The 144,179-nt window shown below is 43.8% G+C and overlaps 2 protein-coding genes across 2 annotated transcripts in view; both read left to right on the plus strand.

Moving 5' to 3' along the window:
• Positions 1–6,538: 6,538 nt before the first annotated feature.
• LOC134576776 (fish-egg lectin-like) lies at positions 6,539–77,468 on the plus strand. The gene is made up of 3 exons (XM_063435481.1): positions 6,539–6,587; positions 49,153–49,380; positions 77,114–77,468. Exons 1-3 carry the CDS (start codon positions 6,539–6,541, stop codon positions 77,449–77,451), a joined length of 615 nt encoding a protein of 204 aa, XP_063291551.1. The 3' UTR covers positions 77,452–77,468.
• A 56,157-nt stretch (positions 77,469–133,625) lies between these two features.
• Positions 133,626–144,179, plus strand: part of LOC134577287 (fish-egg lectin-like) — an 11,245-nt gene continuing 691 nt past the window's right edge. The window contains exons 1-3 of the mRNA XM_063435980.1: positions 133,626–133,679; positions 135,741–135,968; positions 136,836–137,169. Of these exons, the coding sequence (XP_063292050.1) occupies positions 133,631–133,679; positions 135,741–135,968; positions 136,836–137,169 (611 nt within the window). The 5' untranslated portion in view covers positions 133,626–133,630. The remainder of the gene's footprint in view (positions 133,680–135,740; positions 135,969–136,835; positions 137,170–144,179) is intronic.

The following is a 144,179-nucleotide window of genomic DNA, read 5'->3' on the forward strand; positions in this document are numbered from 1 at the left end:
GTACCCGAAGGAGAGAGATTACACCTACTTCTCACAGGTACATAGAACGTACTCAAGGATTGATCTATGTCTAGTTGACAAAACGACCCTAAATAACATAGAAGAGATACAAATAGGGCAGCGGACATGGTCTGACCACGCTCCACTGTCAATCATCTTCAGATCCCTTCACTTAGCAAGGGGCAGGGGGAAATGGAGACTTAATGAGAGCCTCTTAGATAACACACGTATATTAGACACCATAGCCAAAGAAGCGACCGAATACTTCACTCTTAACACCTCAGACTCCACCTCGATTTCAACCGTATGGGTCACACACAATGCGGTTCTACGAGGCATACTCATAAGAGAAGGGTCCAAACTTAAAAAAAGCACTAACGAGAGACGCAAACTCTTACAGCAAAAACTGGAACCCCTCGAAACACGCAACAAATCTAAGCCATCAAAATCTTTCACATCACAAATCACCGAAATACAGAGGGAACTGCATGGTCTAGAACTCTAGACCACCGAAAGGTGGATGAGAAACCTCAAACTCAGGTTTTACACACAGGGAAACAAAGCAGGCAAGACATTAGCCAACAAATTGAAAGCCAAACAATTACAAACCAAACTTCCCTATATCGAATCTTCCACGAAAGGCAGACTATATAACCCCCTAGACATTGTTAATGAATTAGCACATTACTACGATAAACTATATAACCTGAACCAAGACCACACAACCCCTCAACCTACTAATGCTCGCATAGAGGCCTTTCTAAATGGCATTTCCCTACCGAGGCTCTCACCACAAGCCTGTAAACAATTAGACGACCCATTCACGGAAGAAGAAATCCGTAAAACCATTATGTCCCTGCCCAAACATAAGGCGCCAGGCCCAGACGGGCTCTCCAACTATTATTATCACAAACTGGCGACAGTCCTGACGCCACACCTTACAAAATTATTCAATGACATAAAACAAACAGGAACACTTCCAACGGAGATGCTAGAAGCACACGTAGTCTCCCTTCCTAAACCAGGCAAACCACCCACTCATTGCGAAAACCTTAGGCCAATATCCTTATTAAATGCTGACATAAAACTATATGCAAAATTGTGGGCGTCAAGGCTGAAGCACCACCTCCCCAGCTTGGTGTCTGGCGAACAGGCAGGATTTGTCCCCGGTAGACAGGCAGGAGACAATACTAGGCACTTCATCAACTTAATCAACTGGGCCAACACGAGTAAGCAATCAGGCGTAGTTCTTGCGCTGGACGCCGAAAATGCGTTTGATCGCCTGAACTGGCCGTATATGGAAGCTACACTACTCAAAATGGGGTTCACTCGCCAATCCTTGAGGGGAATTAAGGTGCTATACCAATCTCCCTCAGCCAAATTCTTCAACTCTGGCTTCCTGTCGGACACATTTCACATAAGCAATGGCACACGCCAGGGCTGTCCACTGTCCCCATTGTTGTTCATCCTCTGCCCTGAACCACTTATAAACCACATCAAACACGACCCAGAGATAGCGGGTCTAAACACCCCAGCTGGGACCCAAAAATTAGCGCTCTTCGCAGATGATGTACTCCTGTATGTCTCAAACCCATTAAAATCCATCCCAAAATTGATGGACCTACTTCTACTGTATGGACAAGTTTCATACTATAAGAACAACCTCAAAAAGACACAAGCACTGCCTATAAACATTTCTCAGCACGCAGCGCAGACACTCAAAAAATTACACCCCTTCGATTGGAGGAAAGTCTCCATAAAGTACTTAGGTATCAATTTAACCAAATCAACCCAGCATCTACCCAAAGAAAATCACACCCAGGTGGCCCACAAACTACAAGCACAATTAGACAAATGGCAAGATCTGGAAATCTCATGGTTGGGCAGGGTGAACACTATTAAAATGATGGCTTTACCCCATGTCTTATATTTATTCCGCACTATACCCATAGCGGTAAACAATAAACTACTAAATAAATTCCAAAGTATTTTCAATGCCTACATTTGGAAAAATAAACCACCGAGACTAGCCAGACGCCTAACATGGCTATCCCCGAACAAAGGCGGTCTAGGTATCCCAAACATTAGAGCATACTACAGGGCTGCAATCCTGGCTCAGGGGTTAGAGTTACTATCCCGTACCAACAAGCCAATATGGGCATCCCTAGAAAATGCTTGCATTCACCCACTTACGGTACAATCTACCCTGCAAGCACTCACGCTATGGGACGCGACCACAACCTGTCCATTACAGAGCACAAGATTCCTACTCAAGAGTTGGAAGAAATGGGCCGGCCCACTCGTAGGTACAAACAACATTTTATATTTTGCACCTATACAAACAATCTCACCTATACGACAATATACATATGACACCCTGGAAACAGAAAGGCATACTAAAGATAGCTCAACTGTATACGGAAGAAGGTCTAAAACCATTCACGTTGTTTCAGCAGGAGTTTACACTCCCCTCCAAAGACGTGTTCACTTACATTAGAGTAAAGCACATCCTACACACCCTACATATACAACACTGTGACGAAGCACAGCTGACGAACTTTGGCCAACTCTGTATAGGGAAACACTCAAAAGTGAAATCCCTATCATTGTGCTATTCGGCTCTCAACGACAAAGACCCACTCCTTAAACATTAATATATGCTAATGAAAGAATCGGAACTTAACATAAACATTCCCCTCCCACTATGGTTACAAGCTATGCAAACAGCTAAAAAGGTGTTCCACAGCATGTCACATTGGGAAGCATATTGCAAAATGATTATGCGGTGGTATCTGGTGCCGACCAGACTGGCTACTATGTACACGTCAGCCTCACATATCTGCTGGAGGTGCGACATCTCCAAGGGCGACATGACACACATATTCTGGGACTGCCCCATGTTGAGAGGGTTCTGGATAACAATAAGGAAAGCTATTAAGCTGCTAACGAACCGCAACATCCCAAAGAAGCCAGAATGCTTTCTGCTGCAATTGTCCCCAGAACTGTTGACAGATAAGTCTAAACACGTCCTCCTACACGTATTAACAGCAGCTAAAACCAGTATAGCCAGTCACTGGAAGAAGAAACATGCTCCAATACCGCTAGAGGTTTGGGACAGGATCGACAACGTAGCAATGTATGAACGTATGGCATACAAATTACAAGGCCAACTGGAAACCTATTCCATACACTGGGCAAGTTGGCATATGGCCCGCACAAAGATAATATGCCTCTATAGCACAGTCAAGTAGCAGTCACTAAACCGGGCATGATAATCCCTTAAATAAGCACTCCAGTCAGGAACACGCAACCCTACAACCTTAACTGGACACATTTACAGCTCGCACACATCAGGTTTTCTCATGTTTTCTCATGTTTTCTCCACTACTATAGCAGGTAACACGTGTTAATTAATTGCTTAGTTAATAAGTTAACCCACCCCTATGCTTCCCCAGACCCCATATCCCTACCACCTAACCTATGAATATGCACTGCAACAAGTTGTTCACATACAGTCCGCACACTGGATATTAGTCAAATGCACCTAGCCACAATCTCGCTGAGCCTCCTGAGCAATAATGCTTGGATCAATTACCGAAAAAACAACGTTGATACAATGTTAGCCTGTTATAGCATATTGTGTTGTATGATACCCACATACCTATGTACAGACCGACCATTGACGAATGTACACGCTATATTGATAAGTATATTGATATGTCTATGCATATTCATTCAACCATCCCCTTTCTTTTTTCTGTACCCCCCTGTTATCATTTTCGTTCTCGTGATATAAATCAATAAAAATGAGACATTGAAAAAAAAATACACTTAGAATTACATTACATATATATATATATATATATTATATATATATATAATAGATATATACACATATATTATATATATATATATATATATATATATACGTATAATTACAATAATACCTAAATAAAATAATATAAATAAGTAAAATATTGAAACAAAATTTAATATAAAGTATATATTCATATGTAATTTCATTCTAACTGTATTTTGTTATTAATATATATATTGGTAAAAAATACACTTAGAATGACATTATATATATATATATATATATATATATAAAATACAAATAACCGCAAATAAATATATATATATATATATATATAAATACATATAATTACATAAAAGATTACATTAGTATACACGTAGAATTGAAATACCTATAAATGCATATATATTAAAATTCTACGTGTATATTTAAATAATCTTTTAACATAATTATGTGATTTGATTAATTAAAATTTGATTGTCATGCCTGACAAAACAGGGAGAAAGTGCAGAGAATTTAATTCGCAAGCACTATATTTGAACCTGTAACTCTCCAAGACACCATAAAACCTGTACATAGGGGGTACTGTTTTACTCGGGAGACTTCGCTGAACTCACATATTAGTGTTTCAAACTGGTAAATTGTATTACAACAATTATATTTTAAGTAAAAGTGAAGTTTTTTGCATATTTGATGCACTATATTATTGTTGTAATATGTTTTACTGTTTTAAAACACTAATATTTGTGTTTAGTGAAGTCTCCCGAGAATAACAGTAGCCCCATGTACAGGTTTTATGGTGTTTTGGAAAGTTAGAGAGTCACATATAAGGCTTGCATTTCATTTTTTTGACATTGAAATTTGCCAGATTAGTTATGTTGCCTTTGAGAGCGTATGGTAGCCCAGGAATGAGAATTACCCCCATGATGGCATACCATTTGCAAAAGTAGACAACCCAAGGTATTGCAAGTGGGGTATGTCCAGTCTTTCTTAGTAGCCACTTAGTCACAAACACTGGCTAAATATTAGTTTTTTGCTTTTTTCACACAAAAACAAATATGAACACTAATTTTGGCCAGTGTTTGTGACTAAGTGGCTACTAAAAAAGACTAAACATACCCCACTTTCAATACCTTGGCTTGTCTACTTTTTCAAATGGTATGCCATTATGGGGGTAATTGTCATTCCTGGCTACCACACCGTCTCAAAGGTAACATTACTAATCTGGCAAATTTCAATTTGAAAATGGAACGTTCTATATATGACCCTGTAACTTTCCAAAACACCATAAAACCTGTTAATGGGGGGTACTGTTGTACTCATGAGACATCGCTGATTACAAATATGTGCATTTGTTAGCAGTAAACCCTAACAGTATTATGACATTCACAGCTAAAATGTCAGACAGAAATACAAATTTAAAAAAAAAATCTTATTTTCTCACATTTTTTTAAATTTTATTCATAATAAATTATGTTCCATATATGAATAGTTCATGATACATTAAAGCCCTGTTTCTCCTGAAAAAAATGATATATAATAAGTGTGGGTGCACTTAATGTGACAGCGGTGAATTACGGTTGAACGGACATATAGCGCAAATTCCAGTTTTTGTTTACGTTTTGTTTTGATCAGAACGTGCACTATTGACTCCGTCCTGAAGGGGTTAACATGCCATTAACGTGCAACCTCACCTCCTTTCTCAAGGCATACCTTTTAGGTGAGCCCCACACTGACAAATCAATTGCTGCTTTCAGCTAAAATATACATATTTGGGTTGATGACGCCATTGCTGTTGCCCAGGAATAGTGGAAATCTGAGTGCAGGGATTCATTTTGTGTGTTTTTATTTGGAATTGTAGATAGTGCCTCAATAAAAGCTGCTTGCATACTGTCTGGTGGCAGTGTTCCTGTGATCACTGGTAGTCTTGAGGTTTTCTATCATCTGTGTTATATCTGCCTTTATGTCATCTTGGGGCACAGATGTAGGTTGGCAACTATATATATATATATATATATATATATATATATATAGGTGCGAGTATGGGAGTCTCTTTCTCCTCATGACTCATGTATGATAGTTTGTGTAGTTCATTTCCAGTTTTGACAATAGTTCCCTTTTGACTATGATCAAACATTGTGTAACCAGCTGTTTTGGTGTTAGTGTAGATGACCATCTTTTATCCATCTATAGTCCCCATGTAGCCCCTCGTATTTGGTCTACTGTTATAGTAGAAACCAAAAAGGTCTAGGTTCTCACTTCTTCTCCATGAATGGTTTGTTCCAGGAGACCACAGATTTCCCTGCTTCCCTACGATCTGATGCATATCTTGACATGGACACCTGAGCCAGCAGAACTCTCTTGGTTACTCTCTTTTTAGGTAAGCATGAGAGAGGATAATAGCATATAGAAAAATGTCTATATTACATAATCAGTAATGTTATTTATCTACAACACGGTTTTCTTATCTTTAACTTCATTATTGGTAAATTTTAATTAAATAGTGTGCATTCTAGACTTTCCAGGACACTGACAATAATTGGAATCTGGAGATGTTTTTTTGCCAGCCACATGACAGTGAAGGGGTTAAGCTGTTGAAGTACCTGTCAATCAGACTTGGTGACATAGGCTTTGTTAAGGGAGGAGTGCCAGCCAGCAGCTATATAAATTGTGTACTTTTCGACTAGCTTTACTTATTAGCTAACTCATCCTACTGACAAGATGAAAGTCTACATCTGCCTGATCTTGATGTTCTTGGGTATCGCTGCAGGTAACAAAATTTTGCATTATTATTTCAAGCAATATTATAATATATAATATAAAGGAACACTCTAAATACTAATATGTCTTTTAACAGGTTAGTAAGGGTGCTCTCCATGTATGATTTCTTTTTTGCCTTTTTTTTCTTTGTGGGAATATGAAAATAAAGCTGGCAAAAGCCTGCATTCTTTGCAAGTCCTCATGTTGTCTCCAACATAGACTTTTAGTCTGTGCCAACAGGGCTGTCTTACGATACGGCCTGATTGAGTTCAGGTGCTGCTCCAGGTCTATATCCGAAAATTAGGCCCACTGCCGGCACAAAGAGGGAGCTGTGTCGCTCCCCAGCCAGTGGGCAGAGCAAAGATCTCCCTCAAAATCCTGGGTGTTCCACAATTATATCAAAGTGTTGCCATGGGCTACCATGACAACCCTCTGAAACATGAAACATTATGTGGTGTCAGTCAGAGAAAACAGCAAGTGTTGACTGCACCAGAGGAAATAGCAAATGACATCTACACCGACTGATCGGAGCACCAAGGATTCCCCTCTCCCTGGCCACGGTAAGGGATAGGGTGAAGGCAGAAGGGAATAGACTTTATGTAAAACATCTAATTTTTATGAAACGAACACGCACTACTTTGAGACAACTCTCATTCAATAGCTTTAGCTGTGAATGAGACAGTTGCCTCACTCTGCAGTCTGAAAAAAGCAGGTAAATATTATTTATACTTTCCACACCCACTCCACGGGCACACTGATTTGTCCTATCCTTAGGAATACTATATAAATGCATTGGGCATGAGTGACACATTTACACATGTGCAGTTGGAACATCTCTTTGCCTTGCAACATTCTGACAGGGGGAGAAGAAGAGTCTGATCAGTGTGATTCATGCAGTACAGGCTCCTGTGTCTCTTTTCTGCCGCTTCACAATGATGTCCTATTTCTGCTATTTGTGCACTAGTCTGAAACAGAGCACGGTGAGTGTGTTTGGAAGGGAGAGGGAGAGGGTGAGGGAGGGTAGGGGAGGCTGAAGAAACTCATCTAGTACAGAAGTGTGTCCCACAATGCAATCTGACCAAGTTTATAGTAAATTTACAAATGGTTTAACCCCTTAGGGACAGTTTAAAACAAAACCGGGAATTTGACTATATGTCTGTTCAACCATAATTTACCTTTCATCAGTGGCGTCTCTAGGATTCATTTTCAGGGGGGGGGAGGGGGGGGCACATGGTGGGCCAGGGACAAAAGTAGGAGGGCACATTTAACCCCGACCTCGCTACAGTTTGACCCCGTCCCTGCTGCATGTTAAGCCCCACCCCCAACACAATGTGTTGTTGTTTTTTAATAATCCCTGGTGGAGGATTCTTTATTTTCCACCAGGGATTATTAACCCCTTAAGGACGGAGCCAAATGTACACGTTGTGAACGAAACAAAATGTAAACAAAACCTGGCATTTGCGCTATATGTCTGTCCAACCGTAATTCACCTCTTTCATATTAAATGCACCCCCCCCCCCCCTTATTATATATCATTTTATTCAGGGGAAACAGTGCTTTCATTTAATATCAAATATTTAGCTATGAAACATAATTTAATATGAAAAAAATGGGAAAAAATATGATTTTTTTTTAGTTCTACATGACATTTTAACTGTCAATGTCATAATACTGTTTGCTTTTACTGCAATAAAATACACATATTTGTATTCCGCAAAGTCTCACGTGTAAAACACTACCCCCTATGTACAGGTTTTATGTTTTTTTGGGAAGTTACAGGGTCAAATATAGCATGTTACATTTGAAATTGAAATTCGCCAGATTGGTTACGTTGCCTTTGAGACTGTATAGTAGCCCAGGAAATACATTTACACCCATAATGGCATACCATTTGCAATAGTAGACAACCCAAGGTATTGCAAATGGGGTATGTCCAGCCTTTTTTAGTAGCCATTTGGTCACAAACACTGGCCTAAGTTAGCGTTAGTATTTGTTTGTGTGTGAAAAATGCAAAAAACGCCAATTTTGGCCAATTTTGGCCAGTGTTTGTGACTAAGTGGCTACTAAAAAAGACTGGACATACCCCATTTGCAATACCATGGGTTGTCTACTATTGCAAATAGTATGCCATCATAGGGGTAATTTTCATTCTTGGGCTACCATGGGGTCACAAAGGCAACGTAAGCAATCTGGCAAGTGAAAAAAATTAAACACAAGCCTTCTATTTGACGCTGTAATTTTTGAAAACACCTTAAAACCTGTACATGAGGGGTACTGTTGTATTCGGGAGACTTCGCTGAACACAAATATTTGTGTTTCTAAACAGTAAAAAGTATTGCAGCAATAATATCGTCCGTGTAAGTGCTGTTTGTGCGTGAAAAATGCAAAAAACGTCACTTTTACTGGCGATATCGTCGTTGTAATAAATTTTACTGTTTTGAAACACTAATATTTGTGTTCAGCGAAGTCTCCCGAGTAAAACAGTACCCCCCATGTACAGGTTTTATGGTGTCTTGGAAAGTTAAAGGGTTAAATATAAGGCTTGTGTTTAATTTTTTAAATTAAAATTAAATTCCCTATACTTTCGGCATGGGTTGTCAGGCAGGTCCCGCTAATTGTAATTAATTAGGATACCTAATTATGTAAAAATATTACATACCGTATATACTCGAGTATAAGCCGAGTTTTTCAGCACATTTTTTGTGCTGAAAAACCCCAACTCGGCTTATACTCGAGTCAATAGTCTGTATTATGGCAATTTACATTGCCATAATACAGACAAGGGGCTGTGGGGGCTGGCAGAGAGCTTACTTACCTGTCCTGCAGCTCCTGTCAGCTCCCTTCTCCTCCGCGCCGTCCGTTCAGCACCTCGGTCAGCTCCCAGTGTAAGTCTCGCGAGAGCCGCGGCTCTCGCAAGACTTAGAGTGTGAGCTGACAGAAGAGCTGAACTGACGGCGCGGAGGAGGAGGGAGCTGACAGGAGCTGCAGGACAGGTAAGTAAGCTCTCTGCCAGACCCCCTCTCCCCCCCACTGAACTGCCAATGCTGGACCACCAGGGAAGGAGAGCCCCCCTCCCTGCCATATATCAAGCAGGGAGGGGGGACGAAAAAAATATATAGTAATAATAATAATGAAATTAAATAAAAAATAATAATAAATAATAATAAAAAAAATGTAAATAATAAAAAAAATTGGCCACACCCCACCAAGGCTCTGCAACACACACACACACACACTGCACTCGTACACACACTGCACTCATACACACACACTGCACTCATACACACACACTGCATTCATACACACACTGCACTCATACACACACTGCACTCACACACACACACTGCATTCATACACACACTGCATTCATACACACACTGCACTCATACACACACTGCATTCATACACACACACTGCATTCATACACACACTGCACTCATACACACTGCACTCATACACACTGCATTCATACACACACACTGCATTCATACACACACACTGCACACATACACACACACTGCACACATACACACACACTGCACTCATACAAACACACTGCATTCATACACACACTGCATTCATACACACACTGCATTCATACACACACTGCACTCATACACACACTGCACTCATACACACACTGCACTCATACACACACTGCACTCATACACACACTGCATTCCTACACACACACTGCATTCATACACACACACTGCATTCATACACACACACTGCACTCATACACACACACTGCACTCATACACACACACTGCCTTCATACACTCACACTGCATTCATACACACACACTGCATTCATTATACACACACTGTAAATAAATATTCAATTAATATATTTTTTTTAGGATCTAATTTTATTTAGAAATTTACCAGTAGCTGCTGCATTTCCCACCCTAGTCTTATACTCGAGTCAATAAGTTTTCCCAGTTTTTGGGGTAAAATTAGGGGCCTCGGCTTATATTCGGGTCGGCTTATACTCGAGTATATGCGGTAAATATATGTGTAGAATTAATATATGTGTATATATATAATTTTTTTTAAATATTTGTATTTATATATAGGTATATATATATATATAGTGATTTATACGTATATATTTATGTATAGAGATATATATATATATATATTATTTCGTTCTACGTGTATTTTGATATAAATATATATATATATATATATATATATATATATTAATATCACAATACAGTTAGAACGAAATAAAACACATCTATATATTTTTTAATATTTTATTTTTAATTATTTATTTTATTTTATTTTTTTACGTATTTACATATTTACAATACAATTACAGTACAATTACGCCCGGCGGCGTTTAGAGCCGCTTTAAAAAGGACATAATTGCACGCCCTCCAATCTTAAGGGGTTAAAAAACAAACACATTTCCCTTGATACAGTGCCATAGTTGCCATCATTTGCAAAAAATTCCAAGGACATTTTGCAGCACAGCTATCAATTACTGTCTGTGTATAATATCCCTGGACAGTCAGTGCTCTCTGTATAATACATGGTTGTGTTTAGAATAAATTGGGACAGTCAGTGCTCCCTGTATAGTGCTTCTCTCTGTATAATACATGGCTGTGTGTATAATATCCCGGGACAGTCAGGGCTCCCTGTATAGTGCTGCTCTCTGTATAATACATGGCTGTGTGTATAATATCCTGGGACAGTCAGTGCTCCCTGTATAGTGCTGCTCTCTCACTGCTGAGTCCATACACACACATATACTGCTGAGTCCACACAGACTGCTGAGTCCACACACCCACAGACACAGACTGCTGAGTCCACACACCCACAGACACACAGACTGCTGAGTCCATACCCACACACACACTGCTGAGTCCACACACACAGATACTGCTGAGTCCATACACACACCCACAGAGTGCTGAGTCCATACACACACATAGACTGGTGAGTCCATACACATACACAGACTGCTGAGGCCATACACACACACACACACACAGACTGCTGAGTCCATACACACACACACACTGCTGAGTCCACACACACAGATACTGCTGAGTCCATACACACACCCACAGAGTGCTGAGTCCATACACACACATAGACTGCTGAGTCCATACACACACACAGACTGGTGAGTCCATACACATACACAGACTGCTGAGTCCATACACACACACACACACACACACACAGACTGCTGAGTCCATACACACACACATAGACTGCTGAGTCCATACACACACACACACACACACAGACTGCTGAGTCCATACACACACACAGACTGCTGAGTCCATACACACACAGACTGCTGAGTCCATACACATACAGACTGCTGAGTCCATACACACACACAAACACACAGACTGCTGAGTCCATACACACACACAGACACAGATTGCTGAGTCCATACACACATATACTGCATACACTGCTGAGTCCATACACACACATACAGACTGCTGAGTCCATACACACACACAAACACACAGACTGCTGAGTCCATACACACACACAGACACAGATTGCTGAGTCCATACACACATATACTGCATACACAGCTGAGTCCATACACACACACATACAGACTGCTGAGTCCATACACACACACACATACTGCTGAGTCCATACACATACACAGACTGCTGAGTCCATACACACACACAAACACACAGACTGCTGAGTCCATACACACACACAGACACAGATTGCTGAGTCCATACACACATATACTGCATACACTGCTGAGTCCATACACACACACATACAGACTGCTGAGTCCATACACACACACACACACACACAGACTGCTGAGTCCATACACATACACAGACTGCTGAGTCCATACACACACACAAACACACAGACTGCTGAGTCCATACACACACACAGACACAGATTGCTGAGTCCATACACACATATACTGCATACACTGCTGAGTCTATACACACACACACACAGACTGCTGAGCCCATACACACACACATATACTGCTGAGTCCACACACACATACACATACACAGACTGCTGAGTCCACACACCCACAGACACACAGACTGCTGAGTCCATACACACACAAACTGCTGAGTCCACACACACACAAACACAGACTGCTGAGTCCATACACACATATACTGCATACACTGCTGATTCTATACACACACACACACACACACAGACTGCTGAGCCCATACACACACACATATACTGCTGAGTCCACACACACATACACATACACAGACTGCTGAGTCCACACACCCACAAACACACAGACTGCTGAGTCCATACACACACACAGACACAGATTGCTGAGTCCATACACACATATACTGCATACACTGCTGAGTCCATACACACACATACAGACTGCTGAGTCCATACACACACACAAACACACAGACTGCTGAGTCCATACACACACACAGACACAGATTGCTGAGTCCATACACACATATACTGCATACACAGCTGAGTCCATACACACACACATACAGACTGCTGAGTCCATACACACACACACATACTGCTGAGTCCATACACATACACAGACTGCTGAGTCCATACACACACACAAACACACAGACTGCTGAGTCCATACACACACACAGACACAGATTGCTGAGTCCATACACACATATACTGCATACACTGCTGAGTCCATACACACACACATACAGACTGCTGAGTCCATACACACACACACACACACACACACAGACTGCTGAGTCCATACACATACACAGACTGCTGAGTCCATACACACACACAAACACACAGACTGCTGAGTCCATACACACACACAGACACAGATTGCTGAGTCCATACACACATATACTGCATACACTGCTGAGTCTATACACACACACACACAGACTGCTGAGCCCATACACACACACATATACTGCTGAGTCCACACACACATACACATACACAGACTGCTGAGTCCACACACCCACAGACACACAGACTGCTGAGTCCATACACACACAAACTGCTGAGTCCACACACACACAAACACAGACTGCTGAGTCCATACACACATATACTGCATACACTGCTGATTCTATACACACACACACACACACACACACAGACTGCTGAGCCCATACACACACACATATACTGCTGAGTCCACACACACATACACATACACAGACTGCTGAGTCCACACACCCACAGACACACAGACTGCTGAGTCCATACACACACACACTGCTGAGTCCACACACATATACTGCTGAGTCCACACACACATACACATACACAGACTGCTGAGTCCACACACCCACAGACACACAGACTGCTGAGTCCACACACACACACACACTGCTGAGTCCACACACACAGAGACTGCTGAGTCCATACACACACCCACAGAGTGCTGAGTCCACACACACACATATACTGCTGAGTCCATACACACACATAGACTGCTGAGTCCACACACACACACACACACACACACATACACACAGACTGCTGAGTCCACACACACACACAGACTGCTGAGTCCATACACACACACAGACTGCTGAGTCCATACACATACACAGACTGCTGAGTCCATACACACACACAAACACACAGACTGCTGAGTCCATACACACACAGACACACAGATTGCTGAGTCCATACACACATATACTGCATACACTGCTGAGTCTATACACACACACACACACACACACACACACACACAGACTGCTGAGCCCATACACACACATATACTGCTGAGTCCACACACACATACACATACACAGACTGCTGAGTCCACACACCCACAGACACACAGACTGCTGAGTCCATACACACACAAACTGCTGAGTCCACACACACACAAACACACAGACTGCTGAGTCCACACACCCACAGACACACAGACTGCTGAGTCCATACACACACACACACTGCTGAGTCCACACACATATACTGCTGAGTCCACACACACATACACATACACAGACTGCTGAGTCCACACACCCACAGACACACAGACTGCTGAGTCCACACACACACACACTGCTGAGTCCACACACACAGAGACTGCTGAGTCCATACACACACCCACAGAGTGCTGAGTCCACACACACACATAGACTGCTGAGTCCATACACACACATAGACTGCTGAGTCCATACACACACACACACACACACACACATACACACAGACTGCTGAGTCCACACACACACACACACACACACACACATACACACAGACTGCTGAGTCCACACACACACACACAGACTGCTGAGTCCATACACACACACACACAGACTGCTGAGTCCATACACATACACAGACTGCTGAGTCCACACACACACACACACACAGACTGCTGAGTCCATACACACACACATAGACTGCTGAGTCCATACACACACACACACACAGACTGCTGAGTCCATACACACACACACACAGACTGCTGAGTCCATACACACACACAGACTGCTGAGTCCATACACACACAGACTGCTGATTCCATACACATACACAGACTGCTGAGTCCATACACACACACAAACACACAGACTGCTGAGTCCATACACACACCCACAGAGTGCTGAGTCCACACACACACATATACTGCTGAGTCCATACACACACATAGACTGCTGAGTCCACACACACACACACACACACACACATACACACAGACTGCTGAGTCCACACACACACACAGACTGCTGAGTCCATACACACACACAGACTGCTGAGTCCATACACATACACAGACTGCTGAGTCCATACACACACACAAACACACAGACTGCTGAGTCCATACACACACAGACACACAGATTGCTGAGTCCATACACACATATACTGCATACACTGCTGAGTCTATACACACACACACACACACACACACAGACTGCTGAGCCCATACACACACATATACTGCTGAGTCCACACACACATACACATACACAGACTGCTGAGTCAACACACCCACAGACACACAGACACACAGACTGCTGAGTCCATACACACACAAACTGCTGAATCCACACACACACAAACACACAGACTGCTGAGTCCACACACCCACAGACACACAGACTGCTGAGTCCATACACACACACACACTGCTGAGTCCACACACATATACTGCTGAGTCCACACACACATACACATACACAGACTGCTGAGTCCACACACCCACAGACACACAGACTGCTGAGTCCACACACACACACACTGCTGAGTCCACACACACAGAGACTGCTGAGTCCATACACACACCCACAGAGTGCTGAGTCCACACACACACATAGACTGCTGAGTCCATACACACACATAGACTGCTGAGTCCATACACACACACACACACACACACACATACACACAGACTGCTGAGTCCACACACACACACACACACACACACATACACACAGACTGCTGAGTCCACACACACACACACACACAGACTGCTGAGTCCATACACACACACACACAGACTGCTGAGTCCATACACATACACAGACTGCTGAGTCCACACACACACACACACACAGACTGCTGAGTCCATACACACACACATAGACTGCTGAGTCCATACACACACACACACAGACTGCTGAGTCCATACACACACACACAGACTGCTGAGTCCATACACACACACAAACTGCTGAGTCCATACACACACAGACTGCTGATTCCATACACATACACAGACTGCTGAGTCCATACACACACACAAACACACAGACTGCTGAGTCCATACACACACAGAGACACAGATTGCTGAGTCCATACACACATATACTGCATACACTGCTGAGTCCATACACACACACATACAGACTGCTGAGTCCATACACACACACAAACACACAGACTGCTGAGTCCATACACACACACAGACACACAGATTGCTGAGTCCATACACACATATACTGCATACACTGCTGAGTCCATACACACACATACAGACTGCTGAGTCCATACACACACACACACACACACACAGACTGCTGAGTCCATACACACATATACTGCTGAGTTCAAACACACACAAACACACAGACTGCTGAGTCCATACACACACCCACAGACTGCTGAGTCCATACACACACCCACAGACTGCTGAGTCCATACACACCCACAGACTGCTGAGTCCATACACACCCACATACTGCTGAGTCCATACACACCCACAGACTACTGAGTCCATATACACCCACAGACTGCTGAGTCCATACACACACCCACAGACTGCTGAGTCCATACACACACCCACAGACTGCTGAGTCCATACACACACCCACAGACTGCTGAGTCCATACACACACCCACAGACTGCTGAGTCCATACACACAACCACAGACTGCTGAGTTCATACACACACACACACACACAGAGACTGCTAAGTCCATACACACACACACACTGCTGAGTCCACACACACAGCGACTGCTGAGTCCATACACACACCCACAGAGTGCTGAGTCCATACACACACGTAGACTGCTGATTCCATACAAACACATAGACTGCTGAGTCCATACACACACACACACACACACAGACTGCTGAGTGTATACACACACACACACAGACTGCTGAGTCCACACACACAGACTGCTGAGTCCACACACACACAGACTGCTGAGTCCATACACACACACAGACTGCTGAGTCCATACACATACACAGACTGCTGAGTCCACACACACACACTCACACACAGACTGCTGAGTCCATACACATACACATAGACTGCTGAGTCCATACACACACACACACAGACTGCTGAGTCCATACACACACACAGACTGCTGAGTCCATACACACACACAAACACACAGACTGCTGAGTCCATACACACACACAGACACAGATTGCTGAGTCCATACACACATATACTGCATACACTGCTGAGTCCATACACACACACATACAGACTGCTGAGTCCACACACACACACACACACACACACACACACAGACTGCTCAGTCCATACACATACACAGACTGCTGAGTCCACACACACACAAACACACAGACTGCTGAGTCCATACACACACACAGACACACAGATTGCTGAGTCCATGCACACATATACTGCATACACTGCTGAGTCCATACACACACATACAGACTGCTGAGTCCATACACACACACACACACACACACACAGACTGCTGAGTCCATACACACATATACTGCTGAGTCCACACACACATACACATACACAGACTGCTGAGTCCACACACCCACAGACACACAGACTGCTGAGTCCATACACACACAGACTGCTGAGTCCAAACACACACAAACACACAGACTGCTGAGTCCATACACACACCCACAGACTGCTGAGTCCATACACACACCCACAGACTGCTGAGTCCATACACACCCACAGACTGCTGAGTCCATACACACCCACAGACTACTGAGTCCATACACACCCACAGACTGCTGAGTCCATACACACACACACAGACTGCTGAGTCCATACACACACCCACAGACTGCTGAGTCCATACACACACCCACAGACTGCTGAGTTCATACACACACACACACAGAGACTGCTAAATCCATACACACACACACACACACACACACACACACACTGCTGAGTCCACACACAGCGACTGCTGAGTCCATACACACACCCACAGAGTGCTGAGTCCATACACACACGTAGACTGCTGATTCCATACACACACACATAGACTGCTGAGTCCATACACACACACACACACACAGACGGCTGAGTGTATATACACACACACACAGACTGCTGAGTCCACACACACAGACTGCTGAGTCCATACACACACACAGACTGCTGAGTCCATACACACACCCACAGACTGCTGAGTCCATACACACACCCACAGACTGCTGAGTTCATACACACACACACACAGAGACTGCTGAGTCCATACACACACATACACCCGCACACAGACTGCTGGGTCCATACACCCACCCACAGACTGCTGGGTCCATACACCCACCCACAGACTGCTGGGTCCATACACACACCAACAGACTGCTGAGTCCATACACACACATACACGTCCACAGACTGCTGGGTCCATACACACACCCACAGACTGCTAGGTCCATACACACACCCACAGACTGCTGGGTCCATACACACACCCACAGACTGCTGGGTCCATACACACACCCACAGACTGCTGAGTCCATACACACACACAGACTGCTGAGGCCATACACACCCACAGACACACACACTGCTGAGTCCATACACACACATACACAGACTGCTGAGTCCACACACCCACAGACACACAGACTGCTAAGTCCATACACACACACACACACACTGCTGAGTCCACACACACAGCGACTGCTGAGTCCATACACACACCCACAGAGTGCTGAGTCCATACACACACTTAGACTGCTGATTCCATACACAAACATAGACTGCTGAGTCCACACACACAGCGACTGCTGAGTCCATACACACACCCACAGAGTGCTGAGTCCATACACACACTTAGACTGCTGATTCCATACACACACATAGACTGCTGAGTCCATACACACACACACACACACACAGACTGATGAGTGTATACACACACACAGACTGCTGAGTGTATACACACACACACAGACTGCTGAGTCCATACACACACACAGACTGCTGAGTCCATACACACACACATATACTGCATACACTGCTGAGTCCATACACACCCATACAGACTGCTGAGTCCATACACACACACACACACAGACTGCTGAGTCCATACACACACATATACTGCTGAGTCCACACACACATACACATACACAGACTGCTGAGTCCACACACCCACAGACACACAGACTGCTGAGTCCACACACACACACTGCTGAGTCCACACACACAAACACAGACTGCTGAGTCCATACACACACCCACAGACTGCTGAGTCCATACACACCCACATACTGCTGAGACCATACACACACCCACAGACTGCTGAGTCCATACACACCCACAGACTGCTGAGTCCATACACTCACCCACAGACTGCTGAGTCCATACACACCCACAGACTGCTGAGTCCATACACACACCCACAGACTGCTGAGTCCATACACACACCCACATACTGCTGAGTCCATACACACAGAGACTGCTGAGTCCATACACACACACAGACTGCAGGGTCCATACACCCACCCACAGACTGCTGGGTCCATACACCCACCCACAGACTGCTGGGTCCATACAGACACCCACAGACTGCTGAGTCCATACACACACCCACAGACTGCTAGGTCCATACACACACCCACAGACTGCTGGGTCCATACACACACCCACAGACTGCTGGGTCCATACACACACCCACAGACTGCTGGGTCCATACACATACCCACAGACTGCTGAGTCCATACACACACACACAGACTGCTGAGTCCATACACACACACAGACACACAGACTGCTGAGTCCATACACACACACAGACTGCTGGGTCCATACACCCACCCACAGACTGCTGGGTCCATAAACACACCCACAGACTGCTGAGTCCATACACACACACACAGACTGCTGAGTCCATACACACACACAGACACACAGACTGCTGAGTCCATACACACACACAGACTGCTGAGTCCACACACACACACACACACACAGACTGCTGAGTCCACACACACACACACACACACACACACACAGACTGCCGAGTCCATACACATACACAGACTGCTGAGTCCCCACACACACACAGACTGCTGAGTCCATACACACACACACAGACTGCTGAGTCCATACACACACACAGACACAGATTGCTGAGTCCATACACACATATACTGCATACACTGCTGAGTCCATACACACACACATACAGACTGCTGAGTCCATACACACGCACACACACGGACTGCTGAGTCCATACACCCACAGACACACAGACTGCTGAGTCCATACACACACAAACTGCTGAGTCCACACACACACAAACACACAGAGAGACTGCTGAGTCCATACACACACACACACACACAGACTGCTGAGTCCATATACACACACACAGACTGCTGAGTCCATACACACCCACAGACACACAGACTGCTGAGTCCATACACACACAGACTGCTGAGTCCATACACACACACACACACACACACACAGACTGCTGAGTCCATACACACACACAGACTGCTGAGTCCATACACATACACAGACTGCTGAGTCCACACACACACAGACTGCTGAGTCCATACACACACACACACATAGACTGCTGAGTCCACACACACACACACACACAGATTGCTGAGTCCATACACACATATACTGCATACACTGCTGAGTCCATACACACACACACACACACATACACCCACAGAGACTGCTGAATCCATACACACACATACACGCACACAGACTGCTGGGTCCATACACCCACCCACAGACTGCTGGGTCCATACACACACCCACAGACTGCTGAGTCCATACACACACCCACAGACTGCTGAGTCCATACACACACAAACACACAGAGAGACTGCAGAGTCCATACACACACACACACACAGACTGCTGAGTCCATACACACCCACAGACACACAGACTGCTGAGACCATACACACACACACAGACTGCTTAGTCCATACACACACACACACACACACAGAGACTGCTGAGTCCACACACCCACAGACACACAGACTGCTGAGTCCATACACACACAAACTGCTGAGTCCACACACACACAAACACACAGACTGCTGAGTCCATACACACACCCACAGACTGCTGAGTCCATACACACCCACAGAATGCTGAGTCCATACACACCCACAGACTGCTGAGTCCATAAACACACCCACAGACTGCTGAGTCCATACACACACACACAGAGACTGCTGAATCCATACACACACACACAGAGACTGCTGAATCCATACACACACAAACACACAGAGAGACTGCTGAGTCCATACACACACACACAGACTGCTGAGTCCATATACACACACACAGACTGCTGAGTCCAGACACACCCACAGACTGCTGAGTGCATACACACTCACACACACACACACACACACACACAGACTGCTGAGTCCATACACACACACACAGACTGTTGAGTCCATACACATACACAGACTGCTGAGTCCATACACACACACAGACTGCTGAGTCCATACACACACACACATAGACTGCTGAGTCCATACACACACACACACACACACACACAGATTGCTGAGTCCATACACACACATACAGACTGCTGAGTCCATACACACACAGACTGCTGAGTCCATACACACACACAGACACACAGACTGCTGAGTCCATACACACACACAGACTGCTGGGTCCATACACCCACCCACAGACTGCTGGGTCCATAAACACACCCACAGACTGCTGAGTCCATACACACACACACAGACTGCTGAGTCCATACACACACACAGACACACAGACTGCTGAGTCCATACACACACACAGACTGCTGAGTCCACACACACACACACACACACAGACTGCTGAGTCCACACACACACACACACACACACACACACACAGACTGCCTAGTCCATACACATACACAGACTGCTGAGTCCCCACACACACACAGACTGCTGAGTCCATACACACACACACAGACTGCTGAGTCCATACACACACACAGACACAGATTGCTGAGTCCATACACACATATACTGCATACACTGCTGAGTCCATACACACACACATACAGACTGCTGAGTCCATACACACGCACACACAGACTGCTGAGTCCATACACCCACAGACACAAAGACTGCTGAGTCCATACACACACAAACTGCTGAGTCCACACACACACAAACACACAGAGAGACTGCTGAGTCCATACACACACACACACACACAGACTGCTGAGTCCATATACACACACACAGACTGCTGAGTCCATACACACCCACAGACACACAGACTGCTGAGTCCATACACACACAGACTGCTGAGTCCATACACACACACACACACACACACAGACTGCTGAGTCCATACACACACACACACACACACACAGACTGCTGAGTCCATACACATACACAGACTGCTGAGTCCACACACACACAGACTGCTGAGTCCATACACACACACACACATAGACTGCTGAGTCCACACACACACACACACACAGATTGCTGAGTCCATACACACATATACTGCATACACTGCTGAGTCCATACACACACACACACACACACATACACCCACAGAGACTGCTGAATCCATACACACACATACACGCACACAGACTGCTGGGTCCATACACCCACCCACAGACTGCTGGGTCCATACACACACCCACAGACTGCTGAGTCCATACACACACCCACAGACTGCTGAGTCCATACACACACAAACACACAGAGAGACTGCAGAGTCCATACACACACACACACACAGACTGCTGAGTCCATACACACCCACAGACACACAGACTGCTGAGACCATACACACACACACAGACTGCTTAGTCCATACACACACACACACACACACAGAGACTGCTGAGTCCACACACCCACAGACACACAGACTGCTGAGTCCATACACACACAAACTGCTGAGTCCACACACACACAAACACACAGACTGCTGAGTCCATACACACACCCACAGACTGCTGAGTCCATACACACCCACAGAATGCTGAGTCCATACACACCCACAGACTGCTGAGTCCATAAACACACCCACAGACTGCTGAGTCCATACACACACACACAGAGACTGCTGAATCCATACACACACACACACACAGAGACTGCTGAATCCATACACACACAAACACACAGAGAGACTGCTGAGTCCATACACACACACACAGACTGCTGAGTCCATATACACAAACACAGACTGCTGAGTCCAGACACACCCACAGACTGCTGAGTGCATACACACTCACACACACACACACACACACAGACTGCTGAGTCCATACACACACACACAGACTGTTGAGTCCATACACATACACAGACTGCTGAGTCCATACACACACACAGACTGCTGAGTCCATACACACACACACATAGACTGCTGAGTCCATACACACACACACACACACACACACAGATTGCTGAGTCCATACACACACATACAGACTGCTGAGTCCACACACACACACACACAGACTGCTGAGTCCATACACACACATATACTGCTGAGTCCACACACACACACATACACATACAAAGACTGCTGAGTCCACACACCCACAGACACACAGACTGCTGAGTCCATACACACACAAACTGCTGAGTCCACACAGACACAAACACACAGACTGCTGAGTCCATACACACACACACAGACTGCTGAGTCCATACACACACACAGACACAGATTGCTGAGTCCATACACACATATACTGCATACACTGCTGAGTCCATACACACACACATACAGACTGCTGAGTCCATACACACGCACACACACGGACTGCTGAGTCCATACACACACATATACTGCTGAGTCCACACACACACACATACACATACACAGACTGCTGAGTCCACACACACACAGACTGCAGAGTCCACACACACACAAACACACAGAGAGACTGCTGAGTCCATACACACACACACAGACTGCTGAGTCCATACACACACACACAGACTGCTGAGTCCATATACACACACACAGACTGCTGAGTCCATACACACCCACAGACACACAGACTGCTGAGTCCATACACACACAGACTGCTGAGTCCATACACACACAGACTGCTGAGTCCATACACACACACACACACACACACAGACTGCTGAGTCCATACACACACACACACAGACTGCTGAGTCCATACACATACACAGACTGCTGAGTCCACACACACACACAGACTGCTGAGTCCATACACACACACACACATAGACTGCTGAGTCCACACACACACACACACACAGATTGCTGAGTCCATACACACATATACTGCATACACTGCTGAGTCCATACACACACACACACACAAACACACACACACATACAGACTGCTGAGTCCACACACACACACACACACAGACTGCTGAGTCCATACACACACATATACTGCTGAGTCCACACACACACATACACATACACAGACTGCTGAGTCCACACACCCACAGACACACAGACTGCTGAGTCCATACACACACAAACTGCTGAGTCCACACACACACAAACACACAGACTGCTGAGTCCACACACCCACAGACACACAGACTGCTGAGTCCAAACACACAAACTGCTGAGTCCACACACACACAAACACACAGACTGCTGAGTCCATACACACACCCACAGACTGCTGAGTCCATACACACACCCACAGACTGCTGAGTCCATACACACCCACAGACTGCTGAGTCCATACACACACCCACAGAGACTGCTGAATCCATACACACACATACACGCACACAGACTGCTGGGTCCATACACCCACCCACAGACTGCTGGGTCCATACACACACCCACAGACTGCTGAGTCCATACACACACCCACAGACTGCTGAGTCCATACACACAAACACACAGAGAGACTGCTGAGTCCATACACCCACAGACACACAGACTGCTGAGTCCATACACACACAAACTGCTGAGTCCACACAGACACAAACACACAGACTGCTGAGTCTATACACACACACACAGACTGCTGAGTCCATACACACACACAGACACAGATTGCTGAGTCCATACACACATATACTGCATACACTGCTGAGTCCATACACACACACATACAGACTGCTGAGTCCATACACACGCACACACACGGACTGCTGAGTCCATACACACACATATACTGCTGAGTCCACACACACACACATACACATACACAGACTGCTGAGTCCACACACACACAGACTGCTGAGTCCATACACACACAAACTGCAGAGTCCACACACACACAAACACACAGAGAGACTGCTGAGTCCATACACACACACACAGACTGCTGAGTCCATACACACACAGACTGCTGAGTCCATATACACACACACAGACTGCTGAGTCCATACACACCCACAGACACACAGACTGCTGAGTCCATACACACACAGACTGCTGAGTCCATACACACACAGACTGCTGAGTCCATACACACACACACACACACACACAGACTGCTGAGTCCATACACACACACACACAGACTGCTGAGTCCATACACATACACAGACTGCTGAGTCCACACACACACACAGACTGCTGAGTCCATACACACACACACATAGACTGCTGAGTCCACACACACACACACACACAGATTGCTGAGTCCATACACACATATACTGCATACACTGCTGAGTCCATACACACACACACATACAGACTGCTGAGTCCACACACACACACACACACACACACATACTGCTGAGTCCATACACACACATATACTGCTGAGTCCACACACACACATACACATACACAGACTGCTGAGTCCACACACCCACAGACACACAGACTGCTGAGTCCATACACACACAAACTGCTGAGTCCACACACACACAAACACACAGACTGCTGAGTCCACACACCCACAGACACACAGACTGCTGAGTCCATACACACACAAACTGCTGAGTCCACACACACACAAACACACAGACTGCTGAGTCCATACACACACCCACAGACTGCTGAGTCCATACACACACCCACAGACTGCTGAGTCCATACACACCCACAGACTGCTGAGTCCATACACACACCCACAGAGACTGCTGAATCCATACACACACATACACGCACACAGACTGCTGGGTCCATACACCCACCCACAGACTGCTGGGTCCATACACACACCCACAGACTGCTGAGTCCATACACACACAAACACACAGAGAGACTGCTGAGTCCATACACACACACACACACAGACTGCTGAGTCCATATACACACACAGAGACTGCTGAGTCCATACACACACACACACCCACAGACTGCTGAGTCCATACACACACCCACAGACTGCTGAGTCCATACACACACAAACACACAGAGAGACTGCTGAGTCCATACCCACACACAGACTGCTGAGTCCATATACACACACACAGACTGCTGAGTCCATACACACCCACAGACACACAGACTGCTGAGTCCATACACACACACACAGACTGCTGAGTCCACACACACACACACACACACACACAGAGACTGCTGAGTCCACACACCCACAGACACACAGACTGCTGAGTCCATACACACACAAACTGCTGAGTCCACACACACACAAACACACAGACTGCTGAGTCCATACACACACCCACAGACTGCTGAGTCCATACACACCCACAGAATGCTGAGTCCATACACACCCACAGACTGCTGAGTCCATAAACACACCCACAGACTGCTGAGTCCATACACACACACAGAGACTGCTGAATCCATACACACACACACAGAGACTGCTGAATCCATACACACACAAACACACAGAGAGACTGCTGAGTCCATACACACACACACAGACTGCTGAGTCCATATACACACACACAGACTGCTGAGTCCAGACACACCCACAGACTGCTGAGTGCATACATACTCACACACACACACACACACACACACACACACACACACACAGACTGTTGAGTCCATACACACACACACAGACTGTTGAGTCCATACACATACACAGACTGCTGAGTCCATACACACACACAGACTGCTGAGTCCATACACACACACACATAGACTGCTGAGTCCATACACACACACACACACACAGATTGCTGAGTCCATACACACACATAAAGACTGCTGAGTCCTCACACACACACACACACACAGACTGCTGAGTCCATACACACACATATACTGCTGAGTCCACACACACACACATACACATACAAAGACTGCTGAGTCCACACACCCACAGACACACAGAATGCTGAGTCCATACATACACAAACTGCTGAGTCCACACAGACACAAACACACAGACTGCTGAGTCCATACACACACACACAGACTGCTGAGTCCATACACACACACAGACACAGATTGCTGAGTCCATACACACATATACTGCATACACTGCTGAGTCCATACACACACACATACAGACTGCTGAGTCCATACACACGCACACACACACGGACTGCTGAGTCCATACACACACATATACTGCTGAGTCCACACACACACATACACATACACAGACTGCTGAGTCCACACACACACAGACTGCTGAGTCCATACACACACAAACTGCTGAGTCCACACACACACAAACACACAGAGAGACTGCTGAGTCCATACACACACACACAGACTGCTGAGTCCATACACACACACACACACAGACTGCTGAGTCCATATACACACACACAGACTGCTGAGTCCATACACACCCACAGACACACAGACTGCTGAGTCCATACACACACAGACTGCTGAGTCCATACACACACAGACTGCTGAGTCCATACACACACACACACACACACACAGACTGCTGAGTCCATACACACACACACACAGACTGCCGAGTCCATACACATACACAGACTGCTGAGTCCACACACACACACAGACTGCTGAGTCCATACACACACACACACATAGACTGCTGAGTCCACACACACACACACACACACAGATTGCTGAGTCCATACACACATATACTGCATACACTGCTGAGTCCATACACACACACACACACACACACACACACATACAGACTGCTGAGTCCACACACACACACACACACACACACACAGACTGCTGAGTCCATACACACACATATACTGCTGAGTCCACACACACACATACACATACACAGACTGCTGAGTCCACACACCCACAGACACACAGACTGCTGAGTCCATACACACACAAACTGCTGAGTCCACACACACACAAACACACAGACTGCTGAGTCCACACACCCACAGACACACAGACTGCTGAGTCCATACACACACAAACTGCTGAGTCCACACACACACAAACACACAGACTGCTGAGTCCATACACACACCCACAGACTGCTGAGTCCATACACACACCCACAGACTGCTGAGTCCATACACACCCACAGACTGCTGAGTCCATACACACACCCACAGAGACTGCTGAATCCATACACACACATACACGCACACAGACTGCTGGGTCCATACACCCACCCACAGACTGCTGGGTCCATACACACACCCACAGACTGCTGAGTCCATACACACAACCACAGACTGCTGAGTCCATACACACACAAACACACAGAGAGACTGCTGAGTCCATACACACACACACACACACACAGACTGCTGAGTCCATATACACACATACAGACTGCTGAGTCCATACACACACACAAACACACAGACTGCTGAGTCCATACACACACACAGACACAGATTGCTGAGTCCATACACACATATACTGCATACACAGCTGAGTCCATACACACCCACAGACACACAGACTGCTGAGTCCATACACACACACACAGACTGCTGAGTCCATACACACACACACACACACACAGAGACTGCTGAGTCCACACACCCACAGACACACAGACTGCTGAGTCCATACACACACAAACTGCTGAGTCCACACACACACAAACACACAGACTGCTGAGTCCATACACACACACACAGACTGCTGAGTCCATACACACCCACAGACTGCTGAGTCCATACACACCCACAGACTGCTGAGTCCATAAACACACCCACAGACTGCTGAGTCCATACACACACACACAGAGACTGCTGAATCCATACACACACACACACAGAGACTGCTGAATCCATACACACACAAACACACAGAGAGACTGCTGAGTCCATACACACACACACACAGACTGCTGAGTCCATACACACCCACAGACACACAGACTGCTGAGTCCAGACACACACACAGACTGCTGAGTGCATACACACTCACACACACACACACACACACACAGACTGCTGAGTCCATACACACACACACAGACTGTTGAGTCCATACACATACACAGACTGCTGAGTCCATACACACACACAGACTGCTGAGTCCATACACACACACACACATAGACTGCTGAGTCCATACACACACACACAGATTGCTGAGTCCATACACACACATACAGACTGCTGAGTCCACACACACACACACACACACACACACAGACTGCTGAGTCCATACACACACATATACTGCTGAGTCCCCACACACACACACATACACATACAAAGACTGCTGAGTCCACACACCCACAGACACACAGACTGCTGAGTCCATACACACACAAACTGCTGAGTCCACACAGACACAAACACACAGACTGCTGAGTCCATACACACACCCACAGACTGCTGAGTCCATACACACACCCACAGACTGTTGAGTCCATACACACACCCACAGACTGCTGAGTCCATACACACATCCACAGACTGCTGAGTCCATACACACACCCACAGGCTGCTGAGTCCATACACACACACAGACTGCTGAGTCCATACACACCCACAGACTGCTGAGTCCATACACACACCCACAGACTGCTGAGTCCATACACACACCCACAGAGACTGCTGAATCCATACACACACATACACGCACACAGACTGCTGGGTCCATACACCCACCCACAGACTGCTGGGTCCATACACCCACCCACAGACTGCTGAGTCCATACACACACCCACAGACTGCTGAGTCCATACACACACCCACAGACTGCTGAGTCCATACACACACCCACAGAGACTGCTGAATCCATACACACACAGACACGCACACAGACTGCTGGGTCCATACACCCACCCACAGACTGCTGGGTCCATACACCCACCCACAGACTGCTGGGTCCATACACACACCCACAGACTGCTGAGTCCATACACACACATACACGCCCACAGACTGCTGGGTCCATACACACACCCACAGACTGCTGGGTCCATACACACACCCACAGACTGTTGAGTCCATACACACACCCACAGACTGCTGAGTCCATACACACATCCACAGACTGCTGAGTCCATACACACCCACAGACTGCTGAGTCCATACACACACCCACAGACTGCTGAGTCCATACACACACCCACAGAGACTGCTGAATCCATACACACACATACACGCACACAGACTGCTGGGTCCATACACCCACCCACAGACTGCTGGGTCCATACACCCACCCACAGACTGCTGAGTCCATGCACACACCCACAGACTGCTGAGTCCATACACACACCCACAGACTGCTGAGTCCATACACACACCCACAGAGACTGCTGAATCCATACACACACATACACGCACACAGACTGCTGGGTCCATACACCCACCCACAGACTGCTGGGTCCATACACCCACCCACAGACTGCTGGGTCCATACACACACCCACAGACTGCTGAGTCCATACACACACATACACGCCCACAGACTGCTGGGTCCATACACACACCCACAGACTGCTGGGTCCATACACACACCCACAGACTGCTGGGTCCATACACACACCAACAGACTGCTGGGTCCATACACACACCCACAGACTGATGGGTCCATACACACACCCACAGACTGCTGAGTCCATACATACCCACAGACACACATACTGCTGAGTCCATACACACACACAGACTGCTGAGTCCACACACACACACACACGCACACACAGACTGCTGAGTCCATACACACACACACAGAGACTGCTGAGTCCATACACACACACAGACTGCTGAGTCCATATACACACACACACACACACAGACTGCTGAGTCCATACACACACAGACACACACACAGACTGCTGAGTCCATACACACACAGACTGCTGAGTCCACAGACACACACACAGACTGCTGAGTCCACACACACACACACACACACACAAAGCATATTAAGCCTACCTGTCACTGAGGTCAGACAGTCATCTTATGGCCTTTCCAGCAGCAGCAAGGTCTGCGGCTTAACCGTGCGGGTGGGGCTTATGTGCGGGAGGCGGGACTTTGTTTGGGGGCGGGGACTTGCCAGGTAGCCTCTCAGTACTCCTTCCTGCCACTAACAGCACTCAGCCCCATTCCAGCTCCTCTGAACTGAATTCCCTCCGCCCGAGGGAATGTAATGTAAACACATGGCCAGCAAGTTGCCGGCATTTGTGGGGGCCCAAGGGGGGGGCACAGCATGATGTGAAGGGGCCGCCTCTGCCCCACCCCTAGTGACGCCACTGTCTTTCATAGTAAGTGCTTCCACACTTATTATATATCAGATATTTAGATATGAAACATAATTTAATATAAATAAAAACTCAAAATGTTTGAGAAATTAAGAAATGTTATTTTTCAAGTTTTGCACAGCATTTTAACTGTGAATGTCATAATACTGTTAGCTTTTACTGCAATAAAACACACATATTTGTATTCAGCAATGTTCCCCTTATGTACTCGGTTTAACCCCTTAAGACCGCAGGGCGTTCTATGCCGTCCCTATTTTGGTGGCTCTAAACACCGCAGGGCGGCATAGAGCGATCTTTTGTACTTACCCGGACGCCGGCGATCGCGGTATGGGGACTTACCTGGGAGCCCAGGGAGTCCCCCTCCGTCCTCTTCGGCCCCCCTTGGCCATGTGATCGCAGGGTCCTTGCGAGGACCCCACGATCAAATGGACGGCATAGCCGTCCAAGGCATTGCCAGCAGGGGGAGTGCCTGTAATGACAGGTACTCCCCCTACTGTCTGAAAATAAAATAAAACATGTTGAAAATTAAATATTATATACTAGAATCATATATATATTTATTATATATATGATCTAAGTATATATATATATATATATATATATATATTTATATATATATATATATACACACATGCACATAAATATACATACACTGTCTATGTGTATTTTAATATTAATATATACATAATATTATATATATCTATATATATAATTATATTAATATCAAAATACACGTACAATGATATTGTCAGGGTACCTGTTGTCTCTACCTCGGAGGAGGTGAGACACTTAGACGTCCGTCCTCTCAGGGGGGCTGACTCACCCGATCCTCGTAGTCCTCCCGGCCGTTTACACGCCGGCCGCGATTGATCCGCCTCCTTTTAAGACGCGGCGCTCAGTAGCCGGCGTCATGACGACAATCCGTTCCGACCTGTCAATCAAATCCCGAGCAACGAATAAGGACTCGTCGGGGGCGGGATCATCAATTAAAGAGCCAGGGTATAAAATAGGGTTTTGTGTAATGGTTCATTGCCCTGTCGTGGTTCTAGCTAGTCTGGTCACTCAGTGCTCTTATTACTATTTGTCTTTTTGGTTCTGACTCGGCTTGTATTTTTCTACCCTGCTTACTTCTCTTATCCCTTTGACTCGGCTTGTCTCTCGCTTACCTGCTCTCTCGTTCCCTCGACCTCGGCTTGTCTCTGACCATTCTTTGCTTACTCCTTACGTTAGTCCGGCCATTCTAAGGTCCGGTATACGTACCTAGCTCCTGTTTGTATTCTGCGTGTTGGATCCCTGTCCCGATCCTGATATTACGACAGGGCCAATGGATCCTGCAGGTACAAACGCTCAGGTCGGTTCTCCTGACTCTAGATTTGAGGCCATGGACCATAGAATGGACCAAATGGCTCTAGCGCTGCAAGCATTGCTATCCCGTTCTAGTAATCAATCAGAGGAGATGCGTACTACATCCATCTCTCCTGTAAGTACAGGCCTAGAGGTAGCCACAGTGGGTGCTTCTTCCCGTATTACTCCTCCTGTACGCTATGGTGGCTCTCCGGATACTTGTCGAGGTTTTTTAAACCAGATAGGTATCCATTTCGAGTTACAACCGCGCTCCTACCCTACAGATAGGGCGAAGGTTGGATTCATAATCACGCTACTCATTGATAAAGCTCTGAGATGGGCTAACCCTCTGTGGGAAAATGATAACCCGTTAGTCTATAATTATAATGCCTTTGTCGCTGCTTTTAGAAGGACTTTTGACCCTCCAGGAAGAAAGGCCAATGCAGCTAGACTACTGTTACGTCTTAGACAGCATAACCGAACCCTTGTGGATTATGCGTTAGAGTTCAGATCCTTGGCAGCAGAAGTCAAGTGGAATGAACAGGCTTATATGGACGTATTTCTGAACGGACTATCAGACGAAATTCTAGATGAGGTTGCCACAAGAGAACTTCCTGAAAATTTGGAGGATTTAATTTCATTTATTTCTCGAAAAGATGAACGCTTAAGACAGAGGCAGAACACTCGAGATAGAACCCGTAGACCTTCCTTTAGACTAGCTCCCTCATTTCAGAGTCCTGAATCTACTACTTTAGCTCTCCCAGAACCTATGCAGATAGGCAACACTCGTCTCTCAGAAGATGAAAGACAGTACAGGAGAAGGGAAGGGTTGTGTATGTATTGTGGAGTAAGTAGCCGACGTCATGACGACGCTCAGTAGCCGACGTCATGACGACAATCCGTTCCGACCTGTCAATCAAATCCCGAGCAACGAATCAGGACTCGTCGGGGGCGGGATCATCAATTAAAGAGCCAGGGTATAAAATAGGGTTTTGTGTAATGGTTCATTGCCCTGTCGTGGTTCTAGCTAGTCTGGTCACTCAGTGCTCTTATTGCTATTTGTCTTTTTTGTTCTGACTCGGCTTGTATTTTTCTACCCTGCTTACCTCTCTTATCCCTTTGACTCGGCTTGTCTTTCGCTTACCTGCTCTCTCGTTCCCTCGACCTCGGCTTGTCTCTGACCATTCTTTGCTTACTCCTTACGTTAGTCCGGCCATTCTAAGGTCCGGTATACGTACCTAGCTCCTGTTTGTATTCTGCGTGTTGGATCCCTGTCCCGATCCTGATAGATATTGATTAAATATATATATAATTTTCAATATATATATATATATATATATATATATATATATATATATATATATATATATATATTTATATATAATAAAAAATAAATAAATATATAAATACGTTAAAAAATAAAATTAAAAAAATAATAAAAAATTGATAAAAAATATATATACATGTGTAATTTCGTTCTAACTGTATTTTAAAATATATATATATTGATATCATAATAAATGTAGAACGAAATAATATATATATCTATATACATAAGTATATACGTATATATCACTATATATATACCTATATATAAATAAAAATATTTTTTTAAAAATGATATACATATATATATACACACATTTATATATATATATATATATATATATATATAAATATATATATATATATATATATATATATATATATATATACACACACATATATATACACACATATATATAATAATTCTACGGATATATATTTATGTAATCATTTTACATAATTAGGTCATTTTATTAATTAGAATTTGCAGGACCTACCTGACAACCCAGGCCGAAAGTTCAGGGAATTAAATTTTCTAGCACTATATTTAACCCTGTAACTTTCCAAGACACCATAAAACCTGTACATGGGGGGTACTGTTTTACTCGGAAGACTTCGCTGAACACAAATATTAGTGTTTCAAAACAGTAAAATTTATTACAACGACGATATCGTCAGACACAGTGACATTTTTTGCACAAATGGCACTTACACTGACGATATAATTGTTGTGATACGTTTTACAGTTTTGAAACACCAATATTTGTGTTCACCGAAGTCTCCTGAGTATAACAGTACCCCTCATGTACAGGTTTTATGGTGTTTTCAAAAGTTACAGAGTCAAATGTAAGGCTTGCGTTTCAGTTTTTTCACATTAAAATGCGCCAGGTTGCCAGTTTTTTTTTAGTAGCCACTTAGTCACAAACACTGGCTAAAATTTGCGTTCAAATTAGTTTTTTGCATTTTCAAATATTAACACTAACTTTGGCCAGTGTTTGTGACCAAGTGGCTACTAAAAAAGACTGGACATACTCCATTTGCAATACCTTGGGTGTCTACTTTTGCAAATGGTATGCCATCATGGGGGTAATTCATATTCCTGGGCTACCATATGGTCTCAAAGGCAATGTAACCAGTCTGGCGAATTTTAATGTGAAAAAACTGAAATATGTAACATGCTGTATTTGACCCTGTAACTTCTCAAAACACCATAAAACATGTACATAGGGGGTACTGTTTTACACGTGAGACATCGCTGAATACAAATATGTGTATGTTACTGCAGTAAAAGCAAACAGTATTTTGACATTCACAGTTAAAATGTCACGTAGAACTAAAATATTTTTAAAAATTCTTATTCTCTCCCATTTTTTTTATATTTTTTTATATAAAATTATGTTCCATACCTAAATATTTGATGTTAAATGAAAGCCCTGTTTCCCCTGAATAAAATGATATATAATAAGTGGGGGTGCATTTAATATGAAAGAGGTGAATTACGGTTGGACAGACATATAGCGCAAATGCCAGGTTTTGTTTACGTTTTGTTTTGATCACAACTTGTACATTTGGCTGCGGTCTTAAGGGGTTAAGGTGTTTTGCAAAGTTACAGGGTCAAATATAGCACTTTCCCCTTTTCAGTTTATACACATTAAAATATGCCAGATTTGGTTTGCAGGGCCAATGTAGCCCAAGAATGAAAATTACTCCCATCATGGCATACCCTGTATTAATGTGGACAAACCAGGGTTTTTCAAAATGGTGTATGTCCAGTATTTTTTAGTAATTAGTCACAGACCCTGGCCAAATTTAGAGCTCCTTTTTGCTTTTTGCATTTTTCACAAAAAATAGACTTTTTACCAATGATATCAACAGCATTATACGTTTTACTGCTCTAAAACACTCATATTTATGTTCATCGATATGTCACAAGTAAAGATTTTATGGTGATTTTGTAAAGTAACAGGTAGACATGTGCAAAATACTTATAAAGGTGGAGCGCATAATCAAATCCACATTCCCATAGGGTCCTTTAAGTGGCTTCAGCTCAGATGAGTATATGGAAAAAATAAAATGCATATAATAGTGAAGCACAGTTGCAATCAATTACAAATATTTATTAATAGTTGCTAAACATGAGACACTCCTAACGATAAAAAATTGATCAAAGTCAATCTCAAATAGAATACATAAATCAGATAAAAATAAGTGTAAATAAAAATAAACAATAAGCCTCTTACAAGATAAAAATAAGTGAGTGTATGCAGTCCCAGCTGCTACTCACAAACGCTGTGTGGTTGCCTGAGCCCAGGCACGATGTTAAATGGCAGTCGGCTTCTCCTTTTTCCTCCACGTGTATAATAGAGAAAGCGGACCGCTGGATAATCCTGGGCGTCAGTGGGGTTCTTCGAGCTTCCCGGGTGCTCCACCCCTTCTGCGTCACTACGTAACAGGCGTGCGTCACTGCATATACTCATCTGAGCTGAAGCCACTTAAAGGACCCTGTGGGAATGTGGTTTTGATTATGCGCTCCACCTTTATAAGTATTTTGTTTGATTTGTAAGTGTGGGATTGGGTACTCACAGGTGTGTAGCAGCTTTTAGAGATTTAACTCTGTATTAGGAATATACAATATCTGTGGAGGTGTATTTGTAAATTTTTTTCTTTTCACCTCATTTTGTGCTCATATAGCCATATATTTAGCGCTTTTATATCTGAATTATTAGGTAGACATGTGCACCAGTGAAATTTTATTTCGTACGAACAATTTCGTACTGAAAAGAATTCATAGTGGTCATAGTGACCCCCATAGAATTTAATGTGGGGTGGGGGGGAGGTTGGAATAGTTATTTATCACAAGGAGGGAGCTGGTTGCGCTGCCGACTCCCTCCTTGTTTGTTTGTTTTCTGCGTATGCGCACTGTTATTTCTCTGTGCTGTGGGGGTTAATTCCCCCCCATCTTGGCATACTATTTGCACAAGTAGATAAGGGCATTCAAAATGGGGAATGCACAATTTATTTTGGCAGTCGCTGTGAGGGTTCATTCCCCTGCAGCACGGAGTCTATTAAATGAATGAAACGAAACAAAAAGGTAATGCATTTGTTTTCCTTTTTTTTTTTTTTTTTTTTACACACTACTCTTGGGTTTTCCACCTGACTGGTATTTTACCAGCACAGCCGGTATTTGAAGCTGCCTGGCCATGCCAGTATTGCAGTACAAATGCAGATATTTTTCTCAGTATAAACGGACATTACTCTGCAATACCAGCACCAGCCAGTAGGGGTCACTGTATGGGGAGAGAGGCAGGGATTACCCTTTTATTTAGTTTATATTTTGTTTGTAGGGCTTTTGTTTACATTTTAGTAAACGAACACGAAAAAAAACAGAATTTTCGTACAAAATCATATTCATGCACATGTCTAGTAACAGAGTCAAATATAAGGCTTGTCCATTTAAGTTTTTACACATTGAAATTTTAGAGATTGGTTATGTTGCCTTTCAGACCATATGGCAGACTGGGAATGAGAATTAGTGTTCAAATTTTGTTTTTGCATTCTTCACATAAAAACAGCATTTTCTCTGATGATATTATCATCATTGAATGTTTGTTGTTTTAAAACACTCATATTTGTGTTCAGCGAGGTCTCCCGAGTACTAGAGTTTTTGCTGTGTTTTGGAAAGTTATAGGACCAAATATAGGACTTGCAAATTAAATTCTCTAGACTTTTTTCCTAGAACTACACTCTTCTGAACAGCGATCTCAGATGTCCACCTGGAATCTGTTGAAGCCACTACCCAAACTTGGGAGTCACAGCCCCGAGTGCTCTTATCACAACTGGGACTACTACTGCCTTTACTTTCCTTATACTTTCTAGCTGTTCTTTCAATCATTGGTATTTTTCAACCTTCTGATGTTATAGTCAATTGGTATTTCACCACCACTGCAGTTCACATAACTATATATACATATATTAATATCAAAGTACAGTAACAATGAAATTATATATATTTAAAATATTGTAGCAGACCCCGGGTAACCCGTCTGGTTACCTCCGCTAATTCCCTTTCTTCTGCCGGTCAGGAAACATTTAGGATATAAAGAGACCCATTCCCTTCCCCCAGTAACTAGACGACACACAGTCCTGGAGGTACAATAACACTTTATTGGCCACGCACGGCTTTAATGCATGACCCCATGCAAGGGGTTTCCCACACAGACATACAAGGTCACATCCTAAGATCCCCCCCACTCCGTGGGACCCTAGCGCTGAAAGGGACTTGGTTCCCTTTGTCCCCAGAGCCTGCCACTGAAAACACAGGGTTTCCAACAATAGCCGCCAGGGGGTCTTCTTCCCAGGAGCCACTGTGCCTGGGAGTCCAGGTGCGGGAAAAAGGGACCCTCCCTTTGTCTCCCAGGCACAGAAAAGTCAACCCGCTTAGAAAAGAGCTTGTCTCTTTGTCCCTGCAGGCACCGACAAACTCGCCAGTGCCCAGAAGTGCCCACACCAATCTCAGGGACGCTCACAGCGGTACTTTCCTCGACCAGGCTCCGCTCGTGAGGTCCCTGGGTGAAACCCTGCAAGGGAAGCGTCTCCTTTCGGGATACAAATTCTCTCCCTGGACGGCATTAGTCTATACGAAATGGCAGCCACCCAGAGGAGCACTCATTAATTACTTACTTTGCGGTTTCACACTTATGTTGCGAGTGAGAACGTTCAATTACTTGGTGCAAACATTCCAAAGGGGCACCGGGGAGGTCCTCATTCGGGAGAAGTATGATCCAGGAAACAATCCACGAGTGCTCCCCCTGGCTGGCGTTCATCTGTACGAATGGCGGACACCAAGGGGGGACTCATTAATTGTTTCCGTTTGCAGTTTGCGGTTTGACACCTATGTTGCGAGGGGTAACCTAACATTTTAAATGAGGTATCGGGGTGGTCCCCGTTCGGGAGGTGAGTAATTTCCCTCCCGAACGGGGAGTGGGAACAATACATGAATGGATGGGGAAACACACAATATGACAGAGGGCAATTCAGGGACAGGCAGTGGTTCCGCCACAAATATATTAATACAATGCTTTAATTATATTATACATATATATTTTATAACTTCTTGACATTAATTTCAGTGTTTGGGGGACTGCCTGATGACCCAGGCAGCGCCCTGAACAGCCCATCCTAACATGTGATGTCATTGCGATCACATGGCCCTAAAGAACTAGACTTGCCAGAGGGGGCAGGAAGGTGAAAACGATGCCGCCCGCCGGCATATATGACCATCTCCTTAAAGGGAAACTCCAGTGCCAGGAAAACAATCCGTTTTCTTGGCACTGCAGGATCCCTCTCCCTCCCAGCCCCCAATCCCCAGTTGATGAAGGGGGGAAAACCCCTTCAGTGATTTACCTGAGACAGCCGGGCGGCGAGACTGATCCCGCCCACCGGCCGAGGAGACCTAATGCGCATGCCTATGGGGAAATGAGCAATGCTGGAGGTCCTCACACAGCGTGAGGACGTCCAGCGACACTCTAGCACAGGTTTTCTGTGCTATGAAGCAGGAGGTTCCCTCTAGTGGCTGTCTAGTAGACAGCCACTAGAGGTGGAGTTAAGGTAATTATTGCAGTTTATTGTGGGAATTGGCACCCAGACCACTCCAATGAGCAGAAGTGGTCTGGGTGCATGGAGTGTCCCTTTAAGGATGGCATCTATAAGGGGTTAAAAAAGAAATTGTGTAGTGATGCATGTCCCCTATCCCCCCTGCACAACTACTGCTCCTGTGCTTCCCTCAACCCATTACCCACCCTCTTACCACCAGCACCCATTATAGCCCAATTGCACTCTATGCCCACTACAGCCCCTATCAATCCTGCACCCACTACAGTGATTATCACTATTGCTTTTTTTTAAATCATTTTAGGACCGGTGGGTTAAATAGGTCCAAGTACTTCATCTTCTAAAAAAAAAAAAAAGTTTTTTCAAAATGTCGTTAATATGAAACCCTTAGGATTATTAAATGTGTATCCATATGTTTTTTGAGAATTTGATACCGGAGAAACTGACGGAAGCCAAGCACAGAGAGATGGACACAGGTTTCTTCAGGAAGGAAGAGATTCTTTATTCGATTCACCGACCGGGGCTCAGAGGGACTTATGTCACCAAAAACAGCAAAGATCTGAGCCCAGAACTGACTGTGTAAATGCATGATATAGACATATAGCTCCTCCTATAGTTAACTCTACCCCCATATACTCTTTACACAATCAGCTGAACAAAGCCTAACTTCCCTTACTTATTAGACCACATGGCTCACCCAGAACAATGGAGGAGGGGGGAAGTGTTTTCAGTTTCTGCATTCCTGCATTTGCTCAATACGGTGTTGATTGTATCTTAGCTACGTGAAACTAACTAACTGATACAACATTTACACATATGCCACATGGCAATCTTGTCCTAGTAAATTTATTTTTACTGAGATTCCACCACATTCCCCCCTTTGATGCTTCTGATATTTCACAATTCCAGATGCATCACTTAACCATAGTTTGCTTACACCTCAGGTTGTCATGAATCAGAACAGACCTCGTAAGCATCTTAGCATCCTTACAAATTCCTTTAGCACTCCTCATTCTGATTCTCTCTGGGCTAAGGGTTCATACTTGCAAACAGCCATTACATGCGCAGCTGGTTTCCTTTCTGTCGTGCTCTCTATGACACTCTGTATGGACCTAATTACCAATGGAACCAAACATGGTAGAAAGAGACACACTATAATCAACATGACTCCTCCTACCAATGTCTTGATCCCTCCAAGCTGCTCGTACCTACTTCCAAACCAACTACTAGAATTGTACCCGTTCCAGGCTTAAGTCGGTACATGCGTCAGTTTAGCCATGTGGCTTGTGAGATCAGCCACTGCCTGCCCTTCATCATCTATGTGCAGACAACAGTTGCTGAGATTGAACTTTCCACATACACCTCCTTCTATTTGCACTGGAAGTGAATGAAGGACTTTATCAACAGCCCAACTGGTTTACCTGGTAAGAAGGCTATGTGCTTTACAGAGGAATCCATAATTGCCTAATGGTAGAATGAGGCTTGAATCCCTGTATTAGAATACAATAACACTTCATGGGCATACAGTTTGGCTGTTAACCAGTTCCCTCACATATTACATCCTTCCTATTGGCAATGAAGTGCGCTAAGGTAGCCAGTGACACTCATTATCTTCCCAGCTACCTACATTCAAGGATGCTAGCTTCTTTTTATGATTCACATCATAAACTTTAACTCCCAAGGTCTCTCCTGTTTCAATTGGCAACAAGAAGAAGGATGGTTTGAGCATACCCAACACACATGCCCCTTCCCAGTCCTGTGGTAACTCCGAATAGGCTTTCTTACCACAGATCCAGTACAAATTTGCTGGGGCTTTCCAACTAGATGTAGCAGATAGGTCAAACCACACATCCTTTAAATTGGCGTATCTAGCAAACGGGTTAGATGGTTCTGAGACATTTGAAGCCGACCACCAAGTTGTATTCTTCGTATCATCATCATAAGCTTTTTGCCCTAGACAAGTTAATTCTCCTACAGAAGTATTATACATCATTCCTTTCCTCGCTATGCAAACATAACCTATGATGGAGGTCTTTAATCTCCACTCAGATTTACCTCTAACACTCATATGATAATCGGCTTGTGTAGATATTAATTGGTCAACTGCCTCAGAACCGGACATTACCTCCTTTGCTTCCCAAGGCCATTGGTCTCCCATGTTAGTACCTCCACACACATAGCAGTTGGTAACATTAAGACTACCGGCAATACTTTCGGCTAAATCTATGAACAGGTTTTTAGCATTATGGGGGATCTTATTATCTATACTCATCTCTTCATAAAAGGAATGGTATACTTGATGAGTTTGGGAGGTTACCGTATCAGTCTCTATCCCTATAAACAATACTGTCCCAGGATCTAAACCCGTCCCATATATTTGAAACCCAAATAAATTACCATATTTATCTAAGAACTTGTCGGGGTTATTTATAAGTATATGGATTGGATTGCATTCCATAGACTTACAGTATGGACTGGTAGGCAACTTAGTCACAATCATGTCCTTGTCTGCTGTCTGTCCCCAAGTTGCCCACCCCACACAAGACCAATATGGGCAAAAATTATATTCTCTATTTGGGCATCTCGGACTCATACTTATTTTTACTACTGGGACAAATATATTTATCATTAGACCCATATGTTCTCTCCCACTTAAGATCCCCACATACATTCCACGGCTTTCTACCACTTGATATTGCTTTACATGCATCAAATAGCAGAACACCCGAAGAATGTACGGTTTCTAACTCAGTTTTATTTATTAGGGTCCCCTGAGGATCTCCATTCCTGGGGGTCAACCAAATTGTACGGGGTTGATACTCTGGACTGAAGCACTTAGGTTCTCCTACTCCTAAATGGCACACACTATATTCTATATTTAAGTATCTACATCTTGATACATCTCCGTTACATTCATATTGTGAATGCCAAATTAGGGTCTGGGAAATATGGTTACCTGTTCTTGTAGTCTTAATGCATACCTCACAGCTAGGAGTGTCGGTACCTCTACCTTCCTGAATATAAAAAGACACAAAAATACATATTATCAAAAACACTTCTTTCGACGTCTTCATCCTCAGTCTTCGTCCGTGCGATGGCACCTCAGCTTCCAGGATGTAAGGGCTGCAGGGAATGGAGTTCTGCTCGTCTTCACAGGGGTCCCTTCGAGACTTTCCTGGCTTTTAATAACACGTTGGTGAGCGGACAGGCGTTATTATGGCCGTCAAAAACACTCACTTGTAGATCTTTGTTGATGTTCCCTTTTAACAATATTATCTTCGCAAAAAACACTTTTAATCCAACTCGGTCACACGCTTCAACTGGATCTTGCAAGGATTCTCTGGATCTATGGTAGCTTGTCAGGAATCTGCCGCTGTTTTTTTTTTTACCCTAGAGTGATGAATCCACGGAGTCACTTCTACAACCTTTACAACTGTTGGGGTAGATAAAAGAACAACATAGGGACCTCTCCACTTGGAACCTAATGGAACAGTGTTCCATTTTTTTTATCCACACTTGATCCCCTGGATGGTAAGAATGAACAGGTGGATAAATATTCACAGGTAATCTATCTTGTACCCATTTCTGTACCTCCTCCATAGTTTTACCCAACTCTACAACCTGCTGCCGGGTAATTCCTTCTCCCAACTGACTCAAATCCCCCGTTAAGTTACCAAGTATGGAAGGTGAATGCCCATACATAATTTTTCAGCAGTACCCCAGAAACAAAAGAAAGCATCTTTGAGGTCTAGGAAGGTATAGTAGGTTGCCCCACCTGGTATTAAAGCAAGCAGATTATAGGGGATGGGTACCACTGGGTGTATATTGACTACTGCATTATTAACTGCGTTTAGATCTTGTACAGGATGATACTCATCTGATCCCGTCTTCTGAACAGGTAATAATGGAGTGTTCCAAGGGGAGGTACAGAATTTTAGGATGTCATACTTTGCACACTTATCCACATAGGTTTGTATATTTTCCTTAGCCCTCTATAATATATGGTACTAACTAAGGCTAACAGGATATGCTCCAAGCTTTGATTCAATGTGTATTGGTGGAATATTGCGAGCAAGTCCTGGAGGATTATTCTCTGTCCATATTCTTGAAATGTCAAATAAGGATTCATCACTCTTAGGGTCTGTATTTGTTATTATAGAGTAGTAGTGCCATTCTTCTTCCCTTTGCACCGATACTGATATTATGCCTGGTGATCTATTAAACTTCAGAGACGTTGATCCGTTGGGTTTAAAAGTTATCTGGGCTTGAAGCTTTAATAATAGATCTCGTCCTAGAAGCTGAACTGGACACTCCAGCATATATAGGAACTGGTGCTTAACCAAATGGCCTCCTAGAATACAAGTATGACTCCTGAGAATTGGTCTAGCAGCGCTTTTCCCAGTAGCTCCTATCATAATTATAGTCTTCCTGAAGGAGGAGCAACTAGGTTAGTTACCACAGAGTACTCAGCACCAGTGTCAATCATGAAAAAGCTCCTCTTTCCCTCTATTGATACATCGACCATAGGCTGCACTCGGCTAAAGGGGGATGGAGCCCAGTCGGTATCAATAGTCTTCCATGACAGTGTCAGCCAGACCGACAAAATCTCTATCTTCTCTATCCCTTAATCTCTAGGTAGGGGAATAGTATACTACTGTCATTCCCTCCAAGACTTTCTCTATGGCCACCTCTGTAACCATCTCGTAACCTTCTCTCTTGTCTTATCTATAACTTGCTTTATATTCCCTCTGTGGGCAGTCACTTTTCCAATATCCTTCCTCTCTACAATAAACACAGTGATTCCTACTTCCTCCCTTACTCAGCCTATTCTCAACTCCTCTATTCACCTCCCTTCCCTGTCTCTCTACACTTATGATAGCTACAACTAGCATATCTGCCTTCATCCTCATTTTACGTTCTTCCTCCTGCTTTGTTTCAATCTCCCTGTTCATATACACCTGAACTGTGATATGGACATTCCTACAAATCCCTTTAACTTTAGCAATTTTCTTTTGATATCACCTTGGGTCTGGCTGACAAATGCTGAGTTGTTCATTCGAGAGTTCTCAGGGGCCTCTGGATTAAAAGGAGTATATAATCTATATGACTCCAGCAATCTCTCATAGAAAGCATTAGGTTACTCGTCTGCTTTCGTAAAGGAATTATGGGTCTTCCAATTAAACAGATCAGTCATGGTGAACGGGACATAAACAAATACAGGGTCTGCCAACTGTAATTGACCATTAATATCAATGTGTGGTGGACCAGGGGTAAGCTGCAGTGGCATTTGTAAATGTCAAAGTTGGAGGGCACCGGTCATTTGTCAGGTTAGGGTGGGACTTAGATAGGGTTGTTTAGTCATAGGTTCCGGTCGGGGAGTGGTGAGGTAGGTGGAAATGGATAAATTAATTTTACTGGTCAGTAACTTGGTTAACAAAATGTTTCGGACAGGGCTAGGAGGAGCCTGACCAGTAACCAAAAATGGTAAAAGTGTATTCCAGCGTCCTATACCATTGACCATTTCATCCAGTTGTATTTCAAAACTAATTTACTGTTACTAAAGGCACACAAGGCTCAGTAATTATAGTGTTATGTCAGTGGTTATGGTGTTTTCAGTGATTATGGTATTATCAGTGGTTATGGTGTTTTCAGTGGTTATGGTATTATCAGTGGTTATGGTATTATCAGTGGTTATGGTGTTTTCAGTAGTTATGGTGTTTTCAGTAGTTATGGTGTTTTCAGTGGTTATGGTATTATCAGTGGTTATGGTATTATCAGTGGTTATGGTATTATCAGTGGTTATGGTGTTTTCAGTGATTATGGTATTATCAGTGGTTATGGTATTATCAGTAGTTATGGTGTTTTCAGTGATTATGGTATTATCAGTGGTTATGGTATTTTCAGTGGTTATGGTATTTTCAGTGGTTATGGTGTTTTCAGTGGTTATGGTGTTTTCAGTGATTATGGTGTTTTCAGTGGTTATGGTATTATCAGTGGTTATGGTATTATCAGTGGTTATGGTGTTTTCAGTGATTATGGTATTATCAGTGGTTATGGTATTATCAGTGGTTATGGTATTTTCAGTGGTTATGGTATTTTCAGTGGTTATGGTGTTTTCAGTGTTTTCAGTGGTTATGGTGTTTTCAGTGGTTATGGTATTATCAGTGGTTATGGTATTTTCAGTGGTTATGGTATTATCAGTGGTTATGGTATTTTCAGTGGTTATGGTGTTTTGTAATTGCTGAGAATTATCTGATTTCAGTGGATTCAGTTACTGTTATTAAGAATTCTCCTCACAATTTTGACTGCTAATAATAAAACTGAATACAAAGAACCAGTTGGGGGGGTAGGTAGGCACAGAAATAGGAGGGGACAGGCATCTGAGAGCCAAAGACAATTAGAGCACAGGGGGACATACCAGCTGCACCAGTTTTTGCTAAAGAATTTAGTTGAGGGATGGTCAGATGGGTCAGATTCCATTGGGGATGGACAGACCAGTTTTGATAACCATCTAGTAACACAAACTGTGTTAACAGTCAAAAACTGGTCATTCTCTACTACATAAGGTAGTCCCCAAAATCACACACAGTATATCCCTTTTTAAAGTTATTTAGCATACATTCTAAGGGATCAACAATCTTTAAATTCCGGCGCTGCCATACTTAGCAACGGAGCGTCTAATTCAAAGAAACACAACAAACACACCTCCAACAGTCACACTCGTTTCCCTGGCAACAGCGCCATGTGGCACAGTTACTAGGTCAAACTCATACAACAAAACATACAGGGAATTCCCGTACACACACAGCTGTTACACCAGTCACTAAGTAACTAATATTATGCCCTTTGGCGAAACTATACAGTCACCCACGCTATAATTCTCTATATATGAATTACCCGTCTATAACACACCCCAGTAACATCGTCTTTTACAAATAGCGGTTACAGTACGGTTAGCATAAGTCAAAGCACAATTTAAGGTCACAATACAATTATTAGTGGTTATGGTGTTAAACATGCATTAGACGACAATGATTAGTACTTATATACAGTGTCAGTAAATATACAGGGTTATGGTACCGTGCACTATGATACAGCATATAGACGGCTGAGCTCGCGCTATCTAACAAGGTATACACTTTACTAAACAATCTTTAACACATTTACAATCCCAACTAAACTATTGGCCAGTACCTTGAATGGACTACCTAAAACTATATACACCCGTTTTGGTTAGCCACACTGCCCAAGCACCACATATAGCGAGCTAGAGGACCGAATTTACACAGACGCCTCTTAGTCGATTACTATCAAAAATCTAGTGGGTTCCAAATTTACACGCCTTCCCACTTAGCCAAGATAGGTTGAGAGCTAGCGAACCGAATTTACACAGACGCCGCTTAGTCTCCCGGTCCCTCCGACCTAGCGAACGTAATATACACCCTAGAACGCTAGTCTAGACAAGACACCGGTGTCCGGCTAGGGCTATTTACACCAGAACCCCGCCTGACTAACCAAATCAAACGGTCTTACTAAAGAGCGTTCGATTGAGCGGTGCGCCTTCGCTCCTTCCCTCCGACAGAGGGGGCAGATTCCATACACAGATTTAAACCCCTTTTGGGCCTACCGCACAATCGGTATACCCCTAGTGGGTCTGCCGTCTAAAACAGCAGTTGTCTTACCTCCTCGTTCCTGAACCTGGGTTCACACTCATCGACGGGGACACCCCAGCACTTACTACGTAGAGGCCGATGATCTCCTGGACAAAAGACCAGTGGCGCCGAGACGAAGGGAGGTCCACGCAGAAGTTCAGGGGTGCAGCCGTAGAGAACGTGGGCAAAGATAGACCGTCTCACGCCTCTGCTTCTCAGCTACCGTTGAACGATGAGCTTCCCGGCCCAATGCACCAAATGATACCGGAGAAACTGACGGAAGCCAAGCACAGAGAGATGGACACAGGTTTCTTCAGGAAGGAAGAGATTCTTTATTCGATTCACCGACCGGGGCTCAGAGGGACTTATGTCACCAAAAACAGCAAAGATCTGAGCCCAGAACTGACTGTGTAAATGCATGATATAGACATATAGCTCCTCCTATAGTTAACTCTACCCCCATATACTCTTTACACAATCAGCTGAACAAAGCCTAACTTCCCTTACTTATTAGACCACATGGCTCACCCAGAACAATGGAGGAGGGGGGAAGTGTTTTCAGTTTCTGCATTCCTGCATTTGCTCAATACGGTGATGATTGTATCTTAGCTACGTGAAACTAACTAACTGATACAACATTTACACATTTGCCACATGGCAATCTTGTCCTAGTAAATTTATTTTTACTGAGATTCCACCACAAATTGGCTACATTAAACTTTTTTTTATCTTGCAACAAAGAGCCTCTTTCCATATCAGCTACCTTTGAGTATCCCTTCTCCACAAAATTATCAATCAGGGTACTAGTTTTGGTTCAATATCCTGTCTCTGCACCCTCTCCTCTAAAAACACTTTACCTTGCTCCCAATGAATATTGCTCCATCCTTACAGAGTTACAGTGTTTGCAGGACTGACATTTAATGTCCACTAGGTCAGTGTGACAACAACAAATATTCCCCACAGAGATGCATTAGTACAATGTATTTCCATGAGGAGATGCATATTGGCGTGGCATGATGATTGCTGCACAGGTGCAGTAAGCCCCCCAATGCTTTTCTTTGGAGACGTATTTTTAATTGGCTGAAATTACCATAACTGATGATCTCAGTTAGGGGTGGAGTGGCAGCCGCAGTGAATCTGGCACAGCAAGGACTAAAAGATGACTACATGTTCACTATTTTACTTCTAAAGGGGAGCTCAGATAACCAAATGTGCAGGAAGAAACTCTAATGTTAGAAATACATTTTACTTACATACTTTTCGATTTTATTTACATGCTGTGACCATACTGCAGATCCAGTCTAGCTCACTATAATTCTAACAGTCATATTATTTCTCATGTTTATATCATGTATCTGCTTCTTGTTCTGCATATTGTATACACCCACTGCTCTTTCTGTTTACACCCAGGCAACCGATGTACACTGATACCTGGGAAACTGAGGCAGTTGGATGCTGGACTCGGACAGGTTTATGGGGTCAACGATGACGATAGCATATTCCGTTTCAGTGTGAATGACTGGGTACAGGTTCCAGGAAAACTGATGCATGTGAGTGTTGGTCCAGCCGGTATTTGGGGAGCAAACAGACAGTTTAATATCTTCAAGTTTCAGAATGGCGACTGGGCGCGAAAATCAGGTAAGTGGAACCAGTATTTTAAAAACAAAATTAAAAAAAAAATAAAAGCTGTGTGTTGAACAGTTTTCCAAGGAGGTGTGTAATGCAAGTCAGTTTTACACCTTGTAGCGGAGATGCAATATTAAATCACAATTTCTCCGCTGGTATAGAAGGTGATCCAAATAAAGCGCTGGAAATGAAGGCAATATCCCAAATCCCCCAGTAACTGGACGAAACACAGTTCTGGGAGTCAACTGACGATTTTATTCACAGCTCCAGTATTTATGTGGTTTGCCATGGAAGGGGTTTCCTTAGTCACTTTACAGGGGTATTACAGTAGAGAAACACATGGGGAACTGAATATACAGAGTATTTCTCCCACCATGCACTGCTGTACGAGAGGGATACTCCTACTAGAATATCCTATTAAGTGGATTATCCCTCCGTACAGCAGAACTGGATTTTAACATAAAAATTTATAACTTTAACATTATTGGTGGGATTATAACAAATGACCGTTCGGTAGATAGCTGGGGTCTGAGCGCATACTTTGTGAAAGTACCGCTCAAATCCCAGCATAAATAGCCGAACGCCGCACGAAACACACTTTATATCACATTCTCCTAAAAAGTACCGAATACCTATTGGGAAACAAAATACCGAAAGACCCGTGTTCCCGAATGGCCTGGAAGTCCAGCAGTGTTCGCGCCGTCGAGTAGCCGATTTTAGTTCCAGGCGCTCGACAACCAAACACCGCTGGGCTAACAAAGGATCCAAGATGGCCGACCGCCGCGTGGTCGGTAGCCGATCGACGGCCACCCAGCAAAGCAATTAACCGCCGATTGCTACAATGTTGCAATCGGTTAATGGGAGCCACACGACCCTCTGTGTGTGTGGGCTCCCATTCGGTACTTTATTCGTTTCACGAACAGTGTGTAAAGTCACTGTTCGTGAAACTACCATATGAATGCTAGCGGCTTTCGGCCGTTAGCATACGAATGCTCTATATTACAAAATTACACAAATACATTTATACAGAATTACCGCAGCTTTTTACAGACAACCTTGAAATGTACAGCAGTATGACCTAAAGTGGTTAGGTTTGACACACACCTCCTGCTTCAAAAACAGCCATGGTCTGCTGCTTGCAGAGTGTGATCAGAGACCAACTCTCGTAGCTCTGCAGAACTCAGTGTGTTGGGGGGGAAGTAGTTGTATCATATTATTTAAAAATCAGCTCTTCAACAATATGGTGCAGTCCTGCTTATCTGCTCTAGGCACTATCCTGAGGGGAACTGAGGCTCTATTCTACATCAGGGGCTCTATCCTCTAAAGCCCACCTTAGAAATGCTTGTTTTTTATTGTTGGTTTTTTCTGATAATACATCAGTAGTGTAAATGCATAAGGCTTTTTAAAGGTAATGTTAAAATTTAGGTATGTGCATGGGGAAAATTTTCAGTTTGTTTCGACACTTCAAGACTTCGGCACTTCGGAATTTTGGCACTTCAGCATTTTTTTATTTTTTTTTAATTCTTTATTTTAGTCACTCAGCAGATTATATAAGGCAATCGTTACAATACAAAATGCGGGCTAGTGCCCGTAATGTTCTTATGCATGTACACAAGCAGTGATATTAGGTTTGATGCAGTGATCTGCTGAGTGGGGTTTTTTTTTATATACGAGGTAACATGGTAAATGACATAATATGCAAACAATAATACAAAGGAGACCTCTTGGCACATATATATATAAACAATCGAGAAGCTTAAGGTGACTTTAGTTCGAACAAGTGAGGTGCATATTGCTAGTACTACGTTTGTTTAAGGGCACTTCAGCATTTTGGGACTTCGGCACTTTGTGACTTCTCTTGCAGCCGCTTAGTAGATAACTCCCTAATTTCCACGGTATTAGGGAGTTATCTACCAAAAGGCTGAAAGACCTAAATTGGTCTTTCAGCCAAATTTACTAATACTAAGTAAAAATCACAATGTGCAACACACCTGCTAGTGCCTTTTAAGATATCTTCTTACATATTCACAATCTCTTTTTGACTCTCACTAAGAGGCAAATACCTTTTTAGTAGAGTTGAATGAACCCGAAGTGAAAAGTTCGGGTTCGTACCGAACATTACGTTTTCTGGACCCCGGACCCGAACACTGACATTTCAGTGTATGTTCGGGTTGGAGTTCAGTGTTCGGCGATTTAATGGCACATTTTGAAAGGCTGCAGGGCAGCCAATCAACAAGCGTTTGACTTGTGTGCCCTTAGAAGCAACACAAGTCATGCCTACTAATGGCCTGGCTGTGATTGGCCGGTGCAGCATGTGAGCCATAGACATAGTATACATAGACACCGCATTGACTGCTGAGCAGCAAGAAATAAACGCAGATACAGAGATGTAAAGTGTAGGTGAAGCGTTGAATATTTATATTTCGTGATACCATGTGTAAAGTACAATCAAATGGATAACTCTACCTTAATAGATATATCAAACTTTCAATGATGGTATGCAGTACCTTAAAGATATAAACACAAAGAACCAAACATAGTGTATACTATGGTATAGATAAATTATATAAAAGAAGGGGAAATATGCCCACTCACACTTTAAGGAGCTAAGTATGTATAGCTCACTATAATCGCTTTAGGGGTCCGTAAAGGCGACCCTATCCCTTCTTCGATGAGTGTTCTTTGCTGTCTTGATTTAACCCCAGAGCCATCCACATCGGCTCTGGTCTGAGAGTGTATGTGGTTAAGGACCACAATCCTTCTTTATAAACAAAAAGCAGGAACGAATGCCAGAAGTGGTATAAAATAAGTATTAATTTATTAGAACATATATTATAAATAAAAATATATCTCTATGAAATACCACTTTCTAGGCATAAAAAACGTCCAATTCATCAAAGTCTCTTCCTCACAAAGTTCCCAGGACGCGTTTCGCCGTACAGGCTTCTTCAACTGGAGGTGGGAGACAAATCTTTGTATGTTTGTTGGGACAAGTTCCTGCTATATGTACCCTTCCACGGGTACAATAATTTGTTTCCGGCTTGTACAAAACGCGGGCATTCACCCTGGAAACGGTGACGCCCAGCGTTTCAAGCCTCACTTTCGGTGCGTCTCCGTATGTGGTCGTCACTTCCAGTTTCATGTCTGTGTGCCGATACGTCATCCTTGTGTGTTCCAACTCGTGGTTCTGTATCTCCGGTTGTCATAGTAACGAAAGTGATGAAACAAATCAGAGGCATGATTTCTCTATATTTCAACTGAATTCGTTGTATATATAATAAAATAAAACTGACAATTCGTTTCTATTGTGTATAACTCTTATTGGATAAATATTTAATCCAAAGAACACTCATCCAAGAAGGGATAGGGTCGCCTTTACGGACCCCTGAAGCGATTATAGTGAGCTATACATACTTAGCTCCTTAAAGTGTGAGTGGGCATATTTCCCCTTCTTTTATATAATTTATCTATACCATAGTATACACTATGTTTGGTTCTTTGTGTTTATATCGTTAAGGTACTGCATACCATCATTGAAAGTTTGATATATCTATTAAGGTAGAGTTATCCATTTGATTGTACTTTACACGTGGTATCACGAAATATAAATATTCAGCGTTTAACCTACACTTTACAACTCAAACTGTTCAAGATAAGAATTTGGTGACATAGCAGCTGTATTTTCGGTGTTAAATAACAAGTTTCCACTTTTACATATTGGCGCTAGTACACTCTATTCGCAGATACAGAGATATCAACTGCCACACAGAGATTAATGAGAATGGCAGTACTCAGTCAGGGCAGGGATAATGGGAATGGCAGTACTCAGTCAGGGCAGGGATAATGGGAATGGCAGTACTCAGTCAGTGCAGAGCAGGGATATTGAGAATGGTAGTACTCAGTGCAGAGCAGAATGGTATTACTCAGTCACTAATGAGAATGGTATTACTCAGTCAAGGCAAGGATAATGGGAATGGTAGTAGTCAGTGCAGAGCAGGGATAATGGGAATGGTAGTACTAAATCAATGCAGAGATAATGGGAATGGTAGTACTCAGTGCAGAGCAGGGATAATGGGAATGGTAGTACTCAGTCAGTGCAGGGATAATGGGATTGGTACTACTCAGTTAGTGCAGAGCAGGGGTAATGGGAATGGTAGTACTTAGTCAGGGCAGGGATAATGGGAATGGTAGTACTCAGTCAGGGCAGGGATAATGAGAATGGTAGTACTCAGTTTGTGCAGAGCAGGGATAATGGGAATTGTAGTACTCCATGAGTGCAGAGCAGGGATAATGGGAATGGTAGTACTCAGTGCAGAGATAATGGGAATGGTAGTACTCAGTTAGTGCAGTGATAATGAGAATGGTAGTACTCAGTCACAGCAGGGATAATGAGAATGGTAGTACTCAGTGCAGAGCATGGATAATGGGAATGGTAGTACTCAGTCAGTGCAGGGATAATGGGAATGGTAGTACTCAGTCAGTGCAGGAATAATGGGAATGGTAAAAGTTAGTGCAGAGCAGGGATAATGGGAATGGTAGTACTCAGTCAGAGCAGGGATAATTGGAATGGTAGTACTCAGTCAGTGCAGAGCAGGGATAATGGGAATGATAGTACTCAGTTAGTGCAGAGCAGGGATACTGTGAATGGTAGTACCCAGTTAGTGCAGGGATAATGGGAACGGTAGTACTCAGTGCAGTGATAATGAGAATGGTAGTACTCAGTCAGTTCAGGAATAATGGGAATGGTAATAGTTAGTGCAGAGCAGGGATAATGGGAATGGTAGTACTCAGTCAGAGCAGGGATAATGGGAATGGTAGTACTCAGTCAGTGCAGAGCAGGTGTGGTGTATTACCAAACTCTATAAATTATTATGTACGCATACACATATAAACTCTGGTCCGTCTACTTTAACAAATATTTATTCAGAGACAAAACAACAACAACATACAAATAATTACACACAATCTAACTATACCAACAACAACAACAACCTAACTAACAATAACAACTAAATCTTATAAAATCACCAGATCCCACTCACAGTTCACCATGATAAAAATTAGCCCATGTCTGCTCAGTAGCACAGCCAAGAAGGAACAGCGAGGAATGAGGATAGTGGGGGGAGTGGTTATCTCTTTCCTGACTTGTAAATTACCATATTGTAGCGGAGAGCTGATATCTCACAGCTATTCTCCACTAAAGATCCCAGTGAGGCTCAGGAACAAGGTGATGATAAATCCACAGGCAAGGTTTCCAGCAGGTAAAGTAATACAGCAGTATCCTAACAGCAATCCCAATAACTGGACGACACACAGTTTCAGGAGCAGAACTGCTGGCTGGCACATCCAGCCTGGCTTTTATTTCCATCTTACACATATAAGACCGCCCACAGGGGAGGTGTAAAATAGCCAATAGCATAACGGTTGCAACCCACAGATTCCCTCCCCTTAGCCTGAGAGGTAATCCACTTATTATACAGTTTAAAACATAACTTTTACACCATCTATAACTTCTACAATATTCGTGTTACAAACATAAAACATACATTTTCTTAATCAGCAGACTTCAATTAGTAACACTCTCAAAAATCATCCTAATCCCTCCAGTAGATCAATAGTTAGTTGGAGGTCCCTTTATGACCGACCGCAAGCACATTTTCCTGCCCAAAACAGTTCCATGGATTTGGGCTGTGCGATCGGTCAATTTCTGGCATAAAAACGGCTAAGTCCCGTTCGAAGTGTGGCCGGTACTTCGACTTTAGTCGAAGTGTCGAAGTGGAGTCGATGGTAAGGGTCGGCGGTGTTCGAAGTTAAAATGGCCGCCGCCACGTGGTCCTTTGTTCGATGCCGTTCACTTCGACGACTTCGACAACTTCGACTACTTCGGCACTTCGACGGTATCCGAAGTGCCCATTTAAAGTTGCAACACTGCCCCGAAGTAATCCAAGGGCCAGGAACAGTATTTGTCTTTAGGGGAAAGGTAGGGTAGGTGAGGGCAATCAACAATACAGGAAGGGGGCAGCCAACAACAGGGTTCCGCTACACTGCTCCCCCTTGCCCACAAGTCGGCATACACAGTCTGATCCAACACGGATCGGCTTGGGGATGTCCGGGGGCTCATGGATCATTTTTCCAGGTCAGTTTGTCTTGAGAATCCGTCAGCATTTCCGTTTTGCTTACCCGGCCGGTACTGAATATTAAAGTCAAAGGGCTGCAGCGCCAAGCTCCAGCGCAGCAGCCTGGCATTGTCCCCAGCCACCCGGTTCAGCCATACTAACGGGTTGTGATCCGTGAGCAAGGAAAAGGGCTGTCCATACAGATAGGGCTGCAGTTTCTTCAGGGCCCACACCACAGCCAGGCATTCCTTTTCGATGGCGGCGTAGCTTACTTCTCGAGGTAACAGTTTGCGACTGATGTAAGCCACGGGATGTTCTCCGCCATCGGCCCCGACTTGGTTCAGTACTGCCCCCAATCTGAACAAGAAATCATTTAGTTGGATTGGGAGCTGCCAAGACAGGGGCATTTATCAGTGCATTTTTCAGGTGTTGAAATGCCTGCTCGCACTCCGGGGTCCAGTTTACTTGGCGGGGAAGGTTCTTACGGGTCAGGTCAGTGAGGGGTTTGGCCAGGGCGCTATAATTGGGAACAAACTTCCGGTAATACCCCGCTGTCCCTAGAAACGCTAAAACCTGGGTCTTAGTCCTAGGGGTGGGCCACTGGGCTACGGCCTCTACTTTGGCGGGTTCAGGCTTCTGTTTGCCGCACCCCACTCTATGTCCCAGGTACTGCACCTCAGCCATCCCTATACTACACTTGGCCGGCTTCAGGGTCAAACCAGCTTCCCTAATCCTGTCCAGTACAGCTCCTATATGGGCCAAGTGTTCCTGCCACGTATTGCTAAAAATAGCAATATCGTCCAGGTAGGCACAGGTATAGTCCTGGAATCCATCCAGAAGTCGATCCACCATCCTCTGGAAGGTAGCTGGGGCGTTTTTCATCCCAAATGGCATGACCTTAAACTGGTACAAGCCAAATGGGGTGACAAAGGCAGACTTCGGGATGGCGTCTGGGGCCAGGGGAATTTGCCAATATCCTTTACATAAGTCAATAGTGGTGAGGTATTGGCCCCTGGCCATCCTGTCCAGCAACTCGTCTATCCGGGGCATAGGATAGGCGTCTGACACGGTTTTCTCATTTAATCTCCTATAGTCCACGCAGAAGCGGGTCGTGCCGTCTCGCTTCGGCACGAGGACTACAGGAGATGCCCATGGGCTGAGGGTTCAATCACCCCCAGTTGGAGCATCTCATCGATCTCCTTGGGCATGTTTTCCCTCACCGATTCTGGGATGCGGTAGGGGGTTTGGTGCATGGGTAGTTGCCCTGGAGTCTCGACCCGGTGAGTTGCCAGAGGAGTGTATCCAGGTACATTAGAGAACGTGTCTCGTTTCTCCTCTTATAATCGCTGTACCTCGATCCGCTCCTGTGGGCTCAGCCGATCTCCCAGTGCAACATCCCCTAAATCCCCAGACAACTGCCCATCCCCCAGCAAATCGGGAAGGGGTAATCTGTCAAACTCCTCAGTGTTGGGCGCACATATGGCGGTTACCTCCTCGGCGCGCTCCTGGTAGGGCTTCATCATGTTCACATGGAGCATGCATCACCCTCCAGTCCCTGTGCAGGGGCCTATGATATAGGTGGTGTCACATCTCTGTTCCACCACCCTATATGGTCCCTGCCAGGCGGCCTGTAACTTATCATGTCGGACAGGTTTTAAAATCAGTACTTTCTGCCCGACCTGAAAGCTACGGTCCCTGGCTCCCCGATCATACCACGTGCGCTGGCGAGTCTGGGCCGCCTGAAGGTTTTCCCTTACCGTCTTGGTCAATGCTTCCAGGCGGTCTCGAAAGGCCAGCACATATGGTATGATGGGAGTGCCATCTGCGCTCCGGTCTCCCTCCCAATGCTCTCGAATAAGATCTAAGGGACCTCTGACCCTCCTCCCAAACAGCAGTTCAAATGGGGAGAACCCCTTGGATTCCTGCGGCACCTCCCGATATGCGAACAGGAGATGCGGCAGGAATCGCTCCCAGTCCTTGTGGGTCTCTGCGAAGGTCCCCAGCCACCCGGTTCAGCCATACTAACTAACAAGGTACCATTGAACCGTTCGCAGAGCCCGTTCGTCTGGGGGTGGTAAGGGGCACTGATAATAGGCTTAATGCCACAGATCCTCCAGAGGTGTTGGGTGAACTCTGCGGTAAATTGGGTGCCCTGATCCGAGATAATCTCCCTGGGTAATCCCATCCGGGAGAATATCCGCATGAGGGCATCCGCGACCGTTTCAGCTCGGATGTTGGTCAGAGCCACTGCCTCTGGATACCTGGTGGCATAATCTACTACTGTTAAAATATAACTTTTTCCTGACGGGCTAGCTTTCTGGAGGGGACCTATCAAATCTACCGCTATTCGGCTAAAGGGTTCCTCAATTATGGGTAAGGGGTGGAGTTTCGCCTTCCTTCGGTCTCCCCTTTTGCCTACCCTCTGGCAGGTATCGCACGTAGTGCAATATCTGCGTACTTCTTGGCTAATCCCTGGCCAGAAGAAACTTTGGGTCAGTCGGTACCTAGTGCGACTGACCCCTAGATGTCCGGATAGCGGAATATCATGCGCTATCCGGAGTAACTCAGCTCGGTACCGCTGTGGCACCACTAGCTGCCTTATCACTATCAGGTCTGACCCCGTAATCTGCTTGCCTGTTTCCCTGTACAAAAGCTGTCTATCCCAGACAAATCTCTCTCCCTCCCCCCCGGGTGAGCCCGTGACAACCTTGTCCCTATAAACTTGAAGCGTAGGGTCTGTTGCTACTTCAGCTGCAAATTCATTAGGTGGGGCCCAGGGGACACATTCTAGGGGAGGGGTAGGATCGCTTACCTGGACCTCCGGCAGTGTGTTGTAGTCCTGGGTGCGGGCCTGTTGTCGGGTGACCACAGGGTTGGCTTCTCCTGTGGAGAGCGTCTGGGGCTCAAAAGCAGAAGTGAGCCTCCCCAGATCGTTCCCCAATAAAACCTCAGCCGGTAACTGCGGCATCAACCCCACCTCCACATGCCCTGCCCCCGCTCCCCAATGTAAATGTACCCTTGCTGTAGGTAGCCGGTACACTGCTCCCCCGGCTACCCGGACGGCCACAGTTTTGCTTAGTTTTGCCTGATCCAAAACCAGGTGGCTCTGTACCGGGGTGATAGTGGCTCCCGAGTCCCGTAGTCCTCTTACCCCCCTCTCTCTTTTAACCCCCCTCTCTTTTACCCCCCTCTCTTTTAACCCCCCCTCTCTTTTAACCCCCCTCTCTCTTTTAACCCCCCTCTCTCTTTGAACACCCCCTCTCTCTTCTAACACCCCTCTCTCTCTTTTAACACCCCTCTCTTTTAACCCCCCTCTCTCTTTTAACCCCCTCTCTCTTTTAACCCCCCTCTCTCTTTTAACACCCCCCTCTCTTTTAACACCCCCCTCTCTTTTAACCCCCATCTCTCTTTTAACACCCCCTCTCTCTTTTAACACCCCTCTCTCTTTTAACCCCCTCTCTCTCTTTTAACCCCCCCTCTCTCTTTTAACTCCCCCTCTCTTTTAACCCCCCTCTCTCTTTTAACCCCCCTCTCTCAACCCCCCTCCCTCTCTCTTTTAACCCCCCTCCCTCTATCGTTTAACCCCCCTCCCTCTCTCTTTTAACCCCCCTCCCTCTCTCTTTTAACCCCCCCTCCCTCTCTCTTAACCCCTCCTCTCTTTTAACCCCCCTGTGGCGAAACCAACCTCGCCACGTGTCCTTGGAGGGGGCTGCTTGCCCGCCTCTTGCCTTTGGACTATGGCCCTGGGAGATTGGGCCCTTTTACAAAACGTATTCGGCCCTAACAGAGTGCATGTCACTCATTCTGGCCCTTTAAACACAGTGGGGCCATTCGGTACTTGCCCTGTGTGAGCGGTGATACCCCCAGATAGCTATGCCATGGAGCCTATTCATATAATGAAAGACTATGGGAAAGACTTTGGCTCCATGGCAATTAAACTGTATTTGTGTGGTCTGCGTGCCATTCACCTAATAATGTGCACGCAGACCTGAGCTATCTGGGGATATGTTACATGTCTGTGTTTAATGTATAAAAGTGACTTTATATATTTTAAAACATAATCCTGTATTTAGGTCCCCACATGTGTAATGGAGTTTTGTCTTTGACTTGGGAGATAATTCGATTACTTCTCCAATTATCTCCAGGGCAGAAGGGAGGAAACCAGGATGCATTATGGGGATGTTTTACTTTTCCTGTTTGAGCAGATTAAAATACTACCAGCCAGGGGGAACAAAAGATACTTTTACTAACTTTTGAACCCCTGGTCTGATTCATTTTTTAATATGTTGTACCCCTGAATGGATTGATTGTGGATATGTATTTTTATGTGAATGTGATGTATGGTTTTAAAATTAGAGAGTATGTGTGGAAACTGTATTTTTACTGTATGTAGTAATTATGCTAATTGCTTATCTGAGGGGAGGGGATGTGTGGGTTGTACTGTTGCTTGATTGGTTGTTTTATGCCTCCCCCTGGGTGTGTCCTGTATGTGCACAACTGTAATAAAAACCAGGCTGGGTGTTCCAGACCTCAGATTCTGCTTGACCCTCAAACCGATGTGTCGTCTCGTTTTTGGGGGAATTGGATTGTATGCTGACTGCCAGGAGTGTAAGCGGATGGTATGCTTTTCCTGTTCAGCTGATTCCAGAGTTCGTGTGTTTCCAGTTCGGGAGTTGGAAGATTTGGAGTCTGGGAGATTGGTGATTGCAGTAGCTGCTGGTCTATGGAAAAGGGGGATATCGCCTAAACTGGGTTTTATCCTCTAGTAAGTGAAACGGTCCGTTACAATTGGTGGCAAGCGGCGGGATCGTTCCTACAGCCAGAAGGACAGCTACAGAACACCAATTCCTTGGAGTTACAAATTGAGGGCAACGTTAGCACTCGTGCAGCGCCCCTGGCAGCAGAGGTATCCAGCGACTTGGAGCAGACAAGTATGGAAGGCTCTGACGCTGAAGATTATGGGCTGGCCGAGGTGAGGCAGCGAGTGGCCCAGTATGGGGGTTATGTATCCATGGAGATATTCCAGGGGATCTGGAACCAGGTCATGGCTAAGTGAAACTCAAGGATGGACGGAGAGTATGCTCAGCGGAAAGAGTGTTACAGCAGCAGAGTAGAGACTGCATCCGAGGAGGTTAGCCGTCTTCCCCTGAGGCAGCAGTGTATAACCCAGGGAGCTAAAGGTGCCGTCCTTCCTCCCCAGCGGCAGATTGTATCACAGGGAGCTAAAGGTTCCGTCCTTCCTCCCCAGCAGCAGATTGTATCTCAGGGAGCTGAAGGTGCCGTCCTTCCTCCCCAGCGGCAGTGTGTGTCCCAGGGAGCTGAAGGTGCAATCCTTCCTCCCCAGCGGCAGTGTGTATCCCAGGGAGCTGAAGGTGTCGTCCTTCCTCCCCAGCTGCAGTGTGTACCCCAGGGAGCTGAAGGTGCAATCCTTCCTCCCCAGCGGCAGTGTGTATCCCAGGGAGCTGAAGGTGCCGTCCTTCCTCCCCAGCGGCAGTGTGTATCCCAGGGAGCTGAAGGTGTCGTCCTTCCTCCCCAGCGGCAGTGTGTACCCCAGGGAGCTGAAGGTGCAATCCTTCCTCCCCAGCGGCAGTGTGTATCCCAGGGAGCTGAAGGTGCCTCCTTCCTCCCTAGCGGCAGTGTGTACCCCAGGGAGCTGAAGGTGCCGTCCTTCCTCCCCAGCGGCAGTGTGTACCCCAGGGAGCGGAAGGTGCAATCCTTCCTCCCCAGCGGCAGTGTGTATCCCAGGGAGCTGAAGGTGCCGTCCTTCCTCCCCAGCGGCAGTGTGTGTCCCAGGGAGCAGAAGGTGCTGTCCTTCCTCCCCAGCAGCAGTGTGTACCCCAGGGAGCTGAAGGTGCAATCCTTCCTCCCCAGCGGCAGTGTGTATCCCAGGGAGCTGAAGGTGCCGTCCTTCCTCCCCAGCGGCAGTGTGTATCCCAGGGAGCTGAAGGTGTCGTCCTTCCTCCCCAGCGGCAGTGTGTGTCCCAGGGAGCTGAAGGTGCAATCCTTCCTCCCCAGCGGCAGTGTGTATCCCAGGGAGCTGAAGGTGTCGTCCTTCCTCCCCAGCGGCAGTGTGTACCCCAGGGAGCTGAAGGTGCAATCCTTCCTCCCCAGCGGCAGTGTGTATCCCAGGGAGCTGAAGGTGCCATCCTTCCTCCCTAGCGGCAGTGTGTACCCCAGGGAGCTGAAGGTGCCGTCCTTCCTCCCCAGCGGCAGTGTGTACCCCAGGGAGCGGAAGGTGCAATCCTTCCTCCCCAGCGGCAGTGTGTATCCCAGGGAGCTGAAGGTGCCGTCCTTCCTCCCCAGCGGCAGTGTGTCCTGCAGGGAGCAGAGACCGTCAGTCTCACACCCCAGCAGCAGGACAAAATAATGAAAGGGGAGACAGCTAGTCCCCCTCTCCAACAGCAGAGAGAGTGTCAGGGGCCTGTTAACCCCTTTCCCCAGCGGCAGTTGACAGTCCAGAGAGAGGAGCTTGTTACACCCTCTCTCCAGCGGCAGCCTAACCCACCAAGAGGAGATGTTGAGCCCCGCAACTGTGCAGATGGGACCGTAGTCTCTGCACTTACAGCCCAAGGGGTAGGGATGGTCGGTCCTGTCCCCCAGCCACAGAGCAGTGTAGCCAGAGGGGAGACAGTCGGTCTCTCCCTCCCACAACCAGGCTCCAACCAGGCTACTTCCGCGGTAGTACTGGCACCAGGGCAGAGTACCGCTGGTCTCTGCCCACTCAGCAACCCACCAAGGCAGACTACCAGTCCCCCACGCAGCCGTGGTGAGACACCTGGACCTGGACAAAGTTCTCCTCTACCCAGGTGTAGTAACCAGTTATTGTGGGTGGGCTGTACTGCTGTTTTTGTTTTGTGGGTGGGTTGCTGGACTAACCAGGGCACTGACCGGCAGGAGGTCAGATACCCTGTTAGTCTGGGGGGTAAAGGGGAGAAGTGTGGCGAAACAGACCTCGCCACGTGTCCTTGGAGGGGGCTGCTTGCCCGCCTCTTGCCTTTGGACTATGGCCCTGGGAGATTGGGCCCTTTTACAAAACGTATTCGGCCCTAACAGAGTGCATGTCACTCATTCTGGCCCTTTAAACACAGTGGGGCCATTCGGTACTTGCCGTGTGTGAGCGGTGATACCCCCAGATAGCTATGCCATGGAGCCTATTCATATAATGAAAGACTATGGGAAAGACTTTGGCTCCATGGCAATTAAACTGTATTTGTGTGGTCTGCGTGCCATTCACCTAATAATGTGCACGCAGACCTGAGCTATCTGGGGATATGTTACATGTCTGTGTTTAATGTATAAAAGTGACTTTATACATTTTAAAACATAATCCTGTATTTAGGTCCCCACATGTGTAATGGAGTTTTGTCTTTGACCTCGGAGATAATTGGATTACTTCTCCAATTATCTCCAGGGCACAAGGGAGGAAACCAGGATGCATTATGGGGATGTTTTACTTTTCCTGTTTGAGCAGATTAAAATACTACCAGCCAGGGGGAACAAAATATACTTTTACTAACTTTTGAACCCCTGGTCTGATTCATGCCATTTTTTAATATGTTGTTCCCCTGAATGGATTGATTGTGGATATGTATTTTTATGTGAATGTGATGTATGGTTTTAAAGTTACAGAGTATGTGTGGAAACTGTATTTTTATTGTATGTAGTAATTATGCTAATTGCTTATCTGAGGGGAGGGGATGTGTGGGTTGTACTGTTGCTTGATTGGTTGTTTTATGCCTCCCCCTGGGTGTGTTCTGTATGTGCACAACTGTAATAAAAACCAGGCTGGGTGTTCCAGACCTCAGATTCTGCTTGACCCTCAAACCGATGTGTCGTCTCGTTTTTGGGGGAATTGGATTGTATGCTGACTGCCAGGAGTGTAAGCGGATGGTATGCTTTTCCTGTTCAGCTGATTCCAGAGTTCGTGTGTTTCCAGTTCGGGAGTTGGAAGATTCGTACAGTTTGGAGTCTGGGAGATTGGTGATTGCAGTAGCTGCTGGTCTATGGAAAAGGGGGATATCGCCTAAACTGGGTTTTATCCTCTTGTAAGTGAAACGGTTACACCCCCCTCTCTCTTTTAACCCCCTCTCTCTTTTATCCCCCCCTCTCTCTTTTAACCCCCTCTCTCTTTTAACCCCCCCTCTCTCTTTTAACCCCCCGCTCTCTCTTTTATCCCCCTCTCTCTTTTATCCCCCTTCCCTCTCTCTTTTAACCCCCCCTCTCTCTTTTAACCCCCTCCCCTCCCTCTCTCTTTTTACCCCCTCCCCTGTAGCGTGGCCGAGCTGCTGTGCGGTCCGCGGTGCCCGGCCGGAGTGATAGGAAGGTGCACACTGAGTGTGCACCTTCCTATCACTCCGGCCGGGCACCGCGGACCGCACAGCAGCTCGGCCACGCTACAGGGGAGGGGAGGTGAGAAGCTGCAGCCGCCTGAGGCTCTTAAGAGAGCGCTCAAGCGGCTGCAGCATTTAAAGGGGCAGGGGGCCCCCTGATGGCGGGCCCCCGTCCCGGCCGGGCCCTCGGACCATGTCCGAAGTGCCCGACCGGTCAGTCCGCCCCTGTTTATATTCCATGACTAGGTCTTGGAGTTCAGTGATCTTAGCACTATATGCATCTCTCTGTTGTTCTATTTCCTTTAATTCCTTCTCCAACCCCTCGATCATTTTGTTTGTTCTTAGGGCAGCTATTTTAAAACAATCTCTTTCATCAAGAGCATTTTCCATTTTATTAGTGGTTACTAAATTAATTTGCTGCAATTCGACTACCATGCTTGCCAAACCCCTTATTGCAGCAACAACCGTTTGTGCCACCAAGCTTCTCCTTTTCTTAATATTGCACTTTTTATTAGTAACAATCTGTGTCAAAACATCCATGAAACCTTCATATTTTCCACAATTGGGGCCTGCTGGTTCTGGAAGCTCATATGGTCCATCATGTTTGTCAATGTCATTCTTGAAGTACTCTAGTACTTCTGCAGAAAAATACTTAGTACCCAGAAATTACATTTTAAAACTGAGCTCTCCCTGAGTCTTTAATCGAAATAGAATAGCAGACTAAGTAAAAAAACAACAAGTTTTTAACAATGGGATTAATTTAAAAAACAACTGAAACTGGCTCCAAAGAGATTGAACCATTTGAGAAAATTAATTTTATTAACCTATTCAAACAAACTCTTGTCTTTTAAGAAAAAAAACTTCACTGTCTCAATACAACAAATGCCCACAGATAGCAAAACACAAAACCACCCTACTGCCTTTGTTTAAGGGGAGGGGGTGGGGGGTGGGGGGTTTACAAATAAACAGAATGATTTAAAGGAAGATATGGGAACTGGAAAATACCTGACTGTAACTTCACCTCAATGATAATTCCCAACCATATAACAATCTAACATAGGCACCTTTACTTCATAATATTTACCTCAAATACAAACTGTTCATTTTCTATTAAACACACTCCAGTGAAAAAATGGAAATGGTAACCTGGCTAAACAATAGCCACCACACTGTATTAGCCCCAATACCTTTATCATGTAAACACAATGCTCCTACCCAGAATTCAATGGTTCAAACAGACAAAAGAGAACCAAAAAAAACAAACAGTTTGCTATTTAAACTTAGAATGCAGTGAAGCCACAAAATGTACAAAATGTAACTAAAAACAATTCCAATATATTCAGTTTAGTTCTAGTTAGTTGCAACAGGAGAGAGACAATACATACACAAAACTGTACAGAAACAAAGTTAAACCTATAAATGCTACAATTTGCAACAAAATATGTTCTGTCAGTCACAATACACAAATTCAAAACAGTCAACAAAACACATATGTATATTTGTTTCAACAACGAATCCTATGCTATAAAGTCTCTTGCTCTTAGATTATGTATCAATATGGTAGTTATTGCGCTCACAAACATTTGTTGTATAAGTCTAAAATTTGTGGTCGCCAAATGTGGTGTATTACCAAACTCTATAAATTATTATGTATGCATACACATATAAACTCTGGTCCGTCTACTTTAACAAATATTTATTCAGAGACAAAACAACAACATATAAATAATTACACACAATCTAACTAACTATACCAACAACAACAACAACAACAGCAACAACAACCTAACTAACAATAACAACTAAATCTTATAAAATCACCAGATCCCACTCACAGTTCACCATGATAAAAATTAGCCCATGTCTGCTCAGTAGCACAGTCAAGAAGGAACAGCGAGGAATGAGGATAGTGGGGGGAGTGGTTATCTCTTTCCTGACTTGTAAATTACCATATCAATTACCATATCAAAGTAAAGCTTATCCCCCTGTAAGAAAGATCTACATGAACTTGATCACATGACCCCTGGTCACCATGCTAGTTTGATGACAGAATGTCACCACAGCAGGGATAATGGGAATGGCAGTACTCAGTGCATAGCAGAGATAATGAGAATGATAGTACTCCGTACAGGGATAATGGGAATGGTAGTACTCAGAACAGGGATAATGGGAAAGGCAGTACTCAGTCAGTGCAGGGATAATGTGAATGGTAGGACTCAGTTAGTGCAGGGATAATGGGAATGGTAGTACTCAGTCAGGGCAGGGATATTGGGAATGGTGGTACTCAGTGCAGAGCAGGGATAATGGGAATGGTGGTACTCAGTGCAGAGCAGGGATAATGGGAATGGTGGTACTCAGTGCAGAGCAGGGATAATGGGAATGGTGGTACTCAGTGCAGAGCAGGGATAATGGGAATGGTGGTACTCAGTGCAGAGCAGGGATAATGGAAATGATAGTACTCAGTCAGGGCAGGGATAATGGGAATGGTATTACTCAGTAAGTGCAGAGCAGGGACAAAAAGTAGTACTCAGTGCAGAGCAGGGATAATGGGAATGGCAGTACTCGGTTAGTGCAGGGATAATGGGAATGGTAGTTCTCAGTGCAGATCAGGGATAATGGGAATGGTAGTACTCAGCGCAGAGCAGGCATAATGGGAATGGTAGTACTAAGTCAGTGCAGGAATAATGGAAATGGTAGTACTAAGTCACAGCAGGGATAATGAGAATGGTAGTACTCAGTTAGTGCAGAGCAGGGATAATGGGAATGGTAGTACTCAGTGCAGAGCAGGGATAATGGGAATGGTAGTACTCAGTCAGTGCAGGAATAATGGGAATGGTAATAGTTAGTGCAGAGCAGGGATAATGGGAATAGTAGTACTCAGTCAGAGCAGGGATAATTGGAATGGTAGTACTCAGTCAGTGCAGAGCAGGGATAATGGGAATGGTAGTGCTTAGTGCAGGGATAATGGGAACGGTAGTACTCAGTTAGTGCAGTGATAATGGGAATGGCAGTACTCAGTCAGTGCAGGGATCATGGGAATGGCAGTACTCGGTCTGTGCAGGGATAATGTGAATGGTAGTACTCAGTTAGTGCAGAGCAGGGATAATGTAAATGGTAGTACTCAGTGTGAAGAAAAGGGACTTTATCCGACCTTTTCTTCAATTTTTATGTATTTCGTTTCATTTTTCCTGCCTACAATGGATTGTTAGTTCGGCAGTTTGCAACTACCGAACCCCGACCTCCCTCCTGGCTTGTTATGTTCAAAAGCACCGTCAATTAAGTGTTCCCTGGGTGGCCGCTGTTCGTATAGCCGAACGCTACGTGGAAAAGAAAACGGCGGCCATCTTGTTCGCACGAGGAGAGTCAGCGGGACTTGGTCCTCGAGTGTCTGGAACTAAAATCGGACACTCGACCGCACGAACCACCGCTGAAAACTACCGAACTCCCGCTTCTCCTACTTACCGAACAGCCAGAAGAACGGCATTTGGTAGTTATGTTCGTACAGACCAGGGGAACAATCGCTACTATGAGCCAGGAGGGTATATTCGGTATTTTGGCCGCTTTTCGCCGTTTTCCCCATTGACCAACCACACACGCTGAATTCGTGGAACTATTTTGGGCAGGAGCCTTGTGTGTGGTCGGTAAAACAGGACTTCCACACTTTTCAAGAACCCCTGAACCCAACTTTAGTTTAGTTCTGTTACACCCTTCATGAAGTCTTGGCTCATGTTTGGGGAAGGAATATTCCATCCACTGGGAAGGATTGTCTGGGAAGCTGTATTCATCTCTACCCCCTGCTGGAGCTATAATCACTAATACTCAGCAGCTGGGAAAGGAACAGGAGACCGCAGCACCATCACCACTGCAGGTCTTAACACTCAGTAAGTGCAGAGCAGGGATAAAAAGTAGTACTCAGTGCAGAGCAGGGGTAATGGGAATGGCAGTACTCAGTTAGTGCAGGGATAATGGGAATGGTAGTACTCAGTCAAAGCAGGGATAATGGGAATGGTAGTACTCAGTGCAAAAGCAGGGATAATGGGAATGGTAGTACTAAGTCAGTGCAGGGATAATGGGAATTGTAGTACTCAGTGCAGAGCAGGGATAATGGGAATGGTAGTACTCAGTCAGTGCAGGGATAGTGAGAATGGTAGTACTCAGTGCAGGATAATGGGAATGGTAATACTCAGTGCAGAGCAGGGATAATGGGAATGGTAGTACTAAGTCAATGCAGGGATAATGGGAATGGCAGTACTCAGTCAGTGCAGGGATCATGGGAATGGTAGTACTCAGTCAGGGAAGGGATAATGATAATGATAGTACTCAGTCAGTGCAGGGATAATGGGAATGGTAGTACTCAGTTAGTGCAGAGCAGGGATAATGAGAATGGTAGTAGTCAGTGCAGAGCAGGGATAATGAGAATGGTAGTACTCAGTGCAGGGATAATGGGAATGGCAGTACTCAGTCAGTGCAGGGATCATGAGAATGGTAGTACTCAGTTAGTGCAGATCAAAAATAATGGGAATGGTAGTTCTCAGGGCAGGGATAATGGGAATGGTAGTACTCAGTCAGGGAAGGGATAATGGGAATGGTAGTACTCAGTTAGTGCAGAGCAGGGATAATGATAATGATAGTACTCAGTCAGCGCAGGGATAATGGGAATGGTACTACTCAGTAAGTGCAGAGCAGGGATAATGGGAATGGTAGTAGTCAGTGCAGAGCAGGGATAATGGGAATGGTAGTATTCACTCAGTGCAGGGATAATGAGAATGGTAGTAGTCAGTGAGTGCAGAGCAGGGATAATGGGAATGGTAGTACTCAGTGAAGAGCAGGGATAATGGGAATGGCAGTACTCAGTTAGGGGGCCCTAAATAACAATGGTGGGGACCTACTGTCCTCCCCCCCACCCCTGCGCGGAGGGTGGGGGCCTAAAATAAGAATTACGGGGAGGACCTACTGTCCTCCCCCCCCCCCCCCCCCCAGCCTCCACTCCTGCGCGGTGGGTAGGGGCCCTACATAAAAATGAGGGGGGGACCTACCCCTGAGCGGCGGGTGGGGGCCCTAAATTTAGAATAGGGGGGGGGCTATTGTCCTTCCCACCAGCCCCCACCCTGAGTGGTGGGTGGGGGCCCTAAGTTAGTATAAGGGGGGCGACCTATTGTCCTCCCCCCCCCCAGCCCCCACCCCTGGGCGGTGGGTGGGGGCCGTAAATAAACATCTAACCCCCCTCACACCCCACCCCCAACAAAAATAACCCCTACCTACCCCCTTCATCATAAAATTAATGAGGGGGGGGACCATAAGCTAGATACCTTTAAAAAGAAGAAAAAAAGAAACTTACCATTTGATGTCTTCTTTCTTCTAAAATCTTATTTTTTCAGCCCCAAAAAAGGCCAAATAAAAATCCATAATAACCGACGCACTATTAAGAAAAAAAAAATCAATTTTCACCCATGAAGGGCTCCGCGCAGACTGAGCTCTGCAGGGCGGGGCAAGGCTTATAAAGCCTTGCCCCGCCCTCCAATTAGGCTCAGAGCACTCTGATTGGTGGGTTTATAGTCTGGTCCATAGTCCAAAGGCAAGAGGCGGGCAATCAGCCCCCTCCAAGGACACGTGGCGAGGTCGGTTTCGCCACAATCCCAAAAAGTCCCAATAAGTTCACGGATGGCCCTTAAAGGCCCAGTAGCAGTAATATAAATTATTACATGCCCAAATATAGTTTTTATAGAGCAATATGTCCAGGGGCCGTAGTCGCAGGGCAGGAGGCTAGCAACCAGGCCTCTCCAGTTCACAGTGGCGAAGCTGGTTTCGCCACATTTCTCCCCTTTGCCAATTAGACTAACAGGGTACCTGACTTTCTGCCGGTCAGTGCCCTGGTTAGTCCAGCAACCCACCCACAAAACAGAAATAACAGAGCAGCCCACCCAAACTAACCGGTTACTACATCTGGGTGAGGAAGAATTTTGTCCAGGTTCTGGTGTCTCACCACTGCTGTGTGGGAGACTGGTAGGCTGCCTTGGTGGGTTGCTGAGGGGGCAGAGACCAGCGGTACTCTGTCCTGTTGCCAGCACTACCACGGGAGTAGTCTGGTGGGCGCCTGGTTGCTGGAGACTGACTGTCTCCCCTTTAGGTGCACATCTCGGCTGTCGGGGGGAGAGACCGACTGTCTCCCCTTTGGATACATCACTCTGAGGCTGGGGGACAGGACCGACCGTCCCTACCCCTTGTGCTGTAAGTGCAGAGACTACGGTCCCATCTGCACAGTTGTGGGGCTTAACATCTCCCCTTGGTGGGTTAGGCAGCCGTGGGAGAGAGGGTGTAACAAGCTCCTCTCTCTGGATGGTAAACTGCCGCTGGGGAGAAAGGATGGCACCATCAGCTCCCTGGGGTACACACTGCCGCTGGGGAGGAAGGACTGCACCTTCTGCTCCCTGAGACACACACTGCCGCTGGGGAGGGGGGACGCTGCTCTCCTCTCCCTTCACTTCACACTGCCTTCCTGGCATATCACTTTGCTGCTGGGGGGCAGGAACAACAACCTCTGCCCCCTGTAACTCAGCCTGCCGCTGGGGAGGGAGGACGACACCATCCGCTCCCTGGGGTACACACTGCCGCTGGGGAGGAAGGACGGCACCTTCATCTCCCTGGGACTTACTCTGCCGCTGGGGATCTGGGCCTGCTGCCCACCATCCCGTTGGGCCCGGTGGAGAGACCTCGGTCCCATCTCCACCTGCCTGTTGTGGTTCCTCACAGGACCAATCTTGTTGGTTCCTCTGCGTCATTCGCAGCATGAGGTACGCCTGTACATCGTTGTAGACCCGGAATGCCATCTGCTCCGCTCGGGCTGCTGAGAATAGAGCCATCCTGCTCCTATATTCCCTGGCAAACTCGGATTCCTCCTCCTCCCTCGGAGGTGCTGCAGCAGCTGCGACTCTGTCTCCTTCCATTTTCCTGATTTCCTTTGTAGATAGGGTCGCTGTACGGATACTAGCGTTGCCCTCAATTTGTAATCCAGAAATGGTGTTGTCTGTAGCTGTCCCTCTGGTTGTAGGAACGATCCCGCCGCTTGCCACCAATTGTAACGGACCGTTTCACTTACAAGAGGATAAAACCCAGTTTAGGCGATAATCCCCTTTCCAGATGCACAGGCAGCTACTGCAAACACCATTCTCCCGACTGGAGACACACGAACACTGAATCCGAGAAACCTTTTAAATTCTCCCAAGCATATGAATGCTGTAGACCATTGAATAGGAACCATACGAATAGGCTTACACTCCTAGCAGGCAACTGGAACAGCATGCAATCAATCCTTTCCCCAATAATGAGACGACACTTCACTTTGAGGGTAAAAACAGGAACTCTCTGGCTGCTAGCTTGCAGCCCTTTTTATTAGGTGCTCCCATGAAGGGGAGGGACACACACAGTAACGTACATTAACCAATCACACAATAGTTACATCCCACACATAGCCCTCCCCTCTACCTGTAAACTAATTATCTGTACACACAGGAAAATACAATTATCATAGGTAGGGAAAATACAGTTTTTACACAACAATTATAACTCCCAAAATATACATCACATTCGCATAAAAATACATATTCAAAAGGCAAGAGGCGGGCAATCAGCCCCCTCCAAGGACACGTGGCGAGGTCGGTTTCGCCACAATCCCAAAAAGTCCCAATAAGTTCACGGATGGCCCTTAACCCCTTAAGGACCAAACTTCTGGAATAAAAGGGAATCATGACATGCCACACATGTCATGTGTCCTTAAGGGGTTAAAGGCCCAGTAGCAGTAATATAAATTATTACATGCCCAAATATAGTTTTTATAGAGCAATATGTCCAGGGGCTGTAGTCGCAGGGCAGGAGGCTAGGAACCAGGCCTCTCCAGTTCACAGTGGCGAAGCTGGTTTCGCCACAGCGGAGAACGTCTCCAGCTTTCCTCAGGCTACCGATGGTCATCCCGGATCCCGCACGCAGGATCCGGGCGGTCATTTGGTAGATTCCATCAGTTTTTCCATAGTTTCCTTTTTCTACCACCTTTTCTGTTATTAAAAGATGGGCACTGCCTGTGGTTGAAGACTCCCCAGCTACCATCGGTTTGGTTTGTTCCCAGTTTGAATCCTCCTCTCAGGTGAGTGGTTCAGAGAGAGATCTCGTGGTTAGGGAGGGTCCTCCCTCAGGACCTTAGTCCTATGCTGATATTATTAAGGGGTGAACCCCCGCTTTCAGTCAGCCTGAGCTGATATGGACTCTAGTTTGGATTGTAAGAGGGTGCAGCTCTCCATCGCCTCGGCTCGAGACTGATATTATTTGCACGAGTAGAGAGCGAACCCCTCTCATATATTGAACCTGACACTGATTCGTTATTGGAAGGCGCCACCCTCCCTCAACCTCAGTCCGATGCTTATAGGGATGCAGTAGACATGTTATGAGTCTGGCCCACTCTCATAGAAGGAGCCGGACGCGGATGTAGACACTACCTTTGTTATTAACGCGTACGGCCCGCTCATGCCATCAGCCTGATGCTGACACGGAGTTTGATTACTTTATTAGAGAGTGCGGCTCTCTCATACACTCAATGCACTACTGTGCCTCCCCTTGTTCATCACAAAGGCTTGTGCCAGTACAGGACACCGATGACTTTATATTGGGGCGTCCCTCCTACATTCAAGTCACTATGGAGGTACGTACCACATACCGGGTTTACCTCTGATGCTTCAACTCTTGTAACAGGGGTTATAGTACCTCACCAGTATGCATGGGAGACAATGCTTTATAACGACTGGGTAAGGGGAGAGAACCCCTCCATTCGATCTAACGACCGTGCTACTGGTTTCGTTATAGAGGGCTACCTGATCGTACATGATATACACGTTTAGACTGGATTCCTCTATTTCATCCCCTATAATGGATCTACTGGATCAGTAACGCTGTAGCCCGCACGGGGGATACTCACTGAGGTATTACTGGGGGAGATTGCCCACCTTATTTACACGTTCCCCTGAGGCCTTATGGGACAATGTAGGGGCTGTTTGAACTAACTATCTTGGGTACAGCTCCCAGGATTGGCCCACTTTGGTGGTAACCCTATACCATTCCTATTTGACTTACCTTTGGAGTTTGTACAACTAATGGAGGAGCTTCAGAGACAAGTTTTGGCATAATCTGCTCTATATCCGACAAGCAATCGCACTCTGCTTAGGTTATACAGACCGTTGCGAACAAGCTACTCAGACGGTCTTTTCCCAGATCAAGGGACAGGAGATGCTAAGGCCTTCATAGAACAAACGTGCACTGCCTTACCCGGGTAACAAGACTGGGGAAGGCCCACAACCCGGTCTGCAGGTACACCGTACGCAAGGTTCGCATGGAAAGACCAGAGTCCCCGGTCGGTTTCGGGTTCCCTGGTCATTAACAATCGTGGGATAGAGGCCAGGTCTACCTCTAACCCTCTGAGAACATACCTGGGGAACATTATTCGGATATGGGGGGCCCTCCTTCTGTACACTTATTCCTCACGGGAACCGTCTTGGTTTTGGGTTTCCGCTAAACCGCCAATTCAACTACTGTCAAGAAGACATACTTGATGACTCACAGGTTTCCCCCATAAAGCCCAAGTCCTACACAGACGTCACAAAGTCGGGACCCAACCTCCCGCTAGAGTACTGCTCAGGATCTGTAGCAGGCTTGGATATGACTGCCGACGCTCTCAAACTAGACAGCCCTGGCTTCGGAAGGTTGAACCTAGGCTTAGTTTTTTCACTATGTCTGTTCTCTGGAGTCACCTGTCGTTAGTGAAGGGACTTTACATCTTACAGGCGTATTGTAGAACGCTACGAGTTTGCAGGACTCCAGGCTAAGAAGGGAGGTATTTCTCTTTAGGGATACCTTGACTTTGGTTCTTGAATACACATTCCTGGGTCCCATAGCCTAGGGCCTACTCTTGGAGATACATGCCCGGACAGTCAGGCATACAGGGACCTAAAGGCCTCACTATATTATACCCCAACTCGCAGGATTCAACTCAACAAAAGACAACACAGAGGAGAGATACGTCTACCGGACCTTAGAATGGCCGGACTCGACGTAAATGAGAGGAGACAGTCAGGAAAGATCCGAGGTCAAGGGCACAAAGATACAGCGTAAACTAGGACTAGCCGGGGTCTGGTACACAGAAAACAGTAAGCCGGCAAACAGAACAGATAAGGAACAAGAGAAAACGTAGTCAGAAACAAAGCCAAGGTCAATACGAAGGAACACAACTGAATACCACAAGCGCTAAAGGGAACTGCAACAGAAACCATGATAGGGCAAGGACTAAGGGAAAAAGGTGAGTATAAGTACCTTAGTAATTAATGTGATTGGCTCCTGTCATATCCACGCCCCCAAAAGGTAAGTGTATGGGGAGTGTGGCATGACAGGGGCCAATGGGAGGCTCCCACTGTTTCTTTAAGAGCGCACCCGAGACCCGCGGCGCGCTCTTAGATTCAGGTGGGACACGTGACCGCTACTCGGTCACTGCCCGCCTTCCTGTTGCAGCCGTCGGATGAGCCGCGCGCGGCTCGAAGAGAGGACCCCGGACGGCTCCTGGAAAGGGTAAGTAACGCTACACCTGCCTACACTTTGAATCGCTTTCGAAGCCTTTTGTGGTCCACCACGCGATTACAGCATGTGAGGACTCTTCTTAATCCATGCAGGACCCTATTACCCTTGGATCCAGACCACTTATCACTCCTCGACGAGGATATATTTGGATGGAAATCTCAACCTCTAGTTTTGTTTCCCTCTTTGGGTATATCCAGGATTCACAGACCCCAGAGTAGTTGATCACCATTTCGCTACACAAGCTCAGTGTTGGGACTCTGATTGGACGTCCCTTGGGATTACCTTGTTCTACCACAGTTGCGGGTTACGCAGTCCAATTGGGGTACTGGAAACACTCTTGCCTGCATAATAGACTCCTTCTCGGACAAGTCCACTCACCAGGTAGGTCATGAGGGAACGATAAGGCCCTATTCGGTTCGGTTACGGAATTGGTGGTAGACTCCGACGCATTCCTGAGGTTGCAATTTTGCCTACAAGGACACATCACCTGGTGATTTTGGCACAATTGAAGAAGCCACCTTCCACATCAAAGGTCGAGACCTGGTGGCAGTTTTTTGCGCGATCCTAAATCCACGGATGACCTTCGGTATTTTACACCTACAGGAAAATGGCTAATAGGTCAACTTTGCAGTTCATGGATGTCTGCTAGGGAACAGGTCGTAACCCCACGTACAGGGGATCTAACAGCGGATGAAGTTTTTCCCGTATTTTGGGGTACATCAACAGCTGGCATCTTCATTGATCCGTCTACTGTTAATTCTTGCAGTTGGAAGGTCCATTGGGGATTACTCTAGTCATCTCCTGGAATAGGTACCAGCGAAACAAACAGTGTTAAAACAGCAAATACGAAGCCTCCTGTCATGTTATAAAATTGTAGATCATGCTAGCTTTAGTGTACCTATAATCTTAATTTTATTAATGACAGGAGGTGAGTATTTCCCGCCCATTCTTATCCCTCCCTTGTTTAATTTTAATAGTTTGGGTTCATCAGGTACGTATGCAACTCTGCTTGTTGTCTCTGCTTCCTTCCATTTGATCTTATGTCTATGCAGATTATGGTAATTTTGGTTGCTACGTTGGGTACCTACATGTTTGTTCAGGATACATTTCATTGGCTAACCAACCTGTGCGTGTTTTTTCTCTCGTGTCAGTGTGCAGTCCATCAACGCTATCTGGTTTGGCAGTTCTTCTCGGATGGTGGACATTGTTGTATTCGTTGTATCTAGGACTTTGTTTCTTCCCCATTATATTTTCTGCCTTTTGTTCTGTTTTGTCGCAGCTTGAAAGAGGAAATGATGTATGGGGAGGGGAGTTTTATAGTACCTAACTTTTTTCTGATTGGTTGTTCTTTCTGTGCTGCTGTGGAGTTCTAGTAAAGAGAGACTTAAGCAAATGCTCGCCTCCTGTCATTAATAAAATTAAGATTATACGTACACTAAAGCTAGCATAATCTACAATTTTTCTAAATCATTTGCCATTTGGCTTATCCCTCCTGGAACATCAACCCTGTTGCAAATTTTGGTATTTTTTTTTTTTTTAATTGGGGCTGAAAAAATAAGATTTTAGAAAAAAGAAGACATCAAATGGTAAGTTTTTTTTTTTTTTTTTACAGGTACTTAGTTAATGGTCCCCCCTCATTATTTTTAGGGTGAGGGGGTAGGTAGGGGTTATTTTCTTTGGGTGGAGGGGGTGACTAGAGGTTTGGGGACCCCTAGATACCTTGGGGGGGGTTACATTTTTATTTAGGGCCCCCACCCGCCGCTCAGGAGTGGGGGCCGGTGGAGGACAATAGGTCCCCCCCACATTATTTTACTTAAGGGCCCCCATCCACCGCTCATGGGTGGGGGCAGGGGGAGGACTATAGGTCCCCCCCCATTATTTTACTTTAGGGCCCCCACCCACCGCTCAGCAGTGGGGGTCGGGGGGGAGGACAATAGGCCCCCCCCTTATTTTACTTTAGGGCCCCCACCTGCCGCTAAGTACCTAACATTTTATATGAATGTGTGTTACTTGATTGTTGTAATTGTTGCAAATGCTTACAGCTGAATCCTGGCTATGTTTGTATACTTTTTATTTAAACTTTTATACATTGTAACATTCATTAGTACTTCAGCAATTCTGTGCTTCGGAACTTCGACAATTCGGCAATTCAGCTATTCAGACATTCTGAAATATCCGAATGTCCGAATTGGCCGAAATTCATCAGAATTAACATTCGGAACAAAACAAATTGCACATGTCTATTAAAATTACATATATTCATCTTGAATGCTAGAGTGTTCACTTTAGTGTTCAGATTCAGGGGACCTTCTCTCTGTTCTTTAAATAAAACAATAATATTTCACTAAAACAAATCTTTATTCTAGCACAGGGTCAATCTTCACAGAGTTCTTACTCTGTTGTAACAATACCAAAATGCATATTCGGCACATACAAATTCCCAAATCAGCAGTTTTATTTGTCACCTTCCAGCAATGAATCTACTCGAATAAGAGCTTTTATCAAGCCTTGATAAAATGTGAAAGATCTTTAAGTGTTTGCCAGTTTATTTATGTGTTATAAATTGACAATTATTAATATATCTATGTCACCCTATTAATAATTATATTGCCTTAGATATCACATTTAGTGTAGTATGCATGTTAGATATGCTTTAATTGTATGTTATCTGCTGTTGCTTTCTTATAGGATTCCTTAGACAGGTGGACGCAGGGGGTAACACATACCTGGGAGGTGTGAACAAGGATGATCTAGTGTATTGCCTGAACCCGTATTTCACCGGTTTTACGGGGGCGGATATCAGTTTTGATCAGTTAGATGGACACGTGAAGTATTACAGCTGTGGTCTCTATGGTTGCTGGGGTGTGACCGCTGCAAATGACATATTTCATCGTCTGAAAGTGGAAGCAAATAATTGCAGAGGCAATGAATGGAAACAGGTGGAAGGGGTCATGTTTATGGTGGAAGTTGGCACAGATGGATCAGTGTACGCAATCAGCAACACTGGCATTGTATACAAAAGGTAAATCATTTAGTAGCAATAGTGAAATTGGGAATTCATATGGGGAATAAAATGCATCCAGTTTTAGTTATTACGAATTTAAAAAAGCAATTTTTTTTAAGGCTCCATAAGACGTAGACAGAATATTCACTAAATGTGTCTGCTTAAAGGGACCCTATAGCAGTGGTGTATTTAGGTTTTGTGCTGGCCCTAGGCAGGATGGTGCTCGGGCAACCTCCCTCCCCCCCCCCCCCCCCCACCAAGTTAAATTTTCCCACCCCTTCCTGTCAAGGCCACACTTTGCCTGGCAGACGCAAACTCACGGACAGATGCATACTCTCATATACACTGACAAACAATGACATACACACTTACTGATTTGACACACTGATAAACAGACATACACTTACTCGGACACACACTCACTGACAGACTCACTGACAGACGCACAGTCTCTCTGACAGACGCACGCACTGACTGACTGACACATACACACTGACTGACAGACGCACACACTGACTGACGGTCGCACCACTGACTGACGGTCGCACCACTGACTGACGGTTGCACCACTGACTGACAGACGCACGCACTAACTGACCGACACATACACACATTCACTGACAGATACACACACTCAAATTCACTGACACACACATTTACTGAAACACACACACTCACTCACATTCACTGACACACACATTCACTGAAACACACACTCACTCAAATTCACTGAAATAGACTCACTCACATTCAATGACACACACACTCACTCACATTCACTAACACACACTCACTGACACAAACATTTCCCCACACTTACACTCACAATTATTATTATTATTCCCTACGTTTGGGATAGCTGGGTGGATTTCTCACCAGGGGTCTAGTGGGGCTGCTGGACAGGAAGGCGGCCGGACTTGCAGGCGGGCGGGCAGCGAGGGAGCACTTTCCCCTGAGCTGTCTGCTCAGCTCCCTCGCGCGCCGCAGAGTGATGCCGGGAGCCTGATCATATTCCGGCTCCCTGCATCACTCTGCGGCGCGCGAGGGAGCTGAGCAGAAGGCTCAGGGGAAAGTGCTACCTCGTCGCCTGCCTGCCCTGGGGGAGCCCAAAGGTGGCCAGCCGGCCACCTCTTGGGCTCCCATAAAATGAGGCAAACCAGGTATTTGCCCTGGGCATTTGGGGGCGGCCTTTTTTGCCGCCCCCTGGAAATTGCCGCTCAAGGCAAATGTCTTGTTTGCCTCGCGGTACATACACCCCTGCACTATAGGCACCCAGACCACTTCAGCTCATTGAAGTGGTATGGGTGGTCCCTTAACCCTGCAATTATTGCAGTTTTTTTTTTCTATCGTGCAAGTGTGTACAGTCAAGCTTCAAATGCCACAACAGCTCTATCAAGCATAGTACGACAAATATAGGATATCAGTAACATGGCATTAGTTGGAATTGCACATTTTTTGTAGTTTAATGACAAACGGATAACAGTAGTAGAGTGAGAATTGTCAGTAGCTAAGAATCTCCATGGCTTAGTACTCATCTTAACTGACGTGTGTCCTGGGCACTGAGTGAGCAAGCATACGTGTTCAAGCTTAAGTGTATTAGCAGGTTATGGGAATGCCTCAGGTTCAGGGCGGCCACCAGAAATTTGGGGGCCCCTAACTCAGCTCAGGGTCTGGGCCCCCTGTGGCCCGCCTCCAAATATGCCCACTGGGTCAGTGGCGGACCCAGAGCCTGATCTCGGGAGGGGCACTTGTAGATTATTTAACTAAATAATCCAGACACAATAACCACTACAGCTCAGTGTAGTGGTTATGGTGCCAATAGTGCCAGGATCCCCTCCCAGAGTAAGTAGCCATTTAAAACCATTTAAGAACAGTTTGACAACTTACCTGAGGTCTGCTGGGAAATGGGGCTGTCATAGGGCATAGGAGCAGTGGTGTGTGTGAGTGGTGCAATGTGTGTGAGGGGGACAGTGTGTGAAGGTTGCAGTGTGTGAGTGAGGGCGGCAGTGTATGTCAGGGGTGCAGTGTGTGTGTTAGGGGGGCAGTGTATGTGTGTGTCAGTATGTGTGTGTGACAGTTGCAGTGTATGTGTATATGGGGGGGCAATGTGTGTATGGGGGGCAGTGTATGTGTGTCTGGGGCAGTGTGTGTGTATGGGGGGGAAGAGTGTATGTGGGGAGCAGTGTGTGTATGGGGGTCAGTATGTGTATAGGGGCAGTGTGTGTGTATGGGGGGGCAGTGTGTGTATGGGGGGGCAGTGTGTGTGTATGGGGGGGCAGTGTGTGTGTATGGGGGGCAGTGTGTGTGTATGGGTGGCAGTGTATGTGTATGGGTGGCAGTGTATGTGTACGGGGGCAGTGTATGTGTACGGGGGGCAGTGTATGTGAATGGGGGCAGTGTATGTGTACGGGGGCAGTGTATGTGTACGGGGGGCAGTGTATGTGTATGTGGGGCAGTGTGTGGATGGGGGGGCAGTATATGTGTGGGAGGGGCAATGTGTGTGTAGGGTGTGAGAGTGTGTTATAAGGCATGGGGGGCTTTTTTATAATATGCTTTTTTTTACATTTATTTAATTAAAATAAATATTAATTATGTCCCCCCTCCCTTCTTACCTTTACTGGGAGGAGGGGGGACATTTCTAGATCCATGGTGGTCCCAGTGGGATTCATTGGTGGTTCCAGTGGGGAGAGTGAACTCTAGCCCGTAGCTCCAGGGCTAGAGTTCACTCTCGCGAGATTTGGAGCGTTGCTGTGGTAACACAGACACAAATACACACACGCACACACTGATACAAAAGGACACAGATACATACTAACAGACACACATACTGAAACAGACATACATGCATACAGGCATACATACTGACACACACATACTGGGACATACACACAGGCATACATAGTGACAGACAGACACATACTAACATACATACAGACACACATGCACGAGGACATAAAGACACATACATACAGACACTGACATACATACATACACACACATACATTCATACATGCAGACATACATAGAGACACTGACATCCATACACACATACATTCATAATGGCATACAGACATACATTCATAATGGCATTCAGACTGACATACATGCATATATACAGACATACTGACAGACATACATGCATACAGACATCCATATACACATACACACAGACATACGTTCATAATAATATGCAGACATACATTCATACTGACTTACAGACATACATATATGCATATATAATGACATACAGACATACAGACATACATACATACATAGACATGCCTACAGACAGACATACTTGCATACATACAAACATACATAGACATACATGCATACAGTCAGACAGACAGACAGACATACATACAGTCAGACATGCATACAGTCAGACATGCATACAGTCAGACATGCATACAGACAGACATGCATGCATGCATACAGCCATACATAGACAGACATAGCTCATTTTCAAGCCACCCTCCTGTCTCTTACCTTTTCTTTGCAGGAGGGTGGCTGGGGATGATGGGAGTCGGTGCGGCTGCCTCTTCACTGCCTGGCTCTCCCTCTTCACTGGCGCGCGCGCGCTCCTCCCGCGCGGAGTGTGCTGGGAGGAAGTGAGGAAGTGACCACTTCCTCCCAGCAGCACTTGCGGCTGCTTTTTTTTTATTTTTTATTTTTTAAAGGGGCCCGGTCGCGCTATACAACGGGCACAGCGCTGACCGGGCCCCTGAAGATCTAGGGCCCATCGGGTGGCCCTAAGCGTGTGGGCCCGTGACAACCGTTATGGTTGTCACCCCCTGATGGCGGCCCTGCTCAGGTTTAACATTCTATGCATCTTTACATTAGGGTTAAGTATGGTGACGCTTTTCGTTAGTTGAAGTGGGTGTCTGAGCCCCAAGGTTTGCTAGTGTGGCATTCTAGAGTGTGTTCCTCGCTTAGTACAATGTGTAAATCATGCTGTGTTCACTTAGTATACAAAAGGTAAATCTTCTCTTGTAGGAAATATATAGGAATTATAACTGCATGGCAGTTACTGAACTACGTTCCCAGGTACATGCAGGTTAATCAAAAACAAAAAGGAAATCCACAGACAAAAAGCATACAAATCATAGAGTAGTATTGCATCATTACCTAATAAATTAAATCTTCAGATTGCACTCACAGAGCTAGATTATTTTAGACGTATCTCCCACAATGTAGGCATTAGACATCAGATCCAGGTTTTCTTGGAAACTTTTTTCTTCTATGCCTTATTCATTGTTTCAGTTTCCATTGGTGAGGCGTCTGCCATCATGCACTGCACGGACTAAGACATCTGTTGTCATGCGCTCTATGAACCTGGAACTAGTTAAGACGTTTGCGTTCACAACGTCTCTCAGTGTTCTAAGGGGTACCATACAACACATATCATCATCTTAATTAAAATAACTACTCAAAAAAAGAGAATAAAATACTTAATTTGATAATATACTAAATTGTCAAGGATACATACACAAAGGCATAATATAGCAACATGTCACAAAGGAGGATACAATGACTACTGTGGAAAACAGATATATTAAAAAAAAAAAAAGATGAAAAATGTGTGAAAAAATATGAATTAGTAAAATGGTATGAATAAAAAAGTGTTTTGTGTGTGTATATATATATCATTATATTTATTTTTATTTTGTTTTCATGCCTTTTCACTCATATTTAGTTATGTATTATATTTATATCAATATATAACCCATTTGGGTACATGGTTTGTAATCTATGGATCCAGTACCCTTCTCTCCTTCTTAGGTTCATTATGATATCACCTCTTCTTTAATCTAAGAGAAGCCTTTAAAAAGTTTCAGCAAGTATTACATTGTAAAGATACTAAATGTTTATTGAATTTTCATCTTAAATTGCTTAGATCCTCTGATAAACTGACTTTTAATCTAAGTCCCATTTTACCGATATATTGTGCACATATTGTGGTTTGTGTGTGTGTGTTGTTAGTGTGCTGTGTGTGAGGGTGCTGTGTGTGTAAGGGGGTTGGATGTGTGCTGTGTGTGAGGGTGCTGTGTGTGTAAGGGGGCTGGATGTGTGCTGTGTGTGTGCGGGTGCTGTATGTGTGCGGGTGCTGTATGTGTGCGGGTGCTGTATGTGTGCGGGTGCTGTATGTGTGCGGGTGCTGGTGGTCCAGTGGAGAGTGAACTCTAGCCTGCGGGGCTAGAGTTCACTCTCGCGAGATCATCTCGCAAGACGAACCCGGCGGAGCTGCTGGCTAGAGCTCCCCGGGACCTCTCCTGCCTCCCTCCATGCTGCTGTGGGCCGGTCTGATCTCCCCACCGGGCCCATGGAGGTTTAGAGCAGAGCCGGCGCTATCGGAGCGCCAGCTCTGCATGAGCCGATAGCGCCAGCTCTGCATGAGCCGACAGGGGAGATCCTGGGATCTACCCTGCCGGTCTCAATCCATAGGCATGCCGCGGGGATGCCTCTGGCTATCTGTACTCCTTTACGTGGCTATTGTCCCTAACTTGAACTGAGTATCATATCATTACATAATTTTTTATCAGTTCCAGTGTTTTGTATAGTACAAAACTCTGGAACTGTGGGATTAGCTTTTGCCTTGACATTTGTTCATGTCATAATACAGAAAAAGGAACAGCACACACATAAAAATACAGTTTTATATTTTATAAGGCTACTTAAAATCGCCTATATCAGATTCAGTTACACCATATGGCCGTATTGTTTTAAGCCCATCACTACATTTCAGCCATTATTCCACACAAATAGAGCTTGATTGACTTACTAAACTAAGGATTTACACTGCTTATTGGAAATAAATTGTCCTATGGAATTCAAAGGAGCAATTGCTATTTAGTAATCAGAATAAACCCTTTCTCCGCCAATAGAATGCAGATGATAATCTTAACTAGGTGTCAGATGTTCACTAGTTTCTATGTGTTACTGCATTCAGATACATTCATATTATTATGTATAGCTTCCACCTATTCACCCGTGGAAAAATATCAGTAAAAACTTAGCTTTTTTCGGATACTTGCTTCCCTCTAGTCACCTCCCAACTTGGTGACCATATACAACTAATGCAAACAAATCGACCAGGGATTCAGCTTGTATCACTAGAACATAAGCATACAACACAACATAGTGTAATACAGTTAGATTAAAATATTCATTTTATCTTTCAAGGTTGCACTCACAAGTTGATGGATTTTTTCAAGCCCTCAGGTTGCCTCCCCTGTAGTTTGGGGGGTTCTTTCTTTTGTCTGGTTGCCACGCCAATTCCAAATTTAGGAAGTCCACACACTCCCAATGGTTGGTAAGAAAAGGAAATTTATTGGCTTTAAAAGTATAAAAATCAAATCATAAAATGATACTACTGGTCCTACGCGTTTCGTCTCCCTTGGGAAACTTCCTCAGGGACCCAGTATCAAATTTCAGTTAAAACATACAATTTACATACACTGTCAAAACATCAAGTGTACAAATAAGCCTATTTCCCCCCTCCCCTCTCAAACCCTTAAATATGTTCAAGCTGGGAGTTCATTGGTGGTGTGGTGGGCGTTGGTGCAGAATCCTCTTCCTATTGGGCTTCTTATTTGTAGTATGGAGGGTGTCTCAGCTGTTTCCATGTACTTCAATCTTTTTTCGCGGTAAAAATCTCCTGTCCGTCTTCACTTCCGGTTCGGCGCACTTCCGTGCGTTCCATTGTGACTTTGTTAAGATGGCCGTGCGTTCCATTGGATTCAGTAGCTCAAATTTGAATCGTTGCCCTCTGGTGGTCGCCAGAGGTAATATCATGGATATGCATGATGTTAACGTCAATTTAGAAGAAAAAATAAATGGAAGGAGACAACATGTTGATTTGCATTCTTTTTCCTTCAAATACTACATATTTTCAGCATATTTTTCAACCATTTTTCTTCATTTCATTCATCAGTTTGCACTTGTCCTTCCTTAAACCTCTATAAAACTTAAATTATATTTTTAATATTTTTAATATTGGATCTTGATGTTAATTATTAGTCTCCCATTATGAAAGGGTTTTCACTAAATATATCCCTATTTTGCCATATTTTCACTATATGCATATATATATATATATATCTATTTCGTTATATATAGTCAGGACATTGCATACTGATGAATATCTTTAATGAACACAGTTAACAACCATAATCTATTTTTCAATAACCCTCTTATCTCCTATTTATATATTAATTTTTCTCAATATTTTTATTTTTATTATTATTGATATACAATTACTATTATTAATGTCTTCATTTCTGAACAAATGTTTCCAAATATTAATTACTTTTGTGTATGCATTATGCCTCTCTCCTTTGAGTACTTATTTTAATCAATTGTTGTATTATTGTCTGTTAGAAATCCTAAACATTAGAATGGAACAAAGAATATAAATATACATATGTGTATGTTGTTTACGTGTATGTCTTGCATACCTCCTAAAAAACCTTTTTTCATTTTTTTATTTTTATTTGTTTTTTTATTTTCTTTTTTTATATTTTTATATATTCCATTATTTGTCATTCTTCTTGTCTATTTGATGTCTATTCTCTAATTTCTATAGAAATACCTTTCAACCAGGTGAATACCTCATAACTGTTAATTCAGGAAGCACACTAAGTCCACATCGACATTCAATCCCTTAGGATTAAGTGTCTGTAATTTGTGGATCCAGTATGTCTCCCTCTGAGCCAGCTTTTGATCTCTATTACCTCCCCTCCAATGTGGGGAAATTTTTTCTATAGCTGTACATCTTAGTTTCTTTAAATTGAACAAGGGGCAGGAATTGCAGTGGGTCGGTACTGAATGGGTTTTTAAATCTTTTTTGATGTTGTTAATGTGTTCCATTGCTCTGATTTTAAAAGCCCTTTTTGTGCGGCCTATATATTGCTTACCGCACGGACACTGTAGTAAATATACCACATAGTCAGTGAGGCAGCCAATATTGTTTTTTATCGGGAAATTTTCTCCTGTGATATTGCTTTTAAAGTGTGTATTGGTTCCCAAATTAGCAGTCGAGCATGCTTTACATTTTTTACATCCTTTAAACCCATTTGTTTCCTTTTTTAAAAGATCTTTTTTTTGTTTTATGGCATAACTTGGAGCCAAAAGATTTTTCAGATTTTTATTTTTTCTATATATTAATGTTGGTTTTTTCGGCAATATCTCTCCCAAGAGGGGGTCTTCCAGCAGGATTGGCCAAAATTTTTCCAAACTTTTTTTGATTTTAAAATGATCGGTATTGTATTGAGTTATGAAAGCTGTACGAAATTTCTCTCCATCCTGCTTAATTTTTATATTATTTTGTAATAATTCCTCCCTTCCTTTTCCTGACATGATTCTAATTTCCTTGTCTATTGAATTTTTATTATAACCCTTTTTAACCAACTTTTTCTTTATATGATCTGCCTGCTGTATGAAGTCATCAGGATGGGAACAGTTACGTCTCACCCTCGTCAGTTGTCCTTTTGCAATTCCCCTCAACCATGGTTGGTGGTGGCAGCTTTTTTTGTGGACGTAACTGTTCCCATCCGTCGGCTTGAAATAACATTTGGTTTTTATCTCCCTTCCTTCTCCAAATAGAGTCAAATCCAAAAAGTGTATTTCATTTTTATTCCAAATTGGTGAAAAACGTAAGTTGTAGTCGTTATCATTTAGATAACCTACAAAAGATACAAACGACGTGTGTGTGCCCTTCCAAATAATTAGCACATCATCAATAAACCTCCGCCATAGGACCAGATCCGCCACCCAGTCATGCCCTCGCCATACAGAAAGATCCTCCCATCTTCTCATGTATGTGTTGGCATAACTGGGGGCGAACCTGGTGCCCATGGCGGTCCCCGTGGTTTGTAAATAAAAACACCCATCAAAGTAAAAATAATTGTGTTTCAAAATAAATTCTACTGCTTTCCAAATAAATTCTTTTGTATGATTAGACAAATCTTTGTCTTTACTCATAAAGTGGTTGATTGCTTCCAACCCCAAAGTGTGACTTATCACCGTGTAGAGAGATGCCACGTCCAACGTGGCCCAACTGTAGTTATCCTGCCATTCTAAATTTTCTATTTCCTGTAAAAAAGATTTAGTGTCTTTCGTATAAGATAAGGCCTCTTGGGCATATGGTTGAAGGTATGAGTCCACGAAGGCAGATAGATTGGCCGTTATGGAATCTATCCCACTAATAATGGGTCTTCCCGGCGGAGTATGTAGATTTTTGTGAATTTTGGGGATAAAATAAAAAAAAGCTGCCACCACCAACCATGGTTGAGGGGAATTGCAAAAGGACAACTGACGAGGGTGAGACGTAACTGTTCCCATCCTGATGACTTCATACAGCAGGCAGATCATATAAAGAAAAAGTTGGTTAAAAAGGGTTATAATAAAAATTCAATAGACAAGGAAATTAGAATCATGTCAGGAAAAGGAAGGGAGGAATTATTACAAAATAATATAAAAATTAAGCAGGATGGAGAGAAATTTCGTACAGCTTTCATAACTCAATACAATACCGATCATTTTAAAATCAAAAAAAGTTTGGAAAAATTTTGGCCAATCCTGCTGGAAGACCCCCTCTTGGGAGAGATATTGCCGAAAAAACCAACATTAATATATAGAAAAAATAAAAATCTGAAAAATCTTTTGGCTCCAAGTTATGCCATAAAACAAAAAAAAGATCTTTTAAAAAAGGAAACAAATGGGTTTAAAGGATGTAAAAAATGTAAAGCATGCTCGACTGCTAATTTGGGAACCAATACACACTTTAAAAGCAATATCACAGGAGAAAGTTTCCCGATAAAAAACAATATTGGCTGCCTCACGGACTATGTGGTATATTTACTACAGTGTCCGTGCGGTAAGCAATATATAGGCCGCACAAAAAGGGCTTTTAAAATCAGAGCAATGGAACACATTAACAACATCAAAAAAGATTTAAAAACCCATTCAGTACCGACCCACTGCAATTCCTGCCCCTTGTTCAATTTAAAGAAACTAAGATGTACAGCTATAGAAAAAATTTCCCCACATTGGAGGGGAGGTAATAGAGATCAAAAGCTGGCTCAGAGGGAGACATACTGGATCCACAAATTACAGACACTTAATCCTAAGGGATTGAATGTCGATGTGGACTTAGTGTGCTTCCTGAATTAACAGTTATGAGGTATTCACCTGGTTGAAAGGTATTTCTATAGAAATTAGAGAATAGACATCAAATAGACAAGAAGAATGAAAAATAATGGAATATATAAAAATATAAAAAAATAAAATAAAAAAACAAATAAAAATAAAAAAATGAAAAAAGGTTTTTTAGGAGGTATGCAAGACATACACGTAAACAACATACACATATGTATATTTATATTCTTTGTTCCATTCTAATGTTTAGGATTTCTAACAGACAATAATACAACAATTGATTAAAATAAGTACTCAAAGGAGAGAGGCATAATGCATACACAAAAGTAATTAATATTTGGAAACATTTGTTCAGAAATGAAGACATTAATAATAGTAATTGTATATCAATAATAATAAAAATAAAAATATTGAGAAAAATTAATATATAAATAGGAGATAAGAGGGTTATTGAAAAATAGATTATGGTTGTTAACTGTGTTCATTAAAGATATTCATCAGTATGCAATGTCCTGACTATATATAACGAAATAGATATATATATATATATGCATATAGTGAAAATATGGCAAAATAGGGATATATTTAGTGAAAACCCTTTCATAATGGGAGACTAATAATTAACATCAAGATCCAATATTAAAAATATTAAAAATATAATTTAAGTTTTATAGAGGTTTAAGGAAGGACAAGTGCAAACTGATGAATGAAATGAAGAAAAATGGTTGAAAAATATGCTGAAAATATGTAGTATTTGAAGGAAAAAGAATGCAAATCAACATGTTGTCTCCTTCCATTTATTTTTTCTTCTAAATTGACGTTAACATCATGCATATCCATGATATTACCTCTGGCGACCACCAGAGGGCAACGATTCAAATTTGAGCTACTGAATCCAATGGAACGCACGGCCATCTTAACAAAGTCACAATGGAACGCACGGAAGTGCGCCGAACCGGAAGTGAAGACGGACAGGAGATTTTTACCGCGAAAAAAGATTGAAGTACATGGAAACAGCTGAGACACCCTCCATACTACAAATAAGAAGCCCAATAGGAAGAGGATTCTGCACCAACGCCCACCACACCACCAATGAACTCCCAGCTTGAACATATTTAAGGGTTTGAGAGGGGAGGGGGTAAATAGGCTTATTTGTACACTTGATGTTTTGACAGTGTATGTAAATTGTATGTTTTAACTGAAATTTGATACTGGGTCCCTGAGGAAGTTTCCCAAGGGAGACGAAACGCGTAGGACCAGTAGTATCATTTTATGATTTGATTTTTATACTTTTAAAGCCAATAAATTTCCTTTTCTTACCAACCATTGGGAGTGTGTGGACTTCCTAAATTTGGAATTGGCGTGGCAACCAGACAAAAGAAAGAACCCCCCAAACTACAGGGGAGGCAACCTGAGGGCTTGAAAAAATCCATCAACTTGTGAGTGCAACCTTGAAAGATAAAATGAATATTTTAATCTAACTGTATTACACTATGTTGTGTTGTATGCTTATGTTCTAGTGATACAAGCTGAATCCCTGGTCGATTTGTTTGCACATTCATATTATTTACTGATATATTATTAAAGTATTGATTCATTTTTGTGTCAAAGTGTTGAAGCAAAATAAAGAGCTATCATCCAGAAATAAACAATAATTCATGAATGTAGCGTATGTACTATTCTGTATTCAAAACTTGCAGATTAAGTAGATTTATTGCATTAGTTATTGTTTCCTTTTTTAATCTATCTCTTGTCTATGTCTTACCATTCACTCAACTGGCCATGTCTACTTCCTACAATAATGTAATTTTTATATTATATGTTGGGCACAGGGAATGACTTGTAGTCTTCAGCTGAGCAGCACATGCAACCTTGGTACTGTATATGGCTTAATAAATATAAATATAATTAATATCATTTTACCTTTTTTTTCCTACAGAGAAGGAATCTCTAGTTCCAACACAATTGGGACTGAGTGGTCTCAGATGGAAATATGTGGTAATTTTAAGCACCTCTCATATGATAGTGGATTGCTATGGCTCATTAACACACAAGGAGATATATTCAGATGTAAAGTTTGATCCTTCTAAATTTGCGTGACCATCGACTGACGAACCAGCTTTAAACTACAATGATCTTAGGGGAAGAAAATTCTGTGAGAAAACCTGAAATCAATGTTCTTCAATGTGTCTGAAAAATGTAAAACACATTTTATCTCTGCTATAGCACTATCAAATTTATCGGCAAGTGCTAAAACTACCTGTGATTTTCAAATAAATTAAAATAATAGCATTACCAAAACCAAGCTTGTTGAGTGGGATTTTTTTTATGTAGATAACAACAGAATGCATAATGAGATAAAGTCTGACCAGGCCAAGGTCTACCAAATGACTGTATTTAATAAAAGTAGGTCCAGGCACTCAAGGTTTCTTCAAAGAGGTAGATTTATTGAAAACTGAATGTGCAACATTTCGACCTTCACAGAGGACTTTGTCTAGCTGTGAGAGTGCGGTATCCTTTATGTTTCTATTTAATAAAAGATCAGACTATGAAAATGGGACAGTAGCTTGTAACATTATACATTTTACATTTATTAGTATTACACTGGTTGCCAACGTGTTTGCAAAATAGTTCCACCAGTACTGGCATTATTCTGGGGATAAACTGGAGTATAAAGATTATCATGAGCTATGTTAGCAAAATGGAGATTTCAATCATACGTTTATCCTATTTACCAAGTACGTTAGAGTGCATAAAAACAGCCCTTTCAAGGAATTAAAGTGGCACTGTCACTCTATAAGTATTTTTTTTTATTTTATTTACTGTACCCTTGTTTAAAATGTTTCTTTAATTACCCTAAGACCTCCAAACCAAAAGTGTAGCACTTATTGTCAGGGTGGCGGTCCGGTGCCCGGGAAGCCATCTCCGGCAGACTGGTCCAGATACAGGATCTCTTGCATGCGCTGCAAGGTCCACTCCACGAACTCCAAGTGCCTACGGCCATCTGTCACGGGTGGCAGTACGGTGCCCAGGACTCAGACACTGTCCGGGTGGCGGTGCGTGGACCGGGACCCCAGTGTGCCTGAAATTCAGAGTAGGAGTCACAGCGTGGAAGTGGATTAGCAGGGTCTGGTGCAGGGTAACCGCACGCCCCCTGGTGTTGAGCACCATGAAAACAAGACAGAACTAGTAGAACCCAGAACCAGAGAAGGATAGGAAGCTAAACCCAGAACATGTACACAATACATAAGGGAACATTAACTAAACAGGGGCAGGACAGGACTGTACATGGACTGGGATTACAAAATTAAACAAGACAAGATATGATAGGCAAAACAAGGAGACATAACTAAGCACTATATATGAAAAGTATGGGGATTTAGTTACATAATATGATCATACATTGCATAAGCCTGCCACAACGCCAATGAACCCCATATTCGGCAGGTCCTACACTGCCTAATGTTTGCTAAAAGAACCATACTAAACCACAATAGCACTTACCTGCAAGAAAGGGCAGAGACTTGAAACACTGCTGCAGGTCCAGACTGAAACAAAAGGATAATGGAAAACAAACAGGTGTGGAAACATAAAACAAACATTTAAAGGAAACCTGGAGACTGGGAATTCCAGGGACGGATTATAGGAATGAACCCAGAAAAACCCAGCATAAAGAAAACCAGACATAGAATAGAAAACCAGAAAAAACAAGAAAAACTAAACAAGAATTGTGAAAAGAGTACTGGATACCAGAAGCCATCACCAGACATCTCCGCAGAACATGGCATGATGTGACACTTATATGTGAATAAAGTGCAATATAAGCAGCGCCACTTCTAAAATACAAAAAAAAACAATTATCTTAAAAATTGATAGTTGTACTTCTGTGTGTACACCTTTAAAACATAATAGTGTAAAGCCCTTTATACCATAAATCACTTTGAATAAAAATGAGACACTCACAATATATAGAGCTAATCTACCTAGCTCTGGTATGAGAAGCGTGTTAGTCCATAAAGGCAACCCTTCTCTTATATCGAGATGTGTAGAATCTTCTAATATCCAAATATTCTTGTAATGGAACTCAGAAGACAGAAAAGCACTTATAGTGAAATACATGTTGAAAAAGGTAGTGTAATGTAAAAGAATATAAATATACTCACAAGTAGAGAGCCTTTTATACAAATGGCTCAGTAGGATAGCATTATATGGTGGAGGACCATACCACCACTTTGTAAGATGCAGGAGAACTGGATGTCTTATAGTGTTAAAAAGTATATATTCCATTTTAAACTCTTAAATCAATAAAACTAGTGTGACAAGAGCAATCTCGCCACATTGCATTGGAGAAGCCTGGTTGCCCGCCTGCTGCCTTTGGACTATGGCCCTGGGAGATTGGGCCCTTTAAAAACAGTATTCAGCCATACCAGAGTGTATGTCACTCATTCTGGCCCTTTAAATACAGTGGGGTCATTCGGTACTTGCCCTGTGTGAGCGGTGATACACCAGATAGCAATGCAATGGAGCCCATGCATATAATGAAAGACTATGGGAAAGACTTTAGCTCCATGGCAATTGAACTGTATGTGTGTGGTCTGAGCACCATTCGATAATGTGCGCTCAGGCCTAAGCTATCTGGGGATATGTTGCATGTATATGTTTTATGTAGTAATTGTGGCATTGTGTAGTTTTATGTATTTTTGCAACCATGTGCTCAATGGAGTCTGCCTCTATCCCTGGATATACCGTATATACTCGAGTATAAGCCGAGTTTTTCAGCACATTTTTTGTGCTGAAAAACCCCAACTTGGCTTATACTCGAGTCAATAGTCTGTATTATGGCAATTTGCATTGCCATAATACAGACTGGGGCTGTGGGGGCTGTCAGAGAGTTTACTTACCTCTCCTGCAGCTACTGTCAGCTCTCTCCTTCTCCTTCTGACAGCCCCCCTCTCCCTACCAATGCCACTGGACCACCAGGGAAGGAGCCCCCCTCCCTGGCACGCTAGCGAGCAGGGAGGGGGGACAAAAAAAATGTATAATAGTAATAAAAATAAATTAATTAATAATATAACAAAAAAAAATGAAAATAATAATAATACAATAATAAAAATAGTAATAAAAAAAATTATATAACAAAAAAAATGAAAATAATAATAATAAAAAATATATTAAAATGCCCACCCCCCACCAAGGCTCTGCATCACACTCTGCATCACTCACACACACACACACACTGCACTCATATACACACTGCATTCACACACACACACACTGCACTCATATACACACTGCATTCACACACACACACTGCACTCATACATACACTGCACACACTGCACTCATACACACACTGCACTCATACACACACTGCACTCATACACACACTGCACTCATATACACACTGCATTCACACACACACACTGCACTCACACTGCATTCATATACACACACTGCATTCACACACACACTGCACTCACACTGCATTCATATACACACTGCATTCATATACACACACTGCACTCATATACACACTGCATTCACACACACACTGCACTCATATACACACTGCATTCACACACACACTGCACTCATATACACACTGCATTCATATACACACACTGCACTCATACACACACTGCACACACTGCACTCATACACACACACTGCACTCATACACACACACTGCACTCATACACACACTCTGCACTCATACACACACACTGCACCCATACACACTGCACCCATACACACTGCACTCTCATACGCACACACTGCATTCATACACACACACTGCATTCATACACACACACTGCATTCATTATATACACACACTGTAAATAAAAAATCAATTAATATAATTTTTTTAGGATCCAATTTTATTTAGAAATTTACCAGTAGCTGCTGCATTTCCCACCCTAGTCTTATACTCGAGTCAATAAGTTTTCCCAGTTTTTGGGGGTAAAATTAGGGGCCTCGGCTTATATTCGGGTCGGCTTATACTCGAGTATATACGGTAATTGGATTATTTTCATGTGCCAGCCAGGGCCCAAAAGATACTTTACTAACTTGTGAACCGCTGGTCTGATTCATGCCATTTATTTAATATGTTGTTCCCCTGAATGGATTGATTGTGAATATGTAATTTTTATGTGAATGTGATGTATGGTTTTAGAGTCATGAAAGTTGGGTAGAAAGTATGTTTTAACTGTATGTGGTTTCCTCTCAGGATAAGGGGAGGGAATATGTGGGATGTAACTGATATGTGATTGGTTGTTTTATACCTCCCTGTGGGCAGTCCTGTATTTGAAAAGACTGTAGTAAAAACCAGGCTGGGTGTGCCAGCACCTCAGACCACTGCTTGACCCTCAACACGGAGCCTTGTCTCGTTCTTGGGGGGGATTCACTGTATGCTGTTGGAGACTGATTGCCAGGAGTGTAAGCTGATGTATGCTTTTCCTGTTCGTCTGCTAGCAGCTATTCGTGAGGTTCCAGTTTGGAGTGCTATTTTGTATCCAGTTCGGGAGTTTGGTGTTCTGCAGTAGCTGTGCCTGTCTCTCAGAAAGGGGCATATCGCCTAAACGGATTTTAACCCCTTGTCTGCTGAAATGGTCCGTAACAACTAGCATGGTGTATAAATGTCAGGGTACCTGAGGTCTCTACCTCCGAGAGAGGTAGAGACTTAGTCGTTTATCCATCCGGACGGGCTGATTCCCCTCTTCCTCGCGGTCCATCCGGTCATGCTAAGCCGGCCGCGAGGGAGTTACTTCCTTTTATAGCATGACGTCCGGAAGGTATTGGACCTCTGCCATCCCTATATGGCATTTACTGGGTTTAAGGGTTAATCCGGCCTCTCTGATGCGGTCTAGGACGGCCCCTATGTGGTTCAGGTGATCTGTCCAGGAATAACTAAAGATCGCTATGTCATCTAAGTAGGCGCAAGCGTATTCCTGAAACCCATCTAATAGTCGGTCCACCATCCTCTGGAAGGTGGCCGGGGCATTCTTCATCCCAAATGGCATGACCTTGAATTGGTACAAGCCAAATGGGGTGACGAAGGCCGATTTGGGAATGGCGTCCTCGGCTAACGGGATTTGCCAATACCCCTTGCAAAGGTCAATGGTCCCTGGCCATTTTGTCTAATAACTCGTCTATCCGGGGCATGGGATAGGCGTCAGACACGGTTTTATCATTGAGCCTCCGGTAATCCACGCAGAAGCGGGTGGTTCCATCCCGCTTCGGCACGAGTACCACTCAATTACTCCTAACTGCAGCATTTCCTTAAGCTCCTTGTACATGTTCCCCCTCACTGCTTCGGGAATGCGGTAGGGCGGTTGACGGAGCGGGGTCTGATCTAGGGTTTCCACTCGATGAGTAGCTAACGGGGTATATCCGGGGAGGTTGGAAAAAGTGGCTCCTTTTTCCCTAATTAAACTTTGGGCCTGGGCTTTCTCCTGGGGATTTAAGCGCTCTCCTAACTGTACGGCTGCTAGATCCTCTTGGAGGGTTTCTCGGGCGAGAAGGTCAGGGAGGGGTAGGTTGTCTGCGTCCTCAGCGGCCGAGGCGCAGATAGCGGATACTTCCTCTGTGCGCTCGCGGTAGGGCTTCAGCATGTTCACATGGAACATGCGTCTGCCTCCGGCCCTGGCGCAGGGGCCAATTATATAGGTGGTATCGCAGACTTGCTCTACCACCTTGAATGGGCCCTGCCAGGAAGCCTGCAGCTTGTCAGTAGGAACAGGTCGTAGGATTAACACCTTCTGGCCGACCTGAAAGCTGCGGTCCCTGGCTCCCCTATCATACCATCGGCGCTGTCGTTGCTGAGCCGCCTGGAGGTTGTTACGCACAGCCTGAGTTAACTCCTCCAAGCGGTTCCGGAACTCTAGCACATAGGGTACGATAGGAGTGCCGTTAGTGGTCGTTCCCCCCTCCCAGTGTTCTCTGATTAGGTCTAGGGGACCCCTCACTTTCCTTCCGAACAACAATTCAAAAGGAGAGAACCCGGTGGACTCTTGGGGAACTTCCCTATAGGCGAATAGTAGGTGGGGTAAGAATCGCTCCCTGTCTTTTTGTGTGTCTACGAACGTGCGGATCATTTGTTTTAGCGTTCCATTGAAACGTTCGCAGAGACCATTGGACTGGTACGGGGAGTTAAGGATAGCTTGGACCCCGCATACTTTCCAAAGCTGGTGAGTGACCTCTGCCGTGAATTGGGTACCCCTATCCGAAATAATCTCCTGGGGTAATCCCATACGGGTAAATATGCTCATAAGGGCGTCTACAATGGTCTCAGCGTGTACATTCGTCAGGGCTACTGCTTCGGGGTACCTGGTGGCGTAGTCCACTACGGTCAATATATATCTCTTGCCAGAGGGGCTCGGTCTTTTCAGCGGTCCGATTATGTCTACCGCTATCCTACTAAAGGGCTCTTCGATTATGGGTAGGGTGTGGAGTTTGGCCTTGTATCGGTCCCCTCTTTTTCCAACTCGCTAACAGGTATCACAGGTATTACAGTAGTGCTTAATATCCTGGGATATCCCTGGCCAGAAGAAATTTTGCATCAGCCGATGTTTGGTTCGGCTGATCCCTAGGTGGCCGGACAGGGGAATGTCGTGGGCAATTCGCATTAGTTCCTGCCTATACTTTCGAGGCACAATTAACTGTTTAATGGGAACGGGAATCGATCCGGCTACTACTTTTTCTGCATACCGGTATAATAACCCCTTATCCCAAGCATATCTCTCCCCCTCTAGGCCAGTCTGATTTTTATATATCCGGTCTTTGTAAACCTGTAGGGATGGGTCTAGGGCGACCTCGCTACCAAATTCTAATGGGGCATCCCAGGGTAACACAGTGTGATTAGGAGGGGCCGGGCTTACCTGAGCCTCAGAGTCGATGTGTGGTGCCGTGGTGCGAGCCTGTTGACGGGTGACGACCGGGTAAGCCTCCTGTGGAGGTGATCGCGGGACAAAAGCGGAGGTTAGCTCCCCCAAATCATTCCCCAAAATAACATCCGCAGGCAAGTCCTGCATCATCCCCACTTCTACTTGTCCTGCCCCTGCTCCCCAGTCCAAATGTAGTTTAGCGGTGGGCACCTTGTAAATAGCCCCCCCTGCGACCCGTACTGCGATACAGTCCCCCGTGAGATGTTCTGTGGCCACTAGATGGTTCCGGACCAAAGTGATGGTGGCCCCGGAATCTCTTAATCCCTCCATCCATTTTCCCTCTACATGGACCACTTGCCGGTGGCCTTGGTGGTTGTCAGAGGCCGCCTGCACCGGGTTCACTTCATGGAGGGTGCCTAAGGGTTCTTCCATTTGAGTGGGGGTAGAAGGTTGAGCCAATGCTCTTGTCTGGTAGCAGTGGACTGCTGCTCGAGGAGTAGGTGGTTGCCTTTGAGGGGTCCAGGAGGGTCTGGCCCGGTTTCGGGGACAATCTCTTTGTACGTGTCCCAGCTGGTTACAGGTATGGCACCCGATATGTGCCCTGTTGTTGTACCTGGGGGGTTGCGAATGGTAGGTCCCTCCTGGTCGGGGAGGATCTACCGGGTTTGGTCGGGGAAAGTTGGGCGGGGAATACCCTTTAGTGGATGAGCGCTCTTCCCGCCGGGTGTCCTGATGTTCATCAGCTAGCTTAGCGGCCTCTTGTAAGGTGCAGGGTTTACGATCCCTTACTGTCAGGATCGGGACAGGGATCCAACATGCAAAGTACAAACAGGTACAGGGTACGTATACCGGACCTTAGAATGGCCGGACTAACGTACGGAGAATATAGAGAATGGTCAGAGACAAGCCGAGGTCGAGGGAACGAGAGGACAGGTAAGCGAGGAACAAGCCGGGTCAAGGATAACAGAGGTAAACAGAGTAAGTCAAACAAGCCGGGTCGGAACCAAAGGGATAACTGAAAACACCAGAGCACTGTGTGACTAGGCAGGCTAGAACCACGACAGGGCAATGAGCAGATGAGAGAAGCAAGTTTAAATACCCTGGCTCGGAAGGATAGACACGCCTCCGACGAGTCCTGATTGGTCTCTAAAGGATTGAGTGACAGGTCGTTCCGGGTTGGCGTCATGACGTCTGTCTCCGGGCGTCCTGCTATAAAAGGAAGTGACTCCCTCGCGGGCGGCGTTTATGTGACCGGGTGGACCGCGAGGAACAGAGGAAACAGGCCGTCCGGAAGGATAGACGTCTAAGTCTCTACCTCTCTCGGAGGTAGAGACTTCAGGTACCCTGACAGTACCCCCCCTCTCAGATACGCCCACCGGGCGGAAGGAACCGGGACGAGATGGGAAGCGGGAGTGAAACGCCCTGCGGAGACGAGGAGCATGAACATCCTCTTGAGGTACCCAACTCCTCTCCTCAGGTCCATATCCCTTCCAATCGACCAGATATTGTACTCTCCCCCGGGAGATTCGAGAATCAATAATAGAGTTAACTTCATACTCCTCCTGACCCTCCACCTGAACAGAGCGAGGAGGGGCTGTTGTGGAGGAAAATCTGTTACATACTAGTGATTTCAGCAATGAAACATGAAATGAGTTAGGGATGCGTAAGGCAGTAGGAAGAGCTAGACGATATGCAACTGGATTGATTCGAGTCAACACCCTGTAAGGTCCAATATAACGAGGAGCGAACTTCATGGAAGGCACTTTTAAACGGATGTTTCTTGTGCTCAACCATACTCTATCACCTGGAACAAACACCGGAGCCGCCCTTCTACGTTTATCAGCGTGTCTTTTAACCAGCATAGAATTGTGCAGAAGAATTTGTCGAGTTTGATCCCACAACTTCCTCAAATTGGCAACATGAACATCAACCGAAGGCACCCCCTGGGAAGGAGAAGCCGAAGGAAGAATAGATGGATGAAAGCCATAATTCATGAAGAAGGGGCTTGAATGAGTAGAATCGCAAACGAGATTGTTGTGTGCAAACTCCGCCCAAGGAATCAAACCGACCCAATCGTCCTGGTGTTCGGAAACAAAACAGCGTAAATATTGTTCAATTTTTTGGTTAGTACGTTCAGCAGCTCCGTTAGACTGAGGATGATAGGCAGAAGAAAAGTTCAATTTGATACCAAGTTGAGAACAGAAAGACCTCCAAAAACGGGAAATAAATTGGGAGCCTCTGTCAGATACAATTTGGGAGGGTATCCCATGTAGACGAAAAATCTCCCTTGCAAATATCTCTGCCAATTCGGGAGAAGATGGAAGTTTAGGCAGAGGAACGAAGTGAGCCATCTTGGTGAATCTGTCAACCACGGTGAGGATAACAGTCTGTTTTTTAGAGATAGGTAGATCGACAATAAAGTCCATGGCCAAACAAGACCATGGTTTCTCTGGAACCTCTAAGGGATGCAGGAATCCACATGGGAGCGTATGAGGTTGTTTGGTCTTAGTACAAACCTCACATGCAGCGATGAAATCTTTAGTATCCTTACGTAAAGCAGGCCACCAGAAGTCTTTAGAGATCAAAGCATACGTCTTGCGAATACCAGGATGTCCCGCCATCTTGCTGTTATGGAAACACTGCAACAGCTCCAGTTGAAGAGCAGGAGGAACGAAATGTCGACCCTCAGGAGTCTGTTTAGGTGCTAGATGGTGCAGCTTAATGATCTCGGCCAGTAACGGGGAATGAATCCTGAGATTCGTATTAGCAACAATATTGCATTTCGGAACTATAGAAGAAAGAACCGGTTCAGATATAGTAGAAGGTTCATATTGGCGAGACAAAGCATCGGCTTTAGAGTTCTTAGAACCAGGTCTGTAAGTAAGCACATAATTGAAATGAGTCAGGAATAAGGACCAACGAGCTTGCCTAGAGGACAAACGCTTGGCCTCCCCAATATAGGACAAGTTTTTGTGGTCCGTCAAAATAGTAACCGGATGTAAGGTCCCCTCCAATAGATGTCTCCACTCTTTTAAGGCTTTAATGACCGCTAGCAGTTCCCTGTCTCCGATGTCATATCTGCTCTCAGGCCCAGAAAGTTTCTTGGAAAAAAAACCACAGGGATGTAACGGTTTATCCACCCCCAACCTTTGTGACAGAACGGCACCTACTCCTGTCTCAGAGGCATCGACCTCGAGTAGGAACGGCAAAGTCGTATCAGGATGGACTAATATTGGAGCAGAAGCAAAAAGTCCTTTGAGATTCTTGAAAGCAACGAGAGCTTCAGTAGACCAAGTCTTAGTATCAGCCCCTTGTTTGGTCATATTGGTAATGGGTGCAATAATAGAAGAGTAACCCTTAATGAAGCGCCTATAATAATTGGAGAAACCAATAAACCTCTGAATAGTCTTGAGTCCCTTAGGCAATGGCCAATCTAAAATAGACTGGAGTTTGTCAGGATCCATCTTAAAGCCTTCCCCAGAAATCACGTATCCAAGAAAGTCTATCTGGGTCTGGTCGAAACTGCATTTCTCCAATTTACAGTATAAACCGTGTTGCAGAAGTTTGTGTAATACCTTTCTGACTTGTCTATGGTGGGTCTCAATCTCTCTAGAGTGTATGAGTATGTCATCCAGGTACACAATAACACAATCATGTTGAAATTCCCTAAGAACTTCGTTAATCAGATCCTGAAACACTGCCGGTGCGTTACAAAGACCAAAAGGCATGACCGTGTACTCATAATGCCCATAGCGGGTATTAAACGCTGTCTTCCACTCGTGGCCTTGCTGAATTCTCACCAAGTTATATGCCCCTCTGAGGTCCAACTTGGTGAAAATCTTAGAGCCCTTTAGCCGATCAAAGAGCTCGGTAATCAAGGGGATCGGATAGGCATTTCTGATGGTTATTTTATTCAAACCTCGGTAATCAATACAAGGTCTGAGTGAACCATCCTTCTTTTTAACAAAAAAAATCCAGCCCCGGCAGGAGAAGAGGATCTCCTAATGAATCCCTTGTCTAAATTCTCCCGAATATACTCCTCTAAAACAGAATTCTCTTTCGTGGATAGAGGATATACATTGCCCCTGGGAGGCATGGTGCCAGGCAATAGATTCATTTTACAATCAAAGGTCCTGTGTGGAGGTAGTGTATCAGCGTTCTTCTTGTCGAATACTGCTTTTAAGTCTAGGTACAGAGGGGGTATCTGTATCCCCGTAGACTGGGTAGAACTACCTGGTGTGTTAATTAAAGCCAATGGGGACACCCTGCGTAAACACCTCTCCTGACAACCCTGGCCCCATGAGAGTATCTCCCCTAACTCCCAATCGATAATAGGGTTATGTCTCTTTAACCATGGGTACCCCAGGACTATTGGAACAGAAGGAGACGAAATGAGCATAAGTGATAAGTTCTCCTCGTGTAAGATACCAACAGTTAAGTTAATGGGTATAGTCTCACGAGAGATAACAGGCTCAAGTAAAGGTCTACCATCTATGGCCTCAACGGCCAAGGGTGTATCCCTTAACTGGGATGGGATAGTGTGTTTAGTAGCAAAGGCTTGGTCGATAAAATTCTCAGCAGCTCCGGAATCTATCAAGGCCATGGTCTTTAGTACTCCCTTCTCCCACGTTAAAGAAACTGGAAGCAGAAGCCTGTGATCTTTATAATTATGAGTAGAGGACAAAATAGAAACACCCAAGGCCTGTCCTCTAGAGAAACTTAGGTGCGGGCGTTTCCCGAGCGAATAGGACAATTTAAGCGCAAGTGACCTCTGACTCCACAATACATACATAATCCCTCCCTTCTCCTGTACTGTCTCTCCTCTTCTGAGAGGCGAGTATTGCCTATCTGCATAGGTTCAGGAAACAGTGAGTTATTGGAATCAGGACTTTGAAATGCGGGGGCTAATTTAAAGGCAGGTCTAAGGTTCCTCTCTCGAGTGTTCTGTCTCTCTCTTAGACGCTCATCAATACGAGAAATGAACGAAATTAAATCTTCTAAATTCTCAGGGAGCTCCCTAGTAGCAACCTCGTCAAGATAACATCTGATAACCCATTCAAAAATACATCTATATAAGCCTGCTCATTCCACTTGACTTCTGCCGCCAGAGACCTGAACTCTAGTGCATAATCCACAAGTGTTCGGTTCTCCTGTCTCAGGCGCAACAGTAATCTGGCTGCATTGACCTTTCTACCAGGAGGGTCAAAAGTTCTTCTAAAGGCAGCTACAAAGGCATTATAATTATATACCAACGGGTTATCGTTCTCCCATAATGGGTTGGCCCATCTCAGAGCTTTCTCTATGAGTAAGGTGATAATAAATCCAACCTTTGCCCTATCTGTAGGATAGGAGCGAGGTTGCAATTCAAAGTGAATACTGATCTGGTTTAAAAAACCACGACACTTCTCAGGTGAACCACCATAACGTACTGGTGGGGTAATACGGGAAGAGGCACCTACAGTGGCTACCTCTAGACCTGAACTTACAGGGGATATAGAAGTAGTACGCGTCTCCTCTGGTGGATTATTAGCACGAGATAATAACGCCTGTAGTGCTAAGGCCATCTGATCCATTCTGTGTTCCATGGCGTCAAACCTGGAATCAGAGGGACCAACCTGACTGTTTGTACCTGCAGGATCCATTGGCCCTGTCGTAATGTCAGGATCGGGACAGGGATCCAACACGCAAAGTACAAACAGGTACAGGGTACGTATACCGGACCTTAGAATGGCCGGACTAACGTACGGAGAATATAGAGAATGGTCAGAGACAAGCCGAGGTCGAGGGAACGAGAGGACAGGTAAGCAAGGAACAAGCCGGGTCAAGGATAACAGAGGTAAACAGAGTAAGTCAAACAAGCCGGGTCGGAACCAATGGGATAACTGAAAACACCAGAGCACTGTGTGACTAGGCAGGCTAGAACCACGACAGGGCAATGAGCAGATGAGAGAAGCAAGTTTAAATACCCTGGCTCGGAAGGATAGACACGCCTCCGACGAGTCCTGATTGGTCTCTAAAGGATTGAGTGACAGGTCGTTCCGGGTTGGCGTCCTGACGTCGGTCTCCGGGCGTCCTGCTATAAAAGGAAGTGACTCCCTCGCGGCCGCCGTTTATGTGACCGGGTGGACCGCGAGGAACAGAGGAAACAGGCCGTCCGGAAGGATAGACGTCTAAGTCTCTACCTCTCTCGGAGGTAGAGACTTCAGGTACCCTGACACTTACCCAGTTCTGTAGTTCGGAGGATAAGCTCTTGTAGAATTGTTCCAGCACCAACAACTGCATGATCTCTTGGGGCGTGACGGCTTTCGCTGCCTCAATCCACCCGGTAGCTGCACGCTGTAGCCGGTGTGCGAATTCAGCATGCGAGTCCTTTTCTGTTTTAATCAGTGCCCGGAACTGCAGTCGGTATGCCTCAGGTGTAACGGCATACCGTGCTAGAAGGGCTAGCTTTACCTTCTGATAGTCCCGGCTATCCTCCGCCGGCACAGCTCGGTATGCATCTGCTGCGCGGCCTGATAGTTTAAAAGCTAGCAAGGCCACTTGGTCTTGGGGGCTGATGGCATGCAGCTGGCACAACCGTTCAAAGTCCTGTAAATAGCCATCAATGTCCCCCTCTGTATCTATAAAGGCTTTAAATGCCTGGTATGGTATCTTGGCTTTTGCTGGCAGGGTAGGGACAGATGTTGTGACTCCCTACCCTGCTTGCTGGTTCATCTGCGACCTTCGCAGCATGATGTAAGTCTGTACATCGTTGTAAACTCGGTCTGCCATCTGGTCCGCTAGGGCTGGTGGGAATAAAGCCATCCTGCTCCTATATTCCTTAGCAAACTCGGATTCCTCCTCCTCCCTCGGAGGTGCTGCAGCAGCTGCGACTCTGTCTCCTTCCATGAGCTCTGCGATCAGGACAGCCTTTGCTTTGTTGCTTGCTATTCTCCCTCTCGCTTCTAGTAATTCTTTTAGTGTGTTCCGTTTCAAAAGGGTATAATCCGTTTCCATTCACCGGCTGTTCGTATGTTTCTCTGTATTCCCGAACTCCGGTTTCATCCGAATGGTCTAGCTCACGGATTCGTATTCTCTTTTCCTTCAGTTCGTTTAAATTCCTGCCGAACGCTTCTTGCTGTGTGGTTAAGATCCCGTCGCTTGCCACCAATTGTAGCGGAGTAGAGGTATTATCCAAGGTATCTCCGCTGGTAAACAGGAAAAGCAATCCAAGACAGGTACAAGACAGGTAGCGTAGTTACAATCCCTTCCCTCCAAGAACTAGACGACACATAGCTTGGAGGTCAACTGAGGTTTTTATTCACACACTTGCAGTATTTATGGGAATTCCCATGCAAGGTGTTTCCCTACAGACAATTCAGGGGTGAAGGAACAGGGGACTACGTGGGGGACTGAAACAGAGAGACATTTCCCCCATAATACACTGCTGCACGAGAGGGACCCTCCCACCAGTATATACCGTTAAGTGCATTATCCCCTCGTACAGCAGAAACATGCTTTTACATTAAAATACATATTTGAAATATTGTTCATCAGATTTGGGCGAACAGGCGTTCGGCAGATAGCTGGGGTCGGGGCGCACATTCCCTGAAAGTGCCGCTCCGATCCCAGCTTAAATAACCGAACGCCGCACATAATAAATTTATTTTCTAAGTTCTCCCCAAACTACCGAAGGATCCCATAGACCCCGATACCGAAAGACCGGGGCTCCCGAACGGCTTGGAAATCCAGCGGTATTTGTGCCGCCGAGTGTCCGATTTTAGTTCCAGACACTCGACGACTGAACACCGCTGGGCTAACAAAGGATCCAAGATGGCCGACCGCCGCGTGGTCGGTAGCCGAACGACGGCCACCCGGAATCCTCTTAATTTACCGTTTGCAACAATGTTGCAACCTTAAATGAGAGCCACACGACCTCCTGAGGGTGGTCTCCATTCGGCAGTTTGTTTGTTTCACGAACAGGGATGGAAATCTCTGTTCGTGGAACAATTACCTGCATGCCGACGGGATTTACACCGCCAACATGCAAACTCGTTAGGTATACAGTACATTACTCTTGCGTACCCTTGGTTCTTAAAGGGATACGTACAGGTTTTAATAAAAATACAGGTTAATAAAGGCTGCTGCCGCCACAAACAGTAAGTAAGATCTTATGTTAATTTACTCACAAGTGAAGAACCAATAAGATTAGGCTCTATTTTGGGGCGTATTGGGATGTAATAGGGATCCCATTCCCCCATTCCCTCTGTTTGCTGGTAATTCTCCTTCGCCTCCCCGTATATAGCCACCGGATGCCACGAGTGGTAAAAGATATACTTTATTTTGCAATATAAGAAATATAAACAGAATAAGTTGGGGCAACAGGAACTAGACAAAATATTGCTACAAACTAGTATTTTAAATAATGCAGCAACCTACAAGGAGTTCTGACATAGACAACCCCCAAAATACAAATATATAAAACCAAAGTTGTAGGTGCGCAAAACAATATAAGAAATAGCAACCAGGGATGCAAACATTAACAGAGTGTGTAATTTGTGTACGTTTCCACCAATATACGTACAATAGTGTATATAAAAATACAAATATAGCCGGTGAATAGCCAAGAAGTGGAAAAGACAATGTGGTTGAATCAAAAACTGTAACAAGCAAACATATACTTGCACTTTTGTTCAGGAGCAACTTGATCTAAAATACATAAAAACAAGGACCTAGTGCAATATGGTAAATTAATAGGATGGAGGGATGGAAATGAGATTAAACTCACAATTGTGGAATGGTTGAAGTATGACTCCAAACTATCAGGCACCGGGAGGATCAGCCCTTCGAGGACGTAGGATCCAAATGCCTCTCGGGGCTTTCTCAAGCATGAGTGAGTTCTCCTGTGATCGTCTTTTACATGCTTTCCAAAAATCTACGGTATCTAAACGAAAGTTCACATATCATGATTAATAAACTCATTGGAGGTAAATAGAAACAAATCAAAACATCAAAGTAAACAATAAAAGGCAAAAAATTAAAGGGGCATATCGTCTACATGCATCATATTAATATAAACACCGCTGACATGAAAGTCCATATATAATGAATAATAAGACCATTGAAGGTAAATAAAACCAGATTGAAGCATCAAAGTGAGCAATAAAAAACGAAGCATAAAATAAAAACGGGGCATATCGTCTAAATGCATCATATCTCCCTTCCCTTCTCCGTAAGGGAACTCCCTTCCCTTCTCAGTATGAATTTCACCCAGTCTCCACTCATTCAAAAAATAATTAAAAACTCACTTCTTCAAGAAAGCATATCAATTAAACTGTTAGTAGGTTTTTATCCCCCACCCTCCATGACTCCTCTCCTGTACCTGTCAAAAATTACCTACTAAGCCCTCAATTAATGCTTTTCTAACAACCTACTTCGTACCCCTACTTTTACCCTTTGTGTCACTATACCCCACTCCCTCTAGAATGTAAGCTCATTGAGCAGGGCCCTCCACCCCTTTGTTCCTGTCCGTCGAGTTGTCTGGTTACAATTACATGTTTGTTAGTCCACCCATTGTACAGCGCTATGGAATTTTATTACATGACAGGAGGCTTCATATTTTGCATGACTTTCTTTACTCATGCTTCCAGCAGCACAAGTCAATCATCAAAACTTTAAACCAATCATAACAGTGCATAACCATATAAATAGCCTTGTATGTCACATGATTTCCTCTTTCTTTGCTGCTTCCAGCCAGGACACAGGTCAGAGTATTAGCTCTCTACTTATTTCAATTTATGCAAAGTTTTTACCTTGTGGCCCCTTTAATTCTTTGGGCCACTATACTGTATCTGTTAACCCCCCTTTATTCTGATTGCCCCTTACCCTTTCCCTCTCACCTTATATAAACTTATATGTTTTTGTCACTTAGCCGTTTTACTGTTCTGAGCCCAGTTTTCCCTGGCATCTCTGCCTGTCGGTCTCACGCGATTCGCGGCGTTTTACCGCGATCGCGCGGAACCGCCAGCTCTTACTAGTCCCAGGGTACTGAGGGGTGGGTGGGGGGCACGGGGGGGTGCCATCCGATACCGTCGGTCCACGATCGCGGACCGCACGGCGAACGGCGGCCATCTTGGATCTCGCGAGATCCTCGGCGGCCATCTTGGTTTCGCCAGTTCGTGATTCCCACGAACTGGCACACACATAATTTTCCTAACGTTTTGCCAAGTTCATATATATATTGGTAAAAAGGTTTTCACAAGGATAATGATTTGAAAGTAAATGGAAGTGGTCACAGTGCTGGGCTGGAAAGACTGCACTGTGGATCTATATGCTGACAAACTTAGCCAGCAGGATAACTCCCATCAGGCTCAGGCTGCAATACAAATGAAATGGATGTTCACAGGAGTGCACACACAGATGGAAACACTGATTAAATAAATAAATGAATATGACAATAATAATAATAATAAAGAAATAAATAAATACAAGTACGCTTTATTGTATGCGGCACCTCCATAGTACAACTGGGGTGATCCTCGCAACTCACAGTGGCAATACCTTCCACAAGTTACTTACAAGGGTGAATTCATTACAAGCGTACTGAGGTTTTCGATACCTCACATTACCGGGCTCCGTCCCGACCATTACCGGGCTCCGTCCCGACCATTACCCGGGCTCCGTCCCGACCATTACCCGGGCTCCGTCCCGACCATTACCCGGGCTCCGTCCCGACCAATACCGGGCTCCGTCCCACCATTACTGACCGTACACCCCGGTCACTAAGAGGCTGAACCCTCTATAATACACTAGTCACAACCCTAGTGACTGTTAAGACAGGGTACCTGGGTGAACCCCAGTTGTACGTGGAAGCCACTGTGTAACCATATACGCACTGACGTATACTCTGTCTCCCCACAGACAGGAAAGAACAAACAGACATAATGTCGGACACTACCCCAACATCAGCAGTAGACTTCCAGGCAATGATCAATGCTGCAGTGTCAGCATCGGTGGAAAAGGCACTGGCCAAGATGATAACCCAGTCACCGCCGGAGGCGGCGGACACCAGACCTCCATCAAAAAGGGAGGATAAAGATCCGACACAACGTAAGCCGGAGGCAGCGGCGTCCAAACGCCACTGGAAGGGCTCCAGTGTGAATCTCCCAAGATACGAGGGAGGAAGTCTGCATAAACGGAGCCGCCAGTCAAGACACCTGGATCACTCCCCTACACAAGACCCCTCTTCAGGGGAGGAGGGACCATCATCACCTCCGTTGTTGGAAATAATGGACGAATGGAGGGCTGAGAACTCACCCTCGGACGAGGAGGAGGATTGGCAGGACATACCGCAGGAAAGCGGAGAGTTCAGCCAGAGTCAGGAATGGGCAAGCCACTCCGGCAACATGGGTTCCCACAAAACAAACATAGACGAAGACGGGGTGTTCCTAGACGAGACGGGCAACCCCATGTTCGACCCTCGCCAGATTCGACACCCCAGATCATCCAAATGGAACCTGCCGGACCATTTGACCCAATTTATACATTTCTGGCTAGGGAAGCCAATGGATAAGGAAGTCCGGGCTAAGCTTAAAGCAGAATGCCCGCGCCCCGTACTGCCTGACAAAATTGCCATCACACCGGAGTTTGACACCACAGTAGGGGTGTTTATGTCCCGGTCGGGCAGAGACCCACGAAAGGGAGTTGAAAAAGGCATGAAGTCGGTCCAAGACAAAATGCTAGACATGATAGGCCCGCTGGCAAAGATACTATACTTCGCTGACCTGGCGCTTACTCAGGGGACACCCCTCGATGCGCACGATATCAGAGAATGGGCACAGCGAGCGATCTGTCTCCTAGGAAATTCAAACGCCGCCATGTGCGCAGAAAGGCGTAAGGCAGCTCTATTGAAGATAGACACCAAACTCTTGGATCTGGGAAAGAAGGAGCTAGGTCCTCGGGCAGACGGACTACTCTTTGGAGAACCCTTCCTGGCGGAACTAAAGAAGCACGTCGGCCTATTTACTACTTTAAATAAGGCCCAATCCTCCATCAGACAGGTCTTTCGGACCCCTACAACAAATCGGAGTGTTTTTGGCAGGGCTGGTCGGCAGAGGGGTCGAGCCACCAGCCGCTTCTGGCCATCAGGCCCCAGCCGTCCATACGCGGCTCAGCAGTTCTTCCCATCGACAAGAGCCACATTCACACGGGGATCCTTCCGTACCAGAGGCACTCGGAGCAGAGGACGGGGGCGATTCAACTCAGGTGAGCACGAACTGTCTTCCGTTATGTCATTCTGGTTTAACTGCTGGCAGACTGTCCCTTTTTCCACAGGAATGGGAACACATCTCCACAGACGCATGGATCCTTCAGACCGTGAGAGGATATGTGATAGAATTCACCCAGACACCATACCAGACCAGACGACCACGACCCATACGGGCGTCAGAGACTCAGATACGCATCATAGACACGGAGATAAGAGCCCTATTCGCGAAAGGAGCGGTGGAATTCGCCACAGACGACCAAGGTTACTTCAGCAACATGTTCGTAGTCAGGAAAAAGACGGGAGACTATCGTCCAGTTATCAACCTACGAGAACTCAATGGATTTGTGGCTTATCGCCATTTCAAAATGGAGGGTATTCACCTCCTGAGGGACCTATTGAACGAACACGACTGGTTCACACGTCTAGACTTAAAAGACGCATACCTGTCGGTCCCCATGGCAAGAGAGAGTCGTCCTTTCCTCCGGTTCATCTGGAAGGGCCGCCCGTGTCAATTCACATGTCTCCCATTCGTACTAAGCTCGGCGCCATGGTGTTTTACGAAACTCCTCAAACCAGTCATGGCACATCTGAGAGGAAGGGGCATACGTTGCCTCATCTACCTGGACGATCTGCTGATCTTCTGCGAATCAAAATCCAGAATTCAATCTCAGACGAGATTTACCATGCATTTTCTGGAATCGCTAGGATTTGTAGTGAACAGAGAAAAATCAGCATTAACACCATCACAGATAGTCCAGTTCCTCGGGTTCGAGATAGACTCCAAAGCGGGAGTTCTACGCCTCCCCGCATCCAAGATAGCGGCCATTCGCAAGGAAATTCGACGCATACTCAGGAGGGACACCATACCGCTCAGACTACTAGCGAGGATAGTAGGCCTACTATCCTCGTCAATACAGGCGATCTTCCCGGGCCCGCTCCATTATCGGGCCATGCAGAGACTGAAGGCTCACTACCTACGAGCAGGACTCACATACGACCACTGGATTCCCGTCTCCACAGAAGCTCGGACGGAACTTCGATGGTGGCTACTCCACATGGAAGCCTGGAACGGCAAAGCCATCTTCGGGAAGAACCCGGACTTTGTATTGGAGTCGGACGCGAGCCTTTGGGGCTGGGGAGCCCACTGCGCCCACACATCCACAGGAGGTCCATGGTCCATGGAACAGGGTCTCCACATCAACTGTCTGGAACTGATCGCGGGATCATTTGCGATTCGCAGTCTGGCCAAGGAGATGACGAACTGCTGCATCTTACTACGTATGGACAACATTTCAGCAGTCCAATACATAAATCGCCTGGGGGGAGCTTGGTCAAAAAACCTGACAGAGGCGACGAAAGAGATATACCAATTTTGTATTCCCCGCAACATTTCAATCAAGGCGGAATACCTACCGGGAATCAACAATATCACGGCAGATTGGTTCTCTCGACACTGGAGAGACGGCAGCGACTGGCGACTGGACACGTCGATATTTTCAGCAGTGAAAGACATCAGGGGACCACTGATCGTGGACCTGTTCGCGTCACGGACGAATACACAGCTACCGAGATATTACAGCTGGCTGCCGGACCCTCAATGCGAAGCGGTGGATGCTTTCCTACAACAGTGGCCCCCGAAGGGAGCGTACGCATTCCCACCATTTGCGATGATAGCGAGAGTGATCCATCGCATCAGAGCGACCAAGATCTCGATGATACTCATCACACCATTATGGAGGAGCCAGGCGTGGTTTCCGGAATTGTTAGCCCTAACACAGGACCATCCCCTACTTCTACCATCGTTCCCCTTTCTATTGACAGACCCGCAAGGGGAACCGCATCCACTAATACTACAAGAGAATCTGGAACTGGTAGCTTGGAGTCTTTCAGGGGAACCTGGTCCGTCGAAGGTCTATCGCAATCAGCTAAAGACCTTTTATGGGATTCCTGGGCACCAGGTACCCGACGCAGTTACATATCAGCATGGAATACATGGACCCGCTGGTGTGTGGGAAGAGACTGTGATCCCTTTACAGCACCTATTCCCACAGTGGTGAATTATTTGTCAAACCTCTTCACGGAGGGAAAATCCTATCGTTCCATTAATGTGGCAAGATCAGCAATTTCAGCGGCACACGTGCCAATACAGGGTTCTTCGGTAGGTCAGGATCCTTTGGTATGTCGCCTTCTACGAGGCATCAAACTATCCAGACCACCGGAACCTAAGTATAATCATATGTGGGACGTAGAGGTGGTCCTCAGTTTACTTAGGAATTGGCCAGACAACGTAGACTTATCCCTACGTCAGCTGTCGGCCAAACTCACCTTGCTACTATGTTTGGTCTCTTTTCGCAGGTTTCGGACGTACGAGCGTTCGACGTGAACGGTTTCTCTATAACACCAGAAGGGGTTACCTTCACGGTGTCTAGAAGAACTAAAACTAATTCGACATCTATATTTTACCCCTTTTTTCCTACGGTTCCCCGTTTATGTGTAGTTTCCACACTTACTCGTTACGTGGAGGTTACAGCAAACCTTCGTGCTTTTAACAGAGGTCAACTGTTGGTGTCATACACCAAACCTTATAAACCGGTTACCACCACTACACTGGCGCGATGGGTACGTTGGATCCTATCCTTAGCGGGTGTAGAAACGGGTTTCGGAGCCCACTCGGTCAGGGGCGCAGCCGCATCGCGAGCGTTCTCGGCGGGAGCATCCCTAGCGGATATATTGCGTTCCGCGGACTGGACACGGGAAGATACTTTCCGGTTATTTTATTTTCGTCAAACCACACACGCATCTTTCTCTCTATTACCTCAGCTTTAAAAATGCAAAATATGAAGCCTCCTGTCATGTAATAAAATTGTAGATTATGCTAACGTAGTGTACTTATAATCTTAATTTTAATAATGACAGGAGGCGAGTATTTTCCCACCCTCCACTCCCGTTTCTATGGGTTGTCTTATGTCAACGTTTTATAGATCAGTTATGACTATTATAGTTTATCAAGAGAATAGGGATAAAGTTTGAGGTAATAGCCGTATATTGTCTGATATTAGTTAATGGTTTATAGATGAGGATAGACTGTATTATGGTATTCTAGATAGTACATATCAGATAGATTAACATTTATGATACTATGTATGGATAGACACGGTAACGATGATATCATGTGGACATAAGTCTACTTCCATCCTCTTACACTCGTTTCTGTTTTTTGCAGCATGATGACAGTTATGGATTCCGGATAAGACACATCAGCTGCGGAAGTTATCGAATCAAGTTCCAATACCGTTATGAGTTATCAGTTTGAAACTACCATGGAACAAGTTTGGACTATTTTATGTTTACGAACTTTTTTGTTGTTGTTTCGAGACAATACATGGATTAGTCTGTCACCAAAGAAAGAGGAAATCATGTGACATACAAGGCTATTTATATGGTTATGCACTGTTATGATTGGTTTAAAGTTTTGATGATTGACTTGTGCTGCTGGAAGCATGAGTAAAGAAAGTCATGCAAAATACTCGCCTCCTGTCATTATTAAAATTAAGATTATAAGTACACTACGTTAGCATAATCTACAATTTGATGGCACTATATAAATAATAAAATAACAAATAATAATAATAATATCAACATAATATTTATCACTATAATACAATAAGATAATTAGTCATCAGAGTGTACATATGTAGTCCTAGAAGGCTAATACTCCTTTTTTGGGATTCTACTCTTATCTGTATACACAGGCTATTTTAGACCAAAAATACGTTTAAAAAAAATTCGAGAGGCATGTTCAGAAAATATGTCCTAAAGCTGTATCTGTTCATTAATTAATTTCCAAATGAATATTTTAGAACATAAAATATAAACACCAAATTATCCTAAAAAATAAGAATATACGGGGAAGGGGAAAATGGTCTAAAATGTTAAAAAGTCTAGACTGGAACTTGTAGAATACTGACTGGTATACAATCCAATGGATAAATAGTGTTAAGGCACAAAACCCCCCAAAAATTTCTCAAAATGGTAGAGAGGGATATATATATATAGAAATGAGAGATATTATACAAAATTAAAACGGTTAAAATCTATGTTGAGCCCGGCAGGGGTTACGATATCCATATAGAATACCCATTTAATTTCCTCCTGCCCAATTTTTCTGATAAAATCACCTCCTCTCCAGTCTTTAAAAACATTTTTAATACCTATAAATTCTAAACCTGAAGGGTCCTGATTATGTGCATGTTTAAAATGGTCCTAGACGCTATGACTGACAACACCCTTGTGCATATTATACACATGTTCTCGTATTCTCTTGTATAATGGACGTGTTGTCCTCCCTATATTGTGCAGTTTGCATGGACATTGTAACAGATATATTACATTATTGCTCTGACACGTAATGTGTTCCCTAATGTCATACTCTCGTTTGGTTCTAGCGGATTGGAATGTTGTCCTCTTTTCAGTTTGATATGTATTCCTGCATCCCAGGCAAGTTCTGCATTTACAACAACCTTTAAGGTCTCCAGAGCAATTACTGGAAGGGCATTCCCTCCAATGGCCATTGGAGCAACTAAATGACCTCCATTTGTCTAAATATACATAGGGATTAAGGAGAAAGCGCAAGTAACATTTTCTTTTCTTTGGTTTTTACTATATATTGGGGCTGATGTGTGTTGTAGTCCTTGCTGCTTAAGCGCAGGACTTCTCTTTTTGTATTTGTATTTACTTTGTATCACACAGCCTGGTTACAATGCTGCTACCCATCCCATGTGTTCCCTATTAAGGGTTAATAAGTAAAGGGGTGTATATAAAAAATACCCCTTTCTGTCTCATTAGAGATATCTTTGCCAGAAGCTCAAGGAAGCAGGCTGAAGGGTCAGTGTTAGGACCCGCTTAGGGGGGGTCTGCCTTGACGTTGGCAGCGGGCATTCCCTCCAATGGCCATTGGAGCAACTAAATGACCTCCATTTGTCTAAATATACATAGGGATTAAGGAGAAAGCGCAAGTAACATTTTCTTTTCTTTGGTTTTTACTATATATTGGGGCTGATGTGTGTTGTAGTCCTTGCTGCTTAAGCGCAGGACTTCTCTTTTTGTATTTGTATTTACTTTGTATCACACAGCCTGGTTACAATGCTGCTACCCATCCCATGTGTTCCCTATTAAGGGTTAATAAGTAAAGGGGTGTATATAAAAAATACCCCTTTCTGTCTCATTAGAGATATCTTTGCCAGAAGCTCAAGGAAGCAGGCTGAAGGGTCAGTGTTAGGACCCGCTTAGGGGGGTCTGCCTTGACGTTGGCAGCGGGCATTCCCTCCAATGGCCATTGGAGCAACTAAATGACCTCCATTTGTCTAAATATACATAGGGATTAAGGAGAAATCGCAAGTAACATTTTCTTTTCTTTGGTTTTTACTATATATTGGGGCTGATGTGTGTTGTAGTCCTTGCTGCTTAAGCGCAGGACTTCTCTTTTTGTATTTGTATTTACTTTGTATCACACAGCCTGGTTACAATGCTGCTACCCATCCCATGTGTTCCCTATTAAGGGTTAATAAGTAAAGGGGTGTATATAAAAAATACCCCTTTCTGTCTCATTAGAGATATCTTTGCCAGAAGCTCAAGGAAGCAGGCTGAAGGGTCAGTGTTAGGACCCGCTTAGGGGGGTCTGCCTTGACGTTGGCAGTGGGCATTCCCTCCAATGGCCATTGGAGCAACTAAATGACCTCCATTTGTCTAAATATACATAGGGATTAAGGAGAAAGCGCAAGTAACATTTTCTTTTCTTTGGCAATTACTGGAAGGCTCATTTGGTCTTTCCTTTATATAGTTCCTTACCAAGGAGTTTTTAAAACTAGGTGCCCCCCTAAAGGTGATTGCTGGTTTGTCGGGTAGTTTGTCGCCTAAGTCCTTATCCATTTTAAGGATAGGCCAAAATGTGTTTATTGCACATCTTTTAGGCCCATGTTCAGTATTATAGTTGAACACATATATCTGTTTTTGTTTTTAATTGTTATTCTTATTATTCAATAGTTCTCGTTGTGTTATATTCCTAACCCCATGCCAGGCTTTCTCCAGGATATCCTTTGGGTAATCTTTTTCCCTAAATTTTTCCAGTACATCCTAAACTTGTGTTTGAAAGGTGCTTTCTTCTGTGCAGTTGCATCTTAACCTTAATAGTTGTCCTTTGGGGATATTATTGAGCCAAGGGGAATAATGCCCGCTATTATAAGTGACGTAGCCATTTGCATCTACCTTCTTAAAATATGTTTTTGCTTTTTATAGATTCTCCTTCCACATAGATGTTTAAGTCTAACAAATACATTTCTAAGGGACTAATGTTATTAGTCAGCTGTATGCTGACAAAAATTTAAATATCCTTTAAAACTCTTCTGTACCCTCCCAAATTAAAAACATATTGTCTACGTAGCCACAATAGGCGAATATATGTGCACTCCAGCCATGATCCCCATATATGAAGGTCTCCTCCCAATGGGTCATAAATATGTTGGCATAGCTGGGTGCAAACGTACTGCACATCGCCGTTCCCTGCGTTGAAGATAAAAAGAAGAATAGAATCCAAAAAAATTATTATGCAGTGACCAACTGATACACTCTAATAAAAAATCAGTTTGATTGGGAAGTAAATGATGGTCATCCGTTAAAAATTGCCTGAATGCTGCACATCCCTTCTCGTGTGGAATACAGGTGTAAAGTGAGGCGACATCGCAGGTAATTAGGAGATAGCCCTCCTTCCATGTAAAATCTTTAACCATTTCAAGTACATTCATAGTGTCCTTTAGATAAGATTTAGTTCTAATAACAATTTGTCTCAAGAATGAGTCTATATATTTTGATACTTTGTAAGAGACATAATGCTGGACACTATGGGTCTACCCGGAGGGTTTTCTAAATTCTTGTGGATCTTTGGAAGGATATAAAAGACACGGGTTCTAGGAAATTTGACATTTAAAAATTTATATTCTTTTTGTGTTTATATGCCCCTCAATTTACCTCTGTCCAGTATTTGGACCAGAGTCTTCTTAATATCCCCTAGAGTGTCTCTCCTCAATTTTTCTTATACTTCACAGTCCTCTAACTGTCGTTTACATTCAGCCACATACTTTGTAGTGTCCATCACCACTAAGCTACCTCCCTTGTCTGAGGGCTAGATAATGATTTGCTCATTTTCTCTAAGTCCAAGATAGGGGGGTGGAGCGATGACTTGGAAGCGTGTGACTCACGGGATGTGCGCTTACACTCGCGGAAATACTGTGACCCGGAGAAAGAAAGACCAGAGGAGAAAGCTGGAAGCCACTGCTTGCTTGACTGAAAAGAGATCCATAGTTCAAAACTTTTTGATAAAAGAGCATATTGCTATCTTGCAAGAAACCCACTGGAAACAGACACAAAAAAATATCTTTAGGAGGTACACGTTTTCCTTTATTATTTAGTGCTTCAAATCTAGATAAAACCAAAATGGGGTTGTAATACTATTCTCATGATATTTAAAAGTTGAGATTATTTTTCAATAGTCAGATCCCCTACGAACGATATCTAATATTAATTTGTAGAATTAATGAGGTGATACATACGTTAACTAATTTACACCTTCCAAACTCTGCACCAGTATGCTTCTTAAAGAAAATTTGGGAAAAAATAGAAGAGATTAAGATGGGTCTTTGTATCATAGGTGGAGATTTTAATTGTGAAATAGACACATATGAAGATAAAAAAATTCTATCAAATAAAAAACTAGATCCAAGAGCAATTAAACAAGCAAAAAATTGAAACAGAACGATTTGTAAATATGATCTTTTTAACCTATGGAGAATAACTAATTCAACAGATACTGAATATACCCACCTTTCTTGTGTTCACCTCTCCTACTCTAGGATAGATATGTTCTTAGGGGACAATTCCATATTGGGAAAAATTATTAAAACCTGGATTAAGGATAATACATGGTCGGATCATAATATAGTATATCTGGAAATGAAGGATGAATATGGCAAAGGCAAAAGATCGACCTGGAAATTAAATGATTTTCTATTAAAAAATCTGAAAAGCAAAGAAATAGCAGCTAAATGGATTAAAAATGTATTTGAAAATAATAAACCAGAGGATACATCACGGAACAATAATTGGTGCACATTTAAATCAGTTATGAGGGGGTTATTTTATTAAATTGAAAGTTGAAAAGATTAAAAAGTGGCTTATCACTATCTGAACTGTATATGAAATGTTATGGTATTTCTAACGAAAATAAAATTATTCCCTCGTATGATAAATTATCTGATCTAATTAAAATACATAAAAAAAAAAAACACAAAGAAAGAGAAAAAGCTGTTGAGGAAGTTACTGTAGGACAGATTGGAGGGGGTAACCCTTCACAAAAGTTAAATGTAAGAAACAAAAAAAAATCTAAAACTTAGAGAAAGAATTGTGATTAATTTGTTTAGATTAAAAAATAGCTATTATAACAATAATAATAATAAGGCGAACAGACTTCTTTCAAATATTCTGAAAAAAATCAAAAGGCTAATAATCAAATTTTAAAAAATTCTATAAAATAATAGACCAATATATAATCCAAATTTAATAGCACAAGCTTGTAAATCTTTTTATAGCTCATTATATAATTTAAAAAATGGAGATAAAGGCTAAATAGAAAAATATCTTCAGGCTAGTACACTCCCAAAACTGTCCAACTCACATTTTGTTTTAAATAAGAGCATGACAGAAGATGAATTAGCTAGAGCAATACATAGATTGGAAAGACAAAAAACTCCAGGGCCAGATGGATATACTGGTCTTTTTTATAAGAAATTTAGCAATCTTTTGCTTCCTCATTTGGTAGGAATGTTTAATGAAGCAACACAAACAGGAACATTTCCAGAGGAATTATTAAGAGTCAATATAATACCAATATTGAAGCAGGGCAAGGGTCCTACTAAAATGGAAAATCTTACTCTTGAATAAGGACCTCTAGCTATATGCACCAATACTGGCGTTCAGATTTAAGAAGGTCTTAGACAAGATTATACATCCTGATCAGGTTGGGTTTATTCCAAATAGAACAGCTAATATGAACTCAAGAAAGGTTTTAAACATTTTGGATCTAGTAAATAGAACTTGCCTTCCCATGCTGACCCTGTCGGTAGATGCAGAGAAGGCCTTCGACAGCGTCGGCTGGGAATATTTGAGTCTGACTTTAAAAAGAGTAGGCATAGATGGGTGGATCCACAAGGCTAGAATGGCCCTTTGTAAATCACCTTCAGCCAGAGTTCTAGGACAAAACATCTGTTCTGACTGGTTCCCACTATTGAATGGAACATGTCAAGGGTGTCCACTTTCCCCATTCCTCTATATAATCTCTTTAGAATCATTTGCATGTAGGATTAGGGAAAATAAAAATATTAAAGTAGTTTTATTGCAATCACTAGAACCAAAATTAAATCTATATGCGGATGATGCATTGATCACACTAACAGATCCAATGAAGTCATTTAATGGTAGAGTTTACTGAATATTCTGAAGCTTCTAATTTTAAGATTAACATAGAGAAATCAATTATTACGGGCTGTAATTTAACAACAGAGATTAAAAAAAATGCAATTAAAACCAAATATGGCTTTTTATGGTCTAAAAAAGTAATAAACTGTCTAGGAGTGACAATAGCAAAACAAATTCAAACTTGTATTGAAATTAATTTTTTGAAATTATTAAAAGCCACAAATCATAACCTTAAAGACTGGAAAAATGTGGAAGTATTGTGGGTAGGCAGAGCTAATATAATTAATGCATATCTATGATCAGAATGGCTTTATATATTTATTTCAAATGCTCCCTCTCAAAATATCAGATAGTTGGTTGAAGATGATACAAAGGAGTTTTAATCAATATATTTGGAAGGGGAAACAACCAAGATTAAATCTTCCATTACTTTCTAGAAAAAAAGAGAAAGGTGGTTCCCTAATATTAAGTATAACTATTTTGCAAGTATAGTTACATATATATATAATATATATATATATATATATATATATATATATATATATATATATATATATAAAATCTCCAGCTGGATACAGAACTTAAGAAAAACTGGTATGTGATGGAAACGAATAGTCTGAATAAATCTAATGTATTTCAAATAATATGGAATTGTTATCATAAACCTCTACCTAATATTGAAAATTATATTTTAGAACATTTGAATGAGACTTGGGAACATGTTAAAAATTCTTAAATATTAAGGGAAAGATTTTTAGCTTTATGCCATTGGAGGTACTGGAGGCCAACTTGAAAAATTTAGCCTTAACAAACTGGAAAAGATGTAATATTACAATTATAGAACACCTAATAGAAAATACTAAAACAAAATAATTTTCAGATTTAACAATAAGAGTTTAATCTCCCTTCATCTGAGCTTTTTAACTATTGTACTATTGTACTATTGTACTAACTATTCCTGAAGCCACAAAGTATGTGGAAATTATTACAGATGCTACAAACTAGGAAGTAACTGTATCGGGACAGTGTGCGGTTTAGCTTGTACGAGGAGGGGAATCACCCCTCTTATTACTGTAATATGTACCGCAGCTGTGATCTAATAAGATCTTTGGAGTGAAAGTCTAAATAAAAAAGATAAAGTCGTATATTAGTGATTTCTAACTTCCACCCCTTGGTACCGGGTGATTGAAAAGTGAGCAGCGTGATCCTAAGAACTTTAGCGTAATAAGCGTTCAGGCTCACTGATCTAAGTGTTACTGTAGATATTTCCACTCACTGTACTGCGCTCATGAAGGCTAAAACAAGGAAAGTAATGAGAACACGGCGATCCCTCATTTGCCGATAATTTGAAATATCATCACATTGTGAAGGATAGCATAAAATCAAATAAAGTAAATTATCACATGACCCGCAGCTAACGAGGGTTGTGATATCGTGGTGGCTATTCATGTGCTGTGCTAGGTGTTAATATTTGGCCAAACTTATTCAGCGCTGGCATGTACTTAGCTGACAAATATATGTGATGGCACAACTATGTACATGCATATATATGTGGGAGTAAGATGTATACCTAGCCCCCTAGTCAGAAAGCACATGATGAGTATGATTTTCCTATTGAGTTACCATTGTGTTTTTACAGATCAATTAACCCCTTGTATACACGCGTGATAGCAATGAACTCGTGCATCCTATATGGATTGTGTTCCACATGATGGAACATCTTTCTGTATAGCAGAAGGTGGGGATACATGGATTCCTGTCACAGTGGACCTAATAGAAAGCCCCTCGTTTACTTCAAACGGGCTTTCCGTATACATTAACCCGTATTTAAAGTAGACATCCAGTGTGCATGGGTTAATGGAAGTAGCCCCAAACTTTAATCCAGATAGATTTGCTGAAACCATGTACAGTGGGGTCTGTTAATTAATGTGATAAGATAATATCTCAGTACTCGGGATTCCTGATGAGAAGGGAGCTTTTGAGGGCAATTCTTTTGATTATGGAATGTAGACAGATATCATCCCCACTAGGGGTCAGCAAAGGACAGGCTATAATGATTAGACAATTGTTACAGGTGAGTTGATAAGCTATACTGTACATATATACATATTTACATTTTTACAAAAAAATCAAGTGCAATAAACACAATGCCTGCTCATTTTAATAAGTGGCAGGTATTAGTTGCAAATAAAGGAGGTATAAGTGAAGCCTTCATTAAGGCCCAAGGGGGATAATGTCTTGAGTTTATAAATCCAGTAACTTTCACGCTGTAAAAGTTTTTTCATCAATGTCCCTCTTTCTTGGGCTCATTCTAATTTTCTCGATCCCATTGAAGCGTAGACCTTGTGCAGAACCACCATGCTGTAGTTTCAAATGCCGCGATATTGGAGTGTCAGTCTGTCTAGTTGGATTTACAGAGTTGACGTGTTCCAAGATGCGATTTTTGAATGGTCTAATCGTTTTACCTACATACTTCAGGTTACAGCTACACGTTAGAAGGTATACCAAACCTTCTGTATGGCAGTTAAAGAAAGTATTGGTACTGTGAACTTCTGTGTTGGCCGAGTTCGAAAAGGTTTTGGATTGTCTTCTGATGAATTTACAGGAGTTACACCGACTGCACTGGAATGTACCTACTGCCGGAGTTTTGAGCCATGTGGTAGTATTTGTTACAGATAGAAGGTGGCTCGGTACCAATATATCCTTTAAGTTGCAGCCCCTAGGGTGTCAGTATCTCTTTGAGGGGCAGGTCCTGCTGTAGCAATGGCAAATATCTTTCCAATACACACTTAACCGTGTTCCAGCATGAGTCGAAAGTCCCGATACATCTAATGATGTTCTGTTCACTTTTCTGTGCGGGACAACAAGGAGATCATATCTCTCAGTTAGTATAGCTCCTAGGTATGCTTTCTTAAGGTACTTGTTTGGGTACCCCTTAGTTTTAAAATGGGACCTGAGAGTTTGTGCTTTTACCTTAAAATCCTCCAAAGAGGAACAGTTCCTCCTCAACCTGAGGTACTGTCCAATTGGTATTCCTCTTTTCAGCGCAGGCGGATGGTGACTTTCCAAATTAAGGAAATTATTGGTAGCTGTAGGCTTCTTGTAAAGGGTGGTAGAGAGGTGGTTGTCTTTGGTTGAAAATTGAGTTTCTGGTCTCCAAATTTGTGGGTAAACTTGAGGTTGATGTCGTTCCAATTAAGTTCATCCAAAAAATTGGTAAATAGCTCCCTTGTGCCTGTCCATACTATCAGGATGTCGTCTCTGTACCGTTTCCAGAGGGTGACATGTTCAGTATATTTGGTAAAAAGTGGGCCAAAGATGACAGTTTTGTTCCCACCATCCCAGGTGAAGGTTGGCATAGGAGGGGGCACAAGTTGTCCCCAAAGCCGTGCCCTTTACCTGGTGGTAGTAGGTGCCCTCAAACAGAATATAGTTGTGTGTAAGAATAAAAGAAAGAAGTTTTATTACAAATTCATTGTGTTCCTTTAATGTGGAATCTCTAGTTTGGAGAAACGTATTAACATGTCTAATACCTATATCATGAGGGATCGAGCTGTATAACCCCTCGACGTCTAAACTACATAGCCTCGCTGCCTTTGGTATGGTGGTACTATTGAGTACGTTGAGGGTTTGTTTAGTGTCTCTCAGGTGGGACGGAAGAGTTTTAACAAGGTCCCTAAGAATGTGTTCCACATATACACTACAATTCTGTGTGAGGTTATTCCTACCCGATACAATGGGTCTTCCCGATAGTATTTGTTGTTGTTTGTGAATCTTTGGTAATGCATAGAAGGTTGCTATGGTCGGTTTCTTAGTAAGCAAGAACTTATACTCATCCTTGGTTATAAGAGTAGATAAGAGTGCCTCATGTAAAATGTTTTACATGATGGTTAACCCATCTGCTCAGTGGAATGGGTTCCCAATTTACAGATGTTGTTTGAACTCCATCAGAATGTCCCAATCTCCTATAGATTTAGATGCTTATAAAGGGAGGGGGTTATAATCAGGGCAGAGAATGCTGAGGGCAAGTTTGGTTGTTTTCACTGCCAAAAAAAGGCAGTTCTATCACTATACCTTCTATCTTAACTGTAATAGACAAAATAAAAGACAACTGTCTTATGGATAAGTTGAGAGCACAGGTGAGGAACTCACCTCATAAGTTTGAGAAGATCTTGGAGCCCTGGACGTATAGTAAGTTTGTTGACTGGCTGAAAAAGTCTGCCTGCCTAAAGTTCTCTGGGGCCGGGCCACGTGGTCTTCTTCCGTTCCCCCGCCCTTTCATGGGTGCGACATCTTAGGACTGGATGCATTAACAGCTTCTTCTCTACTCTTTTTTCCACTCTTCTTTTCCTTCTCTGTACATTTTCCTCTTCAGGCTCCTCCTTGATGCCTTCTATCCATTGATGCATTCAAGGGATTACGAATGTGAGGCGACAGTTACTTATTTGTCTTCAGCTGACAATGCATGCATCTAGCCCACAGTTGATTTTTTTTCCTATCTATGGATGACATTTTATGTATACCTGGCTGGGTGGATACAAAGGCTCAATCTGAGGTTGATCTCGACACAACTATTTCAATGTTTTTTAATTTCGGTATTGCTAAATAGGCTATATAACTGCCAATCAGGGATAATACTGTGAAAATTGCTGATCCTATAAAATAGCATCTATAGAAAAAAAAGTAATATAGAAACATAACAATAAATATGACCATAAAAAAGTATCTCTATATGAAATAGCTTGTCTTGATATAAAATTTAAAAATATCAAAATATCTTTGTGATATCTTTCTGCCCTCAGCATCTCTTTGCCATCACTGTGCCCAATGTAGTATCAGTCGCTCTGCAATATCTGTCTGCCCCTAGCAGCTTGCTCAGGCACCCTGATTGCATCCCCAGCAGTTGTACAAGCACCCAGATGGCATCCTCAGCACTTTCTCTGCACCCAGATGACTTCCTTAGCACCTGCTCTACACAAGTAAGAACACATTAACCCCTTAAGGACGCAGCTTCAGAAGCTGGACATACCCTTAAGGACACAAGCAATTTTAGCATTTTTTGCTGTTTGTGTTCAATTGCAATTTGCATCTCTCTCATTTATTGTACCAACACATATTATATACCGTTATTTAGGCAAAATATTGGGGGGAAAAAACAAAAAAAAATCTTTTTTTCCCCCCAAATTTGGCAATAATAACATGTGCATAATATGTCCAGCTTATGTGTCTTGATTTACAAAGTACATAATATGTGTAGGATTTCAGTTTTTTAACGTTACAGGTCACAAACTACAAGGTCTAAAATAAAATTTCAATGTGAAACAATTTTAGAAGTTGATATGTTTGTCTTTGAAGTTTAATACCCATTACAGAAAACAAAATTGCCACACAAAAGTATATATTTATCTAAAGGCTATTTACCTAAGGTTATTTTGACACTTTTTACGTAGCCATTTCACCGCCAATCTCTGCTAAATATTGGAGTAAAATTGTGTTTTTTCTCTATTTTGGCATATACACATAGAACAAGGTTTTTGTAATGTGTATTTCGTAAAGCTGGTGTGTGCTATCCCTGTACAGAACCCCATATTGTGTTCAACTACATCTGAGTACAACGATGCCCCCATTGTATACCTTTGCTATTCTGTGAAGCCACAATGCCAAATAGGAGAGGAGACCATGCTATTTCAGTGTCTATAGTTGGAATTTTCATAGATGGTCATATGTCTGATTTTGTGGCATTATAGCCATTTGACTGTTCAAGTAACCTTACAAAGTTCTTCCATGGGTGGGATTTTGTAACTAATGTTTTTTTCTTGCAGAGAGAGACAGATCAGCACCAATCTGTCTCTCTGCACTTCACAGCTCACACAGAGCTGCAGGGAAACAGATCGGGTTTCACTGCAACACGTGTGATCGCTCTGACTCCCGGGCAGAGCGATCACATGGGCTGAATCAGTGAAACTTCCCATGCTAGTTTACCTCCGACACGGAGACACACTACAGGAACATAGTGATACACATGCACACAGATACACACGCTGACACACATGCAGATTCACAGAGACACACACTGACAACATACAGAAACACGCACTGATATATATACAAACACACTGACACACACACAGACACACACTGACAGACACACAGATACACACTAGTGAATAAGAAAACAATCTCCAGAAAACAGATACACACCCAGACACACGGGCAGACTAACAGATACACACACTGACAAGCATACAGATACACATACACACTGACATACAGACACACTGACAAACATACAGATACATACACAGACACACTGACAGACATACAGATACACACAAACATTCTGATCAAAACATACATGTTTATAGCCACCCTCCTGTTTCCTACCTTTTGGATGCAGGAAGGTAACTTCCCTGGGGTCCAGTGTGCTGGCTGAGGTAGTTGGGAGTTAGGGGCTTGCTCTCCTGGCCCAGCCCGCTCCTCTCTGTCTTTTCCTGCCCTCTGGTGTGGCTCGAGTCTCCAGTATAACAAGGGGACTGGTGGTAATTCCGCCATGACCAGCAGCGCTGTGTGCTGTTCATATCCCCACCCCCTCCACACAGTCTGCAGTATGCATAGAGTGGAAGGATGGGCCACGTGGAGTTTCTGGTGCTCGGCCATGCTACAAGAAGTGACCAGCAGGAGAGGAGGGATCCTGCCAGTCACCCAGAGGTTTGTGACACCGGGCCGGGCACCCTTAGGTGGCCTGTGCCACCTTATGGAAGCACTAGCCCTGGATGTAACATGATTGTCACATGTTCAGCCTCACCTTATGGTGCCCGCAATGACGAATGCCCTCCTGGCATTAATAAAGGTACTGCTTAGCAACCCTGTGCCGGTAAATCTGACTCCTGCGGTATATTGAAGGACGCCAGAAGCTGCAGACCAGTTGCAAATTATAACCCCACGTCAGCCCACGCTAATGATGACGTCGACGTATGCATAACGTCACGAAACGGACGCACATGCACGTTCTGGGGTCAAAGCTGGATGCCGGTTACGGACAATCTGATCCACAAGAGGGTTGTATAAGCTTACCTATTCCTTCAGCTCATTGCCCTGTCGTGTTTCCCTAGTGGTTGTCTGAGACTGTATTCCTGAGCGTTTATTTCTGGTTATTGTCTTTGGCTTTGTTTGACTTCCCTGTATACTGGTATCCCTGACTTTTGGCTTTCCCTCATCGTTGTGCCTCTTTCTGTAACCCTGACCTCGGCAAGTATTCTCACTATTCTCTGGTACGTTAAGTCCGGCCTTTTTAAGGCCCGGTAAGATGTTATCTTTTAGTCCTTAGTGTGATACAGTTCTACGTGCTGGATCAATTTGTATTCCTGACAATGATACAGCTGGGAACTCTTAAAGAGAAATTACATAAACTATCAATCCAAAAACATGACATTACATTGATAACCATGTGAAACCAATCAATAAGGTAATAATGACAATGAATGCATAATATGACCTAGTGAACCTAAATGAATGCATAATATGACCTAGTGAACCTAGTGAACTAAAACTAACCAACATCTATAAATGTACATGTGTATATGTAGAATTATATTACAAAAACAAAGGATATAATATGGAAGAACATCTTCAAAATACTACTCCGCCACCATAAGGTTACCTGTCAAAAGCATAGAGTTGGGGCTTATAACCGGTCTCACTAGACCCCACTAATGGATCCATTAGGGATGTCCACGTAAGTAAAAAATATTTCTAAGGTAGACTCCTAGCCATGGCCCAATTGCAAACTGTTCCCCACCCATTGGCATCCCTGTCAGCACAATGCAGCCAATACTCTGCACTAACAGGGCATCAGATAACCTAAATAAAGGCCTCATTATATGCAGTGGTTCCTGCCTCAAGCGGTATGCAGTTCTCCAGCAACATCCAGCAATGGACAGTCATTACCCACCACTGTGCAAATGATGAGGCCCTCATTCAGGTCTAGAAAGCCTACCATGAGCTGTCTGCCTAGGAAACAACATGACCAATGTATGCCTCCCGGCCTTCCTAGTATATGTTTATATGTTTATATCGGTAAAACCCTGCCCACAACTTTCGTCTCTATGGCTTTAGAGAAAGAATTGATTAAATGTTCTACATTTAGTGGATCAAAAGTACACTAAAGTGTCTTAAAAATGAAAAAAAAATCATTATCTGAAGTGTTTGTGTCTTTTAAAAAAAGTCAACCTTATAGATGTTTTAAATGTATATTTGTTCAAAAGGAAATGTCCTAGTCAATTAAAAGCATGTTTACACTGCAGTGGCTTTCTAACATTCAGCCATTGTGGCGTAAGGCTTCCCCGGCAGATTTTCTTTTGTTTTTTTGCCAATGCACACATTCACCTATCGTCAGTCACTGGTGAACTGTCTACTAAATAACAAGTCTATGAAATAGAAAAACAAATAAAAACATATGATAAATCCTGAACACAAATCCCATTCTCCAGGACAATGATAGGCAACCCTCAGCACTATAGATGTTGTGGACTACTACCCTAATTTTTTGCCAAAGTTATGGTTGTAAGAGTATTGTGGGAGATGTCGTCCACAACATCAGGAGTATCAGGGTATTAGAGGGTCTGAAGGAACCTAATTAATATTATTTTTCACATTTAAATTAATTATTTGCATTATTAATTTGTTTTATTACTAATTCTGAGAAACTTTACTGATATTTTAATGTTTAAATGTTTGAATATTTGGAGTATTTTGAGGGACTTTCAGAGTTTTTCAGTTTCAGAGTGTGTGCATGTATCAGTGTATATATGTGTATATGTGTGCGCGAGTGTTAGTATATATATATATATATATATATATATATATATGTGTGTGTGCCTGTATTAGTGTATGTGTTCAAAACGGCAACATGGCTGCAATGTTAAAGTGATATGGTAAGGAAATGAAAATGTGGCAGCATATACAATATACATGGGGCATGATGAATATGTATATATTTGTAGTCGGGGACATTAAGCCGTATATGAATTGGTAGGTTATGATTGCAAGTCGTTTGTGGTGAGCCTAAACCGACGACTGGGTAGGCCTGAAATAATGAGGGCCTACCATGTCTGACCGCCATGGCCCTTACGTAGTGTATGAATTTAGCAGTGGTCAGGGGTTTGTCGGCAATTGTGAGTAAGGGTGAGTAGCTTTGTTGGTCTTTGAGGCAAAAGGTATCCAGGACTGACACCGGACACCATTTATTATGGGTCGGAACGTACGGGACCTCTGTCGGAGGGCCCATCTGATTTGTTTTGGACTGTCTTACAAGTAGTACGTAGTGGTCCCCTTGTTTGTGTAGATCCCTTATTAGTATATATATGTGTATATATGTGTGTATGTATGTGTATGCCTGTATTAGTCTATGTGTTCAAAACGGCAGCATGGCTGCAATGTTAAAGTGATATGGTAAGGTAATGAAAATGTGGCAGCATATACAATATACATGCATGATATACATGCATGATGAATATGTATATATTTGTAGTCGGGGACATTGAGCCGTATATGAATTGGTAGGATATGATTGCTAGTCGTTTGTGGTGTGCCTAAACCAATGACCGGGTAGGCCTGAAATAATGGGGGGCCCACCTAAGAAGTATACATGGACAGCTTCTTGTTAAGTCCTAGCCTTGAGTACGACGGATACTTCCCCATAGCAGTAAGCCTTGTTTTCTACCAAGTCTTGGGACGCTATAAGGAGTAATACCAGGTTGACATCTTTCCCTTTTAAAATGTCTTTCTTAATGGACTGGGGTACTAAGTGGGCAGGAGTGATGATGTGTGAGGGTGTTGGTGCCGGGTTGGAAATTGTGCTGTTACCCGGGTTAGGCAATGTCTGTGGTAGAGTGGAAGGGATAGCTGCTGGGATGATTATAGCAATTTGGTTTTCAAGTTTCTCCAGCCTCGTTGATGAGGTTAACTGATGAAAGAAGTGCTGACATGGTGGCCTGGATTCCAGATGTGCCATCGATTGCCTGTGTGCTGGTGCCCGGTCATGGGGTGTCAGGGATAGCGTTCAGGAGGCGGTATAGTTCTGCTTTACGAGCCGTGGACGGGTATGGTATGCCTCGTCTCCTGAGTTCTGCTGCAATCTTGGGTATGGTCCAAGAACGTAGAGACCCTAGACTTGCTGTCTCTACATTTTCAACTGGGGTACTTGGTCTGGTTGGGCTGGAGATTCTGGCTGGGGTGCTGGGTAGAGAGACATCCTCGGCTATATCCGAAGCGTGTGACATTCTATAACACAAGTAAGTGCACGAGTTAGGAGTAATTGATTCTTTAGGGGGAAGAGTACTATTGGGTGAGAGTTAGGTTCATTCATGTAGGGAGTGATCTCCTATTTACAGTGGAGGGATTGGGGTGCTCTTAAGTGTCTATTGAACGTTTTACCTGTGATGGCGGTGGGCGGTGCGGTATCCGCCTGTGAGGACCGAATAAGCGTAACGTTGTAAAAAGTAGAGTTGCCTATGGACCGCTGTGGGGATGTCGGGCCTCGGTGGTGGGTTTGATGGATCTATCCGAGGTGTGTGAGCGTGATTTAGGACTGTGATCAAAATGGAGCCGCCGTGGTGGCCTTGTAACCTGTTGGTCTGTCAGGTGCGTGGTCTGACAGGGTGTGATTGCTAATGGGAGAATAGATGGACAATGAAGGAAGATACTTACATGTGGCTAGCAAGGTTGTGCGATTGCTTTGACCTACACTATGGAATCAATGTTCTTTGCTGGACTGTTGAGGCAAACAAGTTGCCTGAGATGGCTTGAGACGTAAGATGAGGAAAAGTCAATATTTCTGGCACGATGTGTGTGAGCGTGGCCATGTGGGGGGTGTATTACCTGAAGGAAAATTGACTGGTGGATACGGAGCCGATGTTCGTGGACTATGAGTTGTCACAGGAGGCCTAGGCAATGGCTAATGATTTAGGGTGAGTATGCGACTGAAATACCGAAATTAAACAAAAGAAAAAAAAAAATATTTCCCTCACTTACCTGTTCTTTATAGTAGTGAGGTATTCAATGAAGTTGTAATCCTAGATTAGGTATTGCCTAGCTGAAATACATGTATGAGGAAAAACTGAATGAGTTTGTATGATCTTATGGTGAAGATACTATGTTTGTTACCTTGTAGGTATGTGTTCCTTTAAGTGTTTAATCCATTTTTTTCTATTTTTTGCTGGAGTGTGGCCCCTTTAAATAACGAGCCCCTCCCTTCCCTACCATGAAACTTGGAATGACATTGTTGTGTTAGTTTGAGGGTTTAGTATTTGAAGGTTGGCTGGGGCTGATGGGAGTAATAGACTGTGGTAACGCTCATGGAGCGAGAGGTGAAGATATCATGGTGCCAGTGTGACTGGCTAGGATGGTGGGGGGCTCAGCATTCAGCATGTGTGTGTGTGTGTGTGCATGCCAGCCCTCCCGCCCCGTACCCCTGATTGTCGGGCTGTAGACCCGGAAGTCCCATCGTGCAGGGAGAACGTTTGTGTCCGGGGGAGGTGGGGGATCGTACCCACAAGAACGCGGCAGTTGTGGTGTGAGCCGGCCTCCCCTGTCTGACCCTGTCCCCGTGATTGGACCCCGGAGGACCACGTGAACCGGGTTAGCGTGATGTGCGTTGGTGGGGGGAGCTGTACTCACGAGACCCGGAAGTGTTCGCGGTCTGGGTGCTCTGGCGGGAAAGTGACAGCGGGACCCAAATGCGGCTAGCAGACTGAAGTGGGAGCCCTTCAACTGTCAGGGCTGGTGATGGCTGTGAGTTGTTGGAAATCCTTCCTGCTATTGGGGACGCTGTCAGACCAGAACCGGAAGTGGACGCAATGGAGTCTGGGTCAATCTCGCCCTAATTAGAGGTTGGTTTGAGTTTAAATAGGCTGGTTAGCCCCTCCCACAACTACAGACTCCGCCTTAACATATATACACAGTTGTGCTTAAAAGTTTCATAATTGATGAATTAGTAATATATTTAAAATTTTTAAAGAAAACATGAGTGAGTAGGCAAAACACATTTCTTTTATTTATTATGGGATTCATATTCAACTGTAGGTTATAATTCTTGTAGGTGGTATAGCTGCCTATTGTCTTGGCAAAATGCCTCCAGGTCTTGCAAAGTCTTTGGTCGTCTTGCATTAAACCGCACGTTTGAGATCTCCCCAGTGTGGCACGATGATATTAAGGTCAGGAGACTGTGATGGCCACTCCAGAACCTTCAACTTGTTCTGCTGTAACCACTGGAGGGTTCACTTGGCCTTGTGCTTAGGTTCATTGTCATGTTGTAAAGTCCAAGAGCGTTCCATCCGCAGCCTTTGTGCAGAGGAATGCAAATTGCCAGTATTGAATGCTCTATTGAATGCATGAATGCATTTTGTCATCAATTTTCACAAGATTACCTGTTTCTTTAGACCTCACCCCCCCAAAAAAGATCAGTGAGCCACCACCATGCTTCACAGTGGGGATCATATTCTTCCAAACATAGTGCTTATGGTTTTGACCATAAAGCTCTATTTTGGTCTCGTCACTCAAAATTACAGTGTTCCAGAAGCTGTGAGGCGTGTCAAGGTATTGTCAGGCATATTGTAACCAGGTGTTTTGTGGCATTGGCGCAGTAAAGGCTTCTTTCTGGTAACTCGACCATGCAGCTCATTTTTGTTCAAGTATTGTCGTATTGTGCTCCTTGAAACAGCCACACCATCTTTTTCCCAAGAAGCCTGTATTTCTCCTGAGGTTACCTGTGGGTTTTTCTTTGTATCCCAAACAATTCTTCAAGCAGTTGTGGCTGAAATCTTTCTTGGTCTACCTGACCTTGACTTGGTGTCAAGAGATCCCCACATTTTCCACTTTTTAATACGTGATTGCACAGTACTGACTGGCATTTTCAAGGTTTTGGATATCTGTGTATATCCTCTTCCATCTTTATAAAGTTCCATTACCTTGTTACACAGGTCTTTTGACAGTTTGTTTCTGCTCCCCATTGATGGCACGATGAATGCAACATGTTATCAGAAAATACTGGCAAATAATTTACATTCTTCTGCACGAAGGCTGTGCATTGGATGCCCTTGGACCTTCTAGCATGACGATGAATCTAAGCACAAGGTGAGGTTTAACCCTCTAGAGGATAAAGGCGAAAAAAGGTGAAAGTTCTGGGGTGGCCATCACAGTCTCCTAACCTTAATACCATCGAGCCCCATTCTGGGGAGATCTCAAACGTGCGGTTCATACAAGACGACCAAAGACTTTGCATGACCTGGAGGCATTTTGCCAAGATGAATGGGCTAGTATACCAACTACAAGAATTATAACCTTGGATTTTTTGTTGCAGCACATTTCACAGATGCTCAATCATATGGAGATATGTGGAATTTCAAGGCCATGGCAACACCTTGAACTCTTCATCATGTTCCTCAAAAATATTTGCAACGTGGCAGGCCACATTATCCTGCTGAAATATGTCACTGCAATCAGGGAACAACATGGCCATAAAGTGGTGTACATGGTCTGTAACAATCAGTAGGTAGGTGGTACATGCACCTTTCGGTGTACTGAAAAATATATAATTATATTTATATTATATATATATATATATATATATATATATATATATATATTGCAGTACACTGATTGGCCTATTTGCATGCCTTTTTTTAGTTCATTTGAATCATTTTTACTGAATCCTTTGCATATACAAAAATTGTCGAAACTGAAATGCAACATGAATAAATTTGGATCCACCTAAAAAATGTTTAATTTTTTTTAGAAGAATTATTTTAGCTAGTTTCTTTATCCAGTACATGTGGGTCATGTCAGGTTCCGGTGCTGACCATCTCTTTGTGTGGGCGACTTGTTGTTGGATATCTCCTGCTGTGATGGTGACTGGTTCCTGTTCAGGGATAATGCAGTGTCCTGCTTTCAGTTATAGGAGCCACTGGACCTCTGTGCTTTGTGTTTGCCTACCCCTGTCCTATCCTCTGCTTCTCGGGTGTATCTGCTCCGTCTGGTTACCAGTGACATCAACCTTTGCTTAGCTGACCTATGCATTATCGCCAATCCCTATGCACATTTAAATAACTGGAGATTATTTAGTATCACTCCAATGGCCATTAACGTGCAACCTCACCTGCTTTCTCAAGGCATACCTTTTAGGTGAGTCCCACACTGACAAATCACCTGCTGCTTTCAGCAAAAATAAAATGAGACAAAAAGGGATATTTTTATAAACCCTTACCCCACACTTATTAACACTGCTGCCCAGGAATAGTAGGGGAGTAGGGTTTAAGCATAGAACTTTTTATGTATTTGCTTCTGTATAAAGTGTGTATGGCTTTAAAAAAAAAATACCACTCCTTTTATTTAAATATGCATATGGGCTTGGAATAGTACACAGCATTTCTTTCCAAAGTAATTGGGCTAACGAAGCCATTGCTTCATTAGTAGTGGAAATCTGAGTGCAGGGATTAATTTTGTGTGTTTTTATTTGGAATTGTAGATAGTGCCTCATTAACAGCTGCTTGCATACTGTCTGGTGGCAGTGTTCCTGTGATCACTGGTAGTCTTATCCGGTGATCAAAAGAACTGTTGGGTTTTCTATCATCTCTGTTATATCTGCCTTTATGTCATCTTGGGGCACAGATGAAGGTTGGCAACCATCTATATATATATAGGTGCGAGTATGGGAGTCTCTTTCTCCTCATGACTCATGTATGATAGTTTGTGTAGTTCATTTCCAGTTTTGACAATAGTTCCCTTTTGACTATGATCAAACATTGTGTAACCAGCTGTTTTGGTGTTATTGTAGATGACCATATTTTATCCATCTATAGTCCCCATGTAGCCCCTCGTATTTGGTCTACTGTTATAGTAGAAACCAAAAAGGTCTAGTTTCTCACTTCTTCTCTATGAATGGTTTGTTCCAGGAGACCACAGATTTCCCTGCTTCCCTACGATCTGATGCATATCTTGACATGGACACCTGAGCCAGCAGAACTCTCTTGGTTACTCTCTTTTTAGGTAAGCATGTGAGAGCATAATAGCATATAGAAAATGTCTATATTACATAATCAGTAATGTTATTTATATACAACACGGTTTTCTTATCTTTAACTTCATTATTTGATAAATTTTAATTAAATAGTGTGCATTCTAGACTTTCCAGGACACTGACAATAATTGGAATCTGGAGATGATGTTTTTTTGCCAGCCACATGACAGTGAAGGGGTTAAGCTGTTGAAGTACCTGTCAATCAGACTTGGTGACATAGGCTTTGTTAAGGGAGGAGTGCCAGCCAGCAGCTATATAAATTGTGTACTTTTCGACTAGCTTTACTTATTAGCTAACTCATCCTACTGACAAGATGAAAGTCTACATCTGCCTGATCTTGATGTTCTTGGGTATCGCTGCAGGTAACAAAATTTAGCATTATTATTTCAAGCAATATTATAATGTATAATATAAAGGAAAACTCTTAAAAACAAATATGTCTTAACAGGTTAGTAAGGGAGCTCTCCATGTATGATTTCTTTTCTGCATTTCTTTTTTTCTTTGGGGGAAATATGAAAATAAAGCTGGCAAAAGCCTGCAGCCTTTGCAAGTCCTCCTGTTTTCTCCAACATAGAGTTTTAGTCTGTGCCAACAGGGCTGTCTTACGATATGGCCTGATTGAGTTCAAGTGTTGCTCCAGGTCTATATCCGAAAAATAGGCCCACTGCCGGCACAAAGAGGGAGCTGTGTCGCTCCCCAGCCAGTGGGCAGAGCAAAGATCTCCCTCAAAATCCTGGGTGTTCCACAATTATATCAAAGTGTTGCCATGGGCTACCATGACAACCCTCTGAAACATGAAACATTATGTGGTGTCAGTCAGAGAAAACAGCAAGTGTTGACTGCACCAGAGGAAATAGCAAATGACATCTACACCGACTGATCGGAGCACCAAGGATTCCCCTCTCCCTGGCCACGGTAAGGGAAAGGGTGAAGGCAGAAGGGAATAAACTTTATGTAAAACATCTAATTTTTATGAAACCAACATGCACTACTTTGAGACAACTCTCATTCAATAGCTTTAGCCATAAATGAGACAGTTGCCTCACTCTGCAGTCTGAAAAAAGCAGGTGAATATTATTTATACTTTCCACACCCACTCCAGGGGCACACTGATTTGTCCTATCCTTAGGAATGCTGAATACGTGCATCAGGCATAACTGACACATTTACACATATACAGTTGGAAGAACTCTTTGCCTTGCAACATTCTGACAGGGGGAGAAGAGAAGTCTGATCAGTGTGATTCATGCAGTACAGGCTCCTGTGTCCGGTTACTCTTTTCTGCCGCTTCACAATGATGTCCTATTTCTGCTATTTGTGCACTAGTCTGAAACAGAGCACGGTGAGTGTGTTTGGAAGGGAGAGGGAGAGGGTGAGGGAGGGTAGGGGAGGCTGAAGAAACTCATCTAGTACAGAAGTGTGTCCCACAATGCAATCTGACCAAGTTTATAGTAAATTTACAAATGGTTTAACCCCTTAGGGACAGTTTAAAACAAAACCGGGAATTTGACTATATGTCTGTTCAACCATAATTTACCTTTCATATTAAGTGCATCCACACTTATTATATATAATTTTGTTCAGGAGAAACGTGGCTCTCATTTCACATCAAATATTTAGATATGAAACATAATTTAATATAAATAAAAGCTAAAAAATGTTTGAGAAATTAAGAAATGACATTTTTCAAGTTTTGCACAGCATTTTAACTGTGAATGTCATAATAGTGTTAGCTTTTACTGCAATAAAAGACAGTGTTTTTCAAAATGGGGTATGCCCAGTTTATTTTGGCAGCCGCTGTGGGGGTTTATTCCCCTGCAGCACGGAGTCTACTAAACGAACGAAACAAAATGAAAAGGTAATGCATTTGGCATTTACCCTTTCATTTATACTTTGTTTGTAGGGCTTTTGTTTACGGAAAAAAAAAAAAAAAGAATTTTCGGACGAAATCGTATTCATGCACATGTCTAGTAACAGAGTCAAATATAAGGCTTGCCCATTTAAGTTTTTACACATTCAAATCTCAAAGATTGGTTATGTTGCCTTTCAGACCATATGGCAGACTGGGAATGAGAATTACCCCCATCTTGGCATACCATTTGAAAAAGTAGACAACCCAGGGCATTCAAACTGGGCTATATCCAGTCTATTTTGGCCGCCACTTTGTCACTAACCCTGGCAAAATTTAGCATTCTTATTTGTTTTTTGCATTTTTCACACAAAACTGCACTTTCACCAATGATATCATCGTCATTATAAATTTTACTGTTTAAAAACACTCATACTTATGTTCAGCAAAGTCTCCTGTGTACAACTGAACCAACCCATACAGGTTTTATGGTGTTTTGGATAGTTACAGGGAAAATATAGGGCTTGCCCATTTCATATTGTATACACCCACTGCTCTTTCTGTTTACACCCAGGCTTCCGATGTACACTGGTACCTGGGAAACTGAGGCAGTTGGATGCTGGAGCCGGACAGGTTTATGGGGTCACCGATGACGATAGCATATTCCGTTTCAGTGGGAATGACTGGGTACAGGTTCCAGGAAAACTGATGCATGTGAGTGTTGGTCCAGCCGGTGTTTGGGGCGTAGACAGACAGCTCAGAATCTTTAAGTTTCAGAATGGCGACTGGGTGCAAACAACAGGTAAGTGGAACCAGTATTTTAAAAACAAAATTAGAAAAATAAAATCTGTGTGTTGAAAAAGATGGGAAGAAAGACACAGTTTCCCAAGGAGGTGTGTAATGCCAGTCAGGGTTACACCTCCTGCTTCAAAAACAGCCATGGTCTGCTGCTTGCAGAGTGAGATCAGAGGCCAACTCTCATAGCTCTGCAGAACTGTGTGGTGGAGGGAAGTAGTTGTATCATATTATTTAAAGATCAGCTCTTCAACAATACAGTCCTGCTTATCTGCTCTAGGCACTATCCTGAGGGGAACTGAGGCTCTAGTCTACATCAGGGGCTCTATCCTCTAAAGCCCACCTTAGAAATGCTTGTTTTTTTTATTTCTGTTTTTTTGTATCATTTCTGATAAAACATCAGTAGTGTCAATGTATAAGGCCTTTTAAAGGTAATGTTAAAATTACATATATTCATTTTAAATGCTAGAGTGTTCACTTTAGTGTTCAGATTCAGGGGCCCTTCTCTCTGTTCTTTAAATAAAATAATATTTCTCTAAAACTAATCTTTATTCCAGCACAGGGTCAATCTTCACAGAGTTCTTATTCTGTTGAAACAATACCAAAATGCATATTCGGCACATACAAATTCCCAAATCAGCAGTTTTATTTGTCACCTTCCAGCAATGAATCTACTCGAATAAGGGCTTTTATCAAGCCTTGATAAAATGTCGAAGATCTTTAAGTGTTTGCCAGTTTATTCATGTGTTATAAATTGACAATTATTAATATTTATAATAATATAATTATACTGCTTTTTATATCACATTTAAGGCAGTATACATGTTAGATATGCTTTAATTGTATGTTATCGTCTGCTGTTGGTTTCTTATAGGACTCCTTAAACAGATGGATGCAGGGGGTTACAAATACCTGGGAGGTGTGAACATCGATGAAAGAGTTTTTTGCCTGAACCAGGATTCCACTATCTCCACGGGGACGGCTGTCACCTTCGTTCAGTTAGATGGAAGCGTGAAGTATTACAGCTGTGGTCGCTATGGTTGCTGGGGTGTGACCAGTGCAAATACTATATTTTACCGTCTGAATGTGAGTCCAAATGATTGCAAAGGCAGTGCATGGAAACAGGTGGCAGGACAAATGGTTATGGTGGAAGTTGGCACAGATGGATCAGTGTACGGAATCAACATCATTGGCAACGTATACAAAAGGTAAATCTTCTCTTGTAGGAAATATATAGAAATTATAACTGCACGGCAGTTACTGAACTATGTTCCCAGGTACATACAGGTTAATCAAAAACAAAAAGGAAATCCACAGACAAAAAGCATACAAATCATAGAGTAGTATTGGATCATTACCTAATAAATTAAATCTTCAGATTGCACTCACAGAGCTAGATTATTTTAGACGTATCTCCCACAATGTAGGCATTAGACATCAGATCCAGGTTTTCTTGGATTGCTAAGTCACTCAAAGAAGAATAAAATGCAACATAGTGTGTAATGAATAAAAACAGATAGGCTTTAATATAATAAGCACATGCAGAGATATGAATACAATGTACTTGACACCATTTACATGGTATAAGTAGACAACCGCACGGACTCCTCGGATGATGTTAATAATCAGAATATACACCAACCATAAGGAATATATAAAAACAATATAAAACAATAAAAGATCTTAAAATCAAATTAAGTGCCTCAGCTCCCCAACACTTTTCGTCTGCACTGACCTTTCCAGGGGAAAATTGAGATATTTTCTTTTTCAAACTTCGCGCCCTTAAAAAGTCCTATTTGGCCAAAACTATTGGGTGCAATGACATCCTCCGTTATTCAGCCAATGTGAATTGATCAGTTCCTTCTATTCTGCTTCTTCTATGCCTTATTCATTGTTTAAGTTCCCATTGGTGAGGCGTCTGCCATCATGCACTGCACGGACTAAGACATATGTTGTCATGTGCTCTATGAACCTGGAACTAGTTAAGACATTTGCGTTCACAACGTCTCTCAGTGTTCTAAGGGGTAGCATATAATACATATATTTGTCTTAATTAAAAATAACTACTCAAAAAAGAGAATGAAATTCTGAATTTGATAATAAACTAAATTGTCAAGGATATATATACAAAGGCATAATATAGCAACACGTCACACAGGAGGAAACAATGACTACTGTGTAAAACAGATTTATTGAAAAATAGATGAAAAATGTGTGAAAAAATATGAATTAGTAAAAAGGTATGAATAAAAAAATGTGTGTGTGTGTGTATGTATATATATATATATATATATATATATATATATAGATAGATATATATATCTATATATATATATATATATATATATATATATATATATATAAGGAAATGATGAAACAGAGCACATAACTAAATATGAGTGAAAAGGAATGAAAACAAAATAAAAATAAATATAATGATAAATTATAAAAAGCAAACCATGTCAAAATCAATATATAACCCCTTTGACTACATGGAGTACCCTCCTCTCCTTCTTAGGTTCATATGATATGATATCACCTCCTCTGTAACCCCTTAGTGACCAGGTCATTTTACAATTTTATTACCGTTAAGGACCAGGGCTCTTTTTACATTTCTGCAGTGGTTGTGTTTAGATATAATTTGCCTCTTACACATTTACTGTACCCACACATATTATATACCGCTTTTCTCGCTATTAAATGGTCATTCTAAAGATACCATTATTTTCATCATATTATATAATTTACTTTAAAAAAAAAAAGTAAAATATGATGAAAAATGGAAAAAAAAAACACAGCTGGCCATCATGCACCCATGTCCCAGTAGTTCTGAAAAGAGCTTTTGGGTCTCACAAAAAAAAAATCACAAAAAAATGAACCCCTAAAAATAATGTACAAACAGCAAAAAAGTGCTGCTGTGCAAGAGCCAGTGATTATAGTGATCACTGTCAAGACAGGGGTTAGTGGCTCTGAAAAGAGCCTTTGGGTCTCAAGATTTTACAAATCCCTATCTAAAAATACCTAAATATCTCTAAATATCTCTAGCTAAACCACAGATCTCTCTTCCTCTCTCACTAAAACACAAGTGAAGAGAGGGAGGCAGATCCACACTAATCATAGAAATGGGGAACACACTTGGGATGAAATTGCTAATGGGGCAAGCTGTGATTGGATGACCCCAGCCTGCCCCTTATGATGAGGCAGGCTAGGGACACCCCCAGAAGCCCCATGATTCACTGCCTTTAGAAAGGGGGGGAGGGGTAATTTTGATAATTTTATTTATTTTATATTTATTTTTTTATATATATTATTATATATGCACTGAGTGCCAGGACCCCTCGAGGCACTCAGCACTTGCAGAACATCACTGCAATACTATCAGAGCTTCCAGCGCTCAAAATAGCTGCGGGCGTACCAGGTACGTCCAAGGTCATTATGGACCGTTTTTTGCCAGACGTACCTGATACGTCCACGGTCGGGAAGGGGTTAATCTAAGAGAAGCCTTTACAAGTTTCGGCAAGTATTACATTGTAAAGATACTAAATGTTTATTGAATTTTCATCTTTAATTGCTTACATCCTCTAATAAACTGACTTTTAATCTAAGGTAAGTCCAATTTTACCAATATATTGTGCACTCCACTGACAATTTAAGAGGTACACAACATGGGTAGTGAAGCAATTAATATGGTTTTTAATTTTAAAATTTAGTCCTTTTAAAAGTGCTTGGTTCTAATTTATTTTTCAAATTTTCATCCCTCTTGAAAATAATCAAGGGTTCCTGGGGAATGTAGGATCCGAAAAATCTGTCTTCCAATAGCAGAGGGCAATATTTTAAAACAAACTGTTCTCATTCCAAATACTGCTTAATCATATTGAGAAATGAAAGAAAATTGAAATCGATCATTTAGTTGTTTCATCAACAAGTCTTCTCCCTTTTTATTTCCAACAATCATAATGTCTTTGTCTACATCTGTCTCAAAGTATCCTCTTGCTAGACTTTGAGCTTCTAATAATAGAATGTCTCCTCAGTACAACCATGTTGAATTTGAGTAAAATGACACTTGGGTACTGAGGTTAACCAGCGTGGATGGGGACTGCTGTTTTTCGCATTATAACTATTAGTATCAGTAAGTTTGAAATACGTTTTTGTTTTGATTTGATTCAATTCCATGTAAATTGAAGATCTAAAAAATCTATTTGCTCCTTCCCATAATTGGGGGTGAAGGTTAGGGAAAAATAATTCTTATTGATGATTTGATGTATAAATAGAGGCGTTCATTCTCAGGATGAAAATATAATTTTGCCTTTTTATAGATCACTGGTAAGACCACACCTTGCGCAATTTTGGGCACATGTTGTAAAGTAGGATATTGTGACACTAGAAAAAGTGAAAAGGCAGGTTAAAATTTTTAATAAAAGGAATGGAGCATTTTAAGTATGAAGAAAGGTTAAATTTCAATTTTTTAAAATTTCAATCTCTTTCGTTTGGAAAAACAGTGCCTCAGATGGGATATGATTGGTTTATACAAATATAGTCGGAGCCAATACAAACCGTTGTCTGGAAAGCAATTAATAAATAGGACTATACATAGAACACAAGATCACACATTTAGATTGGAAGAAGTTAAATTTAGTCTCAGTTAAAGGAAAGTGTATTTGAGAGTAAAAACAACAAGGATGTGACATTCTTTTATCAGAGTCTATACAGATGTTTAAACAGCAATTGGATAAATACTTGCAAAAACATGATATTCAGGGAAGCACTTCAAACTGGATTTTTTGACACATTTTGATCAGCAGCAAAAACAAATGTAGGAAAGGCTAGACTTGATGTACGCATATCTCTTTTCAGCTGTGCAAGCATTTGACTATTGGATGAAATTCCCAAGAGACTTTTCTAAGTCTTTGTTAAATCACCAGAACATCATCAATGTATTGGTGCCAGAACACCGAGGCCATGTCCAAATATTCTTCATCCCAAATATATTCATTCTCCCAAAAATCCATTAAAATATTGGCATAACTTGTCATGGACGTGGTGCTCTACACTCTTTGACTACACCCTATATTGCAAAAAAAAAATAACGTAATTTTTTTTCTCTCAAAAATATGTGCAATCTGCTATTTTTTATTGAGAGACAATGCATCTAATACAAGAACTGGAATCTATAGAATGGAAAAAATTATGTGGACCTTGTTTTATGTATATTTGCTATATTCCATCATTGATAATCATTTGGGTTTTAAAGCATTTCAGAAAAGCCTTGAAAGGGATCAATGAAACTCTCTCCTAAATTTAGAGAGTATAAAAAAAAGTTGTGAAACAAGAGTAATGACACACTGTGCATCAATAATATAATTCCAGTGGCAGCTGCCCGCATAATGGAGATGATATATGCACAGCTTAAGCGGTAGTCCCAGGGCCCAGGTCTGCCAATCCCTATTAGTGGCTAGGTTGGCCCAGCAAAGCAGTAGATTTTGGTAAGCAGGCATGTCGCAGCGCCAGGGTAGAACCTCCTCCCAGCCCCAGGCCTGTCTCAGACTTCTTGCACAGGTGCCAAGCCTTTCCCCTGCAAGGGTCGCAGAGGATCAGGGTGGTAGGTGCCGCAGGTTGCGGGCCATCTTCGGCCTGTGTGGCCAATGCGAAGGAATATGTCCTCGTGAGACTCTCGACCCAGGAACGAAGGCGTCTGGAGCAATGCAAGCTGGTTTATTTGGTGCTCGCCAGGAGATTTCACCAGTCTCCGGTACACTGATGTGCCTTAAATTGGGAGGCCCTTATTTGCTTCCGTAGCTTGCCCCAGAAGGCCTTGAAGATATCGTCCAGGTGCTGCAGGGTCATCTCAGTAGTACCGCATTAAGACATTTGGGATGGGCTCATACTCTGTCTGTTGGGTCGGGGCTCGGGAGCCATTTTAGTTGAGTGAAGCAGTTGAGATGCGGTTGGAGCACGGCTCTGACTATGAGGCAAGTGCACTACACCAGTTCTTGGAGCCCCAGTGGCGACTGAGATAACCCCGCCGGTCCAATGGGGGGGTAGGAGTGTCCAGCAGTTGACTGAAGAGCAGGGAGATCAACCGCTTCTCCACCGTGTTGTCACCTGTAGGCTACAACCACGTTTCTCTGGCTCTCGGGGAGTTAGGAGTCAAATAAGAGCTGTATTTGCTTGTTCAGCTATCCCTAGTAGTGGTAGTGCATTTTTATCTAGAATAATCGCTGATTGGCTGGGTTGAGCACCCCAAAAATGGCCAAATGTGCAGGAGCTAGCACACCACACGTCTGGTCCGGTGCAAGGTCAGGCTCCGCCCCGTAATGGCAATGTTTAACCCCTTCACTACAAGCACTTTTTATTTGAAAAATATGAGTACAACATGTATTTAAAATAAGTGAATCAAAAGCTTTAGACAGTAAATATTGTCCTTTATCAAAATGTCATACAAGGTCTAAAATTGTAGTTATCTGTATTTGCAAGGAACCTGATGGCATTACTAGCTGTGCAACATTCTAAAATTGCGCAGAATAAAATAGAATATCTGCATTCAAGTATAATGAAAATATAGAGTAAATACAGTTTAAGGACCACTAAAGTAAGTCTGAATAAAGTGGTCTGGGTGCAGTGGCCCGGTGCTCTTTGAGCATCATTGGATTGGAGCAGATCATGGAAGACCTCAGCAGGCATGCTGACATCTTCTATGGCAAAGAGGTGGCTTCAGCACAGGAGTCCTGGCACTGGAAATGTGGTCATCGCTTTAACATTTATTTCATCCAATAATAAAATTATCATTACAGCATAGTGGTATAGCCAGTGCACAGAGCAGGAAACAGAGAAGAAGACGCTTATGAGTTTTGTGTCTTCAGCGCACTTCCTCAGAAGTTTCAACCTCTTCAGAAGAACTAATTGACTGTCAGGGTTCCTTGTCTCTTGATTCCTAAAACACAGCCTGGGGGAGGGCTGCAGGGTGTTTGTGGAGTCTCTCGTTTTATGATGCAGCATGACATCATGCATAGTTAATATCTATATCTTCAGTACGTTAAAGCCGGCGTGGTTTCCTAATTCAAGATCCATACTATAAAGAGTTTGTTAGGTCTATGCCCTGCTGTGGTTGTATTGTGGTTTCCAATAGGGCATTATATTATTATTATTATTATTTTATTATTGATATAGCGCCATCAGATTTTACATCTCTTAATGTCTATCTGGTTTTGATCTTGGCTACAATTGACTATTCTACTATCTGTACTCCTTTACTTGGCTATTGTCTCTAACTTGGATTGAGTATCATATCATTACATAATTTTGTATTAGTTCCAGTGTTTTGAATAGTACAAAACTCTGGAACTGTGGGATTAGCTTTGCCTTGAGGCATTTGTTCATGTCATAATTCAGAAAAAGGAACAGCACACACATAAAAATACAGTTTTATATTTTATAAGGCTACTTAAAATCGCCTATATCAGATTCAGTTTCACCATATGGCCGTATTGTTTTAAGCCCATCACTAAATTTCAGCCATTGTTCCACACAAATAGAGCTTGATTGACTTACTAAACTAAGGATTTACACTGCTTATTGGAAATAAATTGTCCTATGGAATTCAAAGGAGCAATTGCTATTTAGTAATCAGAATAAACCCTTTCTCCGCCAATAGAATGCAGATGATAATCTTAAAGGGAAACTCCAGTGCCAGAAAAACGATCTGTTTTTCTGGCACTGGAGGGTCCCTCTCCCTCCCACCCACCAATCCCCGGTTACTGAAGGGGTGAAAACCCCTTCAGTGACTTACCTGGGACAGCGGCGATGTCCCTCGCCGCTGTCTCCACCTCCGCGACGCTCCTCCTAGTGATTACGTCGGCCGGTGGGCGAGACTGATCTCGCTCACCGGCCGAGGAGACCTAATGCGCATGCGCGGAAATTCCGCGCATGCGTATTACGTCTCCCCATAGGAAAGCATTGAAAAATCATTTCAATGCTTTCCTATGGGGTTTTGAGCGACGCTGGAGGTCCTCACACAGCCCGAGGACGTCCAGCGACGCTCTAGCACAGGAAACCTGTGCTAGAACCCAGGAAGTGACCTCTAGTGGCTGTCTAATAGACAGCCACTAGAGGTGGAGTTAACCCTGCAATGTAAATATTGCAGTTTATGAAAAACTGCAATAATTACACTTGCAGGGTTAAGGGTAGTGGGAGTTGGCACCCAGACCACTCCAATGAGCAG

Source organism: Pelobates fuscus, chromosome 11 (genome assembly GCF_036172605.1).
Source record: "Pelobates fuscus isolate aPelFus1 chromosome 11, aPelFus1.pri, whole genome shotgun sequence".
In the NCBI taxonomy this organism is placed as follows: domain Eukaryota; kingdom Metazoa; phylum Chordata; class Amphibia; order Anura; family Pelobatidae; genus Pelobates; species Pelobates fuscus.

Excerpts from the sequence above, each read along its gene's own strand:
- LOC134576776 (XM_063435481.1), top strand. The coding sequence starts at position 6,539 with ATGAAAGTCTACATCTGCCTGATCTTGATGTTCTTGGGTATCGCTGCA. Across the intron at positions 6,588-49,152 it reads GTTCTTGGGTATCGCTGCAG|GCAACCGATGTACACTGATA; the intron begins GTAACAAAATTT and ends GTTTACACCCAG. Across the intron at positions 49,381-77,113 it reads CGACTGGGCGCGAAAATCAG|GATTCCTTAGACAGGTGGAC; the intron begins GTAAGTGGAACC and ends GCTTTCTTATAG.